The sequence below is a fragment of the Rhinolophus hipposideros genome (assembly GCF_964194185.1).
Source record: "Rhinolophus hipposideros genome assembly, chromosome: 14".
Lineage (NCBI taxonomy): Eukaryota > Metazoa > Chordata > Mammalia > Chiroptera > Rhinolophidae > Rhinolophus > Rhinolophus hipposideros.
This window is the reverse complement of record NC_138060.1, coordinates 36,563,859-36,676,365: the sequence shown is the minus strand read 5'-3', so window position 1 is coordinate 36,676,365 and position 112,507 is coordinate 36,563,859. Positions and strand designations below refer to the sequence as shown.

The window sequence follows — 112,507 nt, the reverse complement described above, 5'->3', positions numbered from 1 at the left end:
ATTGTAGTCAGAAAATACATTTGATAAGATTTCAGTCTTACTGAGTTTATTGAGACTTATTTTGTGGCCTAACATGATCTATCCTGGAAAATGTTCCACTTGAAAAGAATGTGTATTCTGCAATTTTTGGATGAAATAGTCTATAAATATTAAGTGCATCTGGTCTAATGTTTTATTTAAAGCCACTGTTTCCTTGATTTTCTGTCTGGAAGATTTATCCATTGATGTAAGTGGGGTATTAAAGTCCCCTACTATTATTGTATTACTCTCAATTTCTTCCTTTATGGCTGTTAATATTTTTTATATTTAGGTGCTCCTATGTTTGTTGCATATTTACAAACGTCGTACCCTCTTCCTGGATTGACCCCTTTATCACTACGTAATACCTTTGTCTCTTCTTACAGTATGTTTTGAAGTCTATTTTGTCTGATATAAGTATTGCTACCCTAGCTTTCTTTTTGTTTCTATTTGCATGGTGTATCTTTTTTCATCCCTTCACTTTAGATCTGTGTATTTCAATCTGAAGTGAGTCTCTTGTAGGTAGCATATAAATGGGTCTCTTTTCTTTATCCATTCAGTCACCCTATGTCTTTTGATTGGAGCATTTAGTCCATTTACTCTTAAAGTTATTAACAATTAATATTAACAATTAATATTGCCATTTTAATTGTTTTCTGGTTGTTTTTGAATTATTGTTTTCCTTTATTCTCGGTTTCTTCTCTTGTGGTTTCCTGATTTTTAGTGTTATGTTTGGGTTACTTTCTCTTTATTTTTTGTGTACCTTTTGTAGGTTTTTGGTTTGTCATTACCATGAGGTTCATACATATATCAACCTATATATAGCAGTGTTATTTTAAGCTGATAGCATTTAAATTCAAATGCATTCTAAAAAACACTACATTTTTACTCCCCCTGTACACTTTGTTTTTGATGTCATAGTTTGTCTTTTTCTTTTATGTGTCCCCCTAACTACTTATTGTATAGCTGATTTTGACAACGTTTGTCTTCTAACCTTCATACTAGCTTTTTAAGTGGCTGATTGACTGCCTTTACTAGACATTTGCCTTTACCAGTGAGATTGATTTCTTCTTTCATTTATTTTTTATTTCTGGTTTTGGCCTTTATTTTTCTGCTTAAAGAAAACCCTTTATAATTTCTTGTAAAGCCAGTTTAGTGGTGAGAAATTCCTTTAGTTTTTGTTTGTCTATAAAACTTTATCTCTCCTTCAGTTCTAAACAACCTTCCCAGGTAAAATATTCTAGGTGTAGGTCCCTTCTTTTCAACACTTTAAGTATACCCTAACACTCCCTTCTGGTCTTTAAAGTTTCTGCTGAGAAATCAGCTGATAGCCTTACTGGGTTTCATTTGTACGTGACTATTTTCCTCTTGCTGCCTCCAAAAGTCTTTCTTTAAATGTAAGCATTTTAATTACAATACGTGTTGGTATGACTCTCTTTGGGGTTACCTTGTTTGGAACTCTCTGTGCTTGTCTGTTTTCTTCCTCAGGTTAGGAAAGTTTTCAGTCATTATTTCTTCAAATAAGCTTTCTTTCTCTTCTTCTCCTGGGATACCTATAATATGAATTTAAATGCACTTGATGTTTCTTGTTTTTTTAAAAGTTTTTTTCCTTTTTGCTGTTCTGATTGGGTGATTTCCACTATTCTATCTTCCCAGGTCGCTAATCTGTTCTTCTGTGTTATCCAATCTGTTGACTTCCTCTACTGTATGTTTCATTTCGGCTATTGTCGTCTTTAGCTCTAATAGGTTATTCTACTTTCTCTTTGTTGAAGTTCTCCCCAAGCTCCTCTCTTCTCCTAAGTTCGATGAGCGTCCTTATGATTGTTGCTGTGGATTCTTTATTGAACAAATTATCTGTTTCATTAGGGTTTTTATCTGGAGTTTTTTCTTGTTCTTTTATTCAAAATATACTCGTGTCTTTTCATTCTGTTTGATTGTGCTTGTCACTATGAATTGACAAAACAGCTCTCTCTCCTGACCTTGAAGGAGGGCCCTTGTGTAGGAGTGACCTCTATGTAGACTCTGTGTGCTGGGTGTTTTTGGCAGTCTGGATGGAGCTGGGTGGTGCCCTGGGCACTAGCTGGCTAGAGCTTCAAGAGGGGCTGGCTGAGGGGGCCCAGAATGCAGGGCTCTGGGAGCACCCTGAGGGGCTAGGGCACTGTCCAGAGTTGCCAAGGTACCCTGTGGAGGTCTTGCAGGCCAACTAGAGTACTTGGATTGAGCTCCCTCCTGTGCTATCTAGTTGGAGGGGGAATGTAAGCAAAGGTACTCACCAGTTACCTCCAATTCCAGAGAGTCCGCACAGTTTCCCACCTGTTTGGCAGGTAATTGGGGTAAGAAAATGGATTTTTTTTTTTCATGTATAGTCTTGGTGTCCTTTAAATCACTGTTTTATCACTGCGTCCCATAGCAGGCACGTCTGCCCATGCAGGCCTCTCAGTATTGTCTCCACCTACTGCAGGTTGGTCCATTAGAGTAGGATGTCTCTGTCTTTCCTACCCTTCTCTGTGTAGTCCCTCTCAGAACTTTTGTTGTGCAGAAGCTGTTCAATCAGCCCTCAGTTCTTCAGGAGGAATTGTTCGGTATGTAGGTAAGTAAGGGGTATCCATTCACCACCAATTTGGACCCCTCTTCACTCCTGACCTTTCTAAATGACAGGATGTTCTGATAGATTTGTTGACCTGTATAAACACTGAGTGTAATGAATCATGAAGCCAGACATACTTACTGCAAGCTGTCATATACCATAACTAAGTTATATAATTATAGAAATTTAAATTTTAGGAGTATTTCTTTAAAAAGTAGTATTTTCCCCAGACTCAAATTATCTATTCAACTTTTTGTTTTTCTAGACTCATGTAACTAATTCCAAACTAAAATATTTTGAGCATCATAAACTCTTTGCAAATGGATGACAATTAAATGTAGAGAGAGAATCACATTCACGTATGAACAATAATTGATAGCCTTGAAGGGTTTATTTTAGTGGGAAAGGCCAATTTTAGTCCTTTAAAACTGGTCTTTTAAAAGCCAAGTTTGTTGGCATATTAACAGCTCAATCCAACAGCTCAAAAAGAATATTTCTTTTTCATGCATTTAACAAATAATCTATACTAAATAAAAAGCTGTTGGGCCCAGTTTCAGAATTTGTAATAGAGCCTATAAAAACCAGTAATGATGGCTAAGAAGAGACACATTTCTCTAGAGCTAATACAGAGGCGATCTATTCTACAGCGTTAAATAACTAATAAGGCAGAATATAAAACAGGAAGAAAGATTACAGCAGAAAGAGCATAATACTGAGAGTCCAGAGATTTGAGTTGAAGGCCTAGTTCTGTCACTGATTCTTTGTGACACCAAGCCTATTTCTTCAGAACAAATGCTGCTACAGAGTTTATTCTTCTACTAAGATTTGCTGTTAAAGTCACAAACAAAAACCCTTAAGATGCTTGAATACAGTTTATTGGCTGTTTTGAATAGCATTTTTAATAGCAAAAATGTGTTTATAAGAGCTTACAACCATCTTTTTTCAATACAACGTAAACTGACATCATGTAAGTCTTAGCATTTAAAATCCCTCACCTCTGTGACACATACGATAAAAAATTCCAGATACTGTCATCTGGCTGATTCTCATACTGTCATCTGGCTGATTCTCATAGAGATGTGCACAAGTGTACTAATCAAATGCAACTTCCTTCACCACCTTGGGTGGGATTTGTTTTATCACGAAACATTAATATAGAGACATGATTTTGAAAATTAAACGAATCTGTTCTCACTTTTCTCTAAAAATACCTTTTCTCCTGAGTTACAGTATATTTATAATTTTGTTACAAATTCTACAAATCACTAGGCTTTCATTTCCATACCTTAACAATTCCATCTCTAGAAGCAGTTACAATGAAGCCCTGTGTTGTCTGGAACGTGGCAACATCTGTGATGATGTCGTGATGTCCCACAGGCAGAGACTCTGGGCCCCTCCGAGGCGTGTCATCACTTGGTCCTACCTTCTGCTTATTCTGAATTTCCTATTTCATGGTTAAAAGTGAAGGAGAAAGTCAGAAGTTAAAAGCCTGTACCACATTCTACTTCATGTCAGTATTCTTGCTTTTGGGATATGTTGTGTTGTTGTTTAATAAGCTAAGCACTTCTTGTGAAGTAGCCATACTTTCACAGATACACTGAGCAAAAGGAGTAAAAACAAAAAGAACATTACATTCTAGGTTTCTAGTCATCAGATGTAGCCACTTACTAAAAAAGGCCAATAATCTATGCATATTGCCTTTTGTCAAAATCAAAAGCATGTAATTAAGTATATAAATGACCAAAATATGGAAGTAAATACATATCACATGTTTAGCATTTCTAAAGTGCATTAGTATTTGTCATGAAGGAAGCACACTTTCACATACTGAGCACTTAACTCGGGCCCAGGCACTTTCAGGTATGTTTATCTTACTCGAAGTTATTGTCTAACTCAAAAATACAAGCATTAGTCCCAACAGCCAGTTATGAATCCCACAATTGCTGCTTACTACCGGTAGCTGGGTGAGCTTAGGGAAAATAATAAAACAACTTTATAAGGAACTACCTTAAGGATTGAGCAAGCTTGCTTCAAGCTGTGTACTTATATGTGCACTTTCAATATGTTTACTAAACGTTAATTTTTAAAAACACAGAAAAGCCAAGAGAAAATAAATATTTCTTAAACTTGAAGAAATACTGCCGCTCTTGGCCAAAACCACTTATTTTAATCAACTTAGTGTTTATGAAAGCCATTTTTATGCCTACAAAAGTTGAAGGAAAAGACGACTGCTTGTACCTGGACAACTTCAGTGCCTTCAATTATTTTCCTGTAATATGACACAGATGGAGAACTAGTACTTCCTGCCACAACATAGGACCTCTCTGGGTAAGCCAACTCCCAAAACCTAGGGAAGAGGAAACAAATGGTGATAATCTCCAAGGGAGAAGGGGAGGAACTGGTGATCACTGGCTTGCACTCATTAATGTACAGCTTATTTTCTTTCACAGAAGGAAAAGGATTTTTCTGGAATAGGATAAAATTCATTACAAATGAAGTATTAACAGCTCTCCTTGCAAGATGTGGGTGAGTTTAGACATTACAATATTGCCAATATCTAAAATAATACCCTAGTGTTGTTAACTGTAGTAGCCATCCACATTTTACTATCCTTCCCCTTTTAAGTGCTGCATCTAGCATTCTTTATCAGATACTATACCTTATTTTCATGTCTGAGCCAGCTGTTAGCAAGATAGGATTTCCATCTGCAGGACTACAGTAGAGACCATGAACACTGTGAGGAGAAGGCTTAAAAGAAATAAACAAGAGTCAAATAAAAGATACCAGTGTATTCCATAAATGATGGTGCCATTTGTAGAGATAAGTCAACTGTCAGTGGCTTTATAGGCACCTGGTTAACTGAATGAGAGACTTATTATGTATAATATGTCATACACTTCTTTCTTTGCGACTTTAAAATGTGTTTGTTTTGTATCATTCTGAATAAAGAGGCAAAGCCCGTTCAGCTTCCTAAGCTATTCTAGTTCAGATGAGAAGGACCCCAACTAGAGAAAAAAAATCTTTCCTACCTTTTGTCCCAATGAGGCACCCTTGGCAACATGACAAAAATGAAAGTATGTAAAAGGGTCATGTTCCATTTTTTAATGATCTAAACATCAATCTGGGCTTTTCTTAACCCAGATATTTACTGGGGTTCCGAACAGACATCACAAAATGATGGAGCTAGTAACCAAAACACCCAGTGAATAGACACTACTCAGGCTAAGGAAACGGAAAGCACCATGCAGCAATGGCCACCTAATACTTATTGAAAATATAACCCAAAAGTCCCACAGACATTATGTTTGGTAGAACCTCTGAAAGTGCTTGGGGTGTGGGAAATTACATTGGCCTTTATAATAAAAACTGAAGTCAAACCTGTAACTCAGAAAGTGGTGGTGCACTGCTGGCCCAGAGCGTGAATCTTCTGTCACCTGTCTCCATGTCCCACATAGACACTTCGTTATTGCCCTGAACAGCTGAGGGAGACAAGGGTCAGAAGCATCACTCACACGGGAACTCGGCTCTCAGAGCTTTCACATCTTGGTAGGTACTCTAAGTCAGCCTATACCCATTTCCACTTTTTCCCATCCTGCAAGAAATGCTGACTAGTACTTGTAAATAACACTGTGACCTTATCATCACACTACAGTGCAAAAAAAAAAAAAAAAATGTTTTTAATGGCATAACAGTAAATACTTACTGGTGTCTAGTAAGTAGAGAGAATTATGGGGTGGAAAGTCAAATCATAAACAGATTCTGCCCTCAAGAAACCTACAGTCAAGTAGAGCAAAAAGAAAAATGCAAATTTCCACCTGAACTCAAGGAAGGAAAGATCACATTTAGTGGGTAAGAATCAAGGTTGCCTCGTGGAGATGTCACTGGAACTGACAGAACAAGGAAAGCTAGACAGATACAGGTCACATACAAGTCAATCATTTCAGGCAGAAAGAATGGAATAAGCAAAAATCTGTGTTTGGGAGAAACATGAGCAGTTGGTCTCACCGACACACAGTTGTGATAGGGAAGAATGGGAGACGAAGGGAGAAAGAGGAAAGAAGGGTGAAGATTACAGAAAAGGAAACTGCAGGCCTGAGAGAGGCATTATCTCTGAGGTATTTGTGAGCAGGGTTGGGGTGACAATACCCGGGGGTTCACGCATGTTTACTGAACACTCACACCAGGCACTGAGGAAAAGAAGGCAAACAATTTTTAAAAATGCCATTTCATGGTACTTACATACTAGTAGGAACAACAAACCAAAGAAATGCGAAGGCCCGGAAGCAGGAATGTGCTTTCGTTCAAGGGAAGAGCCACGAGGCCAGTGAACTGGAGCAGACTGAGCGTGGAAGATGAGCAGCAAAAGGGCACTAGCAAAAGGGACTAGTGCTGGTCCCTTTTCAGCTCTCAGGCTGACCCACATGAACCACATTAGCAGGCTCCTGTGCATGCTGGCTTCTAGATGGGTCTGGCCTGTGGTAAGCTAAATAATGGCCCCCCAAAGTAACCAGGTCCTTGTCTCTGGAGCCCGTGAATGTTACCTTATATGGAATAATGACTTCGCAGATGTGATTGAATTAAGGACCTTAAGAAGGGGGCAGAGAGAGGAGGGAGGATCCTGGGTTGTTCGGTTGAGTCCTAAACGCAATCACAAGTGTCCTTATAAGAGGGAGGCAAATTTGACAGCAGAAAGCAATTTGCCTTGACAATGAAGCAAGATGTGATGGTACTAGCTTTGAGGATGGAAGAAGGCATGGAAGCATGAAAAGGCAAGGGAATGGATTCTTCCCTAGAACCTCCAGGGAGAATGTGGCCCTGCTGCTACTTTGATTTTGGCTCAGCAAAACTAATTTTAAACATCTGCCTCCAGAACTGTAAGAGAACAAGTTTTTGTTAATTTATTATTGTAGTCCTAGGAAACTAACATAGGCCTGTGGAAACCCCCGTAGGAGATCAAGGGAAGGGTGAAAGTCAAATCAGTCACCTCAGGATGGTTGTATGCCTCATCTCAAAATCACCGCTCCTTTCAAGGTGGCTTCTTCTATTGGACTTCCTTCCAAATTCCAATAACCATCCCCTCCGCTCCTGCCTTCTACTGCTATTCTGATGGTACTTGCCCTATTTTATTGCATGGTCTTTTATGATACCCCTACACCCACACCTTTGTAAATAGTTCCTTTGAAAATAAATCCTCCTCAAATATCCTACTTGGGTATTCCATCTGTCTCCTGTTGGAACCCTGACTGATAAAGAAAGTCAGAGTGGTAGCAGGGGCAGATCCCATAAAGCCTTTGGGCCACAGGGAGGAGTTTGTTTGGTACATGGAAGGAGAAGCCACTGGTAGGTACTGAGCAAAAGAAAGAACAGTCTTAAGAGGTAAGGATAAAAATGGAGTTACAAGGATACTGTATTAATAGGGACAAGAGATTATGGTGGTTTGGATTAGAGAGAGAGTAAAAAGTGGTCACCTTTGGAATATATTTTAAGATCGAACATATAATGGGCTGATGGACTGGATATGGGATAAGAGAAAGAAGAATTGAGGACTTCCCAAGGCTTCTCTCTGAGCATCTAGCATAAAAGCTGCCACTTACTGACAGAACACTGTAGGAAGAGCAGCTTTGTCTCAGTAAGAGGTAGTGGTGAGGAACTAGTAGAGAAGAAACCAAGTGTTCAGTTTAGACACGTCAACTTGAAGGTGGCTATTAGACCTCTTAGGGGAGATTTTAAGTAGGCAGATATAAATGTCTGAACAAATTTGGTGTTTAAAGCATGGGACTGGATAAGCTCATACAGGGAAGCCAATGGAGACAGAGAAGAGGTTTAGACCACAGAATGAGCCCTGAGGCAGGCCACAATTTAAAAGTCAGAAGATGAGGAGGAACCAGCAAATCAATGAATAGGAAAACCAAGAGAGTGATGTCCCTGAGATCAGGTAGGGCAAGTATTTCACGAAGAGGAAACAATTAACTGCCTAAATGATAAGTCAAATCAGAGGCAGGTTGAGTAGTAGCCATTGGAATTGGCAACACAGTGACTTTGACAGCAGCAGTGTAGGAGATGGACTACGCGTCTGAGAAGGGACCAGAAAGAGCACAGATGCTGGAGGACCAGTGCGGAAACAGAAGAATAACAAGAGCTATTGTTTATCAGGCACGAATTCTGTTCTGAGCTACGGGCTTTATATGTGTTATCTCAAATTCTTACAACTCCACTACACAAGTATTTTTAACCACATTTGACAGATGAGGAAAGTGAGTTTCAAAGACTTGCCCAAGAAAACCTGAATGCCCAATGAGGGGAGGGTAGGAAAGGAAGCTTGCAAGAAATACAACAGAAACAGATCAACAAGAAATGGCAAGGGACAAGGAGGAGTCCAGGTTTCCAACCGAGATTTCTAGGGAGATGGTGACAGCTTTAACAAAAATATGGGATACAAATGGAAGGAGAAAAGGTGGCAGACAAGAATGAAAGGTCATATGGTGATGAATGAGATCATTTTTAAGCATAATAGATATAAAATGACAGTGAGTATCAGTGTGGGAACTTTCATAAGCAAAACAGAACAAAATCAAGCATTCTGTTCATATGTAAAATAAAAACTCTAAAAACACAAGTCTTGGCAGCAGGGTATTATGCACTTTCCAAGAAAATGCCCAAACACCAAAAGCCAACCTTCTGTTTTACCTGCGATTACCCAGGATTGGTACAGAGGGTGCATCGAGAGGCGTCTGATTCGAGCTCTGGAAGGATGGCAGTGACTGGAAATTGGCAACTGGAACCGCATGTCCCAACAAGCCATGGTACCACTGCTTGTACCTTTAAAAAAGCCAAAAAGATTACAATCTAATGATTAAAGCACATCAGGCTACATTTATACAAATGGTAAATAGCTTTGTCTGAATGTATTTTAAAGCTGACTTAATCACTTAGAAAAAGGTTTTGTTCTCATGAAGCTGTCTCCCAGTTTCAAACAGCACCTTTACTTGTTAAATAACAAAGACATAAAGTGCTTTATCACAATGCTACTACAGAAGTGTCTACCAAATGGAAATTGAAAATGAATAATCCATAAATTACTGGCACTGTTATTAACTGCCAAAGGCACCCACAATAAACAGAAGGCCTAGAAAAGATAAAAACTGACTTTGATACATCCAAATGTTCACAATGCCTTAAATAACCAGAGATGTTTTCCCAGCATTCACTGATCACTTTACCAACCCCAAAGTGGCCGCAGCTTTGCAGCTGCTCAGACTTCATTCATTTCCATGGGCCTCTCTCTCCAAAACATTCTGGAGCCAGGTATGGGTGTCTAATCATAGTGGAAAATGAAGTGAGTTCTTTCACATCTGCCCATGACAACTTGAATCTCACAGAGAGAAGCCCCCTCCATCCCAAAAGAATAAGGCCTACACTACACATTAAGCAGGTGGCTGTGACAGAGGCACAGAGCATACTCTTGGATTGTTCTCCAATTCCAGTAGAGAGACTGAGGGTGGGAGAAAACAAAAGCAGCAACAGGGTCTGTCCCTCTGTTTGTCACCATGCCCCCCTCCAGGACAATAGTTCAATTGGCTGCCCTCCTTAAAGCTGATCAGAGTACCTGAGAGCCATCGCGGCCACTGGCTAATATGCTAAGTGTTTAATATCTACTCTTCTAAGCCCGGCATTACATCTTCCTGTACCCGTGCAGTTTCTTCACATAAAAGGCAAAACAAATGCATTCCATAAAACTATATAAAAATAAAGGAAAGGGCAGATATTTCACAATCATAAATGCAAGTTAGGGAATCTAGAACCAAAATTCAAGCACAGAAGATTATAATTCTTCTGAAAGAGTACCAAATGGGAAAAAAATAAGATGTGGTACCTTCTCAAGGGGCAGGTTCAAAGCCTATGGGGGTCGGGGGGAATGTGCAATTAAAGCCGGAAAGAAGCAAGCAAGATCACATGGTACATCTTCAGCATTTGAGAAAAGGGAGGCAGGGAGGAATAAGGCAAGAAATGATCAATTAGCTCTTCTCCTGTACCAGGCACTGTAATAGATGCTTTCACTTCATTAAATCCTCAAAGCAGCCCGTGAAAGGATTAGCCCGTTTGAAGATGAGGATACTGAGACGCAGAGCAGTTAAGCACTTTGCCTGAGGCTAATGGAATTTAAAACTGAGTCTGCCCAAACTCAAATTGCTCTCAACCATATACCAAGCCTGCTAATGGGATCACTATAATGAATGCAGCAAATCTGATCACTATAATGAATATAAAGCGGCTCATGTAAGAACAAAGAGAAAAAGAAAAAGGAAATTGTTTTATGCATTGGGATACTAATTTCACTCTAAAAATTAAATTGTGATTATAACATAATAATTATGGAAAAAAGATGGGAACAAATTATCAACAAAGAAAAAGAAAAACGCTTTCCCAAGAAGGCAATTCCAGACCTTGGTGCCATTCAACACTCACTGACTTGCAAGCAAGCTTACCAATGCAGAGCCAGCACTGGTGGATGTCCACAGCAAAGGAAGTGATGAGGCCCGACTTCAGGTCGTGCTTTAATGTCCATGCGTTGCTTGAAGACCTGAGGTCCCAGCCAACCAGAGAGCCATTCACAGTGGCGTAGGCCAGGACGGACAGCGCCCCAGAATTGAAGTGATGCATATCGACCACACAGCCGTCCTCCTTCTGGTCTAGAGCCCTACAGAAATACACACAGCCGAACAATGACGGCGGAGGCGTTCCTTAAAAACCATCTTAGATTTACAGAAGAGATGCAAAAACTGTACATAGAGTTCCCGTATGTCCTTTACCCAGCTTCCCCTCATGTTAACCTTACAAAACCATAGAACATTTACCGAAACTAAGAAGTGAACATTGGTACAATACTAGTGGAGGACATATTAGGATTTCATCAGTTTTTCCACTCGAGTCCTTTTACTGTTCCAGGATCCAAACCAAAATACCACATGCAATTTAGCTGTCAGGTCCCCTTCGTCTCCTCCAATCTGCCAGTTCCTCAGTTGTTCATTTTCTTTTGGAAGACTACCGGTGGGTTATTTTTAGAATACATCTCAATGGGGGTTTACCTCATGTGTTCTCACAAGTAGTTTGTACCTTATTGGGAAGGAGACCACAGAAGTGACATGCTCTTCTCAGTGGCATATATGAAGGAGTACCTGATAGTATGTATTAGTGGTGATGTTAACCTTGATCATTTTGCTAAGGTGGTGCCAGCCAGAATTCTCTACTGTAAACTTATTTTTCCATTCATACCTAACGACTCACTATTTAGGAGAAATGCCCGTGGTGTTCTAATGGTGACTTTCTATTTCCCTCAGGCTTTCTATACTTCCTAGAATCCTTTTATAAGGAAGAGTTGTCACTTCCCCATTAATTGGTTCATTTATTTATTTCTGTCAGTATGAACTCTTGGATATTTGCCTTATTCTTTGAGTTATAATCCAGTACTATTGTGATACATTTTGCTGCTCAAGTTGTTCCACCTTTGGCCATGGTAAGCCCTTTCAGTGTGCTTGTTTTTGACCACTTTCTAACTCTGGCATCACAACGCCCACCACACTCACCTTGTATCTTCCCTTCCCGGCCCTGGAATCAACCTGTTCTCCAAGGAGCTCTGGTTCCTTTCATTGCAGAACCGTTTTTAAAAACCAAGGTCAGTGTGCTAAGTGCTCATTGCTAATGGGGTTTCCCTGCTTCTCATCCCTCTCAATGGCCAGAGCTACAAAATATATTAGGTTGGTACAAAAGTAATTGTGGTTTAAAAGGTTAAAAAAAAATTGCAAAACTGCAATTACTTTCGTACCAACCTAATACCATGTATACTACCTCATGCATGCAAACATATACGTATTGCCATGTCTATTTATTTGTGTGTGTGTGTGTGTGTGTGTGTGCGCGTGAGCACACGTGTGCACATACAGTTGACCTTTGAAAGAGGAGGGTTAGGGGCACCGACCCCTATGCAGTCGAAAACCAGTGTATAACTTTTGACTCCTCCAAATCTTAACTAGTAATAGCCTAATATAGAAGGACACCTTACCAATTACATAAACAGTTGATTAACACATATTTTGTACGTTTATATGTATTATGTACTATATTCTTACAATAAAGAAAGCTAGAGAAAAGAAAATGTTATTAAGAAAATTATAAGGAAGAGAAAATACATTTGCTGTATTTACTGAAAACAATCTGTTCATAAGTGGACCCGAACAGTTCAAACCCATGTTGTTCAAGGGTCAACTGTACATATATCATGAGCCCGTACTGATACCTATGCAAACCAGAGTTGATTCTAGCCATCCCCCTTTTCTTATCTGTAACTTCTTTCTTCAACAGTGAGAAACCTGGTTCTCATTATCTACAATACATTTACTTATTTATTCAACCCTAGTATACAAATAAAGTAGTTTTGGAATTGTTGAACCATGCCCCTGTGAAACACAACCAACTAGAATACAATATTTGAGTTCAGTTCCTTTCGTTATTAGCCTTCCAATTAAATCATTGTTTTCCAGAGTTATTTGGTTGGCTCCTTTATTCCCCATATTCTTCAGTGTAAATATGATTCATCTATAGAATCATATTCATGTTAGATTGATTCATCTGTTAGATTGCATTCTACCTTTCCCCTTATATCCAGGTTGATTTGTTTTAATCTACAAACAGGAAAATTCACTTTTTGTGGCACACGGTTCGATGTGTAGCCATCATATGCAAAAATATGAATTTTTAAAAAATTACAAATAGTCATGTATCTTCTACCACACAACCACACAGAATAACTCCACACCCCAAAATTATCCCGTGCAATCCCTTTGGAGTCAACCCCTACCCCCAACCTGTGGCAACGCACTGATCTGTTTTCCTCCCTGTAATTTTATATTTTCCATAATGTCATAATTGGAAACATACACCATCTGGCCTTTTAGGTCTGCCTTTTTTCATTACCAAAAGCGGTTTCAGATTCATCGATGTTGTTGCATCAGTCGATAGTTTATTCTTTTTTATTACTGATAATAAAATAAAAGTAATAAAATATTACTGAGTCTGTTCTATTCTTTTTATGTACTAGTCCATTGTACGGGTATTACCTGTTTTTCCAAGCACAGGCATTTTTAAACTAAAAAAATACCATACAATTATTGGCTAGCCTCCTCAATCAGAACTTATCTTGCTTTCACACATACTAGTTTAGTTTTATCTCTTAGATCAAGAGTCAGCCAAACATTTTCTGCGAGGAGTAAATATTTCAGGTTTTGCCAGTTACATACATCTCGACAGCATACTCTTTTTTTTTTTTTTTTTTTACAACCCTTTGAAAATGGAAACATCATTCTAGTTTATGGGCCATACTGCAGGCTGTAGTTTGCTGACCCCTGTCTTAGATAAACAATTATATTCACAAACATTCTAATATGAACTATGTTCCCCCTAAGTGATGATGAAAAGTCCAAATGCCAAATAAAATGTGAAAAGGTGCCACAAATTCTAATTATTAGGAGCCATGACAACCGTTGATCTGACTCAATGAAGCAAAACAGAGAGAGAGAAACAGGGGGAGAGAGAGAGAGAGAGAGGGAGAGAGAGAGAGAGGACTCGTGGCAAGGTTTCTGTGGAACATACTGTGTCAGGTACAGTGAAATCTACACATCCACGCACAATCTCCCAGTCTAGGTAGTCAATGTTTGCTTAAGGAAAAGACAATAACATTCATAGCGACAGGCGCTGTCAGCTGAGAGGTAACGATGCACAGAACGAGTACATCCCTGCGTGTCCTGCCAGCACAGTCATCACACAACACATGCTGCCAATAGCTCTTTGTTAATTTACACACAACTCAATAGGTATATTGCTGTACAGTCATCCTCTGCTGAGACAATTTCAAAGAAAAATGGCAGGTATTGGTTTTTCAGTCTAAAGCCATATATAATATGTCCTGGACAAAAGGTGCCCACATCTGTTTAGTGAATGTACTAAAAATAAAACATATTTTTAATTGCAAAGGCAAAACAAAATAATAAACAATAAAACAATACAAAGAATAAAATCCTAGGTGGTCCAACAAACATCCTTTCCTGCTTCAGCTACCCAATGGCCATGACTTTTAATCCACTTAACTAGAAGCATCTGCTCATTCTGCTTTCTTCCAATGGGATCCATCACCTCTACCTGCCATGCCCTCCACGACTCCCCCTATGCTGGCTAACTTACTTGTGGCCTCAACTCCTCTGGGCCTTCTTCCCTGCTCCCTGCAAGTTGGCTTCCCCATCCCTGTAACAGTGGCACATTATCATACTGTGTAGACATCACCTGTTCACTGATGCACTTCTCCCACTACACTGTCGTTACTGAAAGTATAACGTATCTTATTTGTCTTTGGGTTCCTCAGTGTGTAGCACTGACACCAGTCAGTTGAAAAATTGTTCTGCTTTATCTTTAAATATCTTACCTTACAGATGTTTAATCTGTAGGCAACCACAATTTGTAGTGAAAGAAATTCTTAAATAAAACCAGCCAGTATTTTGTTTTAGAATGATAAGCAAATCATCGGACTTAACACTACACTTCATGTTCCCATCAACGTAACGCCAAGTGACAAAATGCTGACAACGTCTGTGTTTTCTTTAATGAAGAACACTCATAGTCTCAAAACCAGCCACCCAGAGGTCTGCTTTTAGTAGCTGACAATTAGATTCTTCAGACACATTCCAGACTGGGATGAGCCCCAAGTTCAAAGTTGCCCTTCTGATCTTTTGAAAAACTGGCAGAACATAAAACACGCAGATATAGTTTTCTAAAACTGACTACATGTGACAGATTTGAATTGGAAACACAGCTGTATTTCATGTGCTTAAAAAAAAGAAGTACAATGTACTAGGCCCTCAGTTGATCCACACTACACTGGCGAGAGAAGCTTCCATTACACTGATGCCCTAAATGCTACTTAAAAAACACAAAAGATACCTGCTTTGGAGAGGATGAATTTTAGGAGACTTGGGCAGCTTAGAAGCCTCGATTCCAAGAAGCTGGACAGCACCATTGTCAGATGCTACGGCCAAGTAGTGGGAACCCTGGCAGAATGTGAGCGTCTTGACACGACCTCCAATGCGGCTGTACGTAAGAATAGATCTGCTCAAAAGAAAAATCAGATTGTACTTCTGAAAGGCCACGCGTGCATTATCATTGCTAATATTATTAGCAATATATATAGCAGTATATATAAATTATTAGCAATATATAAATATCCATGTGATCTTTTTCTTTTAATTAAAATGTACTGGGGTGACAACGGATAGTAAAATTACATAGGTTTCAAATGTACAATTCTGTAGTACGTCATCTATATATCACATTAATCTACCATCCAGAGACAAATTATTAACATTTTGTTATATATTCTTCCAAAGGCTGTCCTATGCATAGTATAATATATTCATATTTGCTTTTTAAATAAATATGGCACCGTATTTTATATTTTTTATTAATCATGTCTCTACAGTTCACTTTTTCTTAATAGCTTTGTTGAGATATAATTCACATACCGTAAAGTATAACATTTCAAAGTGTACAATTCGGTGATTTTAGTATATTAATGGAATTCTGCATAGAGCATCAGTATATAATTCCAGAACATTTTCATCATTCCTAAGAAACCCAAAAAGAAAGCCACTTCATACCCACTAGCATTCAGTCCCCATTTTCTGCTCCCCTTTAAATATTCTATGAATTTGGCTACTCTGAATATTTCATATAAATGCAGTCATACAAGATGTGGCCTTTTATATCTGGCTTCTTTCACTTAGGATTATGTTTTCAAGGTTCATCCATTCATTTTTATGCATAATTACTACACCATTGTGTGGATATACCACATTTTGCTTATCCATTGATTCAGCTCATGAACATCTGTGTTGTGTCCGCCTTTTAGCTATTATGAATAATGCTACTATAAACACCTGTGTTTATTTATGTCTCAAACCAGGGCCTACAGGGGCCCAGGCAGTATGGAACATGAGTAACGAGAGCCAAGGACAAAGTAATAGTAGACATGGGAATTCCAGTATCCTCAGCCTCTCACGCTTTCTCTCTCCCCCCACCTCTTTTAATACTGAGATACAATTTACAAATCATAAAATTCACTTTTAAAGAGATTTATAGTATAGTCACTAAGTCTGGCAACCATCACTATTATCTGATTCCAGAACATTTTCACCACTCCAAAAAGAAACCCTGTACCCAAGTCATTCCCCAATGCTCCCTCCCCCCAGCTCCTGGCAACTATTAATCTACTTTCTGTCTTTATGGATTTGCCTATTCTGGACATTTCACATAAATGAAATCATACAATACTCTAGCTGGTCTTTAGATCAGCCCTCTTTTCCTGAGCATAATGTTTTCAAGGTTTATCCATGTCGTAGCGTAGATCAGTATTTCATTCCTTTTTATGGCTAAATAACACTCCACTGTGTGGCTGTACCACTTTTGGTCTATCCACTGAACAGGTGATTGACATTGTGGTTTCCACTTTTTGGCCACTATGAACAACGCTACACTAGTGTATAGATTTTTGTGTGAACATGTTGTCAACTGTCTTGGGTGTGTACCTACAAGTGAAACTGCAGCATTATAAGGTAACTAACTCTATGTTTAGCATTTTGAGAAACCGCCAGGCCGTTTTCCAAAGTTGCTGCATCATTTTATATTCCCACCAACAATGTATGAAAGTTCCAATTTCTCCACATCCTCTCAACATTTTTTATTGTCTTTTTTATTATAGTCATTCCAGTGGGTATGAGGTGGTATCTCACTGTGATTTTGGTTTGCCTTGCGCTACTGACTAATGATATAGAACATCTTTTCGTATACTTATTGGTTCTAGTTGGAGAAACATCTATTTGAATCCTTTGTCTATTTTTCAGTTGTTGCCTTTTTACTGTTGAGCTGAAAGTTATTATATATTCTGGGTACTTAGATATATGGTTTACAAATATTTCTCTCATCTCCTTTCACTTTCTTGTAGCATTCTTTGAAGCACAAACTTTTATAGCTTTGATAAAGTCCCATTTGTCTATTTGTTCTTTTGTCACTTGTTTTTTATGTCACATCTCAGAAACTATTGCCTAATCTAAGGTCATCAATAATTACATGCTATGTTTTCTTCTAAAAGTTTTATTGTTTAGCTCTTACATTTAAGTCTATGATCCATTTTGGAAAAATTCTCTAGAAATCCATCCTTTTGCATGTGGATACCCATTAATAACAGACCGTTTTGTTCATGCTTTTCTTTCTGCCATGGAATTGTTCTGGCACCCTTGTCAAAAATGATGATCTGGAATTATTTCTGCAGGTTATCTCTATCCCACTGATTTATACCTTCATCCTTATGTCAGCAAAACACTGTCTTTATTTGCTGTGGCTTCGTAGCAAATCTGGAAGTGTGAGTTCTCCAATATGGTTCTTTCTTTTCAAGATTACTTTTCGCTATTTAAATATTCTGAATTTCTTTATGAATTTTAGGATCAGATTGTCAATTTATACCAAAAAAAAAAAGGTAGCTGGAAATTTCATAGGGATTGCACTGAATCTATAGATTAATTTGGGGAATATCGTAACAGTGTTAAGTATTCTACTGAATTAATATAGTTATGTCTTTCCATTTATTTAGGTCTTCTATAATTTCTTCCCATGACGGTTTGTAGTTTTCAGTATACGAGTCTTGTAGTTTTGTTAAATTTATTCCTAAGTATTTTATTCCTTTTGATGCTACTGTAAATGGAATTATTTTCTGGATTTCATCTCTGGACTATTCATTGTTAGCAAGTAGAAATGCAACTGATTTTTGTATATACAAATACAGCATAATCTGACATTCTACAACTTTGCTGAACTCATTTGTTACTTCTAACAGGATTTTCTTTTTGCTTTGTTTATCTTATTGCTTAATATAGTCTATAGATAAGATCCTGTTATCTGCTAACAGAGATAGTTTTATTTCTTCCTTTCCAACCTGTACACCTTTTATTTATTTTCTTTATCTAATTGCCCTGGCTAAAACCTCTAACGCAATGCTAAATGAAAGTAGCAAGAGTGGACATTCTTATCTAGTTCCTTATCTTAGGGGGGAAATCTTTCAGTCTTCCAACATAAGTATGATGTTAGCTGTGGGTTTTTCATACATGTCCTTTATCAGTTCTTGTCTATTACTATTTTGTTGACTAAAATGGTGTTAGATTTTGTCAAATGCTTTCAGAGAGTCTGTTGATATGATCATGTGGTCTTTATCCTTTATTAATACAATATACTCAATTGATTTTCATATGTTGAAGAAGGTTTGCTTTTCTGGGATAAACTGCACTTGGTCGCGGTATATAATCCTTTTAATATGTTGGATTTGGTTTACTAGTATTCTGTTGAGGATTTTTATGCCTGTATTAATTATAGGTATTGGTTTGCAGTTTTCTGGTGATGTATTTGAGGTACGGGCCAGATCAAATAAAGATAGATCCTGAGAATGAAGTTTTTTAGCAAGCTGGCAGAGAGCTCTAATAGTGACAATTCTCTGAAGATGGGGCTTTGGTGCATTCCTAGGCCATTATCACCCCTTGAGTGGCTACAAAGCTGCTGGTTTTCATAGCCACCATAATCGTGAAACTGTTGGTGTTCAAAAGTTACTGCAGAGTTTAGTGCAGGGGGATGCACTAAACTAATTCAGGACCACATGTCTCACTGTTCTAAGAGTCACCTGTTTTTATTGAATAACACTCTTCAGATTGATGTAGGACTAGATAATTTCCAGAGTTCTGAAAAAGTTGATTTTGACAATTTTTGCCAGTGTACTCATTGTTTTTGTGGAGATTTTTTGACGTCCAAAAAGAGAAATCCTACATGCTCTTATTTTCTAAGCCTACTTTTTCATACAATATATCAATATATTTCTTATCAAAAAATTTATTTCCACAACATCAGTTTCATACTTGCACATCACTTATTTATCCAGCTTCACTCCTACTGCTAAACCTTTAGTTTGTCTCTAATTTTCTACTATTCTAAAGAAAGACAATCTGAACAGCCTTAAAATTCAATCTCTGAGTTTATTCGTAAGTTATTTTCTTAGGATACAGACATCATAAAAGCTTATGACATACATTGTCAAAACCCTTCAGGGATGATGGATGTATCAACTATAGTCCACCAAAGGCACTGTATGAGAATGCCCAATGGCCTGGCAAGGTTTTCACGCAACTTGGCTTTTTTATTGCATTTGGGAGCTGCCTATAAAGTCCTTTTCTTAAAACTCTCTCTTCTGTTCCAGTCTAATATAACTTAAATGTTTTTTTCTCTCTCTTTTTCTGACCCCTCTTTTCCTGTGTCCAAAATTCAACTTTCTACAATTCATGTCTCAGGCCTTCTCAGATCTTTATAACCCTTTATACTCCCTTTTCTTCAGAGTAGCCATACCACTCAAAAACTGTGACTTCCAACACTACCTACCAGTGACTCTAAAATATGTAACCCTAACACTGGAACCATCTTACCTTTAACTGTTTCAATTCTTCATTGGGAAAAAACTACATTTAGATGTTTTATCATCAAATTCAACAAGCACCAAATGCACCAATCCCCCTTAAAATTGAGAAGCTAAATGAGTCAAAAGTAGAGTAGCATAAGAAGCATATATGGAAAACATAACCTAGGCTACTATAAAGGATTAAGTTGAAAAAAAACTATGTAAAAGTTTTTTAAAAACAGCAATTTTTCAAGAACTAGTCCCAAGGGGCAAACTAAAAATTGAACTCAAATAAGAAAGAAGAAATTGGCAGAGCCATGCTCCAGGTGGCCTAAATCACCAATCATAATTCAATTAGAAAGTTAGGACTGGGAACTGGGTTGTCAGTCAGCCAACATAACACATAGGGGGAAAGCCTCAGCAGTCAGAATGTATTAGTAACATTTCCTAAGAAAACACGTGAGTTTTATTGCTCTATCCCAGCCACTAGCCATCCTCCCTTGGGTCTGGCAATAATAACAGCCTCCTCCCTCATCAGTCCATAAAGGCGGGTGATGACAGCAACACATTCTCTTCCCTTCCCCTCGTCCCCACTCTGTGCCTGGGATGAACCATCTCCAAGCCAAGGCCTATTGCACTCAACAAGAGAGCAGGTGTTACAGCAAAGCAAAAGAGCAGCTGAATCCAGGGGAAATTCAGCCTCCTAATCATCACCCAAGCTTCCTAAAGACTGTAACAGTCAGCTAAATTGCCACATTTTCTGGGAGCCAGTGTCTGAAATGTGATACTTGGTATACATACCACTGTTTACCACTGGGATACAGAAGGCATGGCTCTGTGATAAAAATTATTTGGGAATGAACAAGTAAGGTTTTGCAAAGTTAATAGATGATTTCAAATTCTTTCTTGAGAAGTTTACTCATGTCAGTTAAACTTATCCTCCCAACAGAAGGGACAGTGAATGCAACTGATGATGATAACAAACAACCATTTGGAAAGTAATTATCAGAAGAGATGTGTAGAAGACTTATAAAAAACGCTAATAACAGTGGGGGGAAAATCAAAGGAATAGTTGTAAGCTGAAAGGAGGCAGGGATTTTATGTGGAAGAACATGAGGGGAACATTCAGTATGATGGTTATGTTCTGCATTTTTAGAGCAGTTTAAATTGCACAGGTGTACGCATTTGTTAAGACTCATGGATTGGTTTACGTAAGATCTGTATACTTCATAACATATGAATTTCATGCCAAAAAGAGAAAAAAAGAACTTTAAACAAATACAGAGCTCCAGTTAATGATATGCATGCTGAAGTTTTTAGGGGAAGTGTACTGATATCTACAACTTACTTTGAAATACATTTTATGAACATGAATTGACAGGAAGCATAATTACATGACACAGCAAATATAGTAAAGTTATTAATTACAGAATCTGTGTGGCAAGTATATGGGTGTTCACTGTGAGACTCAGCTTTTCTTGTAGGTTTGAAAATTTCATAGTAAAATGTTGACAAAAAATTGCTACATGGAGCCACGATTCTTTTATCAGTTTCTGATTTATGTCCTGACGAATGCAATGTCAAGAGAGAATGACTGTGAAAACAATAATTAAGCATGATGTAAAAATATAGAGCTCTTTTAAATAAATAAACAGCACAAAAAATTGTATCAGACTGGCAAAAGTAGTAAACTTTTGAGTTATTTTAGTTATCACAGGTATCTTATTTGATGATTTTGTGGTTAACTATGGTCAATGAACTGGTAACAAGAAAAGCACTAGAGATTACCCCACTTCATTTTATGTACATGATATTCAATTATGATTTTAGTAGCTTTCTTTTCAGACCCAGACCAAACTAGGCACAGAACAAATATGAATATGGCAGAATTGATGGGAATGGGGGGAGGGAGGGGGTCAGATAAAACAGACTGCATATCAAGTAGGGACATAACTATAAAACTGTACAAATTTAAAATACTTCTTATAATCACTTATCAAAATCACACCATGCACATTTAAAGTCTTTGGGATTTCAAGTCATAAATTATCTCCATTTTAACCGTAACAGTGAGGCAATGGTAGTGTTTTCCTTACATGGCTAGCCATTCCATCATTCTCTTGGCTCATACTCCATCTAACCCATTCAGCAAACCTTGCTGGCTATACCATCAAAACATATCCAGAATCTGCTCACTTTCATTACCTCCACCTCTTGCTTAAATTATTGTTAATGGCCTAACTGCTTCTGCCCTGCCCCTCTTCAGTCTATTCTCAACACAAAAGCCAGAGTAATTCTGTTGAAATCTAACTTAAATCATGTCTTTCTTCTGCTCTGAACCCTCCAAAGGCTCCCCATCTCACTCAGAGGAAAATCAAAGTCCTATATGGCAACCTACAGGACCCTATATAATCTGGCCCCCCACAGCCCTGCTTCTTGCTCACTCTGCTCCAGACACACAGACCTTTCTGCTATTCCTCAAGCATGCCAAACATCTTCCTACCTCAGGGCCTTTGAAATCCCTGTTTCCTCTGCCTGGAATGTTTTTCCCTAAAATATCCACATGGCTCAATCCCTCACATTTTTTTTTTTTTTTAATTTTATTGGGGAATATTGGAGAACTGTGTGTTTCTCCAGGGCCCATCAATTCCAAGTCATTGTCCTTCAATCTAGTTGTGGAGGGCGCAGCTCAGCTCCAAGTCCAGTTGCCGTTTTCAATCTTTAATTGCAGGGGGTGCAGCCCACCATCCCATGTGGAATTGAACTGGCAATCTTGTTGTTGAGAGCTCATGCTCCAACCAACTGAGCCATCCGGCCGCCCCTCCAGAAGCTCAGCAGCAGCTCATTGTCTTCAATCTAGTTATGGAGGGCACAGCTCACTGGCCCATGTGGGAATCGAACTGGGAACCCTGTTGTTCAGAGCTCGCGTTCCAATGAACTGAGCCATCGGGCCGACCTAATCCCTCACCTCTTTCAGGTCTTTCCTCAAATGGCATTTTCTCTGTGATGTACTCTCTGGCCAATTTATTTAAAATTCTATCCTACTACATTCCCTATATCTCTTCCCTGCTATACTCTTCTCCATAACATTTTTTACCGAATAACACATTGTACGTTTTACTTAACTATACTATTTATTGTCTGTCGCCTCCAACTAGAAGGAAAGCTCCACAGAAAAGGAATTTTTGTCCATTTATCATTGCTCTATCTTTGGCACCTAGGACAGCACCTACTACAGTGTAAGCACTCAATAAATATTTGCTAATTTAACGAATGAATGAATGGACTCTCGTAAGCATATTTTACCTGGTAGTAGTGGTCTTCCCCTCCATCTTTTGGCTATTCCAGATTTTCACTGTACCATCATTTGAACATGTTGCAAAAAGTGAGTGTTCATCAGAGACTCTAATTCGATTCACAGCAGATTTGTGTTCATGAAGATGTGCAACCAGTAGCCCTTTAGGACGCCAGCCTAAGGAAGAGCAAAGGCATGTATCTTAATCTATACTTATCCATATCTTTCCCTTATCCCCAACTATAATAACCAACAACCAGCATGAGAGCAATTGTAAGAACTAAACAAAGGATATCAATAGTTAGCCAATCCAGAGTGGTCTACTGGACCATGACAGTTATCTGTTGAGTAGGACATCCAAGATAGCAATTAAGTGTTGCTCAAATAGCCTTAGAAAGACTGCACCTGGAATCCTTCTCTAGTGTCTGAAAACGCACAATAGTCACTTGGTACCCAGAAAAACCCTGACTACTTGCTTAGTAGCAAGAGGTAATGAGTTTCCTAAACAAGACAAATCGATGCTAGGAAGGCAGCCTAAGCCTGAAAAGTCTCAAAAACCCAGATCCACTATATCACAAATGTCTGACCTTAAGGAAATTTCTGAGCTTCAATTTCCTCAAATTAAAATGAGGGAAATACTATTTAACCCAAAAGGTCATTATATGGCTAAATGTGATGTATAAATAGTCGGACGTTATCCCAGGCCCACAGTAAACACTCAATGTTTATTTTCTCTCTACCCACAATCATTTATTCTATGGTATCAACATGTTAGTATACATGGTATTATAAATTACAGCCTCAGAACGCCCATGGATTTTCTAGTACTTTCTTTATGACATCTATACCCTTTTGTTTTATTATATATTTCTTGTGTGTGATTAATTTCCTCTAACAAATTATAATTTCCCTGAGGTCAGAGACCAGGTCTTATCCAATCTGAATCACAATACCTAGCATGTCCTTGTGTAGAACTGTCTTTACTATTTAATGAATAAAATTCTATATTAAGTATAACATTTAATCATATTTAATGTTAATCATTTTAAAATAAAACAAAACTGAAAGGTATGTTGAAGATCATGCTATATTAGGGTTAGCACTGTGCCTAATTAAGTGATAACAATGTCATTTTAGGATGAAATGATTTCCTTTACCAAGAAATAAAAATGAAACCAATACTACTGCCAAACCTGGCTTACTCTACGATAAAAAATATGTTTCCTGTTGGATCTCCAGTCCACATGTGTGGGAAGAACAGCTGGATGTGATTTTTAAGGATATGCTGGATTTGGAAGTGATTAAAAACACTTTTCCAAGAAATACAGATAATCTACCATGTTAGGCTGAACATTCCGTCTAGAGAAAACCAATTTCAAGCAACAACTCAAGTGTGGAAAGAAAAAATAAAGAGCCCAACAGTCACTGCACATTTCTTAAATCACAAAATTTGACACCTTTTCTATGATTATTGAATAAAACGTATAACTCCACTTAAGTACAAAATGCCACTTATAAAGACAGGTTCTCTGGTAAAACAGTTTATGGTCAATTTTTTTGTTTGTTTTTAAAGCAGGGCTGGTAAATAATACTGAACTATATTTCAGAAATAACATAAATATTCCAGGATATTTATTTTGGTAAGAAAATTTATGTAATTAGAGATGCCACTTACCAATTAAGAATATTTTCTAAATCCGTAAGTCACTGACCTCTACCAGCATTTTCCCTGCGTTCACGATAGAAGCCCATGGGAATTCACATAATTTTTAAATCTCTACACATTAACACACTACGTCTTTCTTCTCAGAGTTTTCAAGTTAAATTTTTATTATTAAAATGTACATACAGAAACTCATTAAAAATGTTTTTCAGAATCTGAAAATCTATTATCAAAGGCTAGCTCCATGAACTGGGCAAGTCTGTTAACAGAGCTGAGGCACATTTTTATCTGAAATACCTCTAAATTTCTTTTAAATCTTTTCAGAACATAGGAGTGTTTTCCCCAAATCTTAATGTCAGTAATTGTTGAATGGTGGGGTTATAGGTGATTTTGTTTTCTTTTAAAAGTATCCGTTATTTTCCAAATTTTACCTTTTTTTAAAGAAAATTAATAGATGTTAAAACCTTCTGTAATTAAAAGTTGGAGCTATTCCAAGAAGTCTGACACTCAATGAGAAAGTGGCATAACATTAAAGAGGCAGGTAAAGCCTTGCATGATAAGTGGGGGGAAACTGACCCCAGGCAGGCTAAAATAGTAAGTGGCCTAAAAAGACACTGCAAGTTGCCTCTAGAGCTAAGATCCACACTCCATAAACAGTGACTTAAAATTTCTCACTTATTGCTTCCTCCTCAAAGATTCCAAAGTGACAGTTTGCTCTTACTTCCTTTGCTTGGTAATTAATTATCAGTACCCTGCATCCCATTCTAGGCTTCAGCACCCAGGGTGGAATGCAACTCCCTCCAATGGCATTTTTACCAGGTGGCGGTGGTTTACTCTCCCATTCAGCGTTTTCCATCATCTGCTTGGCTATCCTCTCAGCATTACACTGCTCCCGCTTTTGTTGTATGAGTTGCTGAAGTTCAGTTTTACAAGTTGTGATCCGAATCTGGTAGGTGGACGGTAAAATTGTACTACTTAAAACCTGTATTGTTGGTTTTCTACTTTGGACATTTGTCACTTCCGGAACCTGCAAAAAAAATAAAAAAACAGAATTATAGGCAATTATGTCATAAGCAAAGTATATTTGATATAAAAATGTATCTATGTTCTCTTTATTCACTATCATCAGCTTGTTGTCCTTATTAATGTACCAATCTTTAAATCTAATGACATGCTTAAATGAAATGACATGTCCAAATACAATATGTTTTCAATGAAAACGTTAAAATGAAGTTTAACCACAAATATTATTCAAAACTTCTACATTGTTAAAAAAAAGTTATCAGTGCAGCAAAAACATTAAATAAAAACTCTAAGTAAAAAACAAAATTTTGTCACATGGTTCAGTTAATATGTATTATATTTTTCATTTAAAATATGACTGGCTAGGGAACAGTTACCTTCAATTGCGAATTTATTTCAAATACATCAAAATTATCATGACATTTCTCACGTATTGCACACTTGGGACTTTTCTTCTCAGAAGTATTTTTGGTATTTTACAGATAGAACTATGTCATATTTGAAGAATAAAAAGATATTTAAAAGGTTCACTGTATACTAATTATAATCACAGTTCATAATGATGTCTTCAACCCACAATTTCAGATCACTTTATTGGTGAGTACTCTAAAACAAGACCTTTTTTGATGCATTTAATAACTAGATTTCCCCTTGGCTATACAATTAAAGATAAACTGTCTTAGAAAGAAACATGTCCTCCAACAGTACAAGTCACTGCATGATTTTTCCAGTATAGTACCCAGCTTTTAAATATCCCAAAGAGTAGAATGGCATTGAAAGACAAAAGGACTATTGCCTAGGTGACAATACCTGTGGAGAAGTTGACAAGGGGACACAAATGCCAGCAGAGGACTCAGAACGAGGAGGCTTCCCAGTCTGAATCACCTCCTGGTCACTCCCTTTAGGTAGGGCCTGTGGAATGTTCGGTGGTTCCAGTGACCCAAACATGCTTTTCCATTCTTCGTTTACATTTGAGTCTTGTTTCACATGTTTTCTAGCTATGAAAACAGATTTCAGAATAGTCTGAAGGAAGCCTCTAAAACCAGTATGTGCTTTTATTGCTTTTTTTTTGGTGGGGAATGGGCAGTAATGGACTTCACATTCTATTTGTTCTTTATGATCTCCAATTTATTTATATTTATATATCAACTCATTAACCTCACTTCATTTCTTGGGCAGATGGAAAAGATGTGCTTTCGATGGTATTAATAATTATGCCTAATTGTTTCTTAGTTTCCCCAGGCTAGCTCCACTGCAAGTAACCACTTCATCTGAAGAACCAACAATAAAAACAAATTTTTCAAATGTCACTACTAAATATGACCTCTCTATTTCCAGTATCAGTTACTTAGAAAACAAAATAAAAATAGAATAAAAAAATCAATTGTTATATAGCTATCTCCTGACTATAAATAAACCATTTATTTTTTTATCTTTGTCCAGTTACAAAAAGTACTAAGTTCTAGCATTTCCAAAAAATACCATGAATTGCCTCCATAACTTTGTAAACCTCATGAACTCTATAGTTTAATGATATACTACCATATTCTTTTACAAAAATAAAACAATACATATTGTTTCACAACTTGCTTTTTCTCTTACTTAACTAAATATGTTGAACACTTATTTACCCATTCACCTATTAATTGACACTTCAATTATTTCCTTTTTTTGTTTTAATGGAGAACATTCTTATACACATTTCTTTGCATGCATGTCATTGTTTCTTAGAATAAATTTTGGCAGGTTACTTAATCTCTTAACTGTTAGCTCACTTCTCTACTTTTTCTCCCCTAAATCTTTCTGCTATGTAAGCTAGTCACTGTATTTAAAAGTTCTGTATCTGGGAAATGTGACTTTTATTTTATTACTAATTAGCTAAAAGTAGCTTTATGAAATAACTAACAATACAAGCTACACACACACATACACACACACAAATGTACCAACCTCGCTTGTCATCTGGTTCCTGTTTGGTTTTAACAAGATCAACTTGTCTCCCAGTTATGCCCAAGGCTGCCAAATCAATTACACCTTTCTGGCTACTATCATGAAGATGGCTTTGATCCACTATATTGGCCTTTGCTTTGTTAGATTTCATCATGAAGTCTTTTAGTGCCAAAAGTTTGTCTTCTTCTTCCTCTGTCATTCCCTAAAACCAAATAAAACCGTATGTTCTAGGTTATTTTTTGCAAGTAATAACAATAGGTCTCAGAATGACTGACAAATGAAAGGTAAAGCTACCCAATTTAAAATTCTAAGAATCAAAATGGTAAAATGAAGCAAGCAAAGTCAAGAGAAAAGGGAAGTATCAATACAGAACAATATCTCACCATTCTGAACTCAAAGAATACACTCTCCCCATTGGGACCCTTTCTACTTTGTATCAGATTTATATCTTAACTTTCTTTCTAAATGGGAGCATTCAAGTATAATACATCTTTGAAGTCTCCAAAGAACTTAATACGATGGCTGGTATCACCAATGAACACACAAATTATAAAGCAAAACAGACTTATGTTGATATGAAGAAAGCTTCCGTGGTCTAGATAGATCAAACTAGTGACAACATTCCTGTAAACCAAACCCTGATCCAGAACAAGGCCCTACTAACTCTTCAATTCTACGGATGTTGAGAGAGGTGAGGAAGGTGCAGAAGAAAAGGTTGAAACTAGCAATGGTTGGTTTGTGAGGTTTAAGAAAAGAAGCTGTCTCCATCACATGAAAACGCAAGGGGAAGCAGCCAGTGCTGATGTAGAAGCCGCAGGAAGTTATCCAGAAGATCCAGCTAAGATAATGAATGAGGCTGGCTACACTAAACAACAGATTTTCAATATACACAAAACAGCTTTATACTGGAAGAAGATGCCATCTAGGACGCAGAAGTCAATGCCTGGTTTTAAAGCTTCAAAGGACAGGCTGACTCTCTTATAAGGGCTAACACAGCTGGTGATTTTAGGTTGAAGCCAGCGGTCACTTACCATTCTGAAAATCCCAGGGCCATTAAGAATTATGCTAAACCTGCTGACGACAGCCTAATGACAGCACGTCTGTTTACAACATGTTTACTGAATATTTTAAGCCCTCTGTTGAGAACTATTGCTCATAAAAAAAAAAAAATTCCTTTCAAAATATTATCGCTCACTGACAATGCACCTGGTCACCCAAGAGCTCTGATGGAGGTGTACAAGGAGATTAATGTTTTCACACTTGCTAACACAACATCCATTCTGCAGCCCATTGATCAAAGAGTAATTTCAACTTTAAGTCTTATGATTTAAGAAATACATTTCATAAAGCTATAGCCGCCATAGATAGTGACTCCTCTGACGGCGCTGCGCAATGTCAATAGAAAACTTCCTGGGAAGGATTCACCATTCTAGATGCCATCAAGAATATTCGTGATTCATGGGAAGTCACAACATCAACATTAACAAGAGCTTGAAGAAGCAGATTCCAGCCTTCATGGAGGACTGTGAGAGATTTAAGACTTTAGTGAAGGAAGTTAACTGCAGATGTGGTGGAAATAGTAAGAGAACTAACATTAGACGGGGAGCCTAAAATGTGACTCAATTACTGAAATCTGATCATAAAACTTCAATACATGAGACATTACTTCTTGTGGATGAGCAAAGAAAGGGGTTTCTTGAGATCGAATCTACTCCTGGGGAAGTCGCTTTGAAAACTGCTGAAATGACAATAGGGATTTAGAATTTCACATGAGCTTAGTTAATAAAGCAGCAGCAGTGTATGAGAGGATTGATTCCAATTTTGAAAGAAGTTCTACTGTGGGTAAAACGCTATCAAACACCATCACATGCTACAGAGAAATTGTTTGTGAAAAGAAGAGTCAATCAACGTGGCAAACTTCACCGCTGTCCTAGTTTAAGAAATTGCGTCAACTGACCCCAACCGTCAGGAACCACCACCCTGATCAGTCAACTGCCATCAACACTGACATGTCCCTCCACCAGCAAAAAGATTACAACTCTGAAGGACCAGATAGATGATAGCTAGCATTTTTTGGCAATAAAGTATTTTTAAAATTTAGGTACATACAGTACATTTTTGCACACTTAATAGGTGATACAGTATAAACATAACTTTCACATGCACTAGGAAACCAAAAAATTCCTGTGACTCGCTTGACTGTGCTATCTGCTTTATGTGTATTTTCTTTACTGTGGTGGTCTGGAACTGAAGGCACAGTATCTCCGAGGCGTCCTGTATTGAACAATGTGTGTGTGAGAGGAAATTACCTGAGGCCAGGGAAAGAGCAAGCAGAAAGCAGGAAGCCAAACGATTCCCAGAGTCCACACAGGGCTGGGAATCATTCATGTGCCCACTGGCCAGAAGTGAAAGACCTCTTACTTACTACACAGAGCATCACATCCTCAGAAGTCCCTGGTAGTCAAGCCAAACTGGCCATTGACCACAGGTGGCTCTAGATCTGTCCTAATAAATTTCAGAAGGCTTAAAAGGATCAAATTGATTCCAAGTAACCCAACTGTACAGCAGAACAAATCTAACACTATATAAAGGAATTCAGTACCCAACAACATAAAACTCACAATCAACAGAGAAAGAAACTAGGTGGCGAAGGGACAGAGATTGGAGGAAAGCTTACATTTTACTATATATCTTCTCATACCTTTTCAATTTTACACCTTGTATATATACTTCCCACTCAAAAATGATAAAAAATCATTTGAAAGTTTAAAATGCAAAGTATTTCTCACTTTTTAAAGTAAGGAGTGAAGTAACAGTATATTCTGTATTCATGCCTGATCAAATGGATGCCAGTAACAAAACAGTGAGCTCCTGTGATGAGCTCTCCTAAAACAGCTCCGACATGTGTCTCTTCCAGATGCCAAGTCCTACTGAAAATCTGGACTACAGATTTCAACTTCCACATGGGGAATGTTCCACAAGTATACTTTATGTCTATTGTCTGTAACTCTGAACATACTTTCCCACAGAAACAATGGCAGGCAGCTCTAGAAAGGCCTATTTTACCCATGATGTATTTCAAGTGCAGTTCTGTACAAAAGAGCCTTGCAGAACCCCAAGAAAAGAAAAAAACATCTGTAGGAGTGTTCAGAATTCCCACTTGTGGAGGCTAAAAACACATCTTTTCCCTCCGTAGCCCCAACATTAGGAACCAGAACTCAATCCCTATTTCCCTGCAACAATGCCTCTGCCGGTAATCCCAAGAAACTAAGGAGTACAGGAACCAAAAAGAAGTGAAGACAAAAGGCTTGCAAGAGGCTGGAAGAGGTGAGCTGCATACAGACTTCTTCCTAAGTCCATACAGGACCAAAGCAAGCTTCTCAGTCTTAGCTCCCTGTCCTCGGTTTACTTTGAGAGGCAAGATGGCAACGATGGAGGAGCACGGACTTTGGAGTTAGACAGATTTAGGTTTAAATGTCAGCTTTGAAACTTACTGAACGGTTGAGCACAGTCAAGTTAACCACCCTCATTACGTCTCAGTTTCCTTATCTATGAAATGGGGAAAACATCATCTGTTGCTCAAGCTAATTTTAAGCTTGAATCACAAAATACAGAAAGCATCAATTATGGTGGTAAACTGGTAGGTCCTCAATAAATGGAAGGTGGTGCTGTTCTGCTGTTCCTTGCTCTGAGGAGCTCAGAGATTCTAGCCTGCTCTCCCTTTAATAACAGCACCTGTCCCTTGAAACAGTACTCGTAACCCATAGGAATCTCCTAAAACAATTATTAACAGCAACATAAAACAGAGGGTTACATGTTCCTCTTTTCCCACTCATACAAATGAAGGGATAAATGACAGACAAATGAATACATCAAGCAAACATTTAGCGAACTACAAGGCAGTGAGTTTTAGTGATTTCGTCACGGCACGCAATAATGGAGGGTGGCACTAAGGGAGCACCAATGGAGGAAGTGTGTGGGAGAACAGTAGTAAGCAGAAAGTGGAAAGGCTATGGAAAATGCTCCTTCTTCTCCCTCCTTTTACCCAGGGCAGTGGCAAAACCTACACCCAGAGCAAGGTGAAAAGCAAGAACTACCACGTTTCCCCAAAAATAAGCCCTAACCAGAAAATAAGTCCTAAGTCCTAGCATGATTTCTCAGGATGACATCCCCTGAACATAAGCACTAAGGTGTTTTTTGGAGCAGAACTTAATATAAGACCCGGTCTTATTTGGGGGGAAACATGGTAGAGGGTAGGGTGGCAACATGAATGAAGGAATTAATGACTTGTATGAAAAGGAAATATTAATATAGAGGTATTTAATTTAATATACAGGATTTGCCAGAGAGAAATACAAAGAATCACACCATCCAAGCCCAAAGAAACATCTAAATCGGGGTAGTTTTTATTGTAGGCTGAAATCTTTTCGATAAGGATTATTTACTCAGGAGAAACAACAGAAAAATGTGATTCAAAATACAATTTTCCATAAGCTGCTTTCTAAAATATAAAGTACATCTACTATACGACCCAAGGTTAAAAGAAAACCCAAAGAAAAAGCTCTTTGGCAATCCAAGTCACATCAAATTAAGTCTCCTAAAATATATTATATATATAAAATATATAATAGGAAACAGAACCACCGGCCTGGAAGGGACTTTCAGATGCATCTCTAGCCTCCAGCAAAATTTAGACCTAAAAGAACCAAAATGGATATTGAGCCTACTCCAATATTCAATCACCAAGCCAAAGTTTGGGCATCAAACAGCACTGGCTATTCAGTGACAAGTACAATACATGAAAGGATTCATATCCCAAAACTGATCAAATTCTCTCTCTGCAACTGAAGCATTTTCTCATCTTATCTTGTTAGACATGAGTTACAAGCATTCTCTAAACCAAAACTTGCTGCAGATTTAAAGACAGTCATTAAAGTTGTCCCTCACTATTTGCTTTATGGCTCGTGGAACATTTATTCAGAAACTATTCTTTATTTCTAGCCATTTTTATTCCTATTTGGACTTCTCTAGGTTTCACACACCCCTCTTAAAACAGGATGCTGAATCTAGATTATTTCTAAAGTGGCCCTATTAATGCCAAGCATAATGAAAAGATTGCTTCCATGTTCTAACAAGATATGTTAATTGATCCAATTTCAGAGGCGTTTAAGACACAGCAGTAAACCATTGTTTTATTCAATCTAAGATGCATTATAAATCCCAGATGTCCCAGCTGTTTGCATGCAGTGAGAACTCTCTAAATTTGGATGGAAATAAACCAGGACTTTTCTGTATTGCATCTATGTTTTACAATATAATGACATTAAATTTCATTATATTTTTTGGTGAAATACAGAACTGAATCAAGACTATTACTTAAATCTAAGCTTCTATCTACTCTACCCTTCATTTACATAGTCAGTAATCACAAAATAAACTTACTAGCTCTCCCATGATTCCTTATTCAGTTCAACCCAATGCCTTATCATCAGCCTAGTATCCCCTATACACCAATGCAAATGCATAAGATATTTACCAGATTCATTTATTTATTTAGTCTGATTCAACCTAACCAACCAAAATATATTTAACAATTAGATGGATGCTTTAATTTTTTAATGAAGTTTGCACTTAAATGTAAGCTTTCAGAAAGGTGATACAACCTGTGAGAGTAATTTCTTCAGAAGCTGTGCTATGGCAGGGTCCTCAGGTGGAGGGCAGTCAGGGAGAGACCCATTTCGTTTCTTCTGACGAATGTGAAGATGTCTGAACAAGCTAGTAATATCTTTTGACCTCAAAGCATAATCAAATATAGAACGACTTACTGGCTCTTTTAAAACGCTGAGTAGAACAAGTTTTCTTTCGATCTATATCAGAAACATAAAAAGAATCAGCCAAAAATACAACATATGGTACAGTTATTTTCAAATTCAATAAAACCTTTGTAAAGTTAACGTAGGTATTTATTTTCTAAGAAAATGCAAGATGTGAAAATCTGCAATTTTTGCTTAAAAGACAAAAAGAATACTAGTGACCTTTAAAAAGCTAAGGCATTTCTTCTTTTCATTGTCAGCACCTAAGTACACAACTGTGTCTATCATACTGGGAGACTAGTGATAAATACCCTGGATAGAAAAGTTTAGAAAATGAAAGAGTCTTTTCTAGATCCCAAAATGTCAGGTGACTTCCTAGACTCCTGTAGTCACCCAACAGGTACAGACTCAGAAGAGATGCTCAGTAGTCCCAGGGCTTCCTCTCAGCCATTGAGTTTTCCCAGTAGCTTCAACCACTTCCAAAAAGCATTCCTCTCTCCACAGAGTTCATAAAATGCTATTGTTACCACCAAGCATACTCTCTTTGACGCAGCGTTTGTAATAACAGGATGAGCTCTACTAACAGTATCCAAGAGGACTTTAGACATATGGAACCACTTGGTGAGTCGGCCAGTGGAAACCAGCATAAAAAGGTATCTTTTGTCTAATCCAAACTGTAGAAAGGTATGATTTATGAAACATGGATAATTAGCCTCTTATTTCCTAATCCTGGCCTTTCAAAATATAAAACAATGATAAAAGAAAAAAAAACTTTTTTTAAAGAATTTCTTAGAAAACAGAGAATGGTACAGATTTCTAGCAAATCACTTATATGTCATATTTATTACAGTAAACCACAACTAAAAGTTATTACAAAAATGCATGCAATTTTTAAATCCCAGAGACATTTCACATTGTGTTCTAAAAACATTTAACAAACAAACTTCTAAATAAAGTAAGTGGTCAAAATAGTAGGAATCTCTAGACCTGATTTCTAAGGAAGCTTTAATAAACTTCAAAAAAAGGCATACTGGGTGGCCAGATGGAACAGTTGATTGGAGCACCAGTTCTGAATAACAGGGTTGCCGGTTCTATTCCCACATGGGCCAGTGGGCTGTGCCCTCCACAACTGACTGAAGGACAACAAGCTGTCCCTGAGCTTCCGGAGGGGCAGCTGGATGGCTCATCTGGTTAGAGCGCAAGCTCTCAACAACAAGGTTACCAGTTCAATTCCCACATGGGATGGTGGGCTGCACCCCCTGCAACTAAAGACTGAAAATGCCACAACTAGATTAAAAGACAACGACATGGAGCTGATGGGCCCTGGAGAAACACACTGTTCCTCAATGTTCCCCAATAAAATAAAATAAAAATAAAAACATTTATTTTCTAGTGATATTATCTATCTTTCATGTATAAATAAATTGTTTCTGGGGTAAAAATAAAATTCTACAAACTATGAAATAAAGAATGATGATCCCCAGAAATGGATGAATCTATGGAGAAAAGTAGGACTTGAAAGCACAGCCAAATCCTCTTTGTTTCCAAAGTATATCAAAGGTCACTTTCTCCAATCTAAGGGAAGGTATTAGACATTGCGATACTGGGTTTCCCTGAAAATAAGACCTAGCCAGACCATCAGCTCTAATGAGTCTTTTGGAGCAAAAATTAATATAAGACCCAGTATTATATTATATATTAATTATATTACATATATTTATTATATTATATATATTATTATATTATATTATTTTATATTATATTATACCCAGTCTCATATTATAGTAAAATAAGACTGGGTCTTATATTAATTTTTGCTCCAAAAGATGCAGAGCTGATGGTCTGGCTAGGTCTTATTTTCGGGGAAACATGGTATATAAGTAGGAGAAAGCCAAAGGCATGTGAATTTGCAAAAGAGAAATAGAGTTTTAGTAAAAACAGGACATTTCAGGATGTTTTCACAGCCAGAATCATCTCTCAACAGTCCATTCAATTTAAATGTCTATTTTGATATTTGGGGATCCAGCAAAATAAAAGGTGTAAACACTGACAAGTTGGGTAAACTACTGCTTTTTACAAACCAAAGATCTGAAGTTTATCAATTTCTATACTGCTGGCAGGTCTGGGAGGGTTGGAGGCAGGGGTTGATAATTAGATTTTAAAAGAAGTGGGGGGGGGGGGAGAAAGAAAAAAGAAAAAGGCAAGGAGGAAGGAAAAGAAAAGAAAAGAAAAAAGGAAAGGGAAAGAGAAAAAATGAAACAAAATAAAATGAAACAAAATGAAAACCAGAACCAGGTACTGGCCCAAAACACAAACATTTGAACAAGGTTTTTTCTAATTTATCACAAATGATGACAGGTTGAAATCATTTATACTTTTTAAAATAAAAGCAAGTTTCCATCAATATACATTTCTGCTATATTTCACTTTAACGGCAGATGTTTTATAACATTACATACAAGAAAACCAAATATGAACAAGTGCATAACATGATGTATAACATAACAGTCTCTTGAACGTTTCTCACCTTCAAAAGTGTTTGTTCCATTAACATTAACTAGCTTGAAAGGAATGTGAAAATGCTATAGCGCAATTTAAATCTTTAAAAATTTAAATAAAAATAGAACTCAAAACCTTTTTTTTAAGGGCTCCGCAGTTTGGAGGGGGGATTGATTCTAAGTTGAAACATACTTACCTGTATTATTGGTTGGGTAATATATGGGTCAAGGTAAGGCATCAGTTTACAATACACATCAGCTGTGCTTATTTGATGAGCTACCACTGTAATAAATCCCACAGCACCATAGCGTATCCACAGATTGGGATGACACAGAAAGGGGGCTAAAGCGGGGGAAAAAAGGGTACGGATTAAACCATTAAACCATGTTCATAGTTTCAGACTATCAAAATAAACAAATTTTCACCTTATAACACAATTGATGAAGGGATTATAGCGCAGTTTTACTATAAGGTGCCTGCACATATTCAATTATCTTGAGGCATAAACTCAACCAAGTGAACATACTGATATTATATTATTCCCTATCAGAAAAATCAGCAATACCGAAAAAGAATAAACACAGCTACCTCCTTTCTGAGAATTTAAATTTGTATTTTTTAGTCAGGACTGAAGATGGGTGGCCATCTATTCATTTAAAAGACTAGAAAAAAACTACTAGATAGAGACATAAAAAGTCTCAACAGTTACTCCCTGACCAACTACCCTGAAGAAGTCCAAGGACACACCATGTACCACATAAGGAGCAAAGAAAATGAGATGCTGTCTCTTCTCTCAGCCACAGCTTTAAGATTAGGGAACAATTTCATCTAACATTCTTTTTAATGTAAAGGTTTGATCAAACCTAATATATATATCACTTATAAATTCATTCACAAGGCATTATGAATGGAAACTAAAAGGCAGAAAACATGATTCCCATTCTTAAAGAATTTAAAGTATAAAATTAAACCAGAAAATTACATGAATGTCTTTTCACCCCTTTTATTTTTAACTACCTGTGTATTATACCTAAAATCAGTGATTTCAACTAATCGAAGTAAGATTTAGAATAAAATTCAAACTTGTAAAAGCAAAGAAAAAAAGTGTATTGGTTCTAAGTATGCAAAAACATCAGCATTTTGAGGATATTAATTTTATGAGAAATTCATACCAACAGAAAAATAAGAACACTGTCACATGCTAAAATGACTTATAGTATAAAAAAGGGAAAGGAGAAAAAAATTTGTTCAAAATATGTATCCAAAGTTCTCCCATTCCAATTCTTTTAATTACACATGAAGGTGCTTTTGATTATTTCATAAACATCCTACTGACTCTGATACATCCAACAAGGGAAGGCTGGTAGTTTCCTTTGACGACCGGGAAAATGAAAACTGGAAAAACATCAAAAAACCTCCACAAAGTAAACCCAAAATGACTTGGCATGGATTAGATACTGTACAAGGCTGCATTATTGGTCCCAATTCTTTACATTATCTGTGTTACACAACCACACTCTTGCCTTGTACTCATGGGGTACAAATGGTACGTCTCTGCCCCTTGCTTTTGGCTCAGTCATGTTACCTGCTCTGGCCAATGGATGCATGTTGGCAGATATACCACAAACAGAAGCTTGAAATGTGCTGCATAGCTAGGCTTGCTCTCTCGTGCTGCTGCCATCACCCAGAACATAACCTGCATGGTTGCTGACCTCCCTCCCAGGCTCCACAATGACACAGAGGAATCACAAGTTACCACAGACAACCTGGAGGTGCAAAGCCTAAAAGCAGAGGCACCCACAAAACGCATAAGAGATAGACGCATAAGGAGAAATATTGAGATTTGTGGTTCCTGAGATCTTGTGGTTGAGTGTTGTATAGCACAAGGGGTAGCTGTTTTCATTCCTTTTTGATACTGCTGATTTTTATGATAGGAGATATAATATTTGGTATTGCTGGTTTTTATGATAGGGGATATAATATTAGTATGTTCACTTGTTGAGTTTATGCCTCAAGATAACTGAATATGTGAAGGCACCTGATAGTAACATCGGGGCATAATCCTGTTATCAATTATGTTACAGGGTGAAAATTTGTTTATTTATATCAGAAAGTAGCTAATTGATACAAAGATTTTCAAACACTCAAAAAACAAGAAACCAGAATCAAGAGGATTTCCCATAAAACAGTTAACTCAATTTTTTCTCCATCCAATACATTCCTATTATCTGGGGATAATCTCCTTAATATTAGATATTCATAATATCTAAGTGGGAACAGTATAATCACCATCACTACCACAGACGGACTATGCTTAGTTTAAAGACAGAACACAGAGATAAATACAGTTTATCATTTGTTTTAAGTAGGTGTTTGAGTTACTAAAAACTTTTTTCTTTTAAATAGTTTAAAATGCCAACAAATTATTATTTATTTGATTTTTCTCAGCAAGGCTTTTTCTTTTTCCCCATAGCTGGTCCCAAATTCAGTTCCAGTTCTAAGGGTATTCCCCATCCAAGAAGTTATACCACACTGGATTTATTCTACATCCAATGATAATTTATTTTGATGTGAAATTAAAGATAAAAGAGTACCCCATATGTTCTTGTGATCAATGGCTAGAAATAGCAGGGCCCAGAAAAATCTGCAAAATTTGAGAGGAGAGGTGAAATGGTGACTTTTGCTTTTATGATGACTTTTGCTTAAAAACTGATGGACATCCATTTTTCAGATAAATACAATGCTAATTATAAGCGACATTAAATCTCAAAAATAATTTCCAAATAATTAGGCAACAGAAGAAATGCATTATGTGAAATTAAAATAAAGAGAATTAAAGTCAAGAGCAAGAAAAATTTGACCCTTGGGAAATAATGCCACTTTAACAAAAGAAAAAAAGAAAGCACTGTGGTAACTCAGAAATTGAGAATGAGCAGGAAAATATTCCAGGTAGCAAGATATGCATGTTAACATGGTATGTTTTCTCCTTAATATTACTATGGAAATAGGTGCTTTCTATATCCATCTTATACTACACAGGACCAGAAACTTTAAAAACAGTCTAACATCTTTTAATTATAATATTAGCAACACGAGTATTTGGTTCCCATGTTATTTATTAGCTTTTTTTAAAAATGGGAAAAAATAGAGATAATCCCTCAATTTCAGCACTCTGTAGCTTATAACTGACTCTGGGTGGTGAGCACACAATGTGACAGATATATATAGATGATGTATTATAGAAATGTACACTTGAAACCTACGTAATTTTACTAACCTTTGTTTACCCTAATAAATTTTTAAAAATAAAAATAAAAAATACTTCAATGGAGATTCATATCATTATTGTGTTGCCAATACTCAATAATTTCATATTAAATTTGCAATTATTTTTAACATAATCATCAAAAAAATCAAACCAATTTAATTATAAACTAAGAATGAATATAGATATTAAAGTACAAAATAAGAACCCTATATATACTTAAATTTTGCAATTTTTTGTAAAGCTACATTCATGCCTTAAAAATTTCCAGAAATTTTATACATCTCTACTACGTAACTACCACCTAGTTTCTGAACAATCAAAATAAACAATAATTCCTTTGTCCCTTTTCTCTGAGGATTGCCTCAGGAAAAAACCTGTTAACTAAGTCTAACAAATTTTAGTTTTCTATTAATCTTTCTTGGCAAAGCATCTAGCAGGAGTTAAGTATTTTATCTAAAGAGGTGAATTTCAAGATTTCATGTCTTCTCCATACAGAGCCAACTTGCATTCTTACATTGCATCGTTCTTAAAGTGAAGTGACAAGAAAGCTAAAAGTTCCAGATATTCTTAATTTTAGAAAGTGTCATATTTACTTGTTTGCTCTTATTCTGAATTTTAAGTTGAGAGAAATAAGTGCTGTAGAGGTCAAGGAATTAATTCTCTTTCACTGGTTAATAAAATTACTAACTTCAATACTATGAATTCTTAACTGGCAATGAGTGCAATTACATGTCATAGACAATTCTCCATACCCAATTTCAATTTGACCAGTGTCCAAAAAAATAAGTGGACTCTTCAGAGAAGTTAAAGACTTTATCCATATTATGTTCAGAAAACAAAAACAAAATCTATACTTTTCAAGAATCACACAAAGACTTACCTACAAATAAAAACAAAGATATATTTCCCAACTTGAGCTGGAGACCAAATGATCCTGTTTGTTTGTTGCCTGTCTCAAATACATACAAGCCTGCATGCAGAAGCATGCACGTGTGTGTACACACAAACATACACACACACACACACACACACACACACACACACACACAAAAATGGGAACAATAAAGTTGAAAACCTGACTCTATATTGCCTAGAAGTTTTGTAATGCTCTATCAATTGTTATTTCTCTTCCCACATCCTAATTTTCCCATCCTAATCTTGAGAAACAGAAACTTACCAATATCACTGGCAAATTCGTAGACATGGGGTTTTTGTAGCAGCCCTAACTGGCACATACAGGTAAGGGCGTTAAGAGCTTTCACAATAACAAATTCCTCAGCATCACTAAGACCTTGTTGCAGCAGGGGTTTGAGAATCGAGGAGCTCTGCCAGCCAACATAGGCAGCAACACCTGAAAAAGAGAAGCAGCACGACATTATCACGCATTCTATACCTGAAAGTACAAATGCCATTAGGTAAAACAGTAAAATTAATCAAAAGCCAAATATATTGAGCGATAATCAAGGAGAGGACATCGCACTTCCTTCCATCGCACGATAAATGAAACAGACCCACACCAAAGCAAATCATCAAGAAATTCTGGAACACCAAAGGGACAAAAAAGATCCTCGGAACTTACAAAAAGAAAAATACAGGTCCCCTAAAAATGAAGGAGAGTAAGACTGGCATCAGATGATCTTCAGCAACAATGAAGGCTAGAACACAACAGAGCAAGACCTTAAAGTCATGAAAGTAATTTTATACCCAAACTGTCAATAAAATAAGAGAAAATAAGTCATTTTGAGACATGTGAGAACTATATCGGTTTACCTTCCATGCAACTCTTTCGAAGTTACTTGAAGATATACTCCAGCAAAATTAAAAATATGTAGAATGTACAAAATAGTAGATATTACCCAAGAATTCAAAGGGGAAAAAAAGGATAATAACTAGCAAACATCTGAAAATCAATCAGCTGAAATTAGAATTAAAAGCCAATAAATTTCAAAGATGTTAACAAGAAGAAAAATGGAATAGATTATAAACAGTAGACAAAATTGGTAAGGAAAACACTAGATATTATAGGTAAGATGAAGAAGGTATATTACTTTTCTCTATAAAAGAAAAACAAAGGAATCTGAAAACCAGGACAAACAAAAACTTTGTTCAAGAAAGTCATGGTATAAATATGAAATAAATTAAAATGTGCAATGTATTTAGTAATTGACAGAAGGTAGAAAAAAGAATCCATCGACTTTGATACTATAAGTATTCTCATCAAGGACAAAGGAGTCATAGCACTGGAACCGTGGTGAAGTAAATATAAATAATATACTACCTGGCTCTACAGTCAATAACATTTACACATTCATAATCATGTAAATGTTGTTTTAAACTTTTAGAATCACTCTATACAATGCACAAAAGACTATTACGATTACAGAACAGAATGTAGATATTATCAACTATAACAATGCAATTGTTAGCTGAGTTGTCAACACTTAAATTATCAACCACCAAATGAAAAAGGAGAGGTAGAGAGAAAGAAAGGAGCACTAATATTCTTGTAGTCAAACCAAATCAGAAGACCAATAAGAAATAGGTTTAATTATTTAAAATTATAACTACAAACTGAAAACTAAAGCACTGCAAATAGTGACCTATACCTCAAAAACAGGGGACAAAAAAATCAAGGCATGGTATGAGTGAATTGAATCTTCATCTAGTATAGAACAAAGTCAAGAAATAAAGTCTAACGTTGATAATTCTAAAAATAGTAATATGAAAATTCTAGAGGTATGGCAATAATCACCTGAAGATACCAAACCAAAAACACAAACCAGAATAGCTGCCTCTGGAAAGTGCAACTATTGCTTTTCAAATATTACTTTATAAATTTTGAATAAATTTTAAACTTACAAAAGCATATTTTCCCTATAATTGAAAAATAATTTTAGAATTTTTTTCTATAATAAAAGGAAAAAAATGCTATCTAATATTCTAGTGGATTATATTTAGGAAATTTACAAACTGAAATGTATAGTGAGGTAAGACAGCTCAAAAGATTTTGGAAAAGAAGTGTGGCATCTGGGGAACTTATCCTACCAGATACAAGTATTAGTTATAAATACATAATAATTAAAATATAAGAATAGAGAGTATAGTATTGAGTACAAGAATAAGAAATCAATGAAATAGAATAGATATCCAGAAAATTGACCCTAAAAGACATAAGCATACAACAGATGACGATAGAAGCTTCACAAATCAATGGGAAAAAAATGAAGTGTTCAATAAATAGTATTAGGAAAAATGGTTATATTTTTGAGGAAAATTTAGATTTCACTTCACACTACAGCCCAAAATAAAGATCAGTTAAGCAGTTAAGTACAAAAAATAAAGCATTTTTAAAAAAAGACAAGCACCCAACACATTAGTAACCTAATTCTGGAATGGGAAAAGCCTTTAGGCACAAAAGTAAAAACAAACCACAAAGTAAAGATCAAATAAATTTACAATATAAAAATTATTTTTAAAAACATAAAAATAATTAAGTTAGTTGAGAAAAAATGTTGCCATTGAAATAAGTCATTTAATGTTTTTAAGGTGTATGTATACATACATACATACATACATACATACATACGGCTAAAAAATATCAACAAGCATTAACACCATTAGAAAAACTGGGCCAAAATAATACATTAAAAATTCATAGAATAAGAAGCATGAATGAATAATCAACAAGAGAAAATTTTGACAATTACCACGATTTCACTTTTATGTGGAATCAAAAAAACAAAAATGAATAAACGAAAAATAGAAACAGACACATAGATAGAACAAGCTGATGGTTGCCAAAGGAGAGGAATGGGAATTGTTTTCTAAAGTGTTAATAAAAAAAGAAAACACACGAGAAAGTTTTTCACCTTCACTAATAAGCAAAGAAATATACTAATCAAAACAAGGTATCACTTTACCCTACCAACAGGCAAAGGTTAATTGAAGCCTGGTCCATACTGGAAGTATGCAGTACTGTCAAATAATGCTGATCAGAGTGGGAAATACAATCTGTTTGAAAAGCTGTGTCAAGAGTTTTAAAAATATATTCATATTGTTTAACCCAGTAATTAAAATTTCAGACTTGTAGCCTGAGAAAATAATCAGAAACAAATACTTACATAAAAAATTATCTATATGATAGAAAAAAATTTAAATAATTTAAATATCGAACAGAAGAGTTAAATAAATTTTGGTGAAGCTATATAATAGATTATTTTGATATATTAAATATGGTTTCAAAGAATTTTTAGTGACATGAGAAAAGGCTTAGAATATACATTAGTGGAAAAAAGTTCAAGATACAATAAAATAAGATTGAGAAGTAATATATAGACACATAGCACCTATGTACCAGGCACTATTACATATGTTAAATCATTTTATCTTCACAACAACCAATGAACAACCAATAGATAGGGATTATGATTCTTCCCATCTTAGATAGGGAAACTAAGGTACAAAAGAGATTAAATGATTTCTCCAAAGCCACAAGTACGTGACAAAACCAGAGATTAAACCCAACAATCTGGCTCTAGAATGCCTACTTTTAACCAGTACCCAATAGTGCCTCTCAGCATATATGACAGAACCGAATAGATGGGATGGAAAGAGAAGAAGACCCACAGGGAAAAAAACACCAAAGCATTAATAAGACCCACAGGGGAAAAAACACCAAAGGATTATGGGTTGTAGGATTAAACATGATTTGTTTTCTTCTTGGTTTCTTATTTTCCAAATTTTCTACAGTAAGCATGTATTACTTTTATAAACAAACAAAAAATCAATGAAAATTATTTTTAAATGAAAAAAGTTATACAAAAGCATGTTTTAAAATATACATGAATTTGTCAATAAATGAAAAGTTCTAAGAACCACCATTTCCCAAGAAAAGGAATAAAAATAAAATTATTTGAAAAAAGAAAGATGTGAGAAGTATACTGAATTCAGGAACTGAGTTAGAGTCTGAGATGCAAGACTGAAATGAATCAATAAAATAATGCAAAAACAAAAAAACTAAAGATGCTGGAAAAGAGGAGGTACAGTAATCTTTGGTAATAACAAAGCGAGACCAGCAGGCAATTTCAAAGCTTTTCAAAAGTAGGCAGTACACTTTTCTCCAAAACATTATGAGAGCATTTGCAGAAATATTAATACTGTTGCCGTATGAGTTTCCTTCCTTTTTTTATTTTTTAGGAAAAACATTCAAAGGCAAACCTTTTAGCAGTTACTTTCCCATATTATTGAGAACCAAAGTCTAAACCCTCTAGTTTTCAGCTACTACATGATAAAGTATGAATACCAGCGAAACTTTCCAATGTGTAGAAGAGTCTTTAAACCTTTTGAGTTAACACACAAGCTATTATGATCATGTCTAAATTGATATAAAAAAGGTTAGTGGGTAATCATAATAGCATGGCTTTAGTATGTAGTATTTCATAATTGACCAAATCTAAAATTAAAAAGATACTACAATCAGACGGAAAGGAATCAGTTGTTATTCAAAAAGAAAAATATTAAATCCTTTATCAAAAGTGACAACCAACTCAAAATAAAGTACACTTTATGTCTAATTTTGAATCTAAATGTAATAGGAGACATGCAGATAAAATATATCTTTCCTCTTTAGATAAATCTGAAAATCAAGAATTGCAACATTTTGAAAAATAGAGTGCAAAAAGCTAGTTTTTCAAATTTTCAGTTTACACAGAGCAACCTGTGTTAATTTTCTAATTATGCTGATTTACAATTATAATTATACTTTGTTATTTTCTGATTGTAAAAGCTATGTTTATTGTAGAAAATTTGACAAATACAGGAAAATATATAGAAAACGATCACCTACAATCCCAGCCTCAGATAACCACTATTCACACCGAATATATTCCAGCATTCTTTATAAGTATGTATGATTTGTTATTATTACCTTTACACAACTGGAATCATACTTTAAGTAGATCTACAACCTACTTCAGTCACTTTAATAATATTTCATGATACTCTCCCATGTCATTAAATATTCTTTTAAAAAAGTTTTTAATGACCACGTGGTATTCCTTCATATGGATGTATCACAGTTTAATTAATTAACCAATGCCTTGATCAACTAAGATACTTCTATCATCCAAAAGCAGTATGAAGACAGACAGAAATACTAGGAACTCATTTCATTATTAATAAAATTTGGTAGTACTGTCACCTTTCAGAATGCATGGAACGTATTTGTTTGAGTATTTGTTTGAGAAGATAATTTAAAATCTTAAGAATGAATTAAAAAAAATAACATACCAACTATACTATCAAAAAAAGCTCCACGCAGATGCCAATCATTCTTATCATTTAGGAAAGTAATCATGTGGGACAATAAAACATCATTGGCTTTCTGACGTCCAAAGAATACACACAGCCGTGTTATTCCATTTTCCATTAAAGTTTGCTTCACGATATTTTCAGGGTCACTTAGCAAGGTGACAACTTTCTGCTGCACCATTTCATGTAAGGCTTGGAGCTCTAAAAAAAAAAAAAAAGAAAAAAAGTAAAGATAGGTTCAATTCTTTTTTCCTCTATACATATAGACCCACACTTCTTTCTTACTCCTTGGAGAAATGGAATGACGACAGAAGCCACCATAGAAAGTCTATAATAACTAAGTTTTTCCACTATTCAAAGCTCTGAAGGATACAATAGATGGGAAACTGAAATATGAAACTGAAAAACATCCTAATAAGGTGATGCCACAAGTATGATTACTGTCTCACTAATCAAATAGCTCTATTTATGAAGCTCAAGGAGAAAACTACGGGGAAGCAGCGGAAAGGCGATCATCCTGCTGCAATAAGATCAACGTAATCAAGGACCTGAAAATCCTAGACTGGTTCAGGATATAATCCGATGGTACAGGGCAATACTTTTAGAAAGCATTTTTAAGTATCAATTTGTTGTATTTCAGAAAGCCAGAAAATACACTGCAAGTCTTGTCAAGGCTAAATCTGGCCACTGCCTTCTCTGACCTCATCTCCTACCCACCCTCCCCTTTTCATTTATTTATTTACTTAGCTGTCTGTCTTTCCCTTACTAAAATGTAAGCTCAAGGGCAGGGATCTTTTGTCTCACTCACTCCTGTATCCCAGTGCTTAGAGCAGGCACAAAATTGCCGAATGCAGAGCTATGTTTCGCAATTAGCCAATGGCTAAATGAATGAGAGCAGCGGCCACTACTGACGCAGCCACCGTCAAGGGAAACGGCAGTCTGACACGCAAAATTACATGTCCACATTAAGAAAAATTTCAGATTAACTCCCAAAAAGTTTTAACACCTAACTTCATTATCTAAAAATGTCCAATTACCTGGTCATAGAACATAAAACAGTATTATTTTCTAAGTAATTCCATGGAAAAAGTGAGGATTTCCTTTCTAATACATCCTTCTGTAAGTTCAAAATTATTTCATTGTCTTCAACTGCAGATAATTATTCTGTCTAAAAAGGATGCCACTTTAACAAGTAACAGAGTCATTACAGTTGTCTACAGCATAAAATCTGAAAACTATGTTTCTCTAGTTTTTCTCAACTAGAAACACCTTGGAACAGATCTAAGCATATTATCTCACTTCTAAATCTTGAACTCAATAAATACTAACTAAAGGCCTGTTAAGGGCTGGATGGATGTAAAGGAACTTAAGACAGGATCTCTGACCTCAAAGAGTTTACCATCACCTCTGTTCCTTTACAGTAAAAGGAATGGGTTTTGATAGTATGAAATAAACAGTTTACAATAGAGGATACTCATAATATTCACATAAGGAGAGAAGGTATTCAATTCTTTAGCTATGATGTTTCTATTTTTTTACCTGATAAGAATAATATAATTCAGCTAGCCTTACTGTTGACACAATTCTGGCTGCAAATCAATTAAGCTTACAATCTGTGGCAAAAGACTGATCATTTTCTGGCTAGATAACAGTGTTCGAGAACAGAGAGAACCATCAGAAAACAGGGACCCTTTTCATCCATACACCTGGTATTCTTCAATCTTACATGAAAATTACAAATAATGTATTGAAAGTTCACGTTAGCAATTCATTCTAAGTAACAAGAAATCTGTAAGAGAAAACCATACTACCTGTGTCATAATTTCCATTGGGATGTGTCACTTCATCTATTTCTTCACTATTTGGGTCATTTTCCATATTGAGATTTTTTAATTGTACTAATTCCAGAAATCTCAAAGCTGTTTCTGCCAGCAGAGCTATGTTTTCTATAAAAGGAAGAAAAACTGTAATTATAATCTTTATGTTTATAACTTTTCCTCCCTAATTCTTTATACATAAAAATAATAATCATAAAACTAAGGCGAAAAAGAACTTTTCAATTTAGCACTTAACCTAATCATATTTTAGTGACTAATTTCATAACTATCCCAAACTACCAGTTTTAATAATGAAACTTACGTATCTTTAAAAATATATAAAAATAACTCAAAATATTGCACTTAAATCTATTGAGGCAAAAAAAAAAAAAAAAAGTAATCCTTCTATGGCGACCTACTCTTTCAACAGTATCTGAGATTAAACTAACAAACATTCACATGAAAATAACAGACCAAGCTGGGCTTTGGAATCACACAGACCTTGGCTCAAAACCCTGCCCCTTATTAGTTGGCTGCTTAACCAATCTAAGTCTCAGTTTCCTCACACGTAAATGAATCACATCTACTTCAAAGAGCCATTACCAAACTGAATCAACCATTGTTGGATTGCTTTACAAGTGAGACTCTGAAGTTCTTTATGAACCAAAGTGTGAGACTGTGCAGTTGTATATTTTCCTTTTTCTGTCTGATAATCTATTAAGACTATCTGATACTCCTCACCACTGTGAGAGCACCTTCTTCTAATTTCTGCTGTATCATTTGCTATTAATTATATCTACTCTATTGCTTATACCGTCTTCTTCCTTCCATTTTTATTTATTCCTGTCTCTCCCTTCCTTCTCTCCCACTTCTGTGCTTCTTAACATATGACCATACCAGCCAGACTCCACTCTTTTCCTTCTTAGCAATGAACAGCACTGAACATAAAGTTTAACTACATTATTTTATTGATTCTAAGACTCACTTTTTCTCTACTTTTTACATCTCAAATTGAGATGTGTCTCGCAATAGTTGAGATTTTTGAGTCTACTGAATATAGTTATTCCTTTCTTCTTGGAGTCCCCCTCCACACCCCTCCCAGTTTTGACACTGTTCTGAACAGAACAAAATTTACCTCTAAGTAAGCAGGATATCAATACCCTGTAATCCTTGCTCACCCTAAAGATGGGGAAATTGTGGGACATCCTCTGATAAAATTCAAAATTCTAGATGAATATCCCCACTTTAATGAATATATCTTTATTAGGAAAAGTCTCTTACTTTTCAGTGAACCTCTAAAATCTAAGTAGATCTATGCTTATTTCCCCACTTAAGGTCATAAACCACATAGCACTTGAAAGTGTACACAAGACACAAATCTATATTAGCATCTGAGTTAAAAAAGAATATTGTAAAAGAAATTTAAAAACTGATTTTAAACTTTATAATCACTGGCATGTGTGGTTTAATTATATTTAACTACACAAGTACAAATAGATTTCTGGCTCTATAAAAAAAGGCAGCTTTATCATGCTCCAAGCCACGACAAAGGGACACTGTAAGGTACTGCAACTAACCCTGGACTCTCATAAAGAATCAGAAGACCGAAGAAATGCAGGGTTGCTTCAAAATCAAGACCTAGATCAGCAGCTCTGAGAACTGAGAAAGAATTAGACCAGATACATTTGGGTCATGTTTTGTAAGCTTTCCCATTCCCAATTTCCTCACTTGAAAACTGAAGGTACTATAACATATGCACTGCTCAAGGTTGTTGCAAGGAGTTAGTTGTAAGAGATATATATAGATTTTAGAATCTTAGAATCTATATATTTTAGGATCTAGAATTTATCTTAGAATCTATGTATCTCTTGCAACTAACCCTTACAACAACCTTGAGCAGTAGATACCCTGACACATGGCAGGTTTTCCAATAAATAGCATCATTATTTTTATATTATGACTATTAGTAATTGAATGTCAATATGTTAATGTGGTACCTATACATCAGAACCTTACCTAATTAACATAATTGAGAACAGACCAAGATATATACTGGGCCAAAAGCAGCTCATGAAACTCTAAAGATACAGTTTTTTTTAAAACCTATAAACTTTTACTTAATTTTATCTAACTCTATTATTTATATTTACCAAGTAAATTATAAACATATTTTGTTACAAATGACAACTCAGACATATCTTAAAGAAATCCTGGATATTCTAGGCCTAAAGTTCATACCTACACAATTATGGAAACTAGAAACCATACATAAATAAATAGGCAGATAGATAAAAATAAGTAAGTTATATATAGGGGAAAAGTAAAAAACCAACCATCACCAATCACTTTGTGGATGTGCCTAGCAAGCAGGCCAAAGTCCAAAGATCAATTTCAACATGTTCCATTAAAATACAGACAAATTGTAAAATGAATAAACTAAGCAAGTATCTTTCAAAAAAGTGACATCATCATCATCACCACACATTATGTGCTATTTACAAAGACTTAAAACAGAATCCCTGATAGCCATCAGATTACATCTTAGAAATAAATTATGGAATTATTATGTAAATGTTTCAATGACACTTCTATGAAAAAAAGCATTCAGAATTAATCTGGGGAGCTAAAAACATGAATCTGTATCACGTGATTTTGAGTGAGAATTACAAGTAAAACATGTAGGTGTGTTACACAACACACCCACCTCATCAAAGAGAAGCCACACATCCTAAGCACTATATTAACTAAAAGGACCTTAAAATTCAGTAAGTTAGTAGGTGACGTTCTTTCAACACAAAATTACCCAGAAAAATAAATCGTGTTCAACAATAGATCGCTGTTAAAAATCCTAAACCTGATATTGAAACAAGTTTATTTGTTCAGAGGAACTTTATAAAGGCCTAAAGACACTAACTCAGAAGCACATACTTGTAAACATGAATCTTACTTCCAATTAAATGTAATACCCCAGTAAAATTCTGTATTATATTTCTTTTACTTGACAACTCAGATCGCTTCAAAAATGAGAGTACACACAAAAGTTGAATCCCAGGAACAGATTAGCTATAAATACTACTAAAATGTACACAAATAATTCAAGGACCAAAGTAAACTCTTGGAATTCCCAAAGAAATCCGAGAAACAACAGGTATTATAGTCACTAACTTCCAAAATGTGAGTGGCTATTCCTTGGACAATAATCTCTTACCAGCATAGGCTAGCCTAACAATAGTAGCATCGTCTTGGGCTAAGTGGGCTATGCCCGGCAGGATATATTCCGGATAGATATTGACATCATTGCGAGGAACCTCTTTGACAAGAGCTAGAACTTTGGTCAATGTCCTTAAGGCTTCGGCCCTCACTCTAGGAACAGAGTCATTGCTAAAATGCAAAAGATACGGTGTAATACGGTCCAAAAGAATTTCTACACTCAATCGTGGGGCCAAATGGAGAATCAGTTCCAAAGCGGCAAGTTTGGAATCACAGTACTTAAGGGTCTGTAGACAGGATGTGATAACAGACACCAGGACGACCAGCCCATTTTCCTTCGGCTCTCCTGCTGCTTTTTCCGGCAGGTCATGTCCACAGAGATTGTGAATGATGTTGCCCAAATCCTTCCGTATCACTAGAATGCGCTCATCTGCAGAAAGAAACGTTTCCTTTGCAAACTGGGCCATGTAGGGCTGAAGGAAAGTGTAAAATATTTCAGGAAAGGCATTGCCACGCTGCTGCTTTAAGTAGTCTTCTGCCTCTAACCGCTTTTCCGGCTCACGGTGAATCATCTGAGTTACCTATACCAAGGGGAAAAAGGGAGTGAAAAGTAGATTTGGAACAGCAAATTAAACCAGATGAAAACTGCAAGGGCATCTTACACGTGATTTAAAGGATTTTTGAGAAGGTACTTCTCAATCTCTGCCCTTCAAACTACTTTCAGAACCTGACTGCTGAGTAACATGTGACTCTACTATTGTCCTAAAAAGCAACAAGAAATTACATACTAACATATTTCAGATAGCCCAGACACATAGGGAAGAGGTACATCCTGTTCAACATTCCTTGTTTATAAGACAGGGGAATAATATAAGGCTGCCCACAACTCAAGGATTCTTAAACTTTTGTCAGCAGGAGATACCACTGAGAATCTGAGGGAGGCAATGGGATTTTCTCTATAGAAAAATGTATACACACGATTTTTGCGAACAAAGCTATACACAATTCTGAAAAGAATCACAGAACCCTGAAATCTATTTACATATCAGAGTTTTGGTTTAGAGCCTTATGTTCACAAGTCCAAGGGAACACACAGTTTTAGTGCAGCTCTAGGACCTGGTCAAAAAGGGAATTGGTGGTTTAAATTTTTCAAGTGGTGTGAAAGAGATGTTAAATCCTACAAACACTAGAAATGATACAACCTAATTAGAATTTATCTTATGTTTTCTAGCATCATAAGGAATTAAATTTTTTTTCAATACACCAAGCATAGTTTAATCTTTCCTAGACCTTCACAGTGTACCAGTCATTATTTAAACACTTAAAATATCAAAAAAAATATATATCAAGTTATTTGAGCTTTCTGTTTATAGTCTAAATAGGAGCCTTGCATTGAACTTGGGGGAATCAAATGTACTAGAAATAAGGAAACGTGACTTTTTAAAGCATACTTCAAATATACCATATGCATTTCATGACTCAGACTCATCATCATCATAAACATCAGGTTCCTATACTGACTGGCTTTAAAAAGATCCCCTCAAACAGTAATGTGCATAAATGGCTGATATGACCTCCCACAGAATTCCACATATCTGTTCTACTATATTAATTTGTGATTCTGTATCTCCCCTCCTAGAACTGCCCTGGGAGTCAAAGGAGGTATACACAGCCAGTTGCTTCTTTATATGAAACAGTCCTATGCTGCTGTATTATATTCAAGTTGATGTTCCCTACTGCCTTCACGTTAGATATGTCTTATCATTTCTTACCAGCAAGCTCTGTCCTGGACAAACTCTCTAACACCCCCGGTACCTCCTTACCTTCTTCTAAATCTACCCAAAGCAGAGCTAAAGATTATTAAGGGAAGATGGGTGCGCGTGTGTGTATGTGTATAAACAAATTAAGTCAAATGAGCTCTGTGTCTGAGAAGGGGAAAAAAAATTGTACATTTCTCCGTAACAAAGTAAAAACAATAAGCTGTTTGTATTAGTCTATAGGGCTTTATTGCTTTGTTCCAAATTTGTAATATTCCAGACAGCAGATGACCAATGCACAAGAACATAATTCTATTAAATTCTTTATGGCAAATAATTGTAGCATAGTTACCAAATCTCTGATACTGCGATCTTCAATTTTATTTAGCACTTGTTCAGGGAAAAACTGTCCATTTCTATAAGCCAAAAGTTGAGAGAGATCAAATAGCGGTACACCTTCTGTAAAAAGCTCAGCTATCACGCAACCTGGAAAATAGCAGATACAATTCCATTAAAATATGAAATACAAGGTATCATTAATATAGATGAAGAATTCAGAGAATTCATAAAACTCAAAATGTGAAATCCAGGAGCAGATGGTTAGCTCAGTTGGTTAGAGCGCAAGAAGGTTGCCGGTTCGATCCCCACATGGGCCACTGTGAGCTGTGCCCTCCACAACTAGATTGAAACAACTGCTTGACTTGGAGCTGATGGGTCCTGGAAAAACACACTTAAAATAAATAAAAGTTTTTAAAAAAAGAGCTAGAGATTAAAAAACAAAGTGAAACCCAAAGTAAACTGAATTAAAAATTTTAATATACAACCACAATCAAGAAAGACAGGGAAAATGTTTATTGCCTAATCATCAGTTTCTAACAGTATAAAGTCAAAAACTGCCCACTCAATTTTTCTCCCTCTTAAACAATTTGAATCAAAATTACGTAAAGATGTATGTGCTGCAATGTTCATTGCAGCTTTTTTTTACAGTGGCTAAGACATGGGAACAACCAGTGTCCTTCAACAGATGATTGGATAAAGAAGATGTGGTATATATACACAATGGAATACTATTCTGACATAAGAAAAGATGAAATAGTGTGACAACATGGATGGATCTTGAGATTATTATGCTAAGCGAAATAAATCAGACAGAAAAAGTCAAGAACTATATGATTTCACTCATATGTGGTATATAAAACTGACAACAACAAAGGAACAAGACAAACAAATGAAGGAACAAAAACTCATAGACACAGACAATAGTTTAGTGGTTACCAGAGGGTAAGGGGGGAGGGAGGTGGTAGATGAGGGTAAAAGGGATCAAATTGCATACAGAATTGCATACCTGAAACCTACGTAACTTTACTAATAATTGTCACCCCAATAAACTTTAATGAAAATAAATTAAAACTAAAATTACTTCCTACTTCTATAATTTAAAATGAATGTGTGTATAAACACATACATTTAGAGATAAATAGATTAAAAGATTAAAAGTCCCTAAAAATACAGTGGCTCTTTTTTAAGTATGGATTCACAGACATTAAGTTCATAAGGAAGTCATATCTGACAATTCATTTATTCATCATTAACAAAAAAGTTATTAGGCATCTAGTATACACTAGGCTCTCATAGTGCATAAAACAGATAAAGTCCCTTCCCCCATGAAAGAAGGGAGATATAAACTAGTGAACAAACACAATTATAAAATTAGAAATGCTAAGAAGCGTGGCTGTAAGATTAGAGAGGGAAGGAGAGACAACCCAATCATTTTGCACTTACATATAATCTTCAAACAAGGAATAAAAAAAGTATTTCCATTCCCAAAAGGACCAAGCTGTTTTATTCAATTATTATATAATATGCATTTAACAAGTCTTAAAGAGATCCTTAAACAACCTTAGCTCACAGCCTTTGCATTTATTATCAGGTCCTTCTGCCTGGAATGCTCTTGCCCCAAGTATCCACATAGCTTGTAACTCCGCCTCCTTCAGATCTTTAACCAAATGTCAAGAAAACAGTTAAGAGTTTTCTTGACTACCAAGAAAACAGTTAAGAGTTTTCTTGACTACCAAGTTTAAAACTGCAAGCCCCTCAACCACAATTACCCCATACTTCTCACCTGGCACATTCCCTTTCCCCTTTTCTGGCTGTTTTTCTCCCACAGCATCAACTGCCAAATTATGCATTTTACACATGTATTTGATATACCCACTAGAAGGCAAACTCCATGAGAAAGGGATTTTGTCTATTTTATTCATTAAAAAGTCTCCATCAACTAAGACAACAATAAACACTCACTAAGTTTCTTAAATTAATTTCTATCTATATAGTGTCAAGTTTTCGAATGAGAGACTTAAAAATACCTCTTAAAAACATCATACCCAAGAAAATAGAACTGAACAACACTATGAATCCGCTGGAGCTAACACACATCAAAGGAACACTCACGCAGCAGCAGAATACAAAACCCCCCTTCAGTACATACAAAACACTCCAGATTAGACCACATGCTAGGCCAGAAAACAAGCCTCAATAAGTCTAAAAGAACTGAAATCATACAAATTATGTTCTTCAAACCGTAACGGAATGAAATAAGAAATCAGTAACGGAAGAAAATTTGAAAAATTCACAAGTCTGTAGGAATTAAACACACTGCTAAATAACCAAGGCATCAAAGGGAAATTAGAAAATACTTTGAGGGGCCGGCCCGGTGGCTCAGGTGGTTGGAGCTCCGTGCTCCTAACTCCAAAGGCTGCTGGTTCGATTCCCACATGGGCCAGTGGGCTCTCGGCCACAGGGTTGCCAGTTCAATTCCTCGACTCCTGCAGGGGATGGTGGGCTGCGCCCCCTGCAGCTGGAGACGGCAGCTGGACCTGGAGCTGGGCTGCGCCCTCCACAGCTAGGACTGAAAGGACAACAACTTGAAGCTGAACGGCACCCTCCACAAACAAGATTGAAAGGACAACTTGACTTGGAAAAAAGTGGAAGTACACGCTGTTCCCCAATAAAGTCCTGTTCCCCTTCCCCCAATAAAATCTAAAAAAAAAAAATACTTTGAGATGAATGAAAATAAAAACACCACATACAAAAATATGAGGAAATATATAATGATGTAACTATAAACATCCATATCAAAAAGGAGAAACTCAAAACAATGACCTAACGTGCATGTTAAGAAACAAGAAAAAAGTAAACTGAAATCAAAGCAAACAGAAGGAAGGAAACAATAAAGATTGGGGTGGAAAAAGGACCTTACTACCACCTGTACAGAAATGAAAAGAATTGTAAGAGCATATGTTGAACAACTGTGTGACAACAAATTAGATAACCTAAATGAAATGGACAGATTCCTAGAAGTAGATTACCAAATCTGACTTAAAAAGAAATAGAAAATCTGGATAAGCCATATAAGCAAAGAGGTTGAATTGGTTATGAAAAATTTCCCACAAAGAAAAGCCTAAGCCAAGAGGCCTTATGCCTTAACAAGTGAATTCCATCAAATGTTAAAGGGCTTAACACCTATCCTTCACAAATTCTCCCAAAAAATAGAAAAGGAGGGAACACCTCCCAATTCATTGTATGATGCCAATTGTCGTACAGGGGACCCTGCTCGCTGCGCCATTTGTCGTGCAGGGCATCCGGCGGGGTCTCTGGTCCCACTCCCCACATAAGAACGCAGGACACGGTAAGGCCAAAAAGGAACACCCACGGAGCCATAGGTAGGGAAGTCAAACCAATATATTCTCGCTGGCGGCTGGGCTGGAGACACAGGAAGCAGGATCTACATAATCTGCCTAACAGCAGTCCACGCTTGCCAGCCACCATCTTCTTGCTAGCCCCCATTCTTCTGCTAGCGTAGCCACAGCAGTTATATTAGTGGCCAATGGCTTACAGGTTACAGCTGCTGGCCATCTGATCACAGTTGATGGCCATTTACTACCCAAGCCAGCACCTTTCTATGTGAGGCCGAGAGCCTGGAAACTGTTTTTTGGGGGCTTTGTCCTCACACTCCACCCCTACAGGGTCTCACCTCACAATCTACGCGACAAGTGTCTTCCGCAAGGGTCCCTGTGCGAGGAGCCTGGAGGTAAATGCAATATCCTGGACATAGCCAGGCTCTCTGAGCACAGCCAGGGTTTCTCAGGGCACCACCAGTACTTCTGGGCACAGCCAGACTTCCTGGGCTTCTTAGGGTACCCCCAGTCTCCCCGGGCACAGCCAGGGTTTCTCAGGGCACCACCCCAGTACTTCTGGGCACAGCCAGACTTCCTGGGCCTCTTAGGGTACCACCTGTCTCCCCGGGCATAGCCAGGGCCTCTAGGGCACTGCCACTCTCTCTGGACACAGCCAGACTTCCTGGACTCAGCCAGGGCTCTCAGGGCACTGCCACTCTCTCTGTACACAGCCAGACTTCCTGGACACAGCCAGGGCTCTCAGGGCACTGCCACTCTACCTCTGGGCCTCTCAGGGTACCGTGCTGGAACAGCCGCTCACAGTCAAGGTGCTTACATATTATCAATGGCGGCCAGTCAAGACACAAAAGCAAACATCCGCCAGTCCCACTACATGGTGGTATGTTCCCAAACAGTCAAGCGTCCATTAAATTAGGGATGGAAGGCAATTCCTCATAGTCCATAGTCATTCGTCAGGGCTGTCCTGGGGGTGAGGGATGACCTTGACCTCACCCTCATCTCCCATGGAGGACTCAGCAAGCGTTTCCTCCTGGGACTAAAAGTCCCGCATCCAGGCTGCCTCAGCAAGCAGTTCCCAGCCCACAGGGCAGCAACAACCTCCGCTTTCTCCGGCCTCTGCTGGTTGGGGAACCATCCACGTCTTCCCACCCCTCCACGGGGATCGAGCTCTCCGGCAGCTGCTCCTCCTGGTCTTCCTCAGACTGAGCTTTCATACGCACAAACTGCTCCACTGCCCTTCGGAAAGCTTTGGCCAGCACCGTATCCTGCCGACTACGCCATGTATCACGCAGGGGACCCTGCTCGCTGCGCCATTTGTCGTGCAGGGCGTCCGGCGGGGTCTCTGGTCCCACTCCCCACATAAGAACGCAGGACACGGTAAGGCCAAAAAGGAACACCCACGTAGCCATAAGTAGGGAAGTCAAACCAATATATTCTCGCTGGCGGCTGGGCTGGAGACACAGGAAGCAGGATCTACATAATCTGCCTAACAGCAGTCCGCACTTGCCAGCCACCATCTTCTCGCTAGCCCCCATTCTTCTGCTAGCGTAGCCACAGCCGTTATATTAGTGGCCAATGGCTTACGGGTTACAGCTGACGGCCAACTAGCCACAGCTGCTGGCCATCTGATCACAGTTGATGGCCATTTACTACCCGAGCCAGCACCTTTCTATGTGAGGCCGAGAGCCTGGAAACTGTTTTTTGGGGCTTTGTCCCCACACCAATATTATTACTTTTATACGAAATCAGATAAAGACATCACGAGAAAACTACAGACCAATATTCTTGATGGACATACATGTTAAAAATCCTCCAAAAATACTAGCAAACTGATTGCAGGAATTAACGAGTCCACACCAATAATAAAGAAATAAAAGAGGGGAAACGGAAGACACTTGAGTATCGTAGAATGCTGAGGGCCTACTGGTAAGTGTGAAAGGAATACTGGAGTTGGAAAATCATCATTTTACAACCATCACAGTAAAGGTTGGATCAGGCAAGAATCAATGGATGCCAAATCAAGGAGAAAATGGTGATGATTGGCAGGATATTTGCATGGTCTTAAAGTTTCTTCCCACAGGTTGCTTATTAGTTACAAGGGATTTTTTCCAAAAGTAACTATAAAGGGGAGAAACTGGGCAAGACCTTGACCATCAGATACCATTTGCCTGCAGACGTGATACCGTGAAAACACATCATCACCTATATACTATTCCTACTGAGAATGAATAACCTGAATGTAATCACAAGGAAACAACAGACAAACCCCAAATGAACAACATTCTATTAAAAAACCAAAGTGGTGGGGTGGCACACACACACACAGTGCATGGAAAAACTGGTGAAAACTGAATAAGGTCTCTACTCTAGTTAACAGTAATGCACCAATGTCAATTCCGGATTTTGATATGGTACTAGTCATATATGTCACCACTGAGGGAAGCTAGGGGAAGGGTTCTTCACATTTTTGCAGCTTCCTTTGAGTCTATCATTTAAAAATAAAAAGTATAAAAGTAATTTTTAAAAATTTAAGGGGAGAGGTATTCTTCAAAAAATGTCCATGTCATAATTACAAAGAAAGGCTGTGGAAATGTTACAGATTAAAGGAGGCTAGAGAGACACGACAACGAAATGCAATATCTGACTCTAGACTGGGTTCTGTCCTGGAGCAAGAAATATGCTCTAAGGGACATTATTGAGTCAAATACAAAATTAGAATAAAAAATGTAAATTACTGTATTCATGTTAAATTTGCTGTAGTTGATAAGTACAACATGAAACTACGTAAGTATTTATAAGAGACTGTCCCTAATCTTAGGAATATACACTGAAGTATCTAGGAGTAAAGGGCCATGATGTATGTAACTTATTCAGGGGAAAAATCATGGCGGTGTGGGGGGTGGGAGGGACATGGGGGGGAGTGCAGAGAAAAGGTACAAATAAAGCGATTGGACCAAAATATTAACAACAGGTGACTCTGGGTAAAGGATATATTGGTATTCTAGGTACTATTTTTCTTTCTGCAAGTTTGCAAGTTTTTAAGGTTTATAAGTTTGAAATTATTTCCAAATAAAAAGTCAGAAAGAAACATAGCTACATGACTATTTACCACTAAATGGGGGCTATTATAGACGGATTGTGTCCCCCCTCCCAAATTCAAATGTTGAAGGCAGTATCTTAGAGTATGACTGTACTTGGAGAGAGGGCCTTTAGGGAGGTAATTAAGGTTAAATGAGGTCATAAAGGTGGGACTCTAATCCATTATGGCTGTTGTCCTTAAAAGAAGAAACACCAGGGAAAAGGCATGTGAGAACACCAAGAGAAGGCAGCTATATACAACCAAGGAGAGTGATCTCAAGAGAAACCAACCCTGCTGGCATCCTGATCTTGGATTTCCAGCCTCCAGAAACTAGAGAAATAAATTTCTGTTTAAGCTCAAATTTCTGTTTAAGCTCTCCAGCCTGGGATATTTTATCATGGCAGCCCTAGCTAACTAATACAGAGGTGCATAAAGGGTTTTTTCCTTGCAACTTTATAATGTTATTTTAGAAGTGTTATTGGGTGGTACTTTACTATGGAACACTTTATTCAACTCGTCTCTATCATGACTGAGTCCTTCTTATCATTCAGATGTCTGCTCAAATGTTATGTTCTCAGAGAGGCCTTTCCTGACCATTTTATCTAAAGTAGCCTTTGTCATACAAAGGCCCTACCAGCCTTTGTCATACTTTGTTATAGAATTTATCACTAACCAAGATTAACTTTCTTACTTATTTACTTGCTTAGTCTATCACTTCCCCATAAGAAAAGCTCCATGAAGGCAAAAACTTTGTCAGTCTTGTTCATAGCTGTATTCCCATCATCTACACAACACAATGTCTACACATAATCAAGACTCACAAGTTTGTCAAGCGAATGAATGAAAAATCTCCAGCAAAAAAAACAAACAAAACACTCTACCCATGTATGTGACCAGAGACAGAAATATATACACTTCTCCCAAACAAGCAGCCAGGAACCATGGATAGATATACATCAAGATGGGAAAAGTAACATTCAAACCCCAAAGAGCCTAAATCAAATCTTAGGAGCCATAGGAGTTGGACAGATCCCCTCCACCTCTTTCAAAGGAATAAAAGGGCCTATCTTTAGCCAAAACAATGTAGGGCTCTTTAGTCTGGAAAAACAAATGCTGAGTAAGAATTTTGTTGAAGTTTACAAAACTATGATGTGCATAGAAAGGATAAATAAACTTTTCATCAAGCTCTGAAATTTTAAAACTATAACAAACTTCCAGTTATAAAATAAGTAAGTCATGGAGTAGAATGTAAAGCATGATGACTATAGTTAGTAAAACTGTATTATTGCATGATTGAAAGCTGCTAAGAGAGATTTTAAAAGTTCTCATCACAAGAAAAAATGTTGTGCAACTATGTATGATGACAGATGTTAAGGACTTATTGTGGTGATCATTTCACAATATGGGGAATCATTATGTTGTACACCTGAAACTAACAAAATGGTCTATGTCGATTATATCTCAAAAAAAAAACTATAAATGATCCCCTGAAACTAGAAAGTGGTCACATTTCTGAGCTAATGGAGTCCTAGTTACTGAACAGTAAGCTTAAAATGTAAACATGGTTCAAAAACAATTTAGATAAATTCACTAATCAAGAAAGTTGAGACTCCGATGAATTACATTTCTAACTTGTTATATCTACAGCGTTGAGGCTAACCCTATCTTATCAAAAAACCGTCGGTATGATCTTGGGACACATATTAGTGAGCTGAATGGACCAACAGAGGTACAATCCTGTGTAACAAGTCTCATCCATTCGCTCCCCCTAGATAAAATATACTTCTTCATTAAGTTACTTTTCCTAAGTAACCTAAAATACAGTTTATGTTTTCTTTGTAGTAAACCTACAGGTGAGAAAAAGATTAAACCCAATCTTTGCAAAATTTACAAAAAATGGCCCTGCTGCCAGAGTTCATACAGTATTCCTCAGGATACCATCCTCAGCCCACTGCTCCTCCCAGAAGTTCACAGATAATCCGAATCATGGCCCAAGTTCATGTGGCCTGTGTATGTGAAATAATGAATATGAATGCATGGTACTTTTTTCCAGTTAAGGAGGCCACTAACTTCATCAAATTCTTTCATGGGATCCAAAAAAGCTTAAGAATCACTTGTCTACAAACTCTCCCTGGCTACAAACTCATTCCCTTGGCTACAATTACAACCTCTATTTCATGGTAACTACCAAATCTCCATCTCCATCCCACATCTCTACGCCCCAAGCCTTTATAACCAACTGCCTGTTGTTACACATCTTCTCCCAGAAATCCCCCAGACACCCTCAACTCCATGTCTCTAATACAGACGTCATCATCTTCCTACCCCTACCTGTTCTTGCACCAGTCCCTCCTAGCTCAGTGACCAGCAGCACCATCCGCCCTGTTTCCCAGGCGGGGGGTGTGGTGGGGGGGTTATGGGGAAAGTGTGGGGGGTGTTCTTGACTTTGTCCTCCAAACAATCACTAAGTCCTAACAATTCTATCTACTAAGTATCTCTTATGCATTACAGTTGACCCTTGAACAACACAGGTTTGAACTGCACGGGCCCACTTAGACACAGATTTTTTGCGATATATTAGAAAATTTGGGAGAGATTTTCAACAATTTGAAAAAACTCACAGACCAATCTTACAATTTTTCGTAACATTTTCTTTATCTTACTATAATGTAAAAATAGAGTATATAATACTGTAACACACAAAATATGTGTTAATTGACTGTTTGTTATTGGTCAACAGGAGGCTATTAGTAATTAAGTCTTGGGAACTCAACAGTTACCTTTGGATTTTCAACTGCACCAGGAGTCGGTACCCCTAACCCCTGCATCGTTTAAGGGTCAATTATGCTTTGCTCCCTCTCCAACTGTCACAACTTTAAGCCAGTCAGGATCGTGTCTTACCTGGACTGTGGCAATTTACTACAATCCAGTTTTCGGGTCTCTCCAGTGTAGCTCCCCAGCAATCCACTCTCCACGCTACAATCAGTGTTTTGTCTAAAACACGTATCTGACGATGTCTCGGAAGACTAGCATGGGCACACCAGACCCTTTCTGACCTGGGCCTTGCTTACCTCACGCCCTATGTTCCAGATAGATATACTAACCTACTTACAGTGCCCTAATAAATCAGGCCTCATGCTCTGGTCTTCCAGTCTTTGTATGAGCAACACACTCTGCTTTAAAACAAACTCCCCTTACCACAGCTAGCTGCCAATCATCTTCCAGGTTTCAGTTTAAATATAATCCTTCCAATAAAGAGGCCTTTCCTGATCCTGCCTCCGTACCGTACCATCACCACCATGGAGATTAATTTAAGTATCTACATGTTCCTGTAACAGTACCCTATGCTTATCACCACCACAGCAAGCCACAGTGCACTGAAATGTCCTTTCTCAATACCGTATCTATCTCCCTATTAAAGTGTAAGCACTTTGAAAAGAGGGACATAATTATCCACCTATGTTTCTAGGCCTTAAAACAGTGCCTGACACATACAGAAGAATCCAAGTATTTCTTAAAATGTTTGAATGAATGAACTGCTCTTGCATTTTCCAGGCACTTAAACATGTCCAATGAACGTTGCATGTATCTGAAATACTGTATAAGCACATACAAAGAAATTAATTTTTCAACATACGGAGTTTTTTTTAAAGCTACGTTTCTATGTTCAAGAGTTAAAATAAACGCACACAAACCCCCTTAGGACATTTGACAGACCCAAATACCTGCTGAAAAGATGTCCATTGCTCGCTTCAACTCTCCTCTTGTTCTCTGATTACTATTTAAGTCTACAAGTGGAGTTGAAGGATCTCTCATATATTCTAACTCAGTGGAAAACAATCCACCATCAACAAAACGTTCAGGAGCAATATAACAAGTTCTCCTCCGTGAAGTGTCAAAGAAATAGTTGAAATCTGCTGGGTTGTCCTCCGGAAGATAAGTGGGTTTAAAACTGGCAAAATCAGTTAGAAGGACCCAGTTCCAACTGGTGACCATGACATTCTCAGTTTTGATGTCCCCATGACGGACTCCAGATTTGTGTGCTTGGTCCACAGCTGTCAGAATCTGGAAAGCGATCCAACGCTTCTCAATGTTATTTAAGAACGGACGGGTACTGATGCGATCATATAGGTTGTCCCGCACATATTGCCTAAAGAGCATGGCTGCTTTCTCAGATGCTTTTTCTGCCGCTTTCTGGAAAGGTAGACAGTTCTGTGCAGAATGAAGCCTGATTTTCAGTTCCTCCAGCTCTTGTTTATAGCTGGTTAACGGCAATGTGGGATCCTGAATTGCAAAGACTTTCACAACTACCAGGCCTTCTCGGTGCTTTGCTCGAGCAACTTTAAAAAACCGAGTACTCCCCAGGCTCTTATCATATTCAAAGTCATGGATGTCTGAGAAATAACTCTCCACAGAAAGGATCTGGGAAGGAGCAATGCCAGCAAGCTGATTTCCCATAATGGCAGCAAGCACCTCTGGGTCAGTAAGTTAGGATACAACACCTATTTTCTTTAAAAAGACAAAGGAAAAAGAAACAAGCAATGAAACACAACTCTTTGTTTGATCTCTTTCTAAAAGATATATGCACCACATTTCTCTTCCACTGAGAGTACTGCACCTACCCTTCTAGAAAGCCTCTAAATTTCGGACATTTATCTAAAAAGAGCTTGTTATTTTGTGTTGTCTTTTCTAGGAGCTGAACTGTATTTAAATAGGCCCTTTCAAAATAGTTGAAAATGTTAAAATGTGTATTTTCTGATGTTTAAAACTTAAAATGACTCAGTCTTTACTAAATGTTTGGTATTGTGCTTGGGGTTATGAGAGTCAAAACAGTATTACATAACACAGTCTTTGTCCAAGAACTTGTAATCATGGCCATAAGACACAAACACATTAAAAAGTTAAAACTGATTTAAGAAGGGTCTAATAATAATACAAATAGGTCACTGAACTCCTCAAAAATCAGGCTAACATCCAAACCATCAATTATCTCCTGGGCCTTTGCAAACGAATTCTAGTGTGCATTCCCACCCAGCTAACAGAAGACGCAAAGTTGTCTGGTTTGCAACGACATGGGGGAAACCTTGGTAGGGAGGTTGATGAGAAGTAAACCAAACTACACACTTGCCATACACAGCTCAGGGCTCTCGTAGCTCAGATGTTTCAGAAAATAAAGACCCATATCCACACACACACACACACGGCCATGCGCACATATAAACATTTACCCTAGGCCTGCGGAAAGTGTCACAAGTCGGTCACTAGCTCACACTGAGGACATGGTGGGTCACTTCAGGGTGTGAGCCGGGAAGCAGCCGGGTGAGTCTCCTGAGAGGTCTTCCTTCCAAGGCAGGAGGCGCAGCGCTGGGGGAGGGACACAGAAAGTGCCAATGTCCAGGAATCCTGGTGGTCCGCGGGGGAGAACCGGGAGAGCTCACAGGGCCGCCGCACACGGATGCAGCCGCGCGGAGGAGCCTGCACCGATCCCCAGGGAGTGGCCCCGCCAGCCCCCTGCTATGCCCCCAGGGCCACACGTTCTCGGGCCTGGCGTCCCGCTCCCGCGGACCTCCGGACCCTCGGGGCCCGCTGTACTCCTTGAGGGCCTCGCCACCTGGCAGGGAGGTGGAAATCGGGACAGACGGAGAGGCCGCCAGTTCCAGAAAAATACTTTTTCAGCTCTGCACACACCGCAAACACCGAACTCCCGGGAAAGCCGCCGGCTCTGATTTCACTTCCTGCCGCGGAGCGGAAGTTACGAACGAGTGAGGCTTGAGGAAGAGCACCAAACGGGCGCTGGTTGCTAGGAGACGAGGAAGGGGCGTGGCGTCGCTCCGGGCGACTAAAGGACGAAAATAAGATGATTTGACAACATCTGCTCCCCATCCTGCTTTTCAATCTACCCTTCCCTAAACTCTCGAGCTTCTGAGATCCCCCAGAACCTGTTGGACACCCCTTAACCCCAAGTACACCAGAACATAGTTCTTTAAGAGAATCCACAGGCTTATTTATTTAGGAAAGCCAATGGTATATCCCAAGTTGAATTTTTCAAGAGCTTTATTAAGATACAATTCACGTACTATAAAGTTCACTTGATTGAAATACACAAATTATTTTTTTATATATTTACAGAATTGTTCAATCATCCCCGTAATCTAATTGAGGAATGTGGAACATTTCATGACCTCCAAAATGAAGCCCTGTAACTATTAGCAGTCACTCCTCATTCTCCCCATTCCTCTTCCCCTCCCAGCCCTAAATAACCACTAATCTATATTCTGTTTCTATAGACTTGTCTATTCTGGACATTTCACATATATGGTATTGTGGGGACAAAGCCCCAAAAAGCAGTTTCCAGGCTCTCGGCCTCACATAGAAAGGTGCTGGCTCAGGTAGTAAACGACCATCAACTGTGATCAGATGTCCATCAGCTGTGGCTAATTGGTCATCAGCTGTAACCCGTAAGCCATTGGCCACTAATATAACTGTTGTGGCTACGCTAGCAGAAAAAAATGGGGACTAGCAAGAGCGGATTGCAGAGAGGCGGATGCCGCCCAGAGAATATAGTGATCTGACTCCCCTACTCATGGCTCCGTGGGTGTTCCTTTTTGGCCTCACCAAGTCCTGCGCTCTTATGTGGGGAGCGGGACCAGAGACCCCGCCTGACACCCTGCACGACAGGTATACAATATGTGGTTTTCGTCTCTGACTTCTTTCACTACACATTATCCCTGTTGTAGCTTGTATCAGTATTTCAGTAGAAATGTGATAAATCTGTCTCAATTTAGATTACTTACTCCTGCATTTTCTCCAAATCTATTTTTCCCCACCACTACATTTTGTGGAATAACTCATGAAATATTTTTCAATGCTTCCTATACTCACCTCCATGGTTTTCTTTCTTTTTCTTTCTTTCTTTTTTCTTTCTTCCTTTCTTTCTTTCTTCTGTTTTTAAGTAGCAATAACATCTGCTCATGGGGGCTTTAAAGGAATTTCACCTAGTCCTTTTCGGAGTAAATTGAAACATAAAATATGCTTGCCACTGGTGGAGTAAAAAGAAGAAAAAACAGCAAACACTTTCTATTCTCTGGTCATTGCCTCAGCTGCATTGTATCAGGGATGGCTAACTATCCCATTTACAGAAAAACAGATGTTTCTGTAAAGCAGTTGTGCTATAGGAACTATATTTTCTAGCCCCACCCCACCCCTTGAATATCAGTAGGGCCATTTGACAAGCTCTCGCTTTGAAGTGCAAGTGGAAATTTTGTGTTTTACTTCCAGGTCAAGGCAGTTAAAGGTGAATGACCTTCTTAACTCTCTCTTTCCCTTCAACCTGGATGCAGGCGACTTCAAAGCCTTAGGTAATGCCAGAGCTACAAGATGGTAGGAGCCTGTGTCCCTGAATCACACAGCTTGGAGAAAAATCACCTGTTAGACAGGAATACCTACATAGGACTTTTACATAAGCAAAAGTAAACTCCTACGTGTTAAGCCAGTGAAATGTTGACATTTATTTGCTACGATAGTTAGCCTTACCTTAACAAATACATTCATCTTCCTGATCTCTATTCCCTACCTATCCTGGGCTGCTCACCTCATCGGTGCACTTCCAATCCTGTGAGGTATCCACGTAGACTCTCGGCAATCCTTGCATCCTAAGGAAAAGGAATAAAGAGAATCCGTAATGTAAACACCACCTTCCAGTTAATAATAGTTTCTCTTTTTGTAGAAGACTGTCAGCTAACAGCTATAAAAGGAATTATAGGAAATTATAATTTGTAATCTGCAGTATAATAATTGTTTCCCACAAAAATTATCAATGGATGATAATAAGATCATTGGGCAAAAGGTTGTGGGGCAACAAGATAGACTCGTGGTGCCCAAGAAATACCTACAGATTATTTTCCACATTAAACAATGGAAAAAATGAATCTTTTATAGTGGAAAACTCTGGCAGTAAACCCTTTATCCAAGTGATCAAACTTAACATTATTAACAGTAGGACACAGGTGTTATGAGGCTCCTGATATAACGTAAAGGGAAGTATACAATATCACACATGAAGCATTCTTACCAAAAATGTGTAATCTGAGTCTATTCAAGCTTCTAGACCTCACTGTCCAATATGATAGCCAACTTGAGATGTTCTGTAAGTGTAAAAAACACACAGGATTTTAAAAATTTAATAGAAAAAATGTTTTAAAGTCTCATACCTTTTTAATATTGATTTTATGTTCAAATAATATTTTAGATATATTGGATTAATAGAATGTCTTTTTAAATTTAATTTAAGCTGTTTCTTTTTACTTTTTTAAATATGGCTACTAGATCATTTAAAATTACATATGTGGCTCACGCTATGTTTTTATTAGATAGCTCTGCTCTAGATCTAACTTCTAGCTTACAAAAAATAAAAGAGATAGAGGAATAATTTAAACGATACCATCAGGAAACAATGTGACAAATCCAGATAATGGAACAAATCCAGATAATTGACTTTAAAAAGTCAATACCATAAAAAAAAAAATGAAAAGATTTTTCTATACTAAAAGACTCCAAACAGACATAACATTCAAATGCAATGTGTGAACCTCAATCTGATCCAAGACTAGAAACAGCTATAAAAGGCTGTTCTGCATGCATAATTGGGGAAATCTGAATATGGACTGAACATTTCGGAGAGAAAGAAATGGCAAAAAATATTTTTTTTAATTGGTGTCTATTTTATTTTCCTATCACTTCTCAGAGTCTTGTTTAAAAACACCTAAGCTGCTAACCTATGGCTCTTTCACCATCACACACTAAGGGATTGGTAGACAAAGAGTAGCGAGAGCTTGACTCCTGTTACCTGTGAAGGTTTAATCTTGGGTCAGACTTTGTTCTTGAATAAATGGGAATGCACGAGCTAAAGATAGTTTTTAAAAGAAGACGATAATTGTTCAAAACATCAAATAATTTTAATGATAATTACTGCTATGAAGAAAAAGTACAGGGTCTGTGAGAATACATCATGGAGTTGGGGGACAAGACCTTCCTGGAGGGTTGGCATTTAATCTGAGACTTGAAAAATGAACAGGTTTGGTCTACCTAAAGAGTACAGCAAGGAGTGTTCTAAGCAGAGGAAAAGACTAAATGTGAAGGCTTAGTGGTGGGGAGAAGTTTGACAGATTAGGAACCAAGAGAAGGCCAGTGTTGGAGACTGAGAGGGTCAGTGAGTGATGCCAGCCAGCTTCAGCAGGGGAGGTGAGTAAACAGAAGGCACTTATCAAAGCCATTCCTCTACTCTGCCACTGTTTTTCTACTTCTCCTCCTCCACCAATTCTCTTCCACAAACAATCTGAAGTGACTTTACAAAATTGAAAAAGGAAATATTCATTAAAAAGAGCAGAAATATACTTGGAATTAGTGAATTTAAACTTCAGATGACTTTTCAATTTAGCTGTGAAATTGTGGCAACTACTCCCAAAAGGCAAATTTGTGGTTTACATAGTTCCTGTTGTCCAATAAAGGGAAATAAACTAATTAATATGGAAACAAAACTCTTCCCCTAGACCAACTTCAAGGTGGGATTTTTCCTTTGACTTGTTACAGAAAAGGCATTGATTAACATATTAAGTAAGCATCATGAACAAACTTTTTCTATAGAGTTAGGTAGATGGTTCAGGAAATAAGGTGCTTACCACTTGGGACCAATCCAATAATATGCTTATAGTATATTCTGTTTTTCTAGGTACTTGATCAAAACTCCCTCTCTTGGTGACTTTTTCCAGTTCTGTGCCTTTAAATATCATCAATATGCTGATAATGCTAACTTTTTTCTCTCAAATTCTTACAAAGTCCCTGAGTTCATGTGTGCAATAGCTATTCAACCTTTACACTTGAGCATGTAATAATAATTTTAAAAGATAGCACTTGTATAGGGCTTAAGATGTGCCAGATATTTACTCATTTAAACTGCCCATTAATTCCATGAAGTAGATACCTTTACATTCCTATTTTTTAGATGATAAAATGGAGGCACAAAGAGGTAAATAACTTACCAAAGATCGCATTACTTGTAAGTAAAAAGTAGTAAATTAGAACCACAAATACATTGATGTGTTAAACAAGAATAGTGCTAGTTTTGAGTAGAAAAAAGTATTTGACCAGTTTAAGTGTATTAGTGGTCTGCTCATTAGTGATGTGTATGTGTCTATATGTGATTGTTGCCTTCATGTTCAATATTGTAACTTTGGACGTTATATATAAATACATGGGAAACGAACATTCTCTATAGCAACTTTATCACATAATTGTTTGGATTAAATGTGATAATACTAACATACATTAGGGTTTCAAAACATATTAATTGTTCAAATGTGTGTGTGTTCATTTGAAAGACTATGTACCAACGTCAACAGAGATTATCTCTCTTTGATTTATATTTTTAAAAGTTAAAATTTTAAATGCTAATGTTCTATATGTATTACTCCTTTTCCTTATTTACAGTTAACACATTTTATTGTAGAAAAGTGAGCAAATATACTTGTAAAAGGGAGGAAGATGCATAATTCCATCTATATTTAGTATGTATCTATTCTTCAATATTGTTTTGAATGCCTATTTGTTCTTATTTATTTTTCACGAAAATGGGATCGTACCATCCATTCTGATTGACCAAATGAAAAATCCACACAGTTTTGAAACCTGAGATGTATATGTGTGTAGGTTAAAATCAGATGGATGAGTTTATGAGTGTCCAGAAGTCCCTAAATATCGATGCATCTGTTCGTCAATGTTTTCATAAGTATTTGACACCAAAATAAGTTCTCATTTTTGTAGTAATTTTGGACTCATTCAACACCCAGTTCCAACCAACTATCTACCCTAGTTCCAATTCCCTTGCCTGCTTCTACCATAGAGGCTATGAAAGCTAAATATTTTTTTTTAGATTCCACGTATAAGTCGTATCACACAGTATTTGTCTATTTCTGTCTGACTTATTTCACTTAGCACAATACCCTCATGGCCCATCTATGTTGTCACAAATGGCAGGATTCTCTTCTTTTTAATGGTTGAATAATATTCCATTGTGTATATATACCAATCTTTTTTATCCATTCATCTGTTGATGGACACATACAGACACAGACACGCACAACCACACACTTGTGGTATTTTGCCCAATGAGATATAAACAGAAGTCTGCTAGCACCCCATTTTTCCCTTTGACCTTTTTCTATCCTTGATCACAGATGTGATATTCAGAGCTATAGTAGTCATAATGTGACCACAAGTCAAGAGGCATAAGGAAAAGGTAAAGAGAATCACTGAAATGCTGGCCCTGAAATGCTGGTCAAACCTCTGAACCAGCGTCAACAGCCTCAAGCTCTAAATTTCTTATTACATGAGAAAAGTAAGCATTAGTTGAAGCCACTGTTGGTTGGATTTTCTATTACTTGTAACCAAAGATTTTCCCTAACTGATAAAGTACCATGAAAAGCTAACTAATTTATCTTGCTCTAGAACTTTAAAGTCACTTAATTCCAGGGGACATCATTGTTCAGAGTTTGCAATTATACTGGAAACGACTTTTATATTACAGTCTGACCTTTACAGGTCTCTTGTGTGTAGCAGGTGGGTGTGCCCATGTGGCTTGGAAAATAAAACTAAACCTATGGCCTTTAGTTCATGTGTTTCTAGCAGCTGAATGTGGTTTGCTTGTAGGAATGAAAATTCCCCTGAAATGTTAATTGATTCAGTGTGACAGTGCTTGCCATGTCATAAATCAATATCATGATGTTTTTGTGAACGAGTGATAAAGACGGTGGAATAAGGAAGAATTTGGTACTTATGGGATAGGTATAGTTGTTGTGATTATTTGGTTTTTTGCTGTTGTTTTTAATGAAACTCAGGAAGATTGAGATTCCTTTCTTTTTAAAATGCCTGTGCATTTTGGGGAAGGACTGGGAAACAGCCGTATTATAGCCTATTCTTAATCCTAATCGAGTAATTTTAGACTCTATTATTTATTCATATACGTATTATATATATTGGGGGGAGGGACCTGATTTAACCTATATGTTTTAGTTTTGTATTGCTGTATAAGAATACCTCAAAACATACTGGCTTAAAATTTTTTTAATTTACTATCTCTCATGGTTTCTGTGACTCTGGAAGTCCTCAGCTGAAGACCTGAAGGCTGGCAGTTGAAATCATCTGACGGCTCTTTTACTTACATGTCTGGAGGGTGGTGCTGACGGGGGTGGAGGCCTAGCTGGGACTGTCAGCTACAGCCTTTCCATGTGGTCTGGGCTTCCTCACAATGTGGTGGATAGATTCCAAGAGCAGGCATCCAGACAGATAGAGCCAAGGGGAAACTGTGCTGCCTTTTATAATCTAGCCTCAGTGACACCATATCACATCTGCCACCTTATATTGGGTGAGGCAGTTACAAAGGTCCACCCAGATTCAAGGGAAAGAAACATAGATCCCCTTCTTCTGCCAATACACCTCTCAAAGGAGGCATGTCAAGGTCACATTATAAGAGGAGCAAGTGGGATGGGAAATATGTATTATATATATTTATACTCTTTTTTTCTTATTCACAGATAGATAGATAGATAGATAGATAGATAGATAGATAGATAGATAGATAGAAAAGCATCTTTGGAAAACACAATCTGCCATATTGTACTATTACCCCAATTCTTTAATAAACAACCATACTATATATACAAGTGTTTTGATAATATTGATAATGTCTGCAGATATCCTTATTGTCACACTTGGGGGGTGAGGGGCAAAGGTTGCTACTGGCATCTGGTGGTTAGAGGCCAGGGATGCTGGTAAACATTCTACAATGCGACACACACACACACACACACACACACACACACACACACACACACAAACAGAAAGAATTAGCCTCAATAGAGGTTAAGAAATTTTGTCTTATAGTATTAATAATCTGAAGTATTTAGAATAACTAAACAGGGGGTAGAGGGACCTATAGAAAACATCAAAATTGTGCTCGCTTCAGCAGCACATATACTAAAATAGAAAACATCAAAATTCTAAAAGTTTTCCAACTGGAAGATTCTATTTAATAGTATTACATACTATTTATGGTCTACAAATAGCAAAGGCCATTACTTAGGCAAATTTTGATTCCAAATATGATATGTTAAATATCAATCTCAGTGAACACAAATAAATGAAAATATATCCCCTGTTCATGGATCAGAAGAATTAAGGCTATTAAAATGTTCATAGTAACACACAATGGGATTTATAGATGATGTAATACAGAATTGTACACCTGAAATTATGTAATTTCATTAACAATTATCACCCCAATAAATTTAAAAAAAAATGTTCATAGTAAAGCCATCCACAAAGTCAATGCAATCCCTATCAAAATTCCAATGGCGTTTTTCACACAAATGTGAAAAGGCACACACAACAAAAGCAAAAATTAGTAAGTTGAGCTATGTCAAACTAAAAAACTTCTGCACAGCAAAAGAAACAATCAACAAAATGAAATGGCAATCTACAGAATGGGAGAAAATATTTACAAATCACATATCTGATTAGGGTTTAATATCCAAAATATTTAAAGAACAAATACAATTCAATTGCAAAAAAAATCTAATTATAAAATGGGCAAAGGAACTGAATAGACATTTTTCCAGAAAAGACATACAGATGGCCAGCAGGTATGTGAAAAGATGCTCAACATCACTAATCAACAGGGAAATGCATATCAAAACCACAAGAGGTTATCACCTCCCACTTGTCAGAATGGCTATCAAGAAAAAGACAAGAGATAAGTGTTGGTGAGGATGTGTAGAAAATGGAACACTTGTACACTTTTGGTGGTAATGTAAATTCATGCAGCCACTATGGAAAACAATATGGAGGTTCCTAAAAAAAAAGAAAAAAAAAGAGAACTACTATATGATCCAGCAATTCCACTTCAGGGTATATATCCAAAGGTAATGAAATCAGATTCAAAGACATATATGCAGTCCCATATTCATTGCAGTATTATTCACAATAGCCCAGACATGGAAACAACATAAGTGTCCATGAACACATGAATGGATAAAGAAGGTATGGTATAGATACACAATGGAATGTCCAGAGAAGGAAGTCCTACCTTTTACAACAACACAGATTGACCTTGAAGGCGTTGTGCTAAGTAAAATATGAAAGACAAATACTGTGTGATACCACTTCTATATGAAATCTGGAAAAGCTGAACTCATAAAAACAGAGAGTAGAGTTACCCGGGGCTAGGACATGGGGAAAATGGGCAGATTTTAGTCAAAGGGTACAAACTTTTGGTTATAAGATGAATACATGTCTGCAATGTAAATACAGTATAACGAGGTGATTACAGTTAACAATACTCTATTATACACTTGAAAGTTGGTAAGAGAGTAGACCTTGAATATTTTCACCATAAAAAAGAAATGAAAATTACATAAGGTGATGGAGGTGTTGGCTAACACTATGGCGGTAATCATTTCGCAATATATGTATATCAAATCACCATGTTGTACACATTAACCTACACCGTGTTGCATATCAAATATATTTCAATGAAGCTGAAAAAGAAAAAACCTCTCTGTGATCAAAATGAATGTATTAAATGTATATTCCATGATAATTACCTATCTTACATCTCTACACTTCAAGGGCATTTTTGTTGTGGATGTTTATATCCTTTTTGTGGGTAATTTGTATACTATTTGGAAGAATAATTGTCTTCAAAATTGTTTATTAGATTTTGACCATTTTCTCCCCTTTTCTGAAATCTAAGCTCAGAGGAAATCAACGATTTTAACGTAGGGCATGAAGATATTTAATTCCCTTAAGAACTCTTGGACAACTCTTATCTTTTATTAAATATTATACATGTCATGTAAGCCTGTCTTTGCTGCTTCTCCTTTTTCATATTGGTCATTCACTAAGCATAAAAAGCAATCTAATTTTTAACAGCCAGCTCTCTAATAAAGATGAAACTGGCAGGTTTCCCCCTCCCCTCCATAGTATGCCCCACTGGCTACACACAAAGCAATTACAACTCACCAGTCAGCTCTTTCTCATGTGATAGCATCAGCAATTTTGCTCAGGTCTTCTTTTTTGATGAACAATAGCAGCAATAATGGCCCAATTCACTGGGGGGGAAAAACTATTTGCTTTCTCCAAAACAATCCAATATTAACCAAAGTCCTTCCTAATTAAACCAAGGTTATCCATTTATGCATTTTAATACTATGATGATTTTTAACAATATCAAGGTGAAAGAGATTTATTAGAAAAATATTTAAAACTGAGGAATTAATGTGAGTTTAGAGGAAACCAAATCCTGATCTGTTTGAACTTCCCATGTTTTAAATATATTTCCAAGTTCTACTTTGTCTTTCAGTGCTGGTTCTAACACAATTTGACATATCCTCAAGCCTTCAAATGTAATTTAAAGGAAGATACTTGAAATATCCTGTTACTTCAGAGAACAGAGCAGCCATGCTGATTTCAACACCAAGAACAATGAACTCTTAACTCATTTCTTGGAGGGCATTTCTGAACTTCTCTGGGGTTCACTTTATCCACTCCTTTCCCCAAAAGGAAATAATCATATCTCTTTACATTAAACGAGACAAGAAAAAAGACCTCTTACCATTGTATCATATTTAACATAAAGTAATAACAATAGATAGCTATGCAATAGAAAACTGCTTTTCATTCTGGGGGCTGGGAGAGGGCATAAAGCTGTTTAGGAACATAATTCCACTAGAGGGCGGTGCTTCCCAGTGCAGGATCATGGCCAACGTCCCGTAACGTTAAATCAAGACTGAGTAGCAAACATGGAAAATGTTTGTGATATAACGTTAAATGAGAATTAATTAGAATTTAAATACTCTGTAAAAGTTATGTATGTTTGTGGACAAGAATCATGTAGTAGTTAAGAACTTAATCTTGTTCTTATTCGTATCCGAGATTCATCCCTGTTTTCACCACTTACTGGCTATGTGTCTTTGGATGAGTTGCTTAAAAATGAGCCTTAGTTTCTTCAGCTGTAAAATGGAGACAATTACAGATAGCACAGAGGGATGTTGTGAGCATTAAAAGGTGTCCTATATGTAAACTGTTCAGCGTGGTGCCAAGCATATAGTACCACTCAACAAAAAAATAGCAGGATAATGATGATAATGACTATATACTAAATATACTATATACTAAAAAAATAAATAAAAAGGAATAAATCATTTTAGTTATTGGACTGAGTTTTTTATAGGTTTATTGATTCATTTTATCTTATTGAAATTTATATTGGAGAATTTATGGTGGAACATATTTTTAAATGACTTTAAATGAAATTATTCTTTTTGAAAAGTATTCTGTTTTTTTCTAATACCTTATCTTCAACAATTTTAAACTTCAGAGAAAAAAACTTTCATATGGTGACAAAATGTTATTTTTGTCATTTTAATGTCTAGAATATTATTATCACAATTTTGCTATTTATTTTCATTTCGTAACTGATGTTCTATCAATATCTCAAGGAAAAAATAGAATATATAAATAATTTGGTTTTTTATTACTTTTAAATGTTATTCTGAATGAGCTATGTAGCCTCAGGGATGGCATGGTACATTTCTCTTAGAACTCTCAGTGTAAAAAAAAAATTACCTGATGAAAAACAGAAATATTAAACCAATTGTCATACATGCCAATTATGTATTACAAAATGATTCTTTACATGAGTTTCAGTAATCATTTAGAAGTTCCTTTACAAAATAACTGTATATTACAGAAGCAAATATGGAAGAGTAACTTAAGGTTAAAATAGTCCATCACTGATAATGAAAGTTCATTCAGAAATAAAGATTTAATGCCTCTGAAATTATAGTGTGAGTCAAAGTAGAAATATTTAATTTATGAAACTTTGATTTATATATTGTTCATTCTGTTCTTAGTCTTTTCAAAGTAGCTGACTCACCACCACCCATCATATGGAAAAGATCCACATCCCAGGCAATAGCTGCCATCTCAGGCATTTGCCTAGATTATTACCACCATTCTTACAGCATGACCATCACCAGTGTCTCTAAGATGACCACCATCTCCACCATCACCAACATCTCCACCATCACCCTTACTTATTCTGCCTTGATTAACTCATTGTACACATTGTTTTCATCTCCCTACTTATTTGATCCCACTTGGCCAGTTTAATAGAAAGGAAGGAAACTGATTAGGGATTCCCTGTACTTTGTTGTATTCTATCTTTGTTGTATAAACGATACTATATTCTTATGAAACTAAGAATGGAAGACTTTGCAAGGGGTGTAAATGTTTAACTATTATGTTGCTTTGTACACCTGAAGCTAATAAAAATATAGTGCATTAAAAAAGAAAAAACGTAGCACAGGTAGTAATGAAGCAAATATGGGAATGATAAACACTAATTTCCAGATAGTGATTGCTTGTGAAAGGATGAACAGGGAAAAGATAGCAGAAAGACTTTGCATGTGTTTTAATAATGCTTTAAAAAATACAAAGACATCTGTTGCAAACAGCACAAAATGTTAACGTCAGTCTAATTTCAATGGAGATTTATATAAATTTCTGTTACATTATTTGGTAAAAAGAAAAGAATGGTAGATAATCACCTCATATCTAAACCAGGATAGATTCTTGGAACATCAGACTCATGACGACAACCACTAGGAAATATCAGACCAGGAAACTGAGGAACTGTCCTCCTGCCTACTTGCCCATTGCAAATGTGCTCTGTTGGATCTCACGGTGTATTCCAGATCTCCTCACCAGGGTCTATTCCAGAGATACATCAGCATGTATTCCAGAAAGCAAGAGCCTCCATAAATATTAAGGAGAATAAGAAACTTGATATATATAAAATATGACAACAACTTCCACTTAATTACCCTCTGATCCTTGCCCTCCTAGTGGCTCTGACCAACATAAAGCTAGACCTGCAGAGCACCAACAATCTAGACCAGTTCAGCAAAAACAATACTTTTCTGTATTACAAGATTCTGCCAATATTCTGAATCCAAAAGTTATTGCATACAGTGGTTCTTAAACCTGTCTGATACTAAGAACAACCTAACGAAGGCTAATTTTCTGTTTCTATAAAACGAGTTCTAGAGGCTTGCAATTCTATAATTTAAAAATTTCTCCAGGCGATTCTGATGATTTTCTAAGCTTGAGCACCACAGGACATAGGTGACAGTCTTATCTCTTCACCAATTCTGGCATCACAAAACTCCTTGATCTGAGTTTTCTTTGATGACAACAGGACTACTATGGGGCAGACCAGGAAATAAGTCCTTGAGAGACTAAGATGGAATCCCTGGTTTCTCCTCACCCAGCTCTGGCCAAAAAGATGCAGTAGCTCCTATCAGAGCTCCAGAGCTATGCAAAGGAGACCCAAGGGTCAAGGGCTTCAAAGGCCTCTAATCTAGTAGGATGATCTGCTATGTTTCTTAGCCTGAAAGACTCTCATCCAGAAACTACCCTACATGATTCCACTTAAAACCTTAACACAATCACCAAAGACTTTGGAAGTTAGGAATAGGCTAAGGTGATGGAAGGATCTGATACATCCTTTCCCACTCTAAATCTAAATGGGGACATTCTGGCAATGACTTCATTTCACACTGCCTCCCCAACACACAAGGACATTCCTACTAGTGACTATTCTCAAAAAGAATGGATGTGTCCCCTCTCCACCACTGGACTCCTCCATCATGTATATATATATGTATATATACGTGAACATATTCATATACACATACATATATATGTATATATGTTTGTATGTGTGTATATATATATATACATATATATATGTATATATATATATGTATATATATATATATATATATATACATATATATATATATATATATATCAGCTACTGTCTCTTTGATCATCCCGCTTCATGGAAGAGCCAACCACACAATCTCTGACTCTAGTAGCCTTTTTATATTTTTATTTTGTGGGATGTGACTCAAAGACCTCAAAAAATTCCATCTTCCTTCCTTCTTCCCACCCTTTAGAAACTGTTTACCTAACAGTGCACAAAATTTGGGCTCAGAGTTCCTCTACTGCTATAGCTGCTGAGACAACACTCCTAGACTTACAGGCTAATCTAGTTGCTATGACATTTGGATGCAATTTATAGCAACCTCTACCCAGAACTTTACCTTCCACAACAATTAGGCGCCAATCTGTACCAAGGTTAGATACCTATAGCTCAAGAACTGAATGCCAAAGAACATGTCAACAGACGTACAGAAACAAAGTGGTATCTTCCATCTGACGCCCCTCCCATTGCTAATTCCCCCACCTATGCCAAAGACCAGTGAACCTCTGCTAGGAACACTTCTGGATAACAGAAATGGTCTTCCCCATCAGGGTATTCCAGCCCCTGTATTCCAGCACCCCTCCTCCCTGTGCCTCCACTAAAATTTCACTATCCTCTGCTGGCCACAAAGACAAAGATCCAATCCTCTGCTTCATGCCCCACTGGCAAGCGCCAGTGATTGCTCAATGTCCATCTCAAGATTGAGATGTAGTAGGCTCCCGAGGACCTCAAAGCTCGATCCAATTCTTGGTTCACCAGGAAGGGAGTGGCTGTAAGCACAGTCATGGAGCCCTGCCTTTCACCTTGGAAACAGAATATAACGGATTATGTAAAGCCAAATGATCAGAAGGAATCAAAGGAAAGCTATCCCACACTGTCCATTTAAGTGAGGCTGACTGACCTGTGCATTGCCCCACAGATGGCAAAGGAAAGCACACAACTGGCAACAGCATGCTTCAATTTGCCCATAACGTCCATTCACACACCTGTTCATGACATTTACTTAGATCCTCCTCTTTCGTTTTGTGTTCTCATTCAACAACATTGAGTATCACATCTGTCCCTTCAATTGCCTCAACCACCCACAGACACACACACCACTTGCCTTTATCTGTTAGGAAGGAGGGACTTAAAGAAGTTGGACTGGCGTTGCTCTTCCCTCCTAAGCTTTCCCACTGCGGGCAGGAAATTGAAAATATAGAATTTTAAGACTATACTTAGCGTATGAACAAAATTCTTCCTGTCCAGTTTAATACCTTAGATTCAGAGTGGCTTTGTACTATGTCGGATTCCAGGAAAGACCTAAACCACAAAGAAACTAATTTCCTCATATCCAGGAAGGCTAAGCTCACTTACGGCAGCAATTAATACCCATCTGTGTTTCTCTGTTAATGTGTATTCACTGTGTAGGTAAGGACTTTGGCAGAGTGACAGAGGATAATCTTTGTCTAGAGGCAAAAATAATTTATTAAGAAGATATGAAGGGAGACAGACAGGTGTTCTTTGAATTAATGATAAGAAAGCTATTTCGCGGAGGGAGAGGGGGAATTATTAGCAGCATTTTGAATGTTCTGGTTCGGATGGTGTCTGATTTTTCAGAGGATGACCTTTGAATTCAGCCTCAAATTCTGAAGAAGGAGGTAACCTTACAGGAAGCTTTCAAAGACTTCTGAGCTTCATGCCTGAGTTTAATTATCTCTCCCCAGTTGTGAACTTTGGCAAAATTACAGAAGTGCTACTGCCCTGCCAGTAAGCTGGCCATTCCTGTAGAGACTGATAAATCATTCTTGATCTCGCCAGAATTCTCATCACGCTTTACAGTCATTGATCCATGGAAAGCAAATTAATAGCACAAGTAAGAAGGCAAGGCATATGATGTGGCTTACTTGCCAAGTGGGCCACTGCTCTGGTATGCATTTGGTGATAGACATCATTAGTACTGGACATGCTTTCAGCATTTAAAGCTGACACATTAATCCAGTAGCTGGGACATTGAGCAACTCTCCCTTTTGGGTCACCCTGTACATTGAATCATCACAGTTTAGTCACCTTCTCCTGGAATCCCTCATTAAGCCCTTAAATAGGATGATATAATTTTATTAGCTAGCCCACTAAACACAATTTCCATATGACACATTTCACATAATACATATGTCATGTATTTTACTGCCTGAATATGGCTCAATGGAAATGAGACATTTTTTAAAGCAAGATTGTAAAAGTTTAGGACATATTAGCAAAAATTGTACTAAGGATGAGAGTATCCACATGAACTAGAATAAAAAGGAAATAATAACCAGAAAACCAGACTTATGAGAGGGCAAATTAGGTGACATTTGTTTAACTTGGCAGGGATCCTTGAAATAACTTCACACTATCCCAAGGCTGGCATTCAACACAGCCAAAGAGGCATGTGGATTGAGCGAGCCTGAATCTCCAACTAGATCTGGACAACAATCTCCTCATGTTTCTCTGGACTGGACTTCCAACTCCACTGAGTATTTCCAGATAGGCCTTGACCCTGCCTTGAACTTGACCATGCTTTTGCATTCCTGGTCATGACTTTGGATCCAACTAATGGCTCCTTTGTTTCTCTGGACTGTCAATGAATCCATAGACTACCTGGTTCAAGCACTCGCCTAGCTTGACTATGTTCTTAGGCCTCTCCTCCTGATAGCATCTTTCACCATAGAGCTCCCCACCAGCTCAGCCCAACAGCAACTACATGCTGGAATTTGAAAGGCACTGGGGAGGTCTCCTTCCTCATTACTTGCTTCTCTATGTGAGGTTTCCTAACATGTTCATGTAGAATTGGCAACTCCCTCCTTTGTGCTCCCTCCTTTGTACCCTTGTAAAATTTGTTGAATTAATTTGTTTATGTGGCTATTTCTCCTACTCAAGTTCTTAATGGAAGATACTAAGTATCATGTAACTTTTTTATTTCCCCATTGTCTTGTACAGGGCATTCATGGGACGTAAGTCTTCAATAAATTCTTGGTAAATGAATGAATGAATATTTGTATACTATAATCATCTTTTCCCTAACATCAGACTGAAATTCTATTAGCAGTTGAATTATTTCCATTTATATCACCCTAAAGTTACTGGTATGTCTATCATGAGTGGAAAATACCACAGCTACTTCTTGGAATGTCACGTGAATTTTCAGAGTCTTCTACTCCACGTAAGAACGTTGAATGTACACATTGTATTTTCGTTTATGTGTTATTTTTTGAGATGATCAATTATAATTGACATGAGAACTTGCCTGTGTCCTAGGCACTGTTCTTAGTACTTACATATATTACCTTCATAAATCATTATCACAACCCTATGAAGTAGGTACTATTGTTATCTTGAAGAAACTAAATCTAGTATGGTTTAAAAACTTTCCAAGTCGACAAAGCTAGTAAGTGACAGAACCAGAAATCAACCTAGCCCTGATTCCAGAGCCCCTTCTTACCCACAACATAGCCCACCTCAGAGAATAATCTGTTCATCTACCCAAAACACCAGACAATGAAGCTATACCTTCAAAGACTGTGAAGAGAAAAGTAGAGCCTGAAAATCAAAGTTATGAAGTATAAAGGCAAAGCCTAAAATCTAAATTCTATGATTTCCTGGCTAGCTCTCTAGTTAAATATTGTATTAGTGGTCTTCTCAACCCAATGGACAAACCAGGGAGTGAGAGAGCCTTATATACTTAAGCCCAAGTTGGTTCCTGTGTCTCTATTATCTTTCTTTTTATTGTGACTCTTGAGCTTGTTTTTTTATTTTCCCTCTTGATTCTAGTCCATCTGCCTTATATTATCCTCTCAGATACCTGCTAAATTGTACAGAGAATGGGGAGACACGTAGATTTAAAGATGTAACTTGGGAAGGAAGACAATAAGGACGGCCAGTGTGTAATACCTCCTATCCCTGACTATCCTTATTACACTGATCACCTCTGACAATTTGGAGAATACTGTCCTACAACTCACAGAAAAAAAATGTCAGAAGAATGGCCAATAAATATAGGAAAAGATATTCAACTTCATTAGTAATCAGGCAAATGAAAATATCACTGAGGCACTGCCCGTTTATTATCCATCAAATAGGCAGAAATTTTAAAGTTTGGTAACACTGAGGATGGGGAAATAGGAACTGTCAAACTCTGCTGGTGGGCATGTAAATTAAAATAACTGCATCAGAGAGTAATTTGTCAATATCTAATGAAGTTGAAGATTTATGATACTTTGAGCCACAGAAATTCTGCTTTTACATGGATATGCAGAGAAAATCTCCCACATGCATATTCAAGGATATTATTTGAAGCATTGTGTTGTACTAGGAAAAACTTAGAAACATGCATGTACATTATTAAGAGAATGGATAAATTCTTATATATTCAAATAATGGAATACTGTGTAGCAGTGAAGTCAATAAACTTGACACATCAACATAGTTAGATTCTAAAAATGAAATGTTCAGTGAGAAAAACAAGTTAGTGGACAAGATGCCATACAGGATAATAACATTTATATAACCTTTGAAAACACACAATTCTAAATATTTCTCATACACATGTACATATAGAACATAAGCAGAACAATATATATCAACATCGGAATAGTGGTTGCCTGTACAATGAGGGTGATAAATGAGATTAATGTAGAGAACAAGTGAAACCACATGTTTAACATTTTCTTTCTTTTTAAATATAGTCTGAAGCAAGTAAGACAAAATGAAATTTGTGAATTCTAGATGTTTATAATGTCACTCTTTTTGTTCCTCTGTATGTTTCAAATATTTCAGTAAACACACACACACAAAAAAAAAAAAAACAAAAAAAACACACACTAACAGTTTCAAAGGAGTTAAACAGAGTCTAGTAAGAGAGGCTGCAATTAAGGACAAAGAGGCTTGAGGACATAAACAGACCCAGACAGCGCCTCTGCTCCAGAAATTGAATTATTGTCAAAGCCCAGCAATGCATCACCTAGGCAGAGGGTAGTTCTTCAAGGCCAGCCACAGTATTTCCCAGCAGGAAAGATAGTTTGGACCTGTCAGACATTTTATTTCTCTTAAAGACCGGTTGAGTTTCTGTAATTCACATTCTAATATTACTTGTCTTTAGTAAATCTTGCCACCCACACAAACATGAGACTAATAATCTTAAAGCAAAATTCAATTTCTAGTAAAATATGGTATGCACAGACTACAAAACAAAATTCCATACGTGAGCCAAACCAAATCCTTTTGATGCAAAATTCTTATTTCCTTTGTGGTTTTTTTGTCTGACATCCTGCTGTTAAAAAATTTCAAAATTTTAATTTTTCAGGACCTGGGAGCCAACTTGAAGAGTTGTCCCAAAGATGGGACAATTTTACTATGGATAAAAGTAAGATCTGTAGGAGGTCTAAATATATGAAATAGTGTTTAAATCCATGAACTCATCACACGCACAGCTAGTCACTTGAAGATGTTATTCATTTTGAAAATTGGTGAATAAAAGGAAAGAATTGTTTCTTCTGCCTTTCCTATATGAACTACATCACTACATAATTAAATAATAGATGAGGCAATGTTTCTCTTTATAAATGATCTCCAACAGCCAAGTGAAGAAGAAAAGTGAGAACATGAGTATTGCCATTTTGCAATCCCCAAAGAATTAAGTCATCTGAACATTAAGCATCCATAGCTGCTGAGGGCACAAGAAGAAGGACAATTATGTGTCTCCTAATGAAAAACATACCAGCACCCATGAAATAATCTTGCTGAAAACAATCATATTTGAATCTGACAAAGCTCAGGATTCACCTACTGATTGATAAGAGTACAGAGGGCAGAGGAACAAACATGTTAAAAGGAAACTACAAATCCAGGCTGTGGGCAGCTACAAGAGAAATCATCACGTTTCTATGACAAATAATCACGCAGGAAATAAAAAAGATGAAGACGAATCCTGTAAATTAAGAGACTCTAAAAGCAAACCAAAAAAAAAACAAACAAAAAAACCCACCACCAACAACAGCAACAGAAAAACAACAGGCAAAGGTAAATTATAAAGTTTAGTTTCGAGTTCAGCACACTTGGGTTAGGAAACTGTACAGAAAAAAATAAGGAAGCAAATATCACAACGTCAAGATAGTCAAGCTTACTCTTGAGGCAAGAATGAGTTGAGACTGGAATAGGGCATGTGTAGGAACATCTGTCTTTTGACATTAATGGTGTTTTCAAGGATGTCAGCCTTATAATCATTCATTGAGCTGTATGGGCCATTGGTAAAGACAATACTGACAGATAACAAGATAATGAGGAGAAAAAATAACACTACTTTAATTTGCCTCAAGTAGAACTTCAAGAGATCTGTAAATTGCATGATTTTTATCAAATGTTTTGAGAACACACCAAGTAATTAGGAAAACAGTTTTGAAAGGAGGGAATGTAGTGGCAATTATATTCCATTTGGCTGGAATGTAATTTAATTTGCTGGATGTAAACACCATGCATACCTGCTAAGTGTTATTTACCAAGAGAAGTCTGAAACTTGTCTCCTATCATGTCATTAAAAAGCAAAACATAAAAAGATAAACATAGCCTGTTGATAATCTGCAAAAATGCAAGACTTCCAAACACCAGGTCATGAAAAACAAATGAACTCTTTTTTATGCCATTGAATAATACTAAATTTCATTTCCACATTTTAGTATATACTTGGCCTCAAAAGTCAGACACAATATAATATGCCATATCCTAATTTATTAGCTGACAAATCACACTTATTTCAGAGTGAAAAGTAAATTAAACAGCATGCAACCATTGCTAATTAGGGAATAATTAGCTGTTGTCTATATATCAAGGAGTATGTTTAAAATAAACTTTGTAATATATTTTTGTTATATATTTTTGCTTCAATTCAATTATAATATACCATAAAATGATAAAAATAAATCTCAAAAGGATTTGCAAGATTATATAGTTCTGTGAAAGGGGTTCCAGAATTTCTTTTTTAAAAGCAGAAGTAGGAGGAGTCTGTCAAATGCTGGTCTGTAAGAGAATAACTCCCTTTCTTAGCTTGTGCATAGGATCCTTCTTAATTGGACCCCACTTCCTATTCCAGCTATTTTACCCCCACAAACTTTTTAGGCACTAAAACTTCTGTGACACTAAATGTCATACTATTTTCCAAATCCATCCAATCTTTCCAGAACTCTATCCTGTGCATACTCGTATTCTCTTTCCTACCACTTTTCTCTAATTCCAATGACAAATTCTTAGTCATACTGGTATATTGGGTCCCAGTGCAAATGTCTGCATTATAAGCTTTTCCTGATTTTGCTCCAAAGTTAGTTATAGTCTCTCTCCTCTGTGATCCCTCAAGCTGTATCTTGATTTCTGTTACTGCAAATACAGTATTTATTATATATTGTAGTTTATTACTTCGAACATCTGTCTCCATGCAGGGTTGCCCAGTTCAATTTGAATTTCAGATAAAAAACAAATAATGTTTTAATAGAAATTTATCCCATGTAGTATTTGGGACACACGTATACTAAAATTTTTGTTATTCTTCTGAAATTCAAATTCATTTGGGCTCCTGTATTTGTACTTGTTAAATCTGGCAACTCTGGTCTCTACCATAAGATCACAAGCAACTTGAGAATAGGAATACTTCTTCTTAGTGTATTTCCAGTTTTCAGTAAATGTGCCTTGAATAAATGAACGGTTGAAGTGAGACACATATGAGAGCACTTTGTGAAATCTACACAGCTATTTATTCAGCAAATATCTATTGAGCACTCTCAGTGTTCCATGCACTGTTCTAACAGCAGCAATAAAGCACTTTTAAACATGCACCGACAATCTAATATTACAGCTTTTAAATAATGTCTCCCAGGCTTTCAACTAATGGATTTTCAGGAAGTTGAATGGTTGTGCCATAGCCCTTGATCCATAAGATAATTTCAGACAGTTGTGAAAGTGTTATGAAGACAACCAAACAGGGTAAAGTGACAAAGAGTAATTAAAGGATTCTCTGGGGAGGTGACATTTGAGATGAGAAGGAGCCAGTCTGTGACAATCTGGAGAAAGAACTTCAAAGCAAGTCAACCGTAGTGAGGAGGAAGAACTAGTGTGAGAAAGAGAAAAAATGCCCCAAACTTCAAATCAAAACACTGCCAGAGCTTCAAAAGAAGATATTTGCATATGAAAGCATGTTCACCATCATTAGCATTCAAGTAAATGTAAATTAAGGCCACAATAAAATTATCACTACAATTGCACTAGAGTAACAAAAATTTAAAAATCTGACAATACCAAGTGCTGGTGAGGATGTAGAAGAACTGACAACCTCATACACAGCTGGTGGGGGAATAAAATGGTACGACCATTTTGAAAAATAGTTCGACGGTTTTCTTATACAGTTAAACATGTATTTATCATACAATTATGTATCTGTATGTATACCAGAGGGGAAAAATGTATGTCAACACGACTGCACACAAATGTTCATATTAGCTTTATTTGTAGTAGCAAAACACTGGAAACAGCCCAGATTTCCAAGAACTGGTGAATGGGTCAACTAACTGTGGTAGATTTGGACGATGGAATGCATCTCAGCAATCAAAGGAACAAAATACTGATAACACACAACGACATAGATAAATCTCAGATATGCTGGACCAAATAAACTGGACACCAAACGAAACTCTAGAGCAGGCCAAACTAATGCATAGTGACAGAAAGCAGATCAGTAGCTGACTGGGGGCAGAAGTGGTGAGGGAGTGAGGGAATTAACTGCAAACCCATGAGGAAACTTTTAGAAGTGATGGAAATATTTTCTTTTGTGATTGTAGTGGTGGTTATAGTGGTATATATATATATATATACATACACATTTGTCAAAATCCATCAAACTTAAACTTAATATGGGTGCATGTTAATTATAGTTCAATACATTTGATATTTTTAAAACAGCTAGAAGAAACTATGTATTATAAGTGTTAAAAGGATTCAGGATTTAGGATGTGGGGGCGAAATTTAGCACTCTGTGATTCCCAGAGAGGCCTTCCTGGAACAAGGATTTTGAAGAGAAGAGAAGCCAGCCCAGGGAGAGGAAACCACAGGAGTAAAGCAGAAGAGTAGGGAATTCACACAGTGGGGTAGAGGCGAGTTGATTATTACTATGTTTTGAAGTTGATGTTTTTGACAAAGTAACTTTGCTGAGGATTTGGGCTTTATTATTTTCCCAACATTGTTTAGCAGCAATAAAGCACTTTAAAAGATGCACAAACAATTGACTATAGCAGCTATTAAACAAAGTTTCTCAAGCTTTCACCTAAGGATTTTCAGGAGATTGAATGGTTGAATCTAGTCCTTGACCTATACTGTTTAATTATCCTTATTGACTGACTCATGAAACTCTATCGTGCGCAGTGGTGTGCTATAAATGAAGCTGTGTTCCTTTTGTGAAATGGAGAACTCTCTGCCTTTCCTCCTGGCTCATGACCAAGAATCGGGCTGCATCTTCTCCCGCTGCCTGAGATGGAAGCCTAACAAGACAAATGACTATGAAAATGACATTGTGGTATTCTATCAGAAATCCACATGAGCCCCTCTCATGTAAGATTTTTTTTTTGTTAATTACACACTGAAACCTGATTTCAGAATCAGGGCCTGTCACACCAGTAAAAAGATAGGCGGCCTGAGATGGGGTGATTTCTGGACATTTGGAGGAACAGACTGCCTCTTAAAATGTATCCCTCCTGTTGACTGGTGACAAAGAATCTACAAGAAAGTATCTTTACTTGTATCCTTATTTCTGTATCCTTTCAGTAGCCATTTCTGTAGCCATTCCTGTATCCTTATTTTTAAAACAGATGACCTTTCAGGTCTTTTTGAACCTGAACATTTTAACATTCTAAATCAGAACTTGAAAACTTGAGATTCATGGGTTAAAACAGGCCTGACATATGTGAAGTGTGTCTGTGTGTGTGTGTTTCTGAATATATATGTATAGAAAAATCATAATAGACTGAGTGATGGTATACTCTGTAGCTCACCCATCCAGGTTACCCCTTTCTTTCACTATCTTTGGTCTTTGTTATAATTCTTTTGGCTGTGGAAAACTAATAATATAAAGGATACTTGTCCAGTGAAATGCAACTTAACTGTGTCTAATAAAATGCAATTGATTATTGCATAGGTGGATAGATAGATCCACTTTGTAGACAGATCTGTTTTGCATCTATTTGGAAATTCATTTAAGAATTCTTTATCCCCTATGAGTCTCTGCTCTTTAAATTGTCCTTTGAACTGGTTGTTAACACCTTGCCGGTTACCTCATTAATGAGTTAAACGTAATATTTGGCACATGTACACTTTAAGTGTATTTTACCTTTTTAAAAAGTTATCTTCTAAATGTACACAATTTTGGATTTCAAGAGGAGACAGTTGAGTGAATCATTACACTATTGTAGTTCATATGCATTTTCACCTTTGATTCTAGCAAGATTCTTTCTTGCTTGTCTGTTGTCATACTTTCTTCTTATCCCCATACCTCACTCCCATTCTCTCCCCACCCCCTCCATGAACAACTTTTGAATGCATATGAAGACATATAGTTTTATTTGAATGTGTTTGTGTGTGTTTTGTAATTGAGGTAAGACAAAGATATTAAAGTGCATAAAGTATACCCTTAGGTATAGAGCCCAATGATTATATACTTTATATATATATTCATGTTTCTCCATGTAATTACCACCCAGATAAAGAATATTTCCCACACCCTGTAAAGTTTCCTTGTACCCCTTCCCAGGTAACGCCTCTGCTCTTTCCCTCAAAGGTAATCACTATTCTAACTTCTATCTCCATAAATTAGGTTTATCTATTCTCGAACTTTTTACGTGTTCTTGAACATATGCCGTATGTTCTCTTCTGCATCTGCCTTCTTTCATTCATTATTATGCCTGTAAAATTCATTCATGCTATTATGCGTGGGAATAGTTTATTCAATTTTATTGCTGCATAGTATTCATTTTAGAAATATACCACAATTTACGCATTCTCTTGTTGAAGGTGATAACCCAAGTCATCTACTGTCATACAGCTCATTGTCTACAATAACATGGCATTACTATTCCACTGGCATTATCAGTATAATGTTACGATTTTAGGAAATGCTTGTCCAGGAATATAAGAGTTGCAAACTACTTTTTTATTCAGGGGCTTCCTGAAAGAAACTCTTCAATAGAAAGCATCAAACAATAATTCACACTCCTAATCTCTTTAAACCCTTTACCTTACCTTGCTGGCCCAGCAATCCTAAATTATTATGTCATGAACCTTACCAAGTCCTAAACAGGGCCCACTTCCTTATATTGAAAGACTCATCTGAAAGCAGACTTCAGAATTTCGATCAACGTCTTGACTTAGCCCTTCCCGATCTGAGACACTCATGAAGAAGACTTTGTCAAGGTAGTTCTGGACTCAGCTCTGTCTTATCAACAGGTGATTTTGGTGATAATTTAGGGATCCAGCCTTCAACAAGAGACATTTGACTTGTTTCTCATTTCTAACTTTTATATATATAAAGCTGCTGTGAACATTTTTGTACATATTTTTATGAATGTATCCATTCGTTTCTCTGGTAGATAGCCAGGAGTAAGATTGTGCGCTTGTACTCTAATTTACCTCAAAGTTGTATGTCACGTTATATGTCCCAGTGTAAAAATTTAGAGATTTCACATGAAATCGAGTTTTCCAGCTTTTCTTGAAAAACTGAAAGACTTGGCAATATCAGGTCAGCATTCTTTCATTGTCACAATTATCTGGACTTGAATATGCACTACCTACCCATTTTCCTCATTTAAGCCATCTGTCTGCTCCAGTGGGAATTCTAGTGGGTAACCTATATTCTAACCACAGACGTGGGAAGGGAAGCTCTTAACCCTGTAAGCTCTTATTAACTCTATTCTGGATAACCAAGAGCAGGTTTTGCTGGAGAGGAACAGGCCCCTCTGCCTCTGATGCTGGAAGGCAGCCAGGACAGAGAACGAGGATGGCTTAGGCCACTTTGATCTGTTTTTCTATTCAATCCAGAACCAATGTTTTCCAGATGGAGACTGACAGTAGCAAAGAGAGAGGCACAGCTGCTGAAAAAGACCTAGGTCCATCTCCCTTACTCATTATCATAAGTAACACTTAGGAATGTTTTAGGGTGGTTTTGGTTTGTTTGTTTGTTTTTGTTTTTTGCCTTCAGGATGTTGCAGACGCAAAGAATTAAAATCTCTCCTCACTGCTGAACCAAGAGAATTCAATCTAATTCAGAGCATGTCATATTATTTAAAAAATAAAGCCATTCAGGACTAATATACTTCTCTTTTATTCTAATAGGTAGAGGAACAGAGCAGAACAGAAAGCCATCACATACAATCAATGGGGCCCACTAACACCAAGGGCTGGACAGGACTCGGTACGAATTTGAAAAAAACCTTTCCTTCCTCAAATGGGTTGGGTTTTTCATATTTTTTGTTTTTTTCTCAAGCCTGGAAGGAAAATATCTGTGTTTGGGAGGTGTGTTTGTACTCAGTATAATAGGCCTTTTAACAAAAGGAAGTGGTCTGTCTGTCCGTACTTCATCAGGAAATTGCAAAAAGGAAGCCACTCCTTCCAATCACCCAGTCATCCAGGGAAGAGAGAAATTGACTCTTCACCTTCCTTCCTTATAAACTTGTCCTGAAATAGCTTAACCCTTCCATGAATGAAACTTGCCTCTATCTGCTTGGTCTGATATGATGGTCTTAGGACAATTGAACAACACAAAGAGCAAGAAAAGGAGGGTTGAATCACCTCATCCTCATGTTGGCTCAGCCTATCATGACTACCAAACCTCAGAAACACTGTGCATAGACGGAGTAGGATGGCCACCAGAGCAGAAGGAAAGACCTAGGGTCTGGGGGCAGCTCTGGGAGCATGGAATCTTCCGCTCGTCCCTGTAGCTAAAAGGATACTGCCTTCTGAAAGGGGAAGGGAAGGAGACCATATTTCTGGATTGTACTTCCATTACTCAAGAGCTAAATAAATCATACCTACCATCACTTGTCAAAGAGCTTGATGTGTATCATCAAATGACTGACTCCATCAGATGTAAAGTAAATGAAGTGGCTAAATATGGCAGGGGAGACATGATGGTGGTCTTGAGAAAGGAGGACTTTAACATCTACTTCCATAATCTCCATTATATTCCCCATTCTCAGATATGGACAATTGATGTTTTTTCGTCTTGTATAAAGCGTTAAGTAACCACAGCCTCAAGGCAGGGTCCGTGGCCTCAGCACCCCTCTTCCACACAATGCCATGCCCAAGCTTCTCCATTATAGAAACCGTGGAGCTTCAGCTCACCAAGGGCAAGTATTGAGAATGGTCGGACCTTGGCAAACTGGAGAGCATATGCTCCATCTGTAGTACACCCTATTGGTATCCCAACTGGAGCTTAGATGACTTGTATCAGCTTTGTGTGACCATTTTCCAACTCCTACATGCTTTGCTGCTACGGTTTTACCCCATGACCTTCAAAGGCTTGTTCTTGGGCCCTCGAGTTAATTCCTGATGAAAACAGGGAAATGCCTAGAGGTTAGGTCTCCCCTCTTCCTGACAATCCATAGCCAATGGAGTAGACTTATAAAAGCCTACCTCCTTTACCTCTGGGCAGGATAAACTCTGAGGTATCCATTATGCTCTATAACGGATGTGGGTCAGACTGAGTGTGGGACCTCACCTGAAATCACACCCTTGCTTGGCTTCTTCCCCTGCTTTATTCTGCTTCCTGGGTTCCTTTATCAGTTTCTGTTGGGAGCACTTTTTAAATAAATCACTCCCAATCAAATTCTTGGCTCAGACTGCTTCTGAGATATCCCTACCTACAATACTATCTAAATGCACTCATATGCAACTTATTTTAAAAGTTATTGTTGTGTCAAAGTATATCAGAGAAACAAATGTAGCCAGTAAACCATCAGTTTACAATCTCTGCTTTCATCTAAGAAAGTTTTATTCCCAGTCTAGTGAAGAAAACAGAGACTTGAAGAGGACTCTGAAGAATCGAAGATGTTGAGAGACTCCAGAGGCCTGTCTCTCTGATGCCCGTGGCTATAATAAGCTCTTAGGTTTCTTAATGCATTTAGTTCTTCCTGTTCTATCTATCAACACCTGCTATAAAGAGTAGAGGACCGGAACAGAATGACTAATTCTTGGGCTGGTTTATGATGCAGAGGAGAAATCACTTACTCTTCAGATTCTAAAGGCTCTATCGTGTTCTTTGTACTAATAATGCCTGACATTTGTTTAGTGTAATATAGTCTTCAAAGTGCTTTCCAATACAAGATCCTATGCAATCCTTATAATATCTCTGTAATGGGTAGGGAGGAAGTTCTGTAATGAGTAGGGAGGAAGTTCTGTAATGCAATGTAATGGAATGTAACATAACACAATGTAATGTAATGTAATATAACGTAACGTAATGTAATGTAATATAACACAATGTGATGAAGGAAGTCCAGACCGCTGTTCTGCCAGCCCCGAAAAAGGCAGATAGCTAACAAATTGGGCAAAGATGGGGCCACATCAGACCCAGAGAGGTCTGGTGATGGGCAATCGGTGAAAGCAAGTAGCAGCGTCCACAGGCTGGTGAGGAGGCAAAGAGTCCTTAGCAAGCTAGGGTCAGGCAGCTCTAACATCAGGTCCTGGGGCTTCCATACCAGACATTGGTTCCAAAGAATTAGCCTGCCTGGGCAGGGACTCTGCCTCGAGAGAACAAGAGATGATGTTGAGATGATGACTTAGTCATGGAAACTGAGGTCCAAGGCAAAGCAGATCACGGCTGAGCTGCAGGCCTGACAGGGAGCTGATCTGGACTTGTAAGTTTTCCTATTTGCTGGTCAGTTTGATCCCTGACGTCAGCAGTAAGACTGAGGAGCACAGTAGTTAAAAATATATACTCCTAGAGGTAGTCTGCCTGGGTTCAAATCCTGGTTCTGCCACTTACTAACTATAGGATTTTGGACACATTGCTTTTCTGTGCATTTAGTTTTTCCACCTGGGAAACGGAGTCAATAATAGTATCTACTTCACAGGGTTATGAGGAGGCTTGAGTTAATATTGCAAAGTGGCCAGAGGAATGGTTCATATGTGGTAAACATTATATAAGTGTCAATGGTTAATTCAGGGTGGAGGCTGCAACTGTATGTGGAGAGAGGGGCTTTGTAGCCAGGAAACCAGGCAGGTTAGTACAAATGGAGAGCTAGGGAAAAAGCTTAAGAGCAGAATTAATAAGTATCTTACTAAAGGCTATTGGATAGCTTCAGAAAGGGGTTGTGAACACTGTAATGAAAAATTACTGTCAGAATTGGACAGTTTCATTTTTCTCTGTGGCCTTGAATCCTCACTGCTGAAAACACATTCCCACGGTTGCAAGTCTTTAAAAGGTCGGGAACTTCGAAATAAGCCTACCCTTTGTTAGACCTTGCTCTTTATTTGTCCTGTGCAAACACAGAGAACTTCAATTCTATTAATATCAGGAGTCCTACAAACCAGGACATTTTCTGTAACTTGTCCTGAGTCTTACAACCTCCTACCTGGAATTAGATATGCCTCTCAGTCAGGGGAAATAACGGAACTGTGATTTAAATTGTGTTTGTCATTTTCAATGGGAAATGATGGAAATAGCTTGTGTCATGCTAAAGTGGATTCAGAGAAATGAAAAGAGTTAGCTAAATTATTATTATAAATGGGCATAAATTAATCACAAAAGCTTTTGGTCACTAGCTTTCATTTGGAAGGAGAAAAAGAAAGGCTTCCCATGATTTTAGCTTTATGAGAAAACTGGTTAGAAGAAACAGAACAATGAAAGAGATGCTCAAACATCTGGGGAGAGCAGGACATTGTAAAATCACACACAGGATAAGGATTTGACATTCACCGAACACTAATTTTTGAAACCCATGGCAGGTGATGAACTATACTAATCACATTTATGCCACACATAATTTTTCCTACCATAAATATATTTTAAATGCTAACATCATGAGCTATTTGAAGGGGAACTCATTAACAGTTCAGTTTTTCTATTATAAGTAATATGGCAAGAGCCAAGCCATGCAAAGAGTTGAATTAAAATATTAATTTTCCAAGAGTTCTGGGAGTTTTATTTCTGTAGATGTTTAGTACACCCTCAAAATGAGTGATGACCACTATGATGGTTTTAGTAGAATTCCCCTAAAACCTTTTATTTTTTTCCAGAGACAGTGTAGGCTCTGGCTAGCACTGGAGTGGCAGAGAGCTAAATGAAAGGTAGCAACCTCATTTGCTGAAACCATTTTCCCAGTCTGAAAGCTAATGATAATGATAAACCAGCACAGGAAAGTGTTTGAAGATAACCTGAAAACTAATCTTTGCACTTACTGAGACTCATAGTATACAAAATAACTTGAAGATGGGCCAGTCAGCCATCATCTTCAGCAAACAAACATTTCGAGAGGGTCTACTGCACAAAAGGCATGATGATATTAGGTGTAGATCCAAAATAAACAGAAGTCATAACTGCTATTCCTGATAATGTTTGTAGCCCATTTGAGGGAGAAGAAACACAAACATACAGGAGTATGAGATAAAACTTGAAAATTAGTATTCTCTATTGCAATAGACAAGCTTCTCTAGAAAGGGACAAGAAAGGGATTTGGGATCACAGTACCTGGAAAATCAGCTGGGCTGTGGCTGTTTTAATTGGTCAGCTCTGCCATGTCATCAAAGTCCTAATTTCTTCTGGCTTCTCTCCATTCTTCTTCCCTTAGGTTGGTTTCTCGAATAATCCCGAAGTGATTGCCACAGTTCCAGACTTTACATTTGAACATCACACTGACCTTTATAAAGAAAGAGAACTTATTTCCCAGCAATTCAACCAAGAGTCCTGAAATTCACTCTGATTGGACAGCTTAACTCCCATGACTCCCTGGGAAATGGATGTGTTCATTAACATAAGGCAATTCTGAATCCACCCCTAGACTTAGGCGACAAGGGAGTTTCTCTCCCCACAATTCTTGGGCTGCATGAAAGAGGGTTGAATAAGGAAAGGAGACTCTGAGTATTGTTAAGATGGGCAAAGGAGAAATTGACATGGTGTAGGCAACCACTCATGTTCACCCAGGAAAATCTGAAATCTCCTAGAATTGGTTCTAACGTTTCACAGTTACAGTGGTAGTCATTTTGTTGAGCCTAAATCACGTAAGCTAATTTATTAAGCTAATTTATTTTTCTTTTTTTTTTCAGAATGGAGCTGGAAAGACATGAACTCCTTTTTTTCCCGTCATAACACCTCTTCATGTTTTGAAGAGGGCTAATAGATAATGCCTGCAAATGTTATATATTCATTTCAAATAATTTGAGTTCCTTTTATGTCTTAAAACTTGCTGAAAATTACCTGTTTTTCTACTTCAGGATTTTTATTTCTCTTCTCTACAAATTCTTCGGTGTTTTAGATATCATGTTAAAGTAGAGTAACAATCTCAGAGGAGCCCAGTTCTTGCTATAGCTACCGTGATTTGAGAGCCTATTATGTGACAGTAGAGTCTATGTGGTTTTTATACTTGAGCTAATTTAATACTCACAACAATGCAATGAGATATGTGATATTACCCATATTTTAAAACTCGGGAAACTGAAGCTCAAGGAGGTTCAACAACTTTACCTAAAGCATGACACAGCAGACACTGGATTAGAGTCCAGGATATCTGATTCCAAGACCTGCTTTCAGTCCATTTAGCCAAACTCCCTCTAAAAGACTAATAGTGTAGCTGGAGTAATGCTGAGTATAACTGGTGAATAATAATTATTCCTGCACGTTGTTTAATATAAGGAAAGAATAAACATCAGCACCTGTAAGCCTGTGACTTGAAAATTATTCCAAGGTTAATATATTAAAACAAACTATCCTTCAGTATTTATGTTCCCCCCAAATCACTTCATTCTCCTCTAAAGCCAGGTTTATGAAGTGATATGGGTCAAATGCATTATAATATAGAAATGATTCATGATTTGTGCATGTTAATAAATTTTTATGACCCTACTTCAAGTCTTGCTGATTAACTGATTTTTTTTAGACAAAGTTACTTAGATTTCAAAATATAGGAAAAGGAATACCTTTTGCTTCCAACATCAGTAGAAATTCAGTGACTAAAGTAGTTATTGGAAAGAGTTAAAAAGGAAAAAAAAATGCCAACAATTATGTAATGTTGAGTTTAAGGGATAAAGGGCCTCAATTAAAGCCAAAAAAAGTAATCAGGCTGCACATCAGAGTCAGAATGAACTAGAGCAAGAAAAATGAAAAATCTGGTCAGGAAAAGAGAGAGAAGCGTCATGGTGCTGTCACCCTACATTAGCACAGAATTATCCTCTTGGTGACATTCTTTTTCCCCTCTCTTGGGTGGAATGCTGCTCTTCACACATTTTTTCTGGTAATATCAACTCCGTCTAACAATCTAAGCATTACATTTTCAAATGTCTCTTTGATCTCTTCTAAAACCATCAATAAAATATGTAATAAATAGGAGCCTCTGGGGTTATGTGACCCTGAAAACATTTGGCCTTGGTACACTTTTAGAAGGAGAAGAAGCGTATCCTGTATTATATGAAGAGACCTATTAATTCAATCCAAGTATTATGATTTACTGGGAATATTTTCCATACTAAAAGAAATTTTTAAATGTTTCCATTCATTCTAACACACTTTTCTGATCCTCTCTCTCTCTCTCTCTCTCTCTCTCTCTCTCTCTCTCTCTCTCTCTCTCTATATATATATATATATATATATATATATATATATATATATAAATGATATAAACATCACAATAAGGTATGTTTATTCTATAATAATTATACAAAACAGTATCTCCCTTTTGTCAAGCAGTTAAGCAAACACACACATTTCCACTAGTCTAACAAATCAAGTATTTTTCTTTTTTCGTGTCCCTTTCCAGTTCATGTATATATGTAGATACAATTTGAAATTTGTTCTAATTTTAATACAAATACAATTTTGTATACTGCTTTATTCATTTAATATTGGGTGATAAACATTTACAATTGTTATGTGAGTATGTCTTTTTAATAATTTCATGACATTCAATTAAGATAATGTTCTATGACTTACTCAACCATTTTCTATTGTTGTACATAGCGATTATTCTCATTTTTCCTGACTACAAATGAAGCTATTATGAATTTCATATTGCCTAAAACTTTTTCTGTATTTTGATATTTTCTTAAGACATATTCCCAAATATTTCACTACAATCTTTTTAAATGTCCCTGATTCAGATAGTCACTATTAAAAAGGCTTCAAGATTAGCATGATAATTTTAATGTAAAGTCCACTATCTTGAAACAAAATTACAGCCAACCTGTTTTCATATACCCTTTAATAGTTTTGATAGATTTCAATGAAGCTTGGAATGTATATATAAAAATACAATGCAAACCAGTTATGTAATTTAAATATTTTCAGTAGCCACCTTAAAAAAACTATAAAGAAACAGGTGAAATTAATTTTTAAGATATATTGTATTTAACCCCATATATCCAAAATATTATTATTTCAACATACAACAAATATGGAACATTATTAATGAGACATTATACATTTTTCATTACAAGTCTTCAAAATCTATTGTATATTTTACACTTACAGAACATCTCAGTTCAGATGCCAAACTTTCATCAAAAATACTTGACTTGTATTTATATTACATATAATTTACAGTTTAAAAAGTTTATTCAAAACTTACTGAAATGTTTTCCAGTAAGTTAATCAAGTATCAATTTTTAAATTTAAATTAATGAATATTAGATAAAATTTAGTTCCTCAATTGCACTAGTCAGATTTTAAGTGCTCAACAGCCACATGTAATTACTGTATTGACCAGCACAATGTAGATAAAGGTCTTATAACTGTAATTTTCTGAGTAAGGTCTATAATGCACAGACCCATTAATTACCATAACATTTATTTCTTTGTAGGGGAATAAAAGCATTTCCCCTTCATCCCAGCAAGAAAAATCTTTCAATAATCATTTACCTTCATTCTGGTCATAATGGCATATGGGGATCCAGCCAATGATGTACCAAACTCCTCTTAAAGACTTGAATAGATGGATGCTAAAACAAGATTTTTGTGAATAAATGTTCCCATAAGAAAAGAGAATAAGCTCTTTTCGAAGCTTTTTCTGAGGGAGGTGGAAAAATCTAATTAACTGTTTTCATAGCACCAAATGGTTCTTTGGAGCCGAAAGAAATAACACCTCCCAGGAGTGAACATTTATTTCACTTGCAGTCAGAAATGTAGTCACCCTGATTCCCTAAGAGATCAGGCTACCTGTTAAGCAATATTGATGGTAATTAGGATGACAAGTAACAAGTAATAAGGACATGAATTCTCACCCAGATGTCTCTTCTTTAATCTTTAAGTTGTCTACATGTTTTTGGTACTAATGAGATTTTTTTTTAAATCTTCTTCCTGTCTTATGAGTGTGGCATTTCATGATAGTTACATGATTCTAAAAAGAATGATAGCTTCTATTTTATTTTGAAAATTTTCATTTTTGAGAGCTTAGTATACACTAGACACTATTATGAACATTTCATAATATATCCTAAGTATTTGATACTCACAACTACTGGATGAAGTAGAGGTTAAGTAACTTGTTCAAAGTCATAATACGGTTATGATCTTAATAGACGTTATTTTCGATGAGGAATTTGTTATTGAATAGCACATATTTCTTTCTAAATGACTTCATTCCACACACACCCTATCCATCTTTTCTTCCTTCCTTTTTTCCTTCCTTCCTTCCTTCCTTCCTTCCTTCCTTCCTTCCTTCCTTCCTTCCTTCCTTCCTTCCTTCGTTCCTAATTTTGTCTATTCAATCCATCACAATCTGGTCTCTACTACCTAACTTGCTCTTGTTGAGATCCCTAATGACCTCCTAAGTGCCCAGCCCAAGGAGCCAGCTTTCAATTCTCTGCAGCAGTTGGTGTCTTTTAAACATTCTCTTCTCTGGATTTCTAGGGCACTTCTTCTTTCCTGGTTTTCTCATTTTCTCCACACTCCTGTTTAATCACCTTTGCTGTGCTCCTTCTCTGCGCCTTAAAGGTAGGTGTCTTACAGAATATATATATATATATATATATATATATATATATATATATATATATATATACACATGGCACGATCAGATCAGTCCTCAGACAGATCTGAAGGAATGCCTTCTCTAACAACAGTAATTTCCAAAGTGAGATCACCTAGTCTCATGACTTTAAGATGTATACACTGCCAATTTAATCTCCAGTTTGGATTCAGTTCAAAACTCATATGTCCAACTGCCTACTTGACATTTTCACTTGAATGTCTACTAGGGATCCCCAATTTAATAGGTTCAAATACAGTTCCAGACAGCACCCCCACCACTAACATACGAACAAAACCAGATCTGCTTCTCTTCCTTCTCCCACATCTGATCCAAGTTAGCAAATGGAATTAACTTTATCTCATGAATTTGTTTCCTATGTCTATTATCACTTTCCTAGTCGAAGGCATTTGTTGCTTCCTGCTGGGACCAGAATAACAGCCTCCTAACTGGTGCCTGGGTCCAGTCATGCTACCTCTTCATACCGGTTCCATCTTAAGTCTCCAGCCTTATTTCTGGTCTTTTTCGCACTCACCCTATATACTTCTATTTGTGTGTGTGTATGTGAGTGTGTGTGCATAAATTATTTTAATTTTTTAAATATTCCAAGTCCTTTCTTGCCCCTAGACCTTCAAATATACCATGTCATTTACCTAGAAGACTCTTCCTTTATCTGTTCTCCACTCTTCTTCACCTGGGCGTAGTAAAAGTACCTACACATAAAGACCTTAGAACAGTGCCTATACATAGTAAGTACTACATACTTATTAGTTTTTATCATTATTATTACTCTTTTCAGAGATCTTTCCATGTCAGTCGATATTTTTCTTCACAGGCTGCATAGTTTATTTAACCAGTACTCCAATGTAGGCATGTAAGTTGTTTCCAATCTTACAATACTATAAATCCTTTTTTATATGTTATTTCAAATATGTCTTGGATTAGTTTCCTGAAAATAGGCTCTGAGATGGAGAGTTGTGTGTAAAAGTTATATTAGAGGTACTCTTAAGAACTAGACCTGTAAGGGGAAAAAAGAAAGTAGAACTGGCCAAAGAAAGAAGCTGATTTGCAATTTGGTCACAACTTGGGTTTCATCTGATCCATGGAGATCTCTGGAGCTGGGAAAGCTCTTTGGAGTTGTCCCAATTGGAGGCAGGAGTTTGGGCCTTTGTATCCCTACATCAGCCAGTCATGGCCGTGGACTACGTGCTGGTAGAGAGTATAACGTTGGGTAAGGCAGGTCCCTGAAATTGAGGGAAACTCCCAGTAAAGAACACAGCTATTTCAGCAGCCAAAATTCCCTTCGGCCTGTGAATGGGTGTATTGGCCTTAAAGAAGGAAATTGGGCCGAGCACCACAGCATTCAACAGAGCAGGGGTTCTCAAACTTGGGGGAACATCAGAATCACCTGTGTAGCTGGTTAAAACACACACGTTAGGGCACCAACCCCAGGGTTCCTAATTCAGTAGGGGTAGGGTGGCTTACTACAGCCACATGACTCTCTTCTGGCAATTAGATGTGAGTTATTAAAATGCAAATATATACTCAAAAGATAGCTTCAACCATACAGAAGAGGAAGCATGGCGGGTTGTAATAGCCACCAATTCTTCCTATCTATACACGTTTGTGTTCTAAAACACATTGGGGTGATGTATTTTGAAAATATACTAAAAACGACTGAAGTGTGTATTTAAACAGGTGAATTTTATTGTACGTCAATTGTGTATCAATAAAGCTGTTCATAAAAAAGGAGAGGTGGTGATAGAGTGAGCCATGTAGATATCTGAAGGAAGAACATGCTGGAAGAGGGAACAGCCAGAGCAGACGCATAAGGCAGAATACCTGGTGTGTTCAGGGAACAGAAAGGAGACCAGCGTAGCTAGAACAGAGTGAAGGAAGGGAAGGCTCACAGGAGACAAGACCAGAACAAGAGGCCTGCTCAGGCATGGGTCTTTCAGGCCATTGGGAAGATTCTGTCTTCCCAGTAAGTGATGGAGAATGTTCGCAGGCTGGAGAGCAGAAGAGTGACATTACATCTGATTTACATTACAAAATGATGTCTATCTGATGTGTTGGAAATAGACCATGGCATGACAAGGTAGAGACAGGAGACTAGTTAGGAGACTGAAATCCATAAAGAGATGATAGTAGCCCAGACACCATTGGTAAGTAGTAATAGAGATGCTGAGTAGTTAGATTCTAGAGATATTAGCTCATTTAATACTTACAAAATGCTATGAAGTAGCTAATAACATCATTCTCATTTTATAGATGAGGAAACTGAGGCATTGTGATCTTAGAGCTTCCAAAGTCACACACAGAATAGGTGGTATAGCTGGAGTTAAACCCAGGCATTCTGGGTCCAGAGGCTGTGCTCTTACTCATCATGCTACAGCACCCTTTAGAAAGCTCATCTTTTGCCACCTGTGCCTGTCAGTTCTCACATGTGAACATGTGGGAATTTTTAAAAGCATGCAGCTTTTAAAAGGCCGCAGCTGCATGGTAAAATTCTCTTCCTGATAAACAATGTTCCTGGGGCGTGGACTAACAACTTTTGTGTTCATACTGAAACAATTTGTTTCTGTGAAAAGTAAGCCAGCATCAACACTGAACTCAACAGAAAAAAAGCTGAGGCCTAAAATGAGAATGAAAAAAAACAAGGCTGAAAAGTATGGCATTGCTCTAACAAGGAAGAAGAAAATAAATGTCATGGGAAGAGAAACTCTGACAAGTATCACAGAGTGGAATTAAACTGTGAGCCTTTGTGAATTGAAATTTTTGGTTCTACTGAAAGTCTAGATAATGGGAGTGAAATACTTTTTACTTTTTAAAGTGTGTGAATTGAGCCACTGTTGTGTCATTTACTCAGTGCTCTGATGACACGCCTTAAATGCAATCCTGTCAGCTCATTGTGGCCCCAGGCTGGCCTATACCCAAGTTTTTTATAAATTCAAATTTTTGAATTGGAAGGAAATTGCATGTGATTGGCTTTTCTTTTGCTTCCTCCAAACAATGGTCTATCAAAGAGAGATGAGAGCACTTCACCAGAATTTACACATTGCTCCCCCTTTCTCTACTCCCTTCCCCCCAATCCTCTTTAAATCTCACTCACACTCCCTCCATTGAAAAGGACATTCTATTTGCAGTACTGCTCCTGTTTCAGCTCCTCATGATGATGTGAAACTCACCTCATTTACTGTTTCTCAGCATCCCTTCGCCCCACCTCCACCCTGAACCCCATTAGGACATATCTGGAGCAGCAGCTGCCATCTTTGCTGTTAGAGGTGAGTGCCAAGAGAATTCCAGAATGCCAACTCATGTTGAGATGCTGACCAAACTCTGGAATCTCCTTCCTTCAGACTTACATGAGATATTTATATGATTTCATTGCTTCAATTTAGTTTTCTGTTATATCAGAAGTTATCTTAAGGGATCAAGTAATTACCAATGTCACCTTCGTTTCTCTCTCTTCAATAACTTTTCCCCAGTATTGGGCCAGGGGAGGGTTGGGGGAGAATAGAGGGTGGTTTTACCTCTACCTGTCCCTCACCCAGTACCCAGTCACATTGGGTCTAAATTTCTCCAATCTGGGTTCTTTCCTGCACACCCCAGAGTAATGAAACTCTCCAGGCTCCAGTGAGCTTGGAAAACAAAGAACCTTGTAAAAGTCAAGAACCACTTTCCAAAACACGTACATTTTCCCACTGTGGTCTGTGTCATAAAGGAATGGCACACAGTGTAGCAACAACTTCCCACTGATTAGCCTCTAATCCCCCTTTATTCATGAACTCAATCAAGTTTCTAATTTTGTAAACTACTGTACATTATTTTGTCACTTATTTTGTTGGTTTAACTGCTTAAATATTTTCCCCAATTCAGAAACAAATCAAAAAGCAATACATTTTTGTTGCTGGTATGTATTTTTCAGTTTGGGTGGCAGAACATAAATTTCTTGTTTTCACTTGTAGACACAATGCGTTTTAAGACTTGAGCTTTGCATACTCTGCTAATATCTGCTCCTACAGCACTTTAAAAATTTGTTTTAGTCAAATTTCTTGCTTTCCCCATGCTCTCTCTTTGCTGTGGCATTATTCTGCTCTGATTGATGGAAGCAATGCACAATGTGCTGGCATATTAAAAAATTGTACTGGGCTGGCTAACTTACTTGTGATTTAAAAAGGAAAAAAAAAACCTTTAGTATACCTACTAAAGCAATCTCAATTCTCTGTCAAGACCAGCTTGAATTGCTATTGCCTTCTTGAGCTTTTTTTTTCTGGGGGGAGGAGGGGAACAGTGTTTTTCCAGGACCCATTAGCTCCAAAGCAAGTCATTGCTTTTAATCTAGTTATGGAGGGAGGAGCTCACTGGCCCATGTGGGAATCGAACTGACGTCCTTGGTGTTATGAGCGCTGCGCTCTAACCAACTGAGCCATCCAGCCTGCTTTTTTTTTTTAATAAATTTAAATAAACTCAGAATCTTTCTCAGACTCAGAAGTAGAACACACTTTACGCTTCTACAGAGTTGTTTTTCATCACAAATTAATAAAAGTAGACAAAGCTCTCTCTGGAGTCTGCTCACCACATCACATCTCCACTGTATCACACTTTGGAAAATTAAAATAAAGAAAGGCCAGGAAATCAGGCATATGGACAGATATATGGCAACCTCTATGATAAGGTTGTCCTGTGGGATTGGTGACAGGCTCCCCAGAAATAAAAGGATGCTGTGACACGGGCAGAAAAGTGTCTGCTACATTGACGATTTTCTTCGTGGAAGCTACAGCTCTGATCCCTCTCCTTTGCATTTCATTAAGAAAGGAATTTAAATTCTAGCCAGGTATGAATATTTCTGAATTGATTTAAATTGAAAAAATAGCAATAGATCTTTTTCTTCTCTTTTTGGATATTCGTTAAGTCTTCGTCTGCATGTATACAGAAGCATTTCTCCTCAGGAGAAACAGAATTCAGCCCCAGGTAACATAGTGTTGCGTTTACATAGTATATCTGCCCAGGTTTGCTCCAGGGGTTCTGCTGACTGTGTTGCTGTCATAAACCAGCTGGAATCTCCCAACAAGACTGAGTACTGTGTAACTGACATTGCAAAACAAGCAGGCCTGTTTTAAAGCCTCTTCAAGAAGGTTTGAAAAACTGAAAGGACTTGATCATAAAGAACTGTGAGCATGACCTAGATTGTGATTGTTTTTGTTGTTGTTGCTGTTTTGAAGGCGTGACACTGGTCATCTATTGCCCTTATTTCTCTCAGCCTCCTCTCTAGATCCTAGAAAAATGCTCCCCACAAAGCAGGGGATTGTCTGCATTCGAACCTTTGTCATTCTCTAAAGATCAATTGTTCTTAGTTACAAACAGTAGAAACCAACACTTGGTAAGTGAAACAGAAAACGAATTTGTTGGAGGAACACGAACAAACCAGGGGAGCAAGACTGGGCCAGGGGTGGGTATCCAGGTTACACTGGCTGCTACCAGGGACACTGCTCTGTGCCTGCGTCCCAACAGAAGAACAATTCCCCACAGCTCCTGCGTTGTTGCTTTGCTCCCTGAAGATTAGAAGTCTGTAATGAACTGAATATCTACACCTCCCCCAAGTGTTGAAATCCTAACCCCCAGTGTGATTATATTAGGAAGTGAGACCTTTGAAAGACGATTAGGTCCTGAGGGTGGAGCCTCATAAATGGGATCGGTTCCCTTATAAAAGGCACCCCAAGAGCTCTCTCTCTCACCCACTTTCTATCATGTGAGGACACAATAAGAATACAGCAGTCTGAAACCCAGAAGAAGGCGCTCCCCAGAACCCAGCCATATTGGCACCCTGACCTAGGACTTTCAGCCTTCAAAACTGTGAGAAATAAAAATGTATTGTTTATAAGCCACCCAGTGTATGGTTCTTTGTTATAATAGCCCAAAGTGAACCGAAAAAGTCCTAGGCAGGAATCTCTGAATGGCTGAGACCAGATCATCTGCTTATTCCCTGGCTACAAAGAGGCAAAGAAAGAAAACTATTCAGCTCTTTTGGCCTCTGGAATGAGAACATCTGACCAAGTCACTTAATGGTGTGGAGCCTTCCAAACAGGAAAGATGTGGGGGGCTGGGCAAATGTCTAGTACACTGATCATGCATTAATTGGACCCACTTGTTTGTGGAGAGCTTTTGGATGACAATGTAGTCTACCACCACGGTGACTTTCAAATCAGTTGTTTGTCAGGGAGGCAAAGGGATAAACAAGGCCCACCAAGCTCTTCCTTTTCTTCCCCTATAGCACATATATCATTGTCCCTTCCACATGGCCTCACATCTGTGCGTGCCAGCCTGCTTTCAAGCCACCAGAACCTACAACTTTGTCAGAAGGCTGCCCTTGGGCTGCTGGAACCTGTTTCATTTGCATGCAAGGCAAGCTCAAAGTGCCTGGGTATCTCTTAACCGATAATTTATCAGGTATGGATATATGTACAAATGCTCCAGGCTCCCTTGCCCCTTGACAAGGATCATAATGAAGTATACGTTTTACGCCATTTTCCAAAATTTTGCCACAGGATTGAACTTCAGTTATATACAGTAGTAGATGCCTCAATAGTGTGTCCCTTATAGATTGACTTCCCTTGCTTATATTACTACACACACACACACACACACACACACACACACACACACACACACTTTGCCCACATCTCCCAAACATTCCCAAATAGATTATGTATACTCGATCTTTGTCTCTGCTTTGCTTCTGGGAGAAGCCCTAATACATCTCTCTATATCTGAATGTTGGCATACTATTTTTCAGACATAGTAGGAATATTGAGATGATTTTTACCACAAAGCTCTGTAATTCACAAGAACTGCAGATGCCTAGCCAAGCAACTATGAGATTAAGAAGACACTATTTTATTTCTCTGTTAAAGAATCAGTGTTAAAATTAGAGTACTGTGTGTTTCTACAAAATCTGCCCTTGGGATTAAAATACTGATGCTATGAAGAAAGAAGAAAACAAAAAGAAAGGACAGGAAGGAAGGAAAGAAGGAAGGAAGGAAGGAAGGAAGGAAGGAAGGAAGGAAGGAAGGAAGGAAGGAAGGAAGAAAAGGAAAAGAAAGGTGGGAAAAAAGAAAGAGAAAGAAACTGATCATTATTCAGGAGAATCAGAAGTACTTAAAGAGGATGAGCCTTGGACTTCTGGAAGATGATAAGGAAAATTACTTTGAGGCAACAGGGTAAGAGAAGAACTCCTTACACTCTGGAAAGACGAGATATGAGAAGCAAATGAGAAGGTCTGTAAATCAAAACTAAAGCTATATTGCAAGGTCCTGCGGAAAGCTATCAGAAGAAGACAAGTCAGGTCAAGTCTCTGTGACTGAAAAAGCACAAAGCTGTCAAGTCTTGAAACTGAAGGGACTCATCTTGATATTTCTGATGGTATTCAGTAGTAGCTGCTGTTCTGCTCTGGGAACTGGGAGGAGGGGGCTCTTGTCGGATGTTCTTGTACAAGGAGAAAGATAACTTGAACATTTTTTTCTCTCCAATGCATCCTGAAAATTGAATTGTGATGATAAAGATCAAGCAATTGTGCTGAAGCATTGAACTTTTTATAAAATAATAGTCCAAGTGCTGAATTCTAACCTTGTTTCCCTCTGTTGGAACAGGGAAGGATTTGGCTATCACCTGACTCTGTACAGGTAGGAAGATGGAGCGTTAGTCACTAAATGACTTATAGTCAAATTTCTCTCCGATGAAGGGAGACTGTCAGACAATCTTTCTAATATGGAAGGGCAAAGGTGACCAGGTATATCCAGAGGAGAGAAGGACGGTAAGCATAGAGTGGCGAAGGGGTGATGAATTGGCTGGTTGTGGAAATGAAACGCAACAAAACAATCGATGGACTCCAGCTTTCATCCAAAAGGATTTAGGAAGAGGAAAAAGCTTAGAATCAAGTTTCGGTGAACAATCCTAAAAGCTGTTGACGTCCCATCCTCCTGCAGAAAGTAAAGCACATGAATTTTGGCAGCAGAGGCAATCTGGCAAATGTAGGGAATTCTGGCTAAAACATATTTGTTTGTGGACTTAGAGCTGAATGGCGTTAACTGCAAAGAAGACTCTGGACTTGATGCTCAAGTTCTGTCGGGACTTCCTGCAGTGGTTCCCGTAGCTAACATGTGCCGGTCTGACTGCAGGTTGACTTTCCCACTGATAATACCACAATTTTATTTCCTGCATGTCATAGCACAGGGCCTTCTTATAGAGTAGAGAGTAGATAGCCCATCTTGAATCTTCTCGAATGCCAAGACGTTTCTGTGATGAGGGTGTGGTCCAAGTGGCCCAGGTCACATCAGCTCATTTACGTTGGTGGGCAGTGAATATTTTTTTTTTTTTTTTTTTTATTATTTTATTTTATTTTTTTAAAAGACTATTTATTAACAGCAAACTTAAAAGCATGATTGATTCTCTCACTAGGCTTGTCACGTCTCTATCTGAAATGCTGGACACGATTTCTCCCAAACTTTAGCTGGGGTGATTTCACATAGTAATTCAGAAGAATACATGCACAGGCGTGCAAATGCAATGAAAATCACCGTAGGTGATTAATAACGGTAGGCACTGGTAGGTGACAGATGTGAAAGGAATGAGTTCCTTAGCATTAATAGTGTAATAGATTCTTTACTCAATCTTTAAAAACTGAGTTGTGAACTTTTCATGAGTAAAATTAAAGTCCAAATGTGTCTTCCATTTTGAACTGAATGCAATATTTATAAAAATGTTATACTAATCTGACTGTGCAATTACTCAATAATTATTCCGAGAATTATGCATAGTTGTATAATTCTGAAGAATTATTTAATCAAATATTTACAGGTTTGAAGGGCTGTCAAAATGTGCAGGATGTCAAATGGCAATGTCAAAACTAATGAAACCTTGGAGAAGAGATCAAATGGATCACAGACCAGAAAGAACTAGTGATAAGGAAGACAGACAACCCTGAAGAGAAAGATGACTGCAAAAGAGGTGAAGAGTGAACACAAATTTCTCTGACAATTTCCTGTATTCACCAGATTGTCTCTGCTGCCCAAATTTATGTACTCTGCTTTCCTGCAGAGTGATGGAACATTAATAGGTTTTAGCGTTGCTCACCCAAACTTGACTCTGGGGCTTTTTCCTTCCTAAATCCACTTTGGGTAAGAGCTGGAGTCTATAGATAACCAAATAAAAGAATGAATTTGAATAATCCACAAGCAGTAATCTACATAGATACAATTCATATTAGGAAATGGCCACAACTGGGAAGGCTCCAATGAACTTGTTCTGTTTTCCTATAGCACTCCCTTTTATTTCAATGTTATACAAATACCCCTTCCATATTCAGAATAGGACAATGCCCCATTACTTTAGCTTTTTCATGACTAGTAACAAATTATAGGGAAAAAACAACTTTGACAGATTCTGCTTATACATTCTGAAACCCTATGGTGCTTAGTCAAAGCAGTGAACAATTGGTCTCCTTAAGTGTTGTTATCTAAAAATAGATTTGTTAATTAAACTTACAATGAAGCTTTTGGATCAATAGATAAAATATGTGAATGTGTTCATTTTCTTTTGTTGCATAATAAATTGCCACAAACTCAATTGCTTAACACTTTTCTTATCTCACAGCTTCTGTGGGTCAGGAGTCCAGGCTCAGCTTCACTAGGTAGGTCCTCTGTTCAGGATCTCACAAGGCTGTACTCAAGGTGTTGGGTGAAGTTGTGGTCTCCTCCAGAGGCTCAACTGGGGAAGAATCCACTGCCAATTAGATGTTGGCAGAATTCATTTACTTGTGGTTGGTCAGGCAGAGGGCCCTGGTTTCTTGCTGACAGCCTCCACTCCTGGAGACTGCCTACACATCCTCGCCACATGGGCTTTCCAACATGGCCATTTACTGCATCAGGCCAGCAAGGAGAGTGTCTAGAGCAAGTCTGCTAGCAAGACAGAGGCTTATATAACTGTAAGCCTCCTGTACTTTTGATACTGTAATCATGAGACTGACGTCTCATTACATTTACTACATTCTATTGGTTAGAAGCAAATCGTAGATCTCATTTTCACTCAAGGAGACAGGATTACTTATACAAGGTTATGAACGCCAGGAAATTTAAACCGTGAAGGACTGTCTGCACAGTAAATACTCAATGACTAAATATTAAGTTCTTCTGAAAGGATGTATATTTCTCTCAGAAGTTAAGTAGGGACACATAATGGGCAGGGACCCCACCCAGCAATGACTGTTCTCCTCCAACCCGCTCTTACACCTTCATGGTCTATATTTCCACAGTTTAACCTGGAAAGGATGCACCCTCTCAGGCATTACTACCTACACATGCAGCAACAACAGCAACCAAGCCGAATATTCTCTGGAGGGCATCTCAGCAGACACTCGGTCACCTCAGAGAAGGACCAAAGAAGCTTCCCTCCTCTCTGCACTTGAAAGTGCACATGTAGCAGAATCCTTTCTCTAAAAACTAAACTGTTTTTATCTGAGCAGAAAACAAAACAATCAACTAACTAGAATAAATTCATCCATTGCTTGCTAGTAATATAGACTTACTATGGCATCACCTCGTTTTATTTTTACCTTATTTTTCTTTTTTAAAAAAAGAACAACATTTGTTTCTGATCTCTTCATGGAGATTTTCCATACAAGAGCTTCACGACTGGCTTTACATGGATCCAACCCCATCCTTGTTTTATATCCTGGAAAACATCCTCAAGTGCCAAGTAAACCAAACATCTGAAGTAGGGAAAGTCTCTAGCCCCAACAATACCACAATTGCTAATAAAAAAGACTTGACTGGCTAAAAGTGCCTGAGATTTCTGGATGTCATCATTATGTGGTTGTGCTTCAGTGCTCTGAAATAATGGCTGTAACTCAGATCCAACCCATCACTGTCTGAAGAGGGGGAAAAATGTGGAAGACATAAAATACTGAGGAAGGGTTACCAATAAAATATGGTTTTATTTCAAAGCTGCAATATAATTCTTCTTTTTTTTTTAGTACTAAGACTTATTTAGTCTTGTGTGCTCAAACGTTTATTTCATGGCTTAATGTGAGAAAATCTTGTTTTGCTTTGAAATTCCCATTTTTGTGAAATTTGTCTGTAAATAATGGATTTCCTTACTCCTTCTGAAATGCACTTATTGTCTATAATAGAGAGTCAGTGTTGTCCTAGTGTTCTGCAGAAGGAAATACATGTGGGGCAGCAGCATATAGTTCAGGACATATTAGCTCAAGTTTGAATAGAAAACATCCTAAGGCATATAATGGATTAGAAATGAGATAATTAGATATTATTATACACATACTTTTTTGTGTTTACTTGACTCCTTTGTAACAGTTGGCACAATTGACAACCTTCTTCTCTTCTCAAAATGGTGCTTGTGAGACTTAATAATGTTTAAAGTTTCTAGCATAAATGCCTGACTGGTGATAGTTTTTCAATATAGTCTGCAAAATCTCCATAGCTAAAACAGCATATATGTTACCATATGGCTCTATTTAAAAACATTTACAGTATTTCTAGAACAGGATACGGGGACTTTTCTCAATTCACCTTAATTGGATAGATTTGAGATTTGAATGTGGAGAAATGTACTTTGGAAAATGTTAAGGAAGGGTTATTCAGAGCTAATTATATACTTAAGATAAGAAAAATAAAATTGCTGTTGACAGTTTACTTAACTGATAACTTTCCCCCAAACTGAAGAATTGGCAGTAAATCTTTATTGAAAATTTGGTGCCCTTGAGGCAGCCTTAGTTTCCACAGATTAAAATGGAGTGGGTGAAAGCAAATATACAAGAACAAAAGGAACCCTAAATTGTCTTTCATGTTCAATCCCTTACCTTCCTCTATAAAATGGTCTCAGCCTACAGAGTTAAGATATTTACTATTTGCTTCCTGTGCGTTTTCCATTTGAAAGGTGTGCATGGATATAGCAAAGCCTACCAGCTTTTGTTACCAAACAGTGAAGTGGATAACCACAAAGACACATAAAACCTAAATACCAACAGCGGGAACATTAAAAAGTTATAATACCTAAGTTCAGTTAAGCAGGCAGCGGTGACTGATACAAAGAGGTTATAAGTTTCAATGTGACGTCTGAGAGTATATTATTACTTGATGCAGAGTAATAACAATTGTGAATATGCACGTTTAGGTGACAAAAATAAATTAAAGGGGGCATATGTTGCTGTTTGTTTAAAATCTTGCTCTCAGGCAATATTTCAGTTGATTATAGTTGTATGATTTTTATTAAAACATTTTATTTTCTAATAGTAATTGTATCAGAACTGATATGCCCCCATCTTACCACCTGAGCAATTAATGTCTTTGGGATGTTTTATAAAAATACCTAGACATCAAATCCATTGTCACCACCACCACCCCTCATTTCACTTCCTAATTATTTTTCCAAAAACCTGAGGGGAAAAAAAAAAAGGCAATAATGGGCTACAGAAAAATAAAATAAAATAAAACAAAAAAACTCTCTTTTAGTCTAGATTACTGTATGTCATTTATCGAATCCTATTGCACTTAATGATACTATTTCTTTTTAAATCTACCTCTAATCCCTTAAATTTTTTTTCAGGTTTATCTGTGGTCTTTACTAGCATTTAAATCCTGGCTCTGCTCTATATATACAAGCTATGCAAACCAGTCCATATGCTTAACCTCAGTGAGCCTCAGTTGCCCCATCTATAAAATGAGGCTAATAATAGTATCCACGTAATTGTGTTGTGATGATTAAGTTGACAACACCCATAAAACACAATCTGTGGCAATACTTGGCCTATGACAGGCCTCTCATATTCCTTTCCTTCCACCTGTTATCACCTTCAAAGACCTCACCTCTCCTGCAGTTTT

General features: G+C 37.3%; 1 protein-coding gene across 1 annotated transcript; it reads right to left on the bottom strand.

Moving 5' to 3' along the window:
* Window positions 1-3,460: 3,460 nt before the first annotated feature.
* PIK3R4 (phosphoinositide-3-kinase regulatory subunit 4) lies at window positions 3,461-65,260 on the bottom strand. Its single transcript, XM_081071586.1, has 20 exons — window positions 64,742-65,260; window positions 63,239-64,022; window positions 53,092-53,225; window positions 50,981-51,563; window positions 47,767-47,901; window positions 45,935-46,156; window positions 40,824-40,997; window positions 36,575-36,720; window positions 33,730-33,933; window positions 28,067-28,268; window positions 26,927-27,114; window positions 25,910-26,120; window positions 23,442-23,607; window positions 15,593-15,757; window positions 11,092-11,303; window positions 9,293-9,424; window positions 5,984-6,084; window positions 5,265-5,353; window positions 4,844-4,952; window positions 3,461-4,049 (listed from the first exon to the last, which is right to left on the bottom strand). The coding sequence occupies exons 2-20, from the start codon at window positions 63,969-63,971 to the stop codon at window positions 3,879-3,881; spliced, it is 4,077 nt and encodes a 1,358-aa protein (XP_080927712.1). The 5' UTR covers window positions 63,972-64,022; window positions 64,742-65,260; the 3' UTR covers window positions 3,461-3,878.
* Window positions 65,261-112,507: the final 47,247 nt, after the last annotated feature.

What these genes read in the sequence shown, in the direction of transcription:
- PIK3R4 (XM_081071586.1), bottom strand. Translation starts at nt 63,971, where the DNA reads ATGGGAAATCAGCTTGCTGGCATTGCTCCTTCCCAGATCCTTTCTGTG. An exon ending in CAATGGAAATTATGACACAG is followed by an intron (nt 46,157 to 47,766) that starts GTAGTATGGTTT and finishes TTTTTTTTTTAG; the next exon opens with AGCTCCAAGCCTTACATGAA. An exon ending in CCAGTGCTGGCTCTGCATTG is followed by an intron (nt 9,425 to 11,091) that starts GTAAGCTTGCTT and finishes GCTTTTTTAAAG; the next exon opens with GTACAAGCAGTGGTACCATG.